Genomic DNA, 144,179 nt, shown 5'->3' on the forward strand with positions numbered 1-144,179 from the left:
CAGTTGCTATGTGCATCTGGGTAAATTAGTTTTCAAGCAATTAAGTAAACAAACATTTTGTTCCACCTGAGGGGTCCACAGACCTGTTTCATTTGGTCCACTAATTTTCAGTGGTATCACACAGGCTGGACTAAGGAAAATTGGCTGTCCTGGCAGTTCTTGAAAATGAGCAGCTGACAAACACTTGCTAGGTCATCCATGTCTCAGGAGTGTAGCCAGCCACTCATCTGAAATGTGAGGATTTCCCCTGTTTGTGACTGGCCAAAGGTGCTCATAGTTTTTAGGGATACACCCAAACAATTTCTGTCCCAAAACATTAAGGAAAAACATGGAAAGAGGAAACTTATGAAGAGCTCTTTCATTCCTTACTGAAGGAGAACTCGATGGACAATTTTTGTGAAATTGCAATTTTATTAGAAGTGCTCGCATATTGGCCTCCAAGGATTTATGCCCAAATTGTAGTGTTTTGGTTTGGTGGGTTTGGTGGTTTTTTGTGGTGGTGGTTTTTTGTAGGTTTTTTGGTTTGTTTTTTTTTTTTTTTTTCTTTTTGATTTCCAGTATGTTAAAGTCAAGTTCCCCCCAGGCCTTCTTGGCTTGAGGAATGTTGTATGGCACAGTGACAAAAGAATAGCTGAAAATAAGCAAATTGAAGTGTTGAAAGGCATGAAAAAGTCTGGCATTATTCTTCCCTCATTCCTTTCAATGCTGTGGTATCTGAGGTTGGACAAGGCAGGCCCAATTTACTCAACTAAAAGGTGGGACTGGTAATATTACTGTGAGTGAGTTGTTGAGAGATTTATTTAATTAATGTTACCAAAAATCTTCAAAATCCTTAGCTAGATAATGTTCTAAAAGTATCACATTTCCTTCAATAAAGATTGCTTACATGTTCAAGATGGAGCATTTACAGCGTTGCACAAAGTAGAAGGTATAAAACAGGGAGACATAAGTAAATTATTTTTTAAGAACTTATTTAATTTAAGAATTCTTTAGGCTTGTGACTGTATACAACAACAAGCATTGAGGAATCATTACAAGGATTGTGATGTCTTAAGGCAAAGGGCAAGCTCTGCATTAAGGCTCTTAAGAATACTGAAAATAATACTTGTTCCTTCTATACTCTAGAACCAGCACTCTAAAATATCTCCATAATATGAAACAAGTTATTTTCCTTCAGTCCTTTTATCCTGTTGCAAATTACAGTGGAACTCAATAACGAATAGATAGAGCTGAATTTTTCACTTGAAGAAGGAGGCAGATGAGGTGATAACTGCATTTGGTCTCTCTTTTGAAGGATCCCTCACTCAGTATTATGGCCCGAAAGAGTCACAATGAATTGAGAATACAAGTTTGGGAGTACTCTAAAATTCATGTCAGAGTGTGTCCAAAGATAAAACATCACTTATGAAAATCAACTTTCTTATTGTTTCCATTTTAACTGGTGTTAGGAACAGAGCAGAGACATGAGGAATGGTGACTTAACCTGGGCGTTGGTCTCAGCTGTTACCTTCAGCCCTAGATTTTATTTAACTGGTTTGACCCTTCCTTGTCCTTCAAGTCTCTCTCATTTTTCAGTTTACTGTCCAGGGGGTAGTGTCCTTTTCCTGGCCTTTCTGTTCGGCCTTGTTTTTCCATTCTCAAGGTCATTGGTGCAATCCCTCTTTCCACAGTTTTTAGAGGGCAGGAACCTCCTGCCAGTCATCCACAAGAATCTGGCAGCTAGTATTGGTACTTCAGAGACAAACATGTAACTGCCATATGAAATAACTTCCTAAGGGCCAAGTTCTGCTTGCATTAGTAATGCAAACAATGCCATTAACTTCACTCTGAATTGATGCTGTTAATTAACATGGTGTTGTTTTTCTGTTATTTGTGGTTCTTTTCAAAAGTCATCAAAATCAGAACAAAAACCAATGTAATAACATCCTACAAATTACTTTAATTATGGAGTAATATTAGAAGGTATCTAAAAATACATTAAATATTTTCTTCATGTTATTCCAAGTTTGCAATGCTGTGGTTGCCAGAGCATAGTTACACTATTGCAGTGCAAGGAGGAGGGTCCATGAGATTCTTATATTCTTCAGTTTTTCTCCACACTATATAAACTCTAAAATCCAAAAACAACAACAAAACAACACCTCTCAAACCCCAAACCACAAAGACATATTTAACTGAATTTTTGCATGCTGACAAGGCACTTAATTCCAGATTTTATAATGTGTTAACATTTTTTTCTTTCTTTTTTTTTTTTTTTTGTTTTTTTCATCTGCTAGCTTGAAATGTGACAAGGACTAGAACCTTGCATTTTTGGGATGAATTATGTGTGCTTGCTTCTGCCACAAGGATCTGGTAATACTATACACCTACCCATTAAAATTCACTTTAGTTTCAAGGGTCTCAATGATATTTGAAAAAACTATTGGACATTACACTTTGTGATCAAATATTTGATTTTATTCATATGTAACACAGAAAGAATTGAAATGTTCATGCAGAAGTTTAGTCAGTTGCCTAAATTCCTGTGATAGAAAAAGAACAAAACATGGCTGACTTAATATGGTGCACCATTGGCTATCCTACCTCTTTTTATCAATGCCTGCTGAATTTGGAACACATCAGCCTTGTGATGATCTCCACCTTAAAAAAACCAAAAATAAATCAACAAAAAACTCACAAAAACAAAACAAAATACCCAAATATTTCAAGCAAGTAAATATTACCTATCCATCAGGAACACCCAAGTGGTGTCAGCATCATTGATGTCAAGTGCAGGCACATTTGTGTCTTACAGTATTGTAGCCCAGTCACACCTGTAAGACACAGGTGAGAGAACAGGATATTTTATCAGGCTTTTTTGCCTACAGACGGTCAAGAAAAGCCCTATTGAGAGGAAAACATCTAGTATTATTCTTAAAATTACACTTGGAAACAAATATCACAGCTCCAATAAGCCTGAGAATTAAAGTCAATGCAGCAGAAATAACAAAGGTCATCAAAAGATAAAAATTATGCAAAGAAAAGCCCTAAAACAAGATAATGTTTTTGTCTCTCCCAAACTATATAAATCTACCACATTAGAAGGTCTAATAAGACCAAGCATTCCCTTTTAGTTACATATGAAAATATTTTCATCACTTTAAAATATTCCCCTTTGATTCTGTACGAAAATGAATTTGCTTCATGCCCCCTAAAATTATCATTGATGTTGGTTTAATTAGAAGCTTCAGCAAATGCATCAGAATCATGCATTCTGAAGAGAGAGTTGAGGAAATCAAATGCAGAAACATAGGAGAGCTTTGCTGGACCCTCTAGACTCCGTAACAGTCCACTGCTCTAGACAGGATAGGTGCCAAAATAAGGCAATCAGATACATTGACCAACTTCAATAGTGCTGAGCTCAGAGCAGATTTTCAGAAAAACCTGAGGAGCAGAGCTGTGCTTTCTGTTCCTTTATTTAATGTAACCTGTAGTTCAGGTCCATCTCTGTGACAGACTTTTCAACAAGGTACATTTTATATGTATAACATATTGAATGATGGGTATCAGCTCCTGATAAGAGGTTCTATTTTGGTGTTTCACTTTTGAGCATTTTGGGATGGCCATTCTGCAGAGCAGAAAATAATGCCATTGTAGAGAGAATACCTGTCTCCCTGGCCTAAAACTTCCTCTCTAAGACTTGGATCCTGATCTGGGGCCACAGCCCAAAACAGCAGACAATAAAGACAGGCTGTGGGGCTAGATGCACTGGATTTTTAAAAGCCCTTCCACTCATGGATACATGCTTATTTTTTGCCATTTAATTTTAACTCTTAAATCTATTTGAAGGTAAGATTTCAAATAAAGGGTTGAAAAATTTTACCTGAAGTGGAAAAAAGTAAAAATCTTTGAGAAAAAGAAACCAGATTTCCACTGGAGTCTGTTTAACAACCTGAACTAGAGCTGTCAGCACCATGAACCTACTGCTATAAGATCATGCAGCTCTCTTGTCATATCCCAGAGTATTTGCATGCTCTGCTCTCTGCCACATCTGAAATACTTATTCTTGATCTGGTTTTATTTCAATTCTGTTCCATAAGAACCACATTTTCTTTTAGCAAAGCAGAAGATATTTGTTAGAACATTTTATAATTCTTTATTTAAAATGGCAAGATATTCAATTCCTTCTTGGATATTAAACATTATCCTCATGGTTACAGATGAGAGAGGCACATGTCTCAAATTCAAGATTAATCCTTTCCTCAGGTGATATATATAAAGGGAAATTTCCAAGGTTAAGTGTACATCCTATGCAGTTTTAGCTGATTACAGTTTTATGAATGCAATGTTAAGAGGTGCTTAATTCCCAGCGAAACCATCAAAAATTTCCATCTACTGTGCACACCTCACTGTTACAGAGGCTGTTTTTCAAATGGACCTTTATTTTCAGAAAAAGAAAGAAGCAGCAGTTCTCCCATAGCAAATCTATGGGAACACTCCAGCTTTATAAATTTCCTCCCTTCTTTACCTCATGAACCCAGGTAGATGTGGAGGGCTGTTCAATAAATAAGCAAGTAGAGATTAGAGCGCCTAGAAAGAAACAGTGAGAAACTTGGCTGATGGTGCTGGTTCACTAAAGCTGTGCTCACCACAACAGACAAAACATGTAACTATTTTCAGTGTCTACCCTCCCAGCTTCATTTCCCCTCACAGGTAGGCCAGGCAGCAGTCTATTTTAGGCATTACAAAATCATTTCCAAGGTGGGAGGGACTTGTGGGAAGTTACACCATATTCAGAGGGGACAGACACAGTCTGGCAGCATCCTCTCAATTCTAGAGGGGGTAGGTGTCTAACTCCTTAAAAAAGAATATATTTGTGCAGGTTAGGATTTTGTCTACCCCCATATGCTCAATAAAATCAGCCAGAGGAAGTGCTGAGGGGATTTCAAGCTACATCTTTATCATGGGTTAGAAAAGTGCCGAAGGCAAGTGTAATCAACCTCATGATTCAAAAGAGAAATGACTCAGATGAAACAGACTGTAAAGGGGATTTTTTTTCTTGGAGGACTCCCACACAGGACCCTATGGTTCTCCCATACTCCACCATGAAGGGAATAGTGCTCCCAACAGCCAGAATCTCAAAAAAAAAAAAAAAAAAAAAAAAGTGTTATTTCCTGTTTTCTTCAAGCCCCAGTTCTGTGAGTGCTTATATGAAGTTGTAACCTGTTTCTAGCTGGAATGGCAGCACAAATGATTATTTTGGGTAAGACTGCAGATAGCAGAAACTCTCATGGTGCTGTCTCCCCCACAAGTAATTTTCTTTTTTCCATTTAAGCATCCTTTTCTCCTTGCTCCAATATTTACTCCAGCCCTTCTATTTCCCAGGATGACATCTGCCCTGGGATCTCTGTATAAAGTTCCTGAACTGTACGTAAAGTCATGACATTATAATGTAAGAACTTTTGACATTCACAGAACTCATTTACATTTACAAGCATCATCCAGAGAATCCCACAAAGCCCAGTGAGCTGCCTTGGAGAAGTAAGTGTTTATCTATCTAGCCTGTTTTACAGGCAAGGAAACCGGGACAGAAGTTTTCCCAAACCTAACAGAAAGCTTTTTCCAAGGCCAACAAGTGAGCCAGAGATGGAAAGAAGAGGATAACCCAGGAGTTCTGACTCCAGCCATGTTGCCACTGCACCAGGCAACTCTTTCAAAATGAATAAGCTTTTTGGTTATAGAACTTGTGTCTCAAAATCTGATTATTTCAATAGCTCTGCTCTCTATTGCTTTCAAAAGGGAGAGATTTCTGATGTTTTCCATCCTTCAGTAAGTGAAAACATCTCAGGACTCCCATTTACCTGTACAGTCACTTTTTTTTTTCCATCCTTTCCAGCAGGTGGAAGTGGTAACAGAGCCAAGAAAGAGCCATTTCTTGTTGAAGTAATTGAGGGCAGCAGGTACAAGAGTCCAGGAGTGTTCAAATGCTAACAAGAATGTATCAGGAATACATACAACACTTAGTAATTCACAGAAATGCAAGGTTGTTGAGTTCTTGTGAGTATTGTAATACATTATGAGTAACTTAATGACCTAATTTAAACAACTCTGCATTTATTAGTTCTGATGTATCACCTTTTTCCAGAGTCCAAGAATACACTGTCTTGCAATTGAAATTTGTGAATGATGTGTGCCACAGGCAGTGGGTGACTAGAATCTCACTTCCGATGTAACTTCTTTTTTCAGTAATGATGTATTGAAGAGACAGTAGCAGAAGCAATGTAGGAGGTTGAGTTTCTCTCATAGTTTTGTGGCCACTCAGTTGCAAAGTCACCAGTACCAGAATCTAATATTTCTCAGGTTATTCAGGGCTTGTAAGTCGGGGAGTTCTGCTGGCCTCAGTTTTTCTTGCAGGATCTCTGCCACTTGAAGTGGTAGATTGCCAGCAATGTGTACCTTTGGTCTTGTATTTTATTCAACACTAGTCTAGAAGATCATTTTCATTATATGGTAGTTACTTTTTTTTTTTTTTTGCTAGTGCATATAGAAAAAGATTTTATATGCTTCTTTGAACTCCAATGGAAATTTATTTTTGTTGCCTAGAGAACGTTTTGCAGAGTTTCATTTCCTGTAAAATGGAAAAGCATAGTATTATGAAAATAATGCAAGGGGAAAACTCATGTAAATGTAAGTAATTGTTTAAAAGTCATGAATCTTAAGTGATATTTCCTTAATATCACTTAAGAATATAGTAATAATATTGTTATTTATCAAGAATTTAAAGAAAACTTCTAACTTTTTTACCTTCTGTGACTGTTAACAAACATACCCCTGTTGCTGTCATCACCACCTCACACTTCCTTATTGTCCTCTTCCAGTTTGCAGTGCTTTGTATATCCTAAAACCCATATGCTGGCTTTGAGACTGAAAAACACAAACCTGATCTTTCTGATGTGGGAGATTCTAAGTGAAAAAAAGCTTAAGAAGGAGGAGAAAAAAAATAATGAACAGAGAAAACAGCCAAGAACCACTGCTCTAAATGACTGTGGAGGACAGTCATCGTTTTTGGGGTGGGTGTTTTACTGTCAGCCCTGTGTGATGGGCTGACAGTAAAACAGCCACCCCAGTGATATGGGCTCTGATGGGCCATGGGACTTCACAGTTCTCCTGCTGAAGGCACTTCTCATCAGGTGGGCCAGAGCAGTCAGCCCTAATGCCTCTGGCCACCCTCAATTCCTGCTGGCCACCAGGCAGACACTGAGATAAGGAAGCTGGCAGATGCAGAAGATTTGTGATCCACATCAGAAACATTGGTCTGTATCCTTCCTTGTGTTTTGCCTCCTCTAAAAAAAGTCCTGCTTCCATCTCCAAGGGAGAATTTCATCCTGAGGATTGTTACTGCTTGTCATAACAGGAGAAGAGAGATGCACACCTCCCTTCCCAAAAGCCCACATCTGGTTCAACTTCAGTGACCTACACACATCTGACTCAGCTCTCCCATCAGCACTGGAGCACTGAGTGTCCAAGAAACCACTGGGCTGAGCAGTGGCTTCCAAACCCAAAGGTGCCCTGATATGGCCCTACAACAAAAGACAGGTTTCTGACCACCACTGCTGCTGCCAAAAAGTAAGGAGAGCAAAATCACAGGAAGAAGAAAAATTAACAGCCAGATATGATTTTCTGTTGATTTATGAAGTAATATTAATATTTGGAAATACATCATTGGCTCATAGGAGGCTGAAAAAATTCAATAGACCTATATTCTTTTGCAATCTAAAATTCTGTCAAAAATTTAAAATCTTTGTGAAACTGGGCAGGTTTTGCAACAATTTCACGTAGGGGAAAAACCAGGAAACTCTTCTGATGCGGCCAAAACATCCCATTCCTACATTTTTGGAATTGAACACTTGGACTTGTTACTTAAAAAGAAACCCATCTTTAAAAATTCAGATAATAAATGTATCAAATTAAAAAATAGGTAAACACTACAATGTGAATGCGCCGAAACTATTATTTTCTAATTATTTAACTTTATGGATATCTTGATAACAAGCTAATTTCTCCTCAAAGTCAGAACTAGTTTTGAATTCTTAAACCACTTTGTGAGGTAGAATATCTTTTTTCTGCATAGTGTTAATATTTCGTGAGGGGAAATGTCAAAACCTGGTGAATAGGAGAACAGGGCAATTGTGCCTCTGAAGATTGCTGGGTATAGAACCATTCAAATAGGGAATTTAGACCCATTGTAACTTGTTTTCCAGGATAATGCGATGCACAGAAGAGAACTCAGATTTATCTGAATGAAAATTTTAAGAATCTGGTTACATTTTATGGCAAACTCAGACTGAGTTTTGGATTTCTCATGAAGACCTATTGGAAGTTTATGTGAAAGCAAGTTTTGCACTACATACTATGTCCATCCAAATGCTTTGGCTTCTAACCTCAGAGGTGAAAACTTGTTTCCACTGGGTGGAATTTAATTAGGTTTGAATGAATTCTTGTCCCTGTTTTTCCACTTGTCCTTTTGTCTTCTTCTTGGTCCTTTTTTTCCTTAGTGCTATCTGATACTGGTGTATTTCCTGTTCCTGGGTGAAAAACATTCTTCTCCTCTTACACGCAGTCATTTGGAACAGACAGCCATTTCTCTGTCTACCTGAATACCCATGATTTTCCATATTTAACCTGAAAATAAAAATTAAAAAGCTTTGTCTTTTGACTTTCTGAATGTTACCTCCATCTTGTTATTAATGGTTTTTTATTCTTCAGTGAATGTTTTATTTAACACAGTAAAGCCTTTTGGGATAGCCTTTATATGATAGAAATTATAAAAATGGATTTACATTGTGTTGTGAATGATGATACTTAAACTACTCATATGCCTATATTCTTCCTCTCAACCTCTATTCCTTTATAAGCAGAGAATGGAGCATACTTAAGGAAAACAAGATTCATTTCCTTAAAAACCTCTAAACTAATGCATTGTTATGTTTGTTACTGTGGTTTCTGTGAGAGGAGGGGAAGATGGATAACAGTGTGGGCACTTCTAAAGCAAAGCATTTCCCAAGCAACAGCCACACCAGTGCCTGTTTTCTGTGCCAGGTTTCTGCTTCCTTCCTTCCTCTTCCTCTTCCTGCTTGATTCATGACAAAATGTGAGACTCTATGCAGCAGGCAGAAAATAATTTTCCCACATGGCAGAATTTCACTGATCAAAGCCAGGGAAGCCTTGACCCAGGGGCCGACTGCATGGTGTGAGCTGAGATGAGAGCAAGCCCTGAGACCCTTACCGCATGGACAGCAGCAAGAGGCAGGGCTGGGCACGGGGTACACAGCTCAGCAAGAACCAGTCTGGCAGGCAGAAATACAGGTGTGCAAAGCTGAGTGCACAGTCCAGGTACAAAGCATGACAGTCCTCTGCCTGGCCAGTCATTCATACAGGCAGGTAAACTGGTGTGAGAGTTGGATATGGGACTGTGCTTTTACCCCGTTTTGTGAGATTCACATTCTCTGAACCTGAGAGAAGCAGGGAGAGAAGCAGAGAAAAGATGATCAAAACAATTCTTATCTCATTTGCTGCTCCTGTGTTGAGCCAAAGTAGAGTGCAGTATGGAGATGGTTTACCCAAAGTGATGGTGGTTTGTTTCCTTGGCCTATCAGGGCCAAGCACGTGTGCATTATGTCAGACAGCAGGCAGTCACGAGATTCTGGACAGTTGAGTTGAGTTGGGTGCTTGTGCAGATTCAGTTTAGATGTAATGGAATACAGTGTAATATAATATAGAATAATATATTATAATAAAGTAATTAGTTAGCTTCCAGATATCCGTGGAGTCCTCCTCGTCATTTTTCCCAGACGTCGGGCAAAATATCACCGATACCATTTTCTCCAGAACAAAGAAAGGTAGAGCAAAACAATGGCAATGGCTTTGGCTGTCCCTTCATCAGCTCCCACAGAGTGGAAATGTCCCTAACCAGAGCTACCTTGGTGCATTTGTGTGAACAGAGACAGAAGCTGCGTATGCAGCTCTGAACACAATATACTGTGTCTGTGTCTAGATCCCCTGAAAAGCAGACAACTATTATGAAGCAGATGTAAAATTTAATGCTAAAAGTCTACCATTCAAAAATCTGTCTTTTAGTAACTTGAAAATTAAGAGACTTCTTTTTTAAAAGCACGATCAACAATGTGCGTTACCTAAATCAGTCTCCAAGATCTTGTCAGTAGCCAGACTAATAATCCAATACTCTTTCAACAGTCTTCACAATAATGGACATATTTTCAGCTTTCTCAGGTTGGGCAACTTATCAAAGAGAACTATATGGCTCCATGCAGAGCTGCAAGTGATTCTTAGCAGCTTACTCTACAGTACCTCATGCAGGGACTTGTGCTACATTCCCGTGGATTATGGACTTCATCAGAATCTTTGAAATGAAGTAGCTATCCAATATATACAGGGATCTCACAGGCAGCTAAAACTTTATTGACACTGGGGAAGTGCACACATTTATTTATTAAATAGGAAAATATCTTGTACACATGCGCAGAGACACATGAACCCACACATGCCATCAGAGTACATGGGGATAAGGAAATCTGCAACATTATCACCTGAGGTAGGAGAGATGAGGGAAAGAGACTTCTGTGCACTGCACTTATTTTACCCCTGTTTTTCATTACGTGGATAACCTTAGAACTGTTCTTGTTAGCATTTAGAAAAAGGGAAAAATCTAGCCTCCTGCAGGGGAGCTATTATTGCTAGACTGTACTAGCATTATCTTGCTTATGGGGGGGCATATTGTTTATGCAGCCTATTTATCAGTGTAGGAATATATCTACCAATATAGCAATATCTCTGCAGTAATGGCATACAAGAATAAAAGAGTTTTCATGAACACAGAGTTGCTGCCTGTAGCATGTACATCTGAGATACTAAAGGATTATTTACCTATCATTAAGATATGGATTTTTTTATCTAGTCTAGTTTTTCTTGCCGCAGAAATCATATTAAACTCTCTGGCTATTATATCTAGCATCCATTGGGCACCTTTTCATTCTGGGTAACCTAATATAAATGAAGAAAATAAATCCACAGCAATTTGTTGAGATGCCTTTTTCCCCCTGCCCCCTCCTCCTTTTCCTGAATTAAATTCACATAATAAAATCCAAGGGTTGCATTTCACTCACATCCACTTCAATTAGCATGCATGACTTTGTATGAAATTTTTAATGGAAGAAAAAAGCTAAAACACAATATTTTTAAACCATTGTGTAAGGTAAAAATGCTGCATACAACACAATGTGCTTATATGTCACACAACAGTCAGATGGGCTTTAATATTCAGTCTAAGCCTTCCCAGTGCTCCATTTCTCTCATATTTTTCCATTATAGGATGTCTTTTAAGAGATTTTAGTGATTTTAATTTAATGAAATGCTGTTCTATAATGTTGCTTTAGGAAGTGTTTGCTTGTCTGAAACAACCAGGGCTAATAATAACAAAACCATTAATAATAGGCATATAATGGCTGAAAACCACAGTCAGTCAAGAGATTCTAAAGCAATATTTGTTTGGGTTTTTTTTCCTCTTGGATAATGGATTTCTGATGAATGGTAAATTTATTTTTTTTAAGATTGCTTTTTGTTTAAAATTTCCCATTTCTGCTGAGAGACAAAGGGTAGTTTGAATACTGATAGAAGAAATTAATAGAAAAATTGTAAACAATGAAAAAATCTGGTTTAGTAATATTTTTCGCTAGGGAAAAAAAATATTTTCTGAGAATAACATATGAGGAGTAGGTGTAAAATTTGACTTCATTGATCCATTAACTGTATGTGAAAATGAACTCATTACATTGCTTTTTTGGAACCCCAGTTTAAAGTATTCCCCACCTATCTGAAGTGGGTCAAAAAAGGTAATAACACAGAGACACCTGGTTATATATCATATTCTGCCTCTCTTCTGAAACTCCTGGTGTTTGGCATCTTGGTGCAGCATTGGCAGAGCACAGGGAGAATGAAGTTACTCCCATTTTGCTGCACACAAGACATTTGCATCTAGAAAATAATCCAAATTGTCTTCTCTTGCCTCACCTTAGGTTGGCTGAAAAATTGTCCTGTGCCATATAAAGAAATCACTGGCTATGCTTTATGTCACCAGAGCAAGACAATTATAATAGCAAGATGTTGCAATTATAATCAGAGTTAGAGGCATCTCTTCCTTCATGTGAATAACATGTAAGTAGGATCTTGTTTGGTCCATGGATTAATCTGCAAAGTCATGAAGTTTTTCCAGCTAGGTATCTCACAGGCTGACTTCAACCCACCTGAAGTAATTCAAGGGGGTATAAACTTGCATATTATCCTGTGAGGTGGTTCCCTGTTTAATTCAGTCACATAAGAGTTTCAGCCCAGGTCCTTCCCAGACTGCCCTTTCGAATCCTCCTGCAGGAACAGTGGCAATAAGCAGGGTGTTACAGGTAAGACACATGGACCAAGCTCCTCCTGAGAGACAGCAAATCAGCTCTGCACAAGTCACAGGAGAAAAAAGGGGACCAGAAAGCACAGGGTTGTAACTCGCTGGTTCAAACCCAAGGGATCAAATGAGTTTTTTCCTTCAATTACTGGAGGGATCTATTTGTTCTTTATTGACCTTTCTTCATCCTAATCCCTTTTTCTTTTGTAATATATTTAAGAGAAATAAGTCTTCCTAATAAGGCTGAATTGAGAAAATTAGAGACTCTGGGGACTTATTTAAGGGCTTGTGTCAATCTAAAGGTTACCTAATCCTGAACCTCTCCTGCACTACAGTCACATTTATAATACCTAAACACCTCTGAAATACTATAGTTGAGTCTTGTGTTCTACTTTTATAGATGCATAATACACATACAATGATACTATGTTTATGCATTCTTTTTATTGCTTTCAACATGATTTTTAATGTGTAACATAAAAAGAGGTTTTCAAGTTTAATTGGACTGTCAACCCCATCATGCTCATCTTTATCTCTGGCCGCTTTTACTTCCAGACTAGCATTTTTTATAGGATATCCACACATAATAAAGCATCCAAACAACTTTTTCACGTCATCTTCAATGAATTCAGAGGATGCAACAGTTTGCACACTCCTCTGCACACATTTTATTAATCCCACTTTCATTCTACAAGGCTACAGCGAATCATGTCATAAATATCTGTCTTGCACTCATGAGTTGATGCATTTTCTTCTATGATTCCCTCTCTTGACTCATAGCTTAAAAATCTGGCAAAACCTATTCCATGTTCTAGCTTTTCAGTTTAGTAAAATTTCAAAATGTTACAGAAAATCATCATCCAAAACTGATATCTCTCAATTTTATGGTGTTATTTTTAGAAAATCAGAGAATATGAGTATATACAATAAATATATAAGAACAGGCTCAAAGCTGGCATAAAATAGATACTGAAATAAATGGATATGTGCCATCTGGCACCCATCAAGGTTTTGGTCCAGAGAACACGGTGCTGAAAGCCTCTTTTAGCATTATATAATTTTAGACCACCCAGCTGATTTTATTCAATGTCAACTCCATGTCAATTACCTTATTTTTGAAAACAGACTTGTAAATATTCACACATTTCAACCTGAATCCATATGTAACTGTGTGTATGATATTGGGTGTGGGTAAATTGAATGTTTTTTGTGAACCCTATCAGCCTTTGCTGACCACAGAAGTGAGGACAGTAGTTTCCTAAGCTGGACAAAATTGCTGTTCAAAATCAGCTTCACCAGACTATATATCTATGATGAAACTGTCTTCTGCCCTCTTCCATCCCCACACATCTTGTCACAACAAAGATCTGGGTACTTCCTGCCATCATTTGTAATTTGATACTAAATTATTGGCACATGGAAATTTATTACCCTCTTTGTAATAGGATTCTCCTCTTGCTATTTTCTTTCCTTGATTGTTTTTTTTTCAGCCAGTAGGTCATGAACAATAGATGTGAGACTCGGTCATCGATGACGTATGTGAAAGTTAGAGACTGAGTAGACCATGCTCATCTTGTGGTCAGATTTGTGTTTAGACTTTAAGCCTAAGAATAAAAAAGAACTCCAAAATTTTTATTTTTAGTTCAATAGCCCAACATTTCTTTAGACTGTTCTCAGCAGATTTTTGGCCCTGAGTAGTGGCATGTGGCAGAAACTGACTTGTGATATTTTTTTTCTGCTTTGGATGTCGGAGGTCTTGTGAGATCATCTGTTTTTTCCTAAAATTCCTGCCATCTTGAGCCAAAACCTCATGAGAATAGTTGTTCTTGGAACATTTTTTTAATATGAAAACCAGAATGAGAAAAATAGGCCTCTCTTGGTTTTGGATTTGCCCCACAACAAAACCCAATACTTTGTTTAAATACACATATTCTGATCTGAGGTCTCCTTGCTACCCCCCCTCCCTTAATAAGCATAAAAGAGTTTTAATTTCAAAATAAATTGTAAGGCTCTTCTTGTAACAGATTCTGAATGGCATCATATTCCATGGGCACTTTCTAGACTCCTTGAATTCTTTCTATTTACTGTCTTTTGTTTTGTTGTTTTTTGGTTGGTTATTTTTGGTTCTTAAATTAAGAGATATGTGTTACTAAATAATTAATACAATACCTGTGACTGCTTGCTTAATATAGTGTTTTACACTTCCACCATCCAAAAGCAAATAAAATGTTTTTATTGTTATCTATTATGTGTTAGCTATTATTTCTTGCAAGAAAATGAGAAAAAGACATTCAAAGCTTTTGAGGAGAGACAACAGAAAACGGACAATAGATCATTCTTGATCAGATAGCAGAAGCTAATGCCAAGAGATATATTTGGACAATAAACTAATTTTTCATAAAGGATTATGCTATTTACATAGATAACAAGACTATCCAAATGTAATCTTACTCTATAAAAGAGGTTTTGATGTAAAAGTAGAATCTGTGAGTTAGGCAACCTGAAAGGAAGAAATTTTTATTTCTGTGATTTTTTTTTTTCCACAACTAGTATTTATTGCAGAGCCTTTCTCTTTAAATGAGAACCTGTATAAAAATGCACTCAATTAGCTAGACACACCTGATCCACAAGCTTGCTTTTCAGATTCCTATATAAAAAACAGGGGAATTCTCATTAAATAACCAGCTGAGAATAACAACCATTTTCAAGCCAACCTGTCTAGGACTTACATACTGAAGATGGTCAACCTTCCTTTTGAGCTGCATTTGACTTCCTGGACATTCAGACACACCTTCTGTGGTGGTTGCAACTTCCCTGACCACTTTCAGGTGCCCGATGACAATGGAGGGTCATGTCTAAGTCAAATCCCCAGCTCCAGCTGATGGCATCCTCTAAGATCAGATACTCCTCTGTGGAGGAAGAGGACTGGTGTCATGGTCAGTTCTGCTCCCTAATCAGGTCCCAGAACTTCCCCACCCTTTGCCCCCTCAACAATTTCAGCTTAGGCTGTGAAAAAAAAACAAGGTTAAAAAAAATTTTAAAAAAAAGAAAAAAAAAAGAAAAGAAAAAAGATGCTTTTTATGTCAGGAAAGTTAAAATCTTTCTTCTAAGCCATAATTACCAACAATCTCAGCCATTGTTCTGTAATGAGGTTTGATGTTTTAAACTACAAAGACACACATTTAAGATATAGAGCAGTGTTGCTGGGTTTTGTGTGTATTTCTTTTAATTCTGGAAATTGTTTTTCTTTATTTGATATAAATCTGATGGCAGGAACTCATTGTAGATACACAAGTGCATGCAGTAGGGACATATCAAAAGGAATTAATCTATACAGGTATAGATAAAAGAAGCAGGAATAAATGTATATAGGCAGTGGGTATGAGAGAAGACAAAAGGCAGGGAAGAAGCCAAATACAAATAAAAGAGAATGTGAGAAAGCTGTCATATTAGGTTAATACTATGGGAAATTAAAATACTTTAAGATCCTCAGATGTAAGATACTATGTAAGTGTAAAGCCTTTGTTTTTGTTTGTCTAAAATTTGAGTTGAGTGAATGCAGTCTGAAAGCAGCTCCTAAATGTGATTATATGAGGCTACAGACACAATTTCTGCCAGGTATCATGAATTTCAGTGTATTGCTGTTTTATTAAAAGCAACTAGCAGCATGAACCTGCTGTATTATTAACATGTTACATTAGCCTTAATAGTTAATCCAGTATTCATATTCATATTGTGGGCTCTTCTTCTAAGAGAGAGTAACAGCTTTCTAAATGCTTTCAAGATTTCCAGGAATAAAATTAAAGCATGTTTAAGTACTTGTTGGAAATTGTGTGCAGAATTCTGAATAAGGGAGTTATTGCATTGTATCAGGACCCTTAAGAGATTCAGCTGAGAAATAAATTATGTAAACAATGCAATATGTGTGTGTGTCTACAGCTGTATATCAATATCACCTATATCTATGTATACAAATATCCTTATCCTTTTCTGTCAGTCTGGAATGTGTTATACTGGAGACACTGAACCTTTCAAAAGAGATGCAAGACATGTTTTTAATGTTGCTTCAGAATTCAGAAGCAAAACAAAAACTGGATAAATACTTCATTACATTTTATAAACAATCTGCTTTCTGATAATTATTATGGAGCAACTTTTCATTCTTTTTAATGAAGTTTGACTCTGCATGCATATGTGGGAAATTAATTTTGGTGAAAGAATTCAGTTCAGAGTAATGTATCCTAAATGAGATTTGTTGAAACCCACAGGGTGCCTGCAGTTACAGTGAGAGGGGTGAGTGCTGATGGAGGAGAGGAGGACAGGTGACAGTCAGAGGCTGCAAGAACCTCCTACCTCTGCCCCTTGGTTGTGGAGAGAGTTGTACCAGAGCTACATAAAGGCCCCACATTCAGCTTGGCTGCGGGTTCAGATTGGATTTCCTCTCTGCAGCTATTCCACACTCCACTTGCAGCAAGTCCAAACATCTGGGTTTAATGTGAACAGAGTGGATTTCAAGCTTAATTCTTCTCTTTGTCTCTGTGTGTATGCCTATGTGTGTGTGAAGTAGTCTTTCTAGAATATTTTATTGCTTTCCTAAATCTTTCATTAGTTTTTGTATCCTTACAATTTTTATTGGTATGAAATACCCAATCAGAAAAAAGCCTTGTCTCCTGTCCTGTTTCCTACTCTGCCTTCAGAACATGCTATTATTTGTATTGTCTGGAAAACAGTTTGAAGTCCTAATTGAAATGCTGTTAATCATCAACATTGTTTTTTACAACCTATTCTAACATAGGTGTTTCAGGTGCAGTAATGCCTGCTTATATATATATTTTTATTTATTTTTATTTTATTTATTCATTCATTATTTATTTATTTATTATTTTTTTAAGAGGACTAATAGGGAAAAACAAATCATTTCTATGACCCTAAATATTGATTTTTGAACTCTGTCTCTTGGCAGTGTTACTTTTCCCCCTCTGTTTATGATGCTTTATGTCTTATATAGATTGGGCACAATGTTAAGCCTTGTGTGAGAGAATGGAAGAAAAAAAATCAGGGAGTAAATAGCTGGTTTACTTATCATGCCTCTCAGTTTGATTTTGGTAGGTTCTGGAGAACACAGGTGTAGGATACTGAATTATAGCAAATAAAAGACTAAAACATAACAAAGCTACCTGAGGGTTTGGCTGAAGTCCCTGTGCAAACTGTGATTAACTGAATACCTGCCCTGGAATGCTGGTTTGGCAAGAGGTTATACACACATGAATGAATCTGTCTGCATACTTAGACATTGCAGTTAAACTTCTTTCTCATATTAAAAAAAAGGGTGTTATTTCCGATGTGGTTCAATATAGTTTGAGTCTGTCTGTTTTGATTTTGGCTCTTCACCCTCAGAAGAAAAGTGAGGTGACAAGTGTCCTACATGTATAAGAGAGTGGGAAGAAGAGAAGAAACATTCAAAGACATGTTTGGATGCATGAAGGCAGCTAGGCAGGATTTATTCCTAAAAATCAGTGTTCCTCTGGGAAATGGAGGTTGATCTCACTGTGAAGTGCTGAAGATCTAGTGATGTAAATTTACCTGGTCTTATATCTCAAAACCTACATGACACCAGTCCTGTAGGTCAACTGGTCACATATTAATGGAACTTAACAGATAATATACAGAATATACTTACATATACAGTGGATTAAACATCAACCCAAAATTTTCAGCAGAACCTAAGGGAGATGAAAGTCAGTGGTTTGTGAGCACATGAGGGTTTGCCCATGTGGAAAGACAGAGCAACAAACAGGTAAAAGTCTTTCTGCTGCAGTTACAACACTGGTGTAGACACAGCCTTACTTATACTCACAGCCCCTTTTAAGAGGACTAACTATAAAATACATTTCAGGCTAATGTGAATTAATCCAGGCTTAAAATATCTTGACAATGATTATGTATTAGTGTCCATTGAACTGTTCTAAAGCTGTGTATGATTGTGGGGAGATGGTACAGTCAGAGGTGAAAAGTCATTTCTTGCTATTAAAGAACTTAGCTTCTGACTATATTTCCTGTCTTTTTACTTTTTTTTTTTTTTTTGTTGTTGCTTCCAATGCATATTTAATGTGTGCTAATAATTTGGATCCTGGACATTGACCCCACAGGTTAAGCCCAAAGCCATTTTACTCTCTTCCCTTGCTTCCATTAGAGAGAGTCAGATGTGCATTTCCAGCTGGTAACATCAGCAAATGTGTCCTGCACAGAAGAGCACACGATGGTCCTGGATGCCTCTGGCTCACATGATGTGGGATGGTTAGAAATTTCCCCTGCTTTTCTTTATGCAGACATGTTGTGCATGAACTTGCAGAGGAGAGGGACCTCGCCCTTGATTTATAATCAAGTCATGAGATCATCTAGGCTCTAAAAGAGTCTATTGTCCAAATCTTACTAGTTTTTCTCCAGGAAAATTTTGCCCGTGTGTGGAGAACTGGTCTCGAAAAGTAGGTTTTCTTCTCACACATTTAAAAGATTTCTGACCTTTCCTTGATTTTAATCTTTTTATTTCCTCACTTTTTTTCCTAATTTCCCTGAAAATTCAAGGTTTCCCAACAGCTTTTGTTTTTTACCATGCCAGCAAGAGGTTCTAGTACTTGCTGCACCTGGGGGGTGAGAAAAAACATTGCCCCAAAGCTCCTATATCAGATAACCAGATTTTTTATTAATTTTTGTGTGTGGTGGAAGCATCAGAAAATATACTTTTGTTTGGGTGTGTGTGGGGACAGTGGTTGTGTGACAGCAGAATGAGTCCAGCAGTCTGCTCCCTTTGGCAGTTATGCCTAAAATCAGCCTCACCAGGAGGTCACCAGGTTCATGTGACAGCTACTGTGGAGTAATTTTCTTCTGTATATGCCACTCAAAAACATCCCTGTGAACCATTGTGATTTATTTTTTTTTTTATTGCAAGATTTTGCTTAAGATTTCCAGGCATCCTTCCTTTTTTTAATTACTACAACGGGCAACGAAATCTGCCCAAAGAGGTGCACACCATCCCTAATTTCTGCTTAGAGTTGCTCACCATACACAAAAAACACCCATATAGCAATTAAATTCAGACACTTGGTGGAAAACAGCCAGTTCATTTTGCTTCTACTTGTTTTGAGAAAAAGACTCCCCCCCCACCTTCATCCGAATAGGCAAGATTGACATAAAAAAGTACTTCAAGAGATGAACTTGTCTACTGAACACAAATACAGTGAGTTTCTGTATATCTTTAAATGTTTTATATGTCCTAGTCATATATAATTTATTGTGTTGTGAAGCTGAGCCCCTCTTTGAATGAAAATTTTACTGTCAGAGCCTGGGGTACTTTAGTCTGATGATTTAAAACTCTCAATGCGCTTGTAGCAAATAGCACTTTTTATTACAGCATGTTTGTCCAAGAGGTCAACTCTCAGCACAGCAGGATTTCTTCCCACTGTAGAATTATTTCTGATGGCATGAATCTCCCATCTTAATTCATCTGGTGCTGAATGCACTAGCCAACACTTTCTCAGAGGCTCATTAGACTGGACCTGACAAGAAAATGCACAAGAAAAGTGTTAAAGCTTCACCTTTTCTTATGCAAGCATTCTTGCTAGCAGATGATACAGCATGATAAATGCTGTATACCTGCTTACACCCCTTTGGTCTTAAGGTTCCCATTTATAGTTTTGCTCCAGTATTTCATTTTCTCAGAGACAATGCTGAATCTAAGCTGCCTTGTGATGATGTTAAATTCATTTTGGAGATGAGTAAAAGTGACTAAAATTACGTGCATGTTTCCTGTGAAATACTGTACACCAAGAAGGTCCTAGATAAAAAGACAAGCTTGACTTTAAGGGTAATGTGATTAATTTCCTCAGCCAAAACCAGCTAGATGGTTTTCATGCTCAGGCTGATACAGTGGAGGTGCCCTATTACACCCATTTACAGTCTTCATCCCTTTGCTCAGCCCCTGCTGAGCCTATTAAGTTGGTATCAAGTCAACTTGTCCCTTAGTGATAGTACACAAACTCTCAGAGTGCTGCAGAATTCTGCATCTGTCCTTTTACCTGTCACTTCAGCCTCCTTTTACTGATGTTGAAAGAAATCTTTACTGTCAGTCATATAACCAATTCACTTTGTTCACAGGCTGTGACAACCTTGTTGTGTTTCTCCCACCACAGAACCGACTTCTGTGAATTAGTATTCTCAAAATTTAGACTAGCTCATTAGTCTGAATAAATTTGAAAGGTTGCTGTTCACATTTTTTTTTAAATGTAGCTTAGCTTTGCTTGGGTATAATTTAGGCATCTTTAGGAAAAAAAAAATAAAAGAAAAGACCCACAAACACAAAAAAACTCAACAGCCAAACAGCCCAACTCCCAAGTACTCACTGTATGATTTCAGAGCTAAAGGGTCTCTCAGTGGATTCATTTGAGCTAATACAAATTTAATGAAATCTTCCAAATTTTTCCAGTTTCCTCCTCTTTTTTTAAAACTTTTATTTATTTTGCTATAATTGAAAAGTTGGCTACTCTTTCAGGAAAGATAACAGAAGTTCAAATACCAATCTCAACTATCTTTGTGACTTACCATGTCCACCAGACCAGCTGGTTTCCATATTACCACTGAAAATACAGAGTAAACTTTCTCCCTTGGTGAATGAAACCCAACCCCACCTGCCAGTTCTGTACTCATGACTGTCAGTCATTGGGACCAGGCCAATGCAATGAAAGAAACCTTTTCCACTAAAAAGAATGCCCATGATTAAGCAAAGAAACCACCATTTTTGCTCTAGCTTTCAAAGTTCTACCAGCAGAAGCACTTAATTCTCTACTGTCATGAAATCATCAAGGTATTTCAATTTTGTCATGTTGTTTTTTGTAGGGGTTGAAGGCTGACTACCAGTGGACATGACAGAGGATACATCTGGTCTGCCCCAGCACAAATCTCAAATGGTGCAGGACTCTGCAGCCACAGAGAACTGAAGAGTTCAACGTCTTGAGTGCACACCTGTCGTTCCTTCTTCAGGGAAAATCTCAGGCACTGGTGCTAAGATGGCATCAGGACACCATTTTGGATTGTGATAGCTTTCCAGGGCATTGGTATTAGGAAACCATCAGGGACAGGGAAATTGCTTCCCAGAAACAATAATCTATACAGAAATTTAGATCAGTACTGTACTTTTCATAGGAGGGACGACAATGCTTTAAAAAACAAATCTAGAAGGAAGTGATGATAACACCTACTTTGGGTTTGAAAAATAAAGTACAGGGGGCAAGTCTCCCCCATTCAAATCCCTTTCTTCTCGCTAAAATTGCACAAATTTCACTGGAGCCTCTTCTGAGTTACCTTGGCAATAAAAAAATCCAGTCTAGAAGCCAGGGAGGTTAAATAACTTACCCAAGGTCACATCACAAGCACCTGAGCCTCGGAGTAAAGAATAGAGGTCCTCAGAGTCTTACCTAAAAGGGATAATGACAACCTCACCATTTGCTGTAAAATAGAAATATAAAAATGTCTTTGCATTAACATCAGCACCTTAAAACTAAAAATGAGAGAGCTTGGCCAAAGGGGTCTGATATTACTGACTACAGAGTCAGGGTGGAAAAATATAAATCAATTGGATGAAATGATCCAATGCTACAGACTGGAGAAGAAGTTTGGCTATGTCTCAAGAAATGGAGAATTACGCTAGTCATTAATGGAGCCAGAGATACTCTCAACAGCTCAGGGTGGATATAACTGTGCAATGGAGCAGAACAGATTAAAAATCCCAACCTAAGGAAGGATTAATATATAAAACTGCAGGAGAAAGACATGATGTGATAGAAATAACATAATGGTGCTCTTACTATGCATTTTCTCTGTTCAGAATATTCATCTTTTGCTTTTTCAGTTGTTTTCTCAATTCTTCCTCTAGTGTGTGACAACACAGTTTCATCTTCTTTCAGTATCAATGGCTTCTTCTGACACCAATGACTTATTGTGCCAGGAGTCAAAACTATCCAGTAGTTCCTTACTGCATAGTGTCTGTATAGTGCAGAACCGGACAGTCATGAGGAATACAATTCTTTTCATATTTATATCGTGGTTTGCTTACACAGATCTCCAGTAAGTACTGCCCTGAAAGAGAGACAGCCACAAGTAAGACAAGGTGATAGTTTCTCTTGGGCATTGCAGTGCAGCAATTCTCCCATTTCAAGGGATTTCTGTTGAAAATTAAGACATTGTTTGCTTTTCAGAATGTTCCACAGAAAAGCATCTGAAAGTCATTGTTCAATCATGTGAATGTCTTTCTTTAAAAAAGACTACTAATCCTCTTTTCACGTGCCTGTGACACCACACCTATAATTTTCTTTTGCTTTTCTCCTTTGTTTTCTCCCACATACTCATAAGCATTTGCTTCTCCACATCTTAAGTGCACTGTCCTCTTCTTCACATATTAGGTATCTGATACTTTGTTCCAATTGAAATAGCAGGCATAAAACCTGATAGGGAAAATGCTGAAAATCACTAGGAAAGAGCTATTTAACCATAGTTTTCCCATCTTCTTTCATCCTAAAGCACCTCCAGAGAGAAGAACAGAAAAGTATACATGCATGAACATACACATGCTCAAAGGCTGTGCATAAGAGGCACATTTATATATCTGTTAGAGAAAAATAATTATATTGAATTGATTATAAAAGCTGTATTCTCCATTTTTAAAATTTTATTTTTGGCTGATATCTTCCCTACTTAGTTAATAGCTTTTAGATTCTCTTTATCCACTTTCTCTTTTTTCTCTCCCATCTTCCTCTGTGGCCAGCTTGCTCTTCATCCCTGGCTGCCATGCTCTGTAAATTCTGGACATCATTGCAACAGCTGCTTAGGAGTGGATGGGATTTGTCTCTGCATATCAAGCCAAAAGGCTCTACAGATTTCTTTGTTGTTGCTGCAGACCTAACTAGGCCAAAATTGTCTGGGAAACACCTCTTCTTTTGGATTTGCCTTGGATAGCCTTTTCTGCTTTATTTATTTCCTTTTTTCTTCTCCTTAGTTTTTAATCTTCTCCTTCTTCCTTTCCCTCCTCATTTTACTCTCTGTATTTCATGCCCAATTAACCTTGTTCTCTCCAGCACACTTTTATAGGAAGGAAGGTTCATGAAAAGAACTTTCAGAAGAAGACTGAGCCAATTTCCTTGGTAACTACCAAAAGCAAGTGAAAATGACAAATGGATTGACTACAGTGGATTGATTGATACTGATTTATAGCTGAAAATTGGATCAAGTGTGTCCACATACACTTTCTTCAGGGACTGAAGCAGAGGCAGAGTGCTTCTGTCAGCACTCCTGTACCATGAATCTAACTCCCCTCATGTCTCCCTTTCTAGCCCTGTCTTCTGCTTAAATAAATATAGCTGTTAAAATAAAAGCACTTGCTGTCTTGTCCCAGGGACATTTTGTGGATACATATGACTTATGCTTTATCATGAAATAATGTTCAATTTTCTGTATATTCTGGAATCATTGCTCAACTGTGCATACCTGCACCTCCCCGTTCATGTGCCTGTGTCTACCAGGTACCTTATGGCAGCTTTTCACTTAAGTAGGAGATTCCTCCTACTTCTACCATGGATCTCAGTGGTTTTGCTACTGAATGGCAAAGGAGAAGGAGCAGGACCGATCTTAAATCTGATATCTAAAAATACTTTTTTATGATGAAAACTCTTATTCACACATGCATACACGTTTCTATTGTCCTTTTAGGGCACCTAAATGGGTGAGGTTTGGAGGGCAGCATTTCTTTTTGAATCTTAAACCTTAATCAATTACTTTCTTAAGTAGAGTAAAAATTAGGAGCCTTATCATGCCTTGACTCTGCTAGGCTGTTAGAGGTAAAAAAGGACCAAAAATTATCCACAGAAAATAGGGGAAAAGTTACAATATCTGCTTCTACAAATTTCAAATCTTTTAGGCAGTAGGAAAAGGAAGCATTAGTTACTGCAGTATTCAGTTTGTAACACATTACATCTGTGTCTCCCTCACCTCTGCAATTGTCAGAGTCAGTCCTGTGCTAAATCCAAATTTCTTTCCTTAGGAAGAAGGGTAGGAAAGTATTTTATTTATGTATATAATTTCCTGTATATCATTTTATTTTGTGCCTGATTTGGCAACCTCTAGCTGTGACTTTCATTCTTGCCATGAGGTTATGGGGCTGAAGATAAATAGACAGCAGAGTTGTCCTTACAGTCCTTCCCATAGTCCTTCACAGTAAGGCTTTAGATGTTTCCTATTGACAGAGACAGCTGGATTCTACAGGCAGATTGAGCTGGGGTAATCTGAGGTTGGTTTCAGCAGAAACAGGAAAATGAGCAGCCAGGTTCAGGAAGCACATTAGGGTTGACTCCACGAGTCACTTCACTCAGGTGAGGCTGATATACAACCACAGAGTTATTGCTTGGTCCAAGTCACACAAAGAATATCTGGCAGTATAAAAACGTGACCTCAGTCCACTAAAATTCTGGGTTAAATGATGTACACATAAGACAGTTCCTTCTCCTCTAGGCTAATCACATTTTCGGAATATCAGGATTGATGAAAAGGCAAAGTTATTGTTACCAAGTGGACATTTCTTTGGGTTTTTGAGTCATCAGCCCATGGAAATATTGATGCAGTCTTCATCAAACTGCATTGAGCCCTACATATAGATTTAATTATCTTAAAAATCTCAAATTCAAGGACTTTATTATTCTACAAAATTGAACTTCATTGGCAAATAGCAATCCTTGAACAATCAGGCTTTGTAACATAATAGAAAGCAATTTGGGGTGGGTTGACTGACTGGATGCCAGTTAAGTTGCTCTGTCACTCCTTAACTAAGTAGGCAACAGAAAAAATGTAAGAAAAGACTCATGGGTTGAGATAAAGAGAGGGAGAGATCACTCAGTGATTGCCACCAAGGGCAAAACAGACTCATATTAGGGAAATTATATTAATTTATCACCAACCAAATCAGAGTAGGGATCCTTTCCATGGGGGGTAGTCCTTCAGGAACAGGCTGCTTTAACATGGGTTTCCATGGCCACAAGTTCTGACAGCAAACCTGTCGCAACATGGGACATGATTCTCTCCACAATTCCCAGGTCCTGACAGAAAACAGCTGCAGAATGGATTTCCCATGGGGTCACAGCCTCCCCTGGACATCCACCTGCTCGTGTGGGGTGCTCCACAGGCTGCAGGTGGATCTCAGCAGCCCATGGACCTCCATGGCTGCAGGGGCACAGCTGCCTCACCATGGGCTGCACTGTGGGCTGCAGGGGAATCTCAGCTCTGAGCACCTCCTCCCCCTCCTTCTCCACCATCCTGGATGTCTGCAAAGCCATTTCTCTCACAGATTCTCACTCCTCTCTTTGGCAGTAGTTGCACAGGTTTGGTTTTTTTTCTCCTCAAATACCTTATCCCAGCAATGCTACCACTGTTGCTGATGGCCTTGGCTTTGGACAGTCTGATCTGTCTTGGAGCCATCTGCAATTGTCTCCATCAGATATAGGCAAAGCTTCTAGCAGCTTCTCACAGAGGCCACCCTTCAGTCCCCTGATACCATCACCTTGCCACAAAATCCCAATGTACAATTCCCCCACAGGAGTAAAAACAAGTGAAAAACTTTAAAAGGGCAGATTTTAAAACCATGAGGAAAATGGTTAACAGCAGGCTGAAGGGCAAAGTAAAAAACTTTAAAACCACAGAAACAGCCTGGAGGCTATTCAAGAACATTGTGTTAGAGGCACAGATGGTTTGTGTATCATTGAGAACAAAAACAAAGTAAAATGGTGAGAATAAAACTATGGTTAAGCAGAGAAGCACAGGGCTTTTTTGAGGTTAAAAAGGCATCCTTTAAAAACAGAAATGCTTCCTGAAAAATCTAGCCAGGTCAGGCTATCGCTCATGTTGGTGAAAGGCAAGTCAGCAATGACAAGAGTAATAAGGAAGTGGTCTGCCAAAAGTAATGAGGATCTAGTGAGTAAGGACACAGAGGCAGATACTTGTACCATGTGGTTCTGGCATATTAAAATTTGCAACAGAAATGTCCCATTGTCCTCTTGAGTTTCCCTTGAATTTCCACTCTTTTTTTCTTTTAAGACCACATGCTATTATCCAATCAGATGTATGAAACGAGGCAAGAAACAAAACAAAATGATTTTGCAAAGATACTAGCATAACCTAGAATTTCTTGCCTGCCTATTTCCCATCTCCATCTTCCTCTCCAGACCTGTTTCACTGGCTGCTTATATCTCATCCTTTCTGTCCTGGCTAGATGGCAGTTCTTTTTGCTCTAGTATATTCTGGGCTTGATTATTCACTGAGAGATCTAAATTCTCCCACTCTGAACAAACGCTACTTGGATATGTTGAATTAATTATTTGCTAAAAACAGTCCAAATCAAAACAAGTGTGTTACCTGAATGTGTCTATGTACAAGAATAGCTGAGTACCTTAAAGACCTCCAAGAATGCAGAGAAACAATAAATTAAAAAAAAAAATTATCTCAAATTTTTCCTCCCCTAGAAGATAATAAAGGATGCTTTCTGTGTTGGGATATGGGAGTCAGAGAAATGGAAGCTAAAAAAGTGAACATTATGCATTAAACTGAGAAATTAAAGTTTAGCAGTTATTAATGGCTTCTTAATGTATTAGCATAGGCAGTAATGAGATATAATGGCAATTCATTAAGGCCATTGGTCAGCAGCTGTCTGAACATGAGCCAGCATGTGCCCATGTTGCCAAGGTCACCCTGGGCTCTATAAGAAATAAAGTGGCCAGCAGGACCAGGGCACTGTTTGTCTCCCTGAACTTGGCAGCAGTGAGTGCTCTGTTCAGTTCTTGGCCCCTCACTGAAGGGCTGGAGCATGTCCAGAGGAGGACAGTGGAGCTGGAACTCACACCCTATGAGAAGGAGCTGAGGGAGAACTGGATGTTTAGCCTGGAGAAAAGGAGGCTCAGGGGTGACCTTCTTCAGCTCCCTGAGAGAAGGCCTTAGCCATGTGGGGGCCAGGCTCTTCTCCTAAGTAGCAAGTAGTAGGACAAGAGAAAATGGCCTCAAGTTGTGCAAGGGGAAGTTTAGATTGGATATCAGGAAAAATTTCTTCACTGAAAGGGTGGTCCAGGACTGAAAAAAGCTGCTCAGGAAAATGGTGGAGTCACCATATGTGGAGGTGCTTAAAAGAGGCGTAGATGTTCTTGTGAACATGGGTTAGTGTGGTGACCTTGGCAGTGATGGGTTAATGGTTGAACTTGATCTTAAAGGTCTTTTCAAACCTAAACAATTATATGATTCTATGAAATCTGTGGGTAGCAGTGCCTTCTCAGAACCAGATATGAGTTGAAATTGTGGGTTTAGTGACTTTTAACGATTTCAAAAGAAACGTCTTGTTTGATATGGGCTGGAGATGGGAGAACAATGAGAACTAAGTGCAAGAAACATCACCTGAATGGAGAGGAGCTGAGCCAACTTTTCTTCTATAGCTCTGCCAAGAGATGACAGGAAAGGGAGGAAAAAGAGGAAAAAATATTCTGTAACCATCTCACAGAACATCTCCTGAGATTTTGTTTGTCCTTTCCCAGCACAGTGTTTTTGAGGATGTGTTGAGTACCCCCATTCCTTCAGTTGAAACTATGACTTCCAGAGAGATGGGAAGTGTATCTGGAAGGACAGAGCACAGATTGTTGGTAGGGAAAGAGGGAACTGGGGAACAAGGCAGTTGGAGGTACAGATCAGCTTAGGAGGGGCTGTAAGAAAGGTTTGGTTTAAATGGGCAGAGTTTGAATAAACTTTTAGCACTGTTGACCTCCAAAACCCCTGTGTACTTCATTAATCATCCTGTACACAGATGAGAACTTTCAGAACATCTGGTGCCTTCCTGAAGATCTCAGGTGTATAAGAACTTCAACCTTTAATTTCAAATCACTGTGAACTTTAGATCAAAAGCTGTGACAGATTCTGCGTCACTCACAAAAAGAGAAATTTTACATCTCCACTACTTAATAAAGGATGTTTTGGGTTTGGTAGATTTTTTTTGAGTTTTTTTTATTTGTTTGTTTGTTTGTTTGTTCTCTTTTTTTTTTTTTTTTTTTTTTTTTTTTTTTAGTCTGTATGGGTTTTCATCCTTGTTGTTGTTTTGTTATGTTTCATTTTGTGTTCCTAGTTTAAAGGAGTGACTGCATGCCACTAATCAGCCATGGCACATGCACACGCATACACTGTTTTATGTGAATAGTTCTCCAATGTTACTTTGTAAGAACCTTACACACTTCACTTTGATTAACACATTGATAAGACATATATTTTCCTTGAAGAAAGTGAGGCCATCGGGATTTGTTAAAAATTCAGAAAAGGAAGATACTGTGAAAAGATTTAATTCAGTTACTGTAAGTAATACATTCTACTAATGTAATATGGACACAAAAAAATGTTAGACCCCTTGAGAAATTAGGATAATCTTGTTTGATGCTTTATGAATGTATATAATTGTATTTATGTATGTGTCTGTATGTATATCTACATTTATGAAAATATTGTTATGCATGTTCCTGTGTAAGAATACATTTATAAAACAAATCCATGACCATAAATCAGCTCAACAGAAACAGTTTAAAGTGGACTACTGTACATCTTTATTTAAAATACGCAGGATGCCAAGACAGAAAAACACTAAAAAAGAAATACATATTGTTTTTGAAGCTGAAGCATCAATATGGTTGTAATTTTAATGTTTCTTGCTGGAAAAAGGTCATCTTTGGCGAGGTCGGGTTTTTCTTAAGGTCATTTCACATTGAGATATCTGCCTGCTTTTGACATTTCATCTAGAAGAGGCACAACTATTCTGACACATGAAATGGGTTCTTTACAAACCCAATGGCTATTTCTATCAACATCTGTTATTCTTACACAAAAGGGGAATATGCATTGATTGCAAACAAGGCTTCGCATTTTTTAGAGAATATTAAAATATATATATATATTTTGTGCTTAAAGGTACAGCAATGTCCATCTGAAATAGAAACAGAATGAAACAGCAATCTATAAAAGACTGAAAAGATAACCCCATAAATGGTGTATTTTACTCTTAAATAGAATTAAATAAATTTAAATATGTTAATTGTTGTTGGTAAATAGTCATACTGCTTTCTCTAAAGCAGCAGGGCAGCGAAATTCACTAAGCATTTGTGTAATTACTTTGTGATATTAACACAGAAAAAGCACAATAAAAATATTTTTCTTTACATTTTGTGTGGGATTTTTAATTGCATATTCATTTGCAAATTTCAGTTCCCTCTAGCACTGAGTATGATAGGAAAAATCTGTTGCCATATAAATCCCCCAGCTTGTATCCCCATATTTTTAACCCCAGAATTATTATGTATTTGTGGTATGATATCTATGGAACTAAAATAAACTCTGTCAAACTAATTTGGACTCACAGGGACAACTTAATTTTTCTGTAAAACAATCCAAGACTCCAAAAGTGGTTCACAGAATTCCTCTCCCAAGGAACAACACAGGAAGACCAAAGACAAACCATGGGTTTGTCCTTGCTCCTTGTTTGCAGACATCTCTATTAAGCTTTGGAAAATCCAAAGCAGAAGCATTTAGTTGAGCATTCTGTAGTTAGGATCCACCAGCTGAGTGCTGTGACCAGTCACGTGGTGTTATATCTGTTCCCATATTGATGGTCTGTTTTTACAAGCCATTGCTTTCTCCCAAAATGAATGCCATTTTATCAGAAAACAGGTTTTGTTTTCTGATGATATTCCTTTGGCAAGTGCTCAAATCTGCTGTTTGTGGATGTTTGTAGGAACATTGCTTTGCTCACATAAGTATTTGAGAACAGCGAATAATAAAGGACATGAAGAGGCTGAATCCAAATCCTGTTCTCCCATCTAACAAGCTGTAAGTGAACAGTTTTTGTGCTATCTCTACTGGCTCACTGATCTTACAGCACCAGTAAACTCTGCATGTTTGGAGACAGTGTGCTTTCCTACTTAAAATATGTCATATTTAACTTTCTGCAACATTTGAATGTATGGCAGACACTCACAGAGAACTACAGGTGTTGCTTTTCTGGACTGAAGCCATATGTCCATAGGGCATTGAAGAGGTTAACATCCAGGTGCAGGAGCTTTATTGTCGGAACATGTTCTGCATTGCTTCCAGACTGTGGCCTCAAATAAACACCTTTATCATATTTTATTAAAATGTCATAATTAGATTTATTTAATGCACTGGGATCCAGAGCATGTCAGCTCTGTAGATGATTGAAAAATGCTTCATCAGCTTTCGACGGCTTCATAGGACAACAGGGAAATCCACTCCTATTTCCCACTGATGCATCTCTATTTGAAAACAGGACTTGAACATTCTTCTCAGTTTGTGCATTTACTGATAGAAAGAGAGTGCAAACACTCTCACGTTCTGCAGTGTTGCATTTGATTAGAAAATAATGCTTGAGGTATGAATACGCTGAAGTAATGTTAAGGAAACATTAAAGCACCCTTAAATCTGCCATTTTACGCCTAGGGCTTTGCAGTTATCATTTGAAATGTGTGGCCTCTTTTTAAATGGTTCCACAAGAGTAGCAACTGCTGCCTAATGGTACAAATAAAAATAATACTGAGGTGTAAGTAGTGGCTCTGATAGTCGTACTTATTCCCATGTAAAGCCTGGAGTTATAAAATAGTTTTCCAACTTCCAATAACATCATCAGTACACTGTGTTTGGCCAGATCATTGGCCAAAGAAGCAAAGAGGCACAAATATTAACAGCTTGTATTGTGCCAATGTACATACAAGTATAAATTGCAGGTATCTCCATTTAAGTAAATGGTACATATAGAATTTAAAATAACTAGGAGCAAGATGAGAGAATGGTCTATAATGGAAAAGCAAAGACAAGTTTGTGCCCCACACTGATTTATCACATAGAAGAGCCTGAAGCTGCTTCAAGACATCAAACTGGCTACACATAGACAAAAGGGGATTTTGGGGAGCTGTCAGTTGATAACTAATGAGAATTTAAAATCTGGGCTTTTAAACATTGTGAGTCTTTTTTATGTTGGTAGGTAATCTAGAAAGAATTCAAGAAAAAATGTGCAACAAAGGTCTACACACATTTCAGTAAATAGGAACCAGAAACTACTTCACATCACAATGGATCAATCCGTCTACCAGGCCAGTTTAAAATCTCCTCCATACTGGTTTGCCCAGTAGTTTCCTCTGGCAGTAATCCCCAAAACTTCTGTAGTGCAAGCAGCATAAGGGTTCTCTGCCTTCATTGCCCTGTAGTAGTATCAGTTGAATGATGAATGTCTGCCCCATCTGAGAAACCCAGATTTATCGTTGCAAGGCTGAGCTGAGCCCAACAATGGTTCATAATTTTTCAAGCAGAAATAAAGATAATTGAAAATATAGGGATGTCATTTGCTTCCGAAAAGTGTTGATCAGATGTTTCACTGGGCAGAGGATGCACAAACATGTTAAGTTCTGAGGCAGCTGAGCTCCCTTCCAAGGGTAATGGGCCCTGTGCTATTTGCTTGTCTTTATTCTCCTGCCCCAACCGGTTAAGACCAAAATGTGAGAAAACAAGGGGAAAAAGGGTATGTATCTACTTGCATGGATTTGAATAGCAGAATGATAGTTATCTTCAGTCACTGTGGTGGGTGGGAGCCTGACACTGAAAGAATTTGAGGAGGAAGTGCTGAGTGAGAAAATCACTGCCTAAGAGAAGGGTTGCATACTTGACACATGGAAAATATGCACTCTGTAGGTGGGTATTTAGTAGACTAAGGTAAAGGAAGGAATATGCAGGAAGAGAATAACTGAAGAAAGATTACACAGAAGAGAAGAAAGTAAAGTGTCTGAAGTGACCAAATTTCTCCTCGGACTCTTGCATGGTCATTGCTGCCATTGCTCTGTATCTGCATCTCTGATGCCACTGCATATTGCTCTGTATCTTGCTAGGGCACCACATTGGGTTTTAGGCTTCCCTTAATCCTTCCCCTGCAATCTCCTTTTGAAAGGAAGGAACAAAGAAATCATTATGAATATCTTTCTCATCATAAGGCAGTGATTCAGAGACTTTCTTCCATTTTCATCCTTTGTTGATTGAGTTGTCAAGCACCCAACCTTGGCAATAGAAGCTGAAATAAGCAATGTCTTCATAGCTTTGCCATGCTGTGTCAGTACTGAATAACTGAGCCTTATCGACTGCATGCTGAGTCCAACATTCAGCTGAGCTCCTTTGGAATTTTTATCACTACTTTTTATATGACACTCAGAAAGGCCTTACCCACAATGAATCGTAAACATGAATTCTGCTTTTTCTAGAAACCCCTAGAAAGCACCCACATCTGGAGGAATTCTGCCCATAACAAGAAGTACATGTGGTAAGTTGAGGCCGTTCTTGGGGACTATGTTCTGCAAGTTGCACTATAATATGTCAAAATGTCTTGGAGTTTCACTGGGGACTTAGTGGACATGAAACATAGCCCTCTTGCTCTGCTATACATATTTATTGATAGTCCTATTGATGGCACCAGAAATAATAGTAAAAAATAATTTGGTATACTAGGGCCTGTTTCAGCATTGTATGAGAACATTTATGCTTCAGAGTGTACATTGATAGTTCCAGCAGTGGACAGAAAGAAGCCCTTACTGACATCTCCAGCTTACTCATGTGCAGGACATGGAGACACAAAAGCAATTCACTCTGAACTGAATCCTAGAGCCAATTAATTCCATTATATAGTGCTGTTTTATTGGTCAGCTTTGTCCTTTATCAGTTCCCAATAAACTGCTAAAATTGATAAGCTCAATATTTTAGTAAATTTTGGTCCAAATGGAATTCACTTCTTTGATTTCTTAATTATTGATGCTTGAATTCATTGATGATAACAATAGAAATATCTCAACCATCCCTGGATTAATTTTGCATCACAGGAGGTGGGAGGGAGGAGAGAGGGGAAGGAATCCCATTTCATTTGGCTGTCATCCATCTTAGATATTTCTGGATCTGATGCCTCCAGTGTGTTTCCCATCACAGCTGTTTGATATTGCATATTATAAAAGTTTATTTCCAAAAAAAAACCAAACAAAAATATAAGGCTGTTTCTGGAACAATATAAAATGTCTTTACATGAAGCATTCAGATGACCTCACAGTTTTGAACTCATTCCAGTATGGAAACATGGTGTAGGATCACAGATGCCTAATTTTTGCCATCCTTCTACTCCTATATGTTTTTTACTGTATCTATGAATGTATTAATCACACAGGTTTTGTACCTAATTTTACCTAGATAATATTTTACTAATTATCAAAATTTAGCCTCTTTTAAGGAAATCAGAGATTCTTATACATCTTAGTCAAACACCACTCCATTGATGTACTCTGGTTGTTTCTTCTAGCAATGTATATATATTTTATCTTGTGCTTTCATTACAACTATGAGAGCACCAGAACAAAGCACCTCTGGCACCTCATCTTCAATCAAAAGAAGAATGACTATTCTCAAGACTCCATAGCTCCACATTATTAACATTTTGGTTCTGCATATCTGCCCCTTACCTTCTCTAACTTCTAGTTTATTTGAAGGATGCCTAAATCTTTTCATAAGCTTTTAAAATGGAAATAAAACCTAAAAAAAATAAAACCAAAAGCAAAACAAAAACAAACCAAAACAAAAAAACCTAACCCAAAGCAGTCCATGCCACTGATTTCCCCTCAGAAGCAGAAAGAGTTACTATCTTTTTACACTCTACAACAGGCCACTCTTAAAACTATGAAGATGTTCTGCATGGAGTGGGCCAAACTAACTTGTGGAGTAAACTTTCTGAGCTCAGGAGAGCTGCATAACTTTCCAATGGAAAAGATGTGAAGATCTATAATCAATTTGTGTTTTATCTACCTTTTTTTTTTTCTGAATCTATCATTCAATATCCTAATTGTATATTGTAACTATGAAGAAGAACAATGACTAATGAATATGACTCTATTGTGTTTTGTCCCTGACAACACTACTTATTTTTATACAGTTACACATCCTGCACAAGTGAAAGAAAAACTCCAAACTAAATTGAACTTACATGTTATTCAAAATGTTATTCAGAGGTCACAATCGGCAGTGTAAAAATTCAACATGAAAACAGGACTAATCTCCAAAACAAACATTGTGACAAAATTGTGCTTAATCTCATCACAAATACAAAACTATGTTGTATCTTTTAGAGATTTTGCACTTGTCTCTAATATATCCTTTTCATCAATGGTATGGACTACAGACTTATGAAAGCTATTCTGAGACCTAAGTTTCCATATGTCACGTTGTTGAAAAAATACCTATTTGAATCTATTTTAGAGAAAAGCACTAATTTTCAGCTGTTACAAAAGCTTTTTTTTTGATGCCTTGTCATCATGTCTTAGGACCATCAATTTCATCAAGCTTTCTCAATTTTAAAATTCACAGAGGTAAACCCCATTAAAGTACATGGTGGAGGTGAGCTTGAAATTTATCCAGATAATTTTTTCTTTGAAATTAATGCAGAATAATATTGGTTGTAAGTGTTTTCAATAACTTTACATGTATTCAGGGAAGCAATATAAAAGTCTATGCTTTCATCTTATGGTTTTCTATAAAGGGGTTTTACAATTTAGGCTGTTGGATCATCAGAAGACAGATCCCATGGCAAGAGGACCAGTCCCTTTCACTTTATATTGTATATGTTTTCATGGTGGGTGAAAGAGAGGCAGCTTTAGGTTTGTTAGGGTGGATTTTACCTGCTGATACATCCCTTGAAGTTTGTGGCCAGAGGCTGGTTGATTAATTTTGCCAGTAGAGATGGTTTATTATTGGTTACTGAATCAAATAAAATAAGGGAAAAAAAATGCTATTCTTGCTATTTTTAACATATTTTTTGCGTGCCTGGCATTACCAATGAGTTGCATTAACTGTGCTAGGGAATCTACATATACAAGAAGCCTACTTTTTTTCAGCTGTAAAATAGGATATTGTTATTCTCTAACTGGGTTTGTACTTGTTTGTGGACTTTTTACCAAGAAGAACTGGGTCTCTGTACATTCCATAAACAGTCCATTATTATTTCCAGCATATTATTTCAATTTTTATAAACAGGAATGGATTTTAATATAAAAATAGAAGGAGAGACAATAATATTTCTTTAATTTTTGTTGTATCACAAAACCTTCAAAAAAGATAGCTTTCCTTCTTGCATACTTCCTTCTTCACAAAATGAGTAGTCCTTATTCCTTATTTTACAAGGTGTGTGCTTGATCTCATTTCCAGAAAAAGAGATGAAATATCCATATAATCCTTCCCTTTCTTGTTTTGCTCGGTTTATGAACTAATTAATCAAATATGTATGACTAAATCACAAGAAGCAAAATATTTTCTCAAACTTTTTCTTCTGAGATAAAGTTAGGTAAAGAGCATTTCCTTAGAACAAAGGTATGATGTACAGAAATATCTTTTTAGCAGGGACAAACACAGTACCTTGTCTTTAGATACAGAATATATTTAGACAGTTTCAGGCCAAAATGTCTAATGTGAATTTGGATAAATGGATTTGTAGAGATATTGGATATGAACCATGCAGCATAGGTTTTTTATTTTGATTTTTAGTTGAATTTGTTTCCTTCCTGCACAAAGTCAAATTTTCTGCCTTTTTTTTTCCTTTGGATGAGAATTTAATGGCCAGACACTAAGGTCTGAAGCTGCTTCCAGAGGAGAAGGATGCTCAGGCAAACATTCCAGAAAAATAATTTTTGGAAGCAACTTAAGATCTTCAGATTGAGTTGATTCTTTTAATATGACACCACATCACCTAAGCCCATGAGAATCAGTAGCAGGAAAAGGATTTTCTTAGAAATGAGACAAAATACTTCAGCTCTGATTGTAAATTCAATAAAATTGTCTGTTATATTGCATGGGGTTTTTTTGGCTAAAACTCTGGGACCCAGCACTTAGTCTTTTTGAACATCATGCCATTGGTCTTGGCCCATTTTTTAACCTGCCAGTTTGTGAAAGACCAAATAAAACATTCAGCTCCACACAAAAATGTCTTTTTTTTTTTTTTTTTTTTTTGCTATTTATTTCCTTGCTGAGTAGTAGATGACATGGAAAGTTTTACAAAGGTATTAGGACATGATTGAAAATATCAGCTGGAAATTTTGTGGCAGCTCTAGTTGTTAGTATCTTTTAGATACCAAAAACCATGCTATTCTTTTCATTAGTTTCAATAGATGTCCAGAGTAGAATATTGCTAGTTTGCAACTACTTTCTTTTACCAAATAAGTTGAAGTGTTCTGCTCTGCTATTATAAAGTTCAGTACAGTTAACAGCAGTGGCATAAATATTCAGCCTCAGGTCCTCTTGTTCTTTTAGATATTTTGACCTAAATTAATAGAGCTCAGCAATGCTAGGCAGTTCAATAAATAAATAAAATAAATTACAAGAATCTGGCCCCACAGTTGTCATTTCCCTTTTGCAAGAGTTATGTCTTTGGATGTTTCTTAATGTCTAGACAGCAGCACTGCCCACCATTTTTTAAAAATTTTTTTGTTGCCAGTGCTTTGCAATTTTTCTTCCCAGATATTGACCATACTGTCACCAGCCATACACACATCACTTGCAGACAGGATCATTCCAGCACATGCTTCAGGAAATTATAATTGTATACATTGCTCAGGAAATTAACTAGTGCAGAATGTTCTTGTCAACTTCATTTTGAAGTAATTTTCCATTTTAGGCAATGTTTGACATTAGTTCTGGACAACCAAAATATTTACTGTGAATTCCCTACCAAGTGAGTATGACTTTTAAATTTATTTCTACCTTTTTTTCTGAGTGGGTTTTTGGTGTTTTTGGTGGTGGTAGGCAGAATTGCTATATTTGTGTCACAATTCTTATTTCAAGGTACTCTTGGACTAGTTTAAGGAAACATGTTTGAGACTGTCAATTGCTTGTGAACTATTCACACCAAAAATTGCCTTATTATTCTTTTTAAACTTGTTCCATTTAAATAATATAATTCTGCTTTTGCTCCCTCAAGTCAGTGGAAAGACCATTTCTGAACATGGAGCACTCATTAAAAGTGCTTAATGTGGATGAAAAAGGTAACTAAAGGCATCATTTCAGTGTGCTTTTTCTTAAAAGCCGTGAAAATCTGTGCATTAAAGACACATCTGGGATGGGACAATGGATTTATATGTGGCATGGCTAACTTTTATAGAGCAAATACTTAGACATTCATAAAAGTCCTTAACTTTGGCTCTTTTATCACTGCCTTGTTTCTAAAGTATTTTTTTCCATTTCCTTAGTCAACCTGTAATCACTAATATGGCTGCATGTGTGACAGGCAGTGGTTATAAGTAAGCCACTGTAGTTGTCATCAGCTCCAACTTGTTTTTCCTTCCATTAGGATTTCCTGATTATGCACTAAAAAGATATTTGATTGATAGTAGAATAGAAGACATTTGATGAAAAAAAATTAAACTGAATTCATGTCAGTGGGGAGGGGAGCTACCTCATTAACAAAATAATTGAGCTGTTGGTTAATTTTACTTGTTATTTGAAGAAAAGGACAAAAATCTTACAAGGAATTAATATTGTTCCCTCAAATGATTAAAAGAACAACAAAAGGGTTTGTATCTTAGATGTATTTAGTAATTATGTCTCTGACACCTTTTTTCATATCCTCCAAGGCAGATGCAAAAAAAAAAAAAAAAAACCAAATAAAGCACCAAAAAACATTCAACCCAAAACCTGGTAATTTACAGAGCATTGTAAGTGTCAGTTTTTCCTGATCAGTTTTTCTCTCTCTCCCCCAGTCTTATTAGAAGCAATTTCAGTTAATTTCAGTTAATTGATAATTAATACCTTTACCTTTGTTAAAAGCAGATACTTGTGTATCAACACTTCCAGTTTGATACAATCAGTATATTTTACTACTGATGCAAATAGTGCATAAAATTATTTTATAAAAAATATTATTGCAGAACAAATTTTACATTTCACTTATTTTTGTCTCTTTTTCTTTTTTTTTTCAAATTTTGAAATTCCCATTCCACTAAAAAAATTGTCTGTATGCTAAGTTAAATGAACTTGGTGATGTGTTCAAAGTAATAAACATTTGCCCATGTGAACACAGTGCAAAGGAGTGCTATCCAAAAGGTGCTACCTTTGGATACCACACACCACTGAAAAATTACCCCAGGGCTAAGCTAATTCATTCCCTTATACCCATCTCCCTTCAAGGCTCAGTGAAAGCAGTTACATGTCAATATGAGTGAAGCAAAGAATGCCATTTTATTTGCATAACATGACCTTATTCAGGATTTTGGTGATGAACAACTGTCAGGCCATTGAATGCAGACAGAACTGATTCATGATTTCAGGATTCATTCTGATTTGATACCTTATTTTGATACCCTTTTAGCAAAGAGAAGCCCTTCATGCTGGGATAGGCTTGAGAGGAATTAACATCTTGCTGCAGCAAAGCAGGGGGTTTAGATGTCCATCACTCTGGATATGGAATAGAGATGACAGGAAGGGCTGGGCTGGAGGAACTACAGCCCAAATGCAGCCTGTCCTGGCTGACAGGACTGAGGGGTGGCTCAAGAGTGTTGTGATTGCATCCTTACCTGATAGCCAACACTCTAGTAATGGCTTGGTTCCTGACAAAAGCACCTCTGTCCTTGCTGTGATAAACACTATGAGCTTCCTTCCAGGCATAAAGTGCCATAGAGCAGGAATGTATCTGAAATGCTGAGACCTGAACCTGAGCAATAGCAAGGCCCAAAGAAGCATTATAAGTTCTTGGCTGAGACATCACTTGAACAGCCAACCTTGTGCTGTATTCTCTGGGCTTTGCATGTAGTCTCAAGCTGCAGCAGAGAGAACTTTTCAGTTTCCAAGAACCAAATCTTGGACAATCATATCAAGGTCTTCTGTGGATTCAAGTGCTGACAGGTAAAGAGAAAATAATTTGTTTATCTAAGCTACTGCCTCAGAGTTCAGGACAGTTTGAAAACTAAAATAATTTCTCAGTTCCATGTACAAATTGACTTCAAGATTTCTGAACTAGGCATGTCAGAGCAAATCTAACAATTATTCTGGTTCCTTGGCCCTCTATTCTCTTTCCATCCAGTCTTGCAAAAAAATTATCATCAGTCTTTTCACTATGCTCTGAGCACTGATGTGACATGGACACTGTGTCATGCACTCTGCAGCCATGGCAGAACAGACTTGATAGACATCAATACACAGAAGATATGCAAGACATACAGAAGATGCATATTCTCCTCTCCCAAAGTAATCCATTCATTTGAATTTCACTTAAGAATGCTATTGGATCACTCAGCCTTCTCATCATACAGGATTTTTTTATATTTCACTTGCATTTATATTCACTTGCCATGCAGAAATGGGAAGAAAAGGCATGATTGGTTTTGTTTCTCCTAGCATCAGAATAAATGCTCTAGCTTGGTTTCAAAAGAACAATATACCTCACAACAGCATGCAAACAGAATAAATGTTAAGAAGTAATGCCAATTTCTTCTATCCTTTTTTTCTCTTTTTGACATTTGTCTCACTGGTATATCTACTGTCTTCTCTGAACTGCAATAGAAATCAACCTGACATATATTTTGGGAACCACTGGACAATCATCACTGGGGTCTCAGAACCACTGTTTCCTGATGTGCAGTCGCAAATACGTACAAACAATTGCTAAAAGATTGTAACTGGTTAATTTGGGTGGGTTTTTTTCAAACAAGACCTCATACTGCTCTTCAACCTGCTGAAATATGAAATGCCAACTGGCAAAACACTGTAAAACTCTGCTGCTAATATGAGACATATTAAGCCAAAAACACAAGCTAGTCCTAGAAAGGAAAATAAAGCAAACAGAAGGCAAATATCCATTTCAGAATAAAAGAATATGATCAAATTAGTAAAGCATTGGTAAGATTCTAGGCAAAAATGTGAAAAATATAACTAAAAAGTCCAGTGCAAAAAAAGAAGAAAAGAAAAATCCTGATTCCATGTTTTTGAAAATTTAGTTGTAATCTCTTAATGTAAGCCCATAAATGCCCACATACAAATATGTGGTTTTCTCAAGGTATTTGTTACATCTTAATTCTGTGTGGTTGTCCTATTCAGCAGCATTTAGGAAACTTCACTACTAGAACTCTTTAGGATGCATTTTGCCCTTATGTATACATTTGCTGATACTCTGATGAATATATTTTTAAAATAAAATTCCAAGTTCTTGGAAGGCAGCTGAGTAAATTGATATTCATTTCAGAACCTTAAAAATTGTTTTCTTCATAATTTTTCCCTTCTGTCACATAAGTATACTTCCCTTATTAAATAAAAAGTACCTTCAAATGAAAAATGTTTTAATTTCAAAATGTTGAAACAGGTTGTTTCAATTATTTTGGTTCCATTTGTTCCTAATTTTTTGGGAGACAGGAAATTAGCCAAAAATCAATCTTTTACTGCTTAGATTTTTGGTTGCAGTGAATTGTCATTTTATGATGAAGTTATATTTCATAAAAACCCTCCCAGACAGGTTATAGGAGAAGAAGAAATGGAAAAAAAAAAGCCATTTTTCCAAGCATTGCACATTGAGCAACGACTCTTCTGCCACCTTGAATGCTTTCTTTTTGCAAAGTCAAATACCCTATAAATCAATACTGCATGGTCCATGGAGGTGTTCTTTGGTTCAACACCCTGATTTTGTATTGGTATTTAAAGAGAAAACCATTTCTGGCAGAGCTGCAGAGCTGGCCGTTCTTTCTTAGTTAGCCCTTCTGTCAACCATATGCACATCCAGAGAAGGCTTTTTTTCTGTAATGCCTTTTTGTTTTGTTTTGTTCTGCAGTCAAAATTCCAGAGAAGTGGACATTGATACTTTCCCCAGATCTGTTCCTGCAGGAAACTTCAAAAGTGATTTGAGAGGTATCCCCAGGCTGCTGAGAGCAGCAAGCTCTCCCAGAAGTGCTATGTTCTGAAGAAGTTTTGCTTTCTTCTCCACAGCTCCCAGTGCATGAGGTGTGTCACTGAACACCACTTTTGACTGAATAAATATTCATTTATTTACTTTCTCTGGTCTACTGTTTGCTGCTGCTGCTTACAGATCCACAACTACTAGTAGATGTCCACCTACTCAGGGCACAGAAGATGGCTCCTCTACACCTGGACTGGATAGAACTGATATTCAGCATCAGATGGGATTAGTCTGTCAGTGACAGAGGCTGAGCACAAACATGAGTAGTAGAGCTAAACACTGCTTTTGTTGTCTCTTTCCAATACCTTCAGTGCCTGATTCAGGCTCTCATTCCTGTTGGTGACTGCTTCTCCTCCCTGAGCACTTCTAGGTCTGTAGTAATCAGTGAAGATATGACCAAAAGGTATGGACAGCTAAAGAATTCTCTGGGCCTGATCAGTTAAACTCCTCCTGGATCCATGAGATCCCAGATCATAGAAATATATATATATATATATATATATATATATGTATGTATGTATGTGTGTATATATATATATATATATATATATATATATATATACACATACATACATACATATATATATATATATATATATATATATATATATATATATATATATGTATGTATGTATGTATACAGGAGTTATTTAAAATAGACCAAACCAATGGGGCCTGAACAAAATAGCAGTATAAATAAATAAATATGCACACATTTCAATCTTGATTTTTCCAGAACAACACTCATGGGGTGCTTTACATTTCAAATGGAACCTGACTATATGGAAAGTACAGTGAACAGTAGAATTAACTTTTTTTGTTCAGCCACTTTTTGCTGTTCTAGACACAGGTCATGACCTCTCACCTCCTGTTTATTTCTTCCCATGTTGACCTTTCACTGAAGCACAGGGCTAATTTTTTGCTCCAGTGACCAAGAATAGGAATTTGTCACTTTATTCAAAATGGAATGAATACAGGTATGTCTGGCATTCTCAGCTGAGCTTAACCCTCTGCATGCTGAAAACAGTCAAATAGCCAAGTGATCTCTATTAGGAAATATCTTTTCTGAAGTTGTGCTATTTTTTGTAACAAAAGAGTTTTGCTTCTTTTGTCTGAAAAAGGGTTTTTCTTTTTCTGTGCACAGTCAGGTACAGTTTTCTTTGTTGCAAAATACAATGAACTAAACAGAAGAAAATGACAGGTTAGAGGTCCATAGAAATTTGCAATGGTTCTAAGGGAGAACTTTCATTAGTGTTAGGAAATAACCTCCATCTTAATTGTCTGCTGTACAAACAAAGTTTTATGTGTTATCTTTGACTGAGAAAGAAATAACTAATTTCTCCGGTAAGATGCCAGTAATGAATTCTTATGGACTAATCTTAATAAGTATGTGCAAAGTAATCTATGCTTCTCATGTTGAGTTATAAAATAGAATTCTTTTCCTTATGCAAAGAATTTCACTGGTACTTATCCACCTATTCAAATCTCCTGTGCAGTAGGGTTCTTTTCTCCATCTGTAAGTTCTCTAAAGGGAAAAAACGACAGTGTATCGATGCAGGATTTGAAGTTAACACTTAAATCCTGTGCTAGAATTACAAAGGATAAGGTGCCAGCAAAAAAAGACCCCCAAAACCAAAACCCACCAAAACCCATAAAAAAACCAAACAATCAAACCACAATGAAAAAACAAACAAGGGAAAAAACCAGAACCTTACAACACAACCCAGGAGGTCTCAGGTGAGACAGTCAGTAGATTCAAGCATTACCTGTTAAAATGGAAAAGTTGTGAGCAATGGACTTTCAGAGTGTGATTGCCTACAAACACATCCTAAGTATTTCTGTGGTCTCACTGAAGTTACTGCTGTGTCTCTTTTCCTCTTTGTGGCTATATTAACATATTTTTAATTCTTTATGGCATGCCCCATTTTTTTGTCCTAACTACACATAAGCATTATTGCCTTCCCAGATCTTGTCATTACCTATGCAAATCCCTGAGGTCTGCATGTGCCTTTTGGCCAGCCAGTGTGTGTGAGCTGGCTACCCAAGAGAACAACAGTGCTGAGCTCATGGCACTGCCCTACCTCCAGTGGAATCACTTGTCAGGGCATTTATCTCACAATGTTTTTCAAGTATTAACATGTCTGATGACTTTACCACATTGATTTAATTTACTGAAATATAATTCAAAGAGGCAAGAGATGGGGAGAACAAGTGACATAAATGGCAGTCTCCTGTAGCCTTCCTAAGCCTCAGGAAACCAAATTAAATAAACCTTGGTGGCAATGGACCCTGTTACAGATCACAGCCAGTCCTGTGCTTTGATCCAGGATTTCCCAAACATGCATTCAGTGAGGCCCGTGGTTCTCCTCTCAGAATATGAAGCAAGCATCATTTGACATTATTTGTGTAGAAATTTCACCCATCTCAGTTAAAATCAGCAAAATACTATGAAAGTATATATTTGCATATTTTTAATAAAACTGAAATTACCGCTAAAATCTCCAAGTTTTCAGTATCTTCCAACAGCATCACAACTATTTGCAGAAAAGGACAGGAATGGTGAATTGTAAGGTCTGCAATGTGGACTGGGATATTTTCCTCAGAGGAGAGCACTTTTAGTGCTAGAAATGAGAGCCAAATTTTCTATGTTGTTATAAGAACCAAAATTTCAGGCCCTGGGGGAGGTTCTGCACACACTTTCACTGAATGGGGTGTATCCTTAACCCTCTTTCCTGTGCCAGCCTTGGCACAGTTTGATTTTCCAACAGCCCCCCTGGAGGGAGGATGCTCTGAGCTGCTCCCTGTTGGGTCCATTCCTGGCTGGTGTATTCTGAGGGGGCTGCAGGCAGATCCTGGGATTTAGAAGCATTGCAGTTTGTTCATTTTCCAGTTCAAACTTCTCAGTGACAGCAGAATCTCAATTCTGAGACCAAGGAAATACAGGTGAGGGTGAAGTGGAGTGTGGTACATTCGTAATAGCAATCATGGCAACTGTAATAACATCTGTAATAATACAGAGAAGAACAACCTATTTTTGCCTTTCAGTTACCTGAAAAGTCTTTACTTTACACTTTCCAAGGTAGAAAACTAGATGCTGCACTTGGCTAAAATGTGATTTCCAGATTCACCTGAAGAGTGCCAAAATAAAAAATTCATATGCTGCAAGAGAAGGACAAGAGGATCCTAATATCAAGATGAAAAAGTTTCAACTTTCCTCAAGTACACAGTGCCTCCTGACAAGCAAAAAATAAATATTTGGCACAATAATGGCATGAAAACATTTAGGTACAACTGATCTATTTAGCTCAGTAGTTACTGGTGGTTAATGTTCTCCACCTTTGAGAATTCTCCCTGCTTATCCTACGTAGGGTGTTTTAGTCACAGCTAGGAGTATATTCTTCTTCTTTTAGACATAAAATATCATGTCATTCACTGTTTTCAGTCCTCACCTCTCGAAGTGCAGAATATGATGCCAAAGGAGTGGGATTCAGTGAAGAATATATGTTTCTGGACCAGTAGATGTATAATAGGCTACAGCATTATTACTGGGGTTGCAATTCATCCAGTTTGTTGACAATTCAAAGACTCAGCTTTCACAAGCTAGTGGAAATTATATTCACCTGTGCCAGAGCACCTATTTTTCTTTCTCTTCTTCATCGTCTCTATATGTTTTTTCAATCAATGATTCCTTTCTATTAGAATATATATGTACATAGCTTATTGTTTCTCACTAGCCTACACTGTCCTTGGAGCTTCCTACTGGTAGAATGAGATCAGCAGCAGCAGCCTGGTCTGACTGAGGGCTTTGGCTCCTTTCCTGGGCTGTAAGCCTTTGTGCAGGTGTCAAATAAGGGAGGCACCAGCACCAAAACCATCCCTGCTAGTCCTGGCATTTGCATACTTACTGCTGCTGCAATAACCACTTAAATCTGATATACTGAATGCTGAGAGGGAATAAAAATCACAACCTAAAGAGAACAGAACACTATCCCTAAGCACCCCAATGCCACATTTTTCATGCTTTACAGTGTTTTACATGGCAGTTGTTTCTCTGTGAGCATGCACATGCTCTGATTTTGATCTTTTGAAATTTCTGCATCCCTTAGGTTGTATCCTTTCACTCCAGAATAACTCTTGTTGTGATAGCTGAACTGGAACAAGTGTGGGCTTCCTCACAGCCACTTCCTGTCAAAGTGCCCTGTGCTAAGCAGCAAGCTGTGCAGTCAAATGGAAGGAAGCACAAAAGTCCACTTTTCCCTTATCTCTTCCCCATGGCAACCTGACCAAGGACAGTGACCCCCAGCAGCACAGCTGGGGCCTGAAACTGTGCTGAATTACTCAGAAAGAGAATCTCCTGACCCCAGCCAGCAGAACCCAATGAAAATATGTGACCTCTAACTGCAGAACCCCTTGTCCGACATTACGTTTGCACTGTACCCAGCCAACACAGGTCAGATGCTTTCAGGAAGCTGACTTTATGATTCTCAAATCTAATTTAAAGTGAACCAGTGAACCTAGAACTATTCAGGTTCTGCAATTAGAGGGTTTTACATTAAGCAGGCTAAACCCCATAGAAATATCACACCTCCTTGAATTAGGTATTGAAATCAAATATTTTTTTTTCCTCGGGGCTGACCTTTGTTAGCTACATGTAAACTGAACTGATGATGAGTCATTGAGCTAGCAAATTAGTACTCATAGTTGTTGACAGGGTCAGCAAGAAATCTACCACATTTTTAAGCAAAAATAAAATCTTCATGTAGTTATTGTCATATGTACTTCTTGTCCTTAATGACATTCAGAAACCATTGGCAACAAGAAGAGAAAAAACAGGAGATTTTGGGGTTTTCACACTCTCTACCAAGTGTAATCAGAAATTTAACACCATAAGCTTTGGTTAAAGAGCTATAACAGTATCTATTTGTTGTGCTTTCCGCCACATAAATAATAGAATTGACCTCAACAGTGGGTAGAAAAGAGACCAAACTCTCTACCCTCTACCTTGGTTAGTATTGTTTCAATAGCACTACAGCCTATTTTATAATGCTTCTGCAAAAACAGCTCTTTGTCTTGTGACAGCAAGGTACACCAATAACTCATTACAAGAACATTTGTTCTGTGATTAACTCTTAGAACTGTATGAGTAATTTGGAGCACAGCTAAATGCGGTCCTGAACTCATTTTTTTTGAGTGAGAACACCTTACAATTAACAATTTTAACAAATTTATATGAACAGCATTTTAATGACAGAATGAATCTCAAAGGCAAACTTGACTTAACCTGTGCCCATTCAGTCTGTGGGCTGCTCCTGGGGTAACATGCATTGGATCACAGCTGATCTACACAATGAACACATTGCTGTGGCCACCGTGGGCATTCAGAAGAGCTGCATGACTGAAATTGGGTTTGGCCACCCCAGATTCATACTTTCTTGTCAGCATGTCCACAATCAGTTCCAGTGTGCAGAGTAGAAATGGAAATGGAAATATTTAAGATGAGACAACAGGAGCCTAACAGATAGAAATATTTTGTGCTACAAATACTCTGAATTTTTAAGGCAGCTTCTCTTTTGCCTGTCTAGTTTCACCTTCTCTCTTCTGTTAAAGGCCTTTTGGCATTGGTGCTGGTCCTCTGAATCTAACTATTTTGCCTCTCTTCCAGTATGTTACCCAACTCTGTTGTTCCTTCCAGTATTTGGCATTTGCTTTGGAATTATGCTTGTCCATCTGTTATTTGTCCTTTTGGTGATGCGTTCTGCTGATTCCCATTTGTTCCTCTCAGCTTCCTCAACAATTTGGGCTTCTGAAGTGTTGTGGCATCAGTCAGTTTTATCTTGGCCCAGGACAGTGTTTGTACAGAACAAGAGAAAGAGCAAAAACTGGCCTAGACTGATGTTTCTGTTTCTTTAGGAATTCACAGGCACAACTTTTTGCAGTGGTCATTCCCACTAGCTGATTTCACTGGTTCAAGGAACATGTAGTGTAAGGGTCTTTACCCTCTTTTGGTTTCTGTTTTACTCCTTCCATCTTTCTGGATGTTTGTAACCAGTGTAAAACTATAAAAAAAGCTAAAATGTCAGCAAATACTCTTCCAGCCTTGACTGAGCTTGTACTTTTGTCTTGCATATTTCTTCCCCTTTGGGAACACATCCACCTCCTTTATTAAATATCCACAAAAATTACTGGCCTCGTATGGTCTAAGGAGAACCAAAACTGCACCTAGACATACTTGTTTCCTCAGTTATATCTTTTTTATCCCTTAAAATAAATCACAATCACACTACCCTCTGAATGCAGTTGCTGGATAAGACCTTTACTTGTCATGACCTAATTTTTCAGACTTAGACCATTTTGTAGACAGAGTTCCAAATCTGTCAGCTCACAAGTTGCCGATGCACAACAGCGTGGAATGACTAAAGGGATGCTCAGCTATTGATCAGTTATGTGGATATTGTTTCCTCCCCTACCACAGCTCTGAAAGCTCATTTTAAGTCACGCTATCATCAGACTTATGCATTATACTGGACTTGCAGAATTTTGCCTGGAAGTCTGGTCTCCTTTTATACGTTTGTTTTGGATTTAGACTCATCCAGTAAAGCAGTCTTACTAGAAAACCAGGATTCTCACAAAAATAAAACAGCCTCCTGGAAAAACCTGAATTTTTCAAAGTGAGAATTTATTTTTTATCAGTTACACTTAGAGATATCTGAGTGGTATAAATGAACAAAGGATGCTTGCACCAGCTTATTTTCAGTATTTAAAGGAGGCATTAGTTAATCTGTTTGCTTAGGTGCACTGAATTCATTGATTTCTTTCACTGAAAGCCATGTGAATTTCACCAATAACAATAAGATACATGTATTCCTCAGAGTAGGTCTGTCTTTAAAAGGAAGGAACTTCCTTTTCTTCTTTCTCCTTTCCTTCCAACCCCCAACCAAAATGTTCCCAAACCCACAGTTTTCATTACATAAATACTGGGTATTAAGAATATTTTATGAAAAGTTTATGATGTGGGTAGGATGTTGGTTTTGATCAAATCCAAAATCAGGAAGTCCCAATTAATAAGGAAACCTTGAGAAAGCACCCATGGTAGGTACGAGCTCACTGGGGTTTGTGGGTAAGAGCTTTGTGCAAGCAGACTGCTTGGAGTATGGAAGCCCCTCCTGCTCCTGAGCTTCCAAACCATCCCAGGGTAACACAGAACAAACAAACCAATATTGCCACAGGGGAACAATCCCAGCATCTTTGGACTCCTTTGGAAAAATTGACACTACCAGCTGGATCTCATCCAAGTGAGCCAGTCTGTGCTTGGACTCTAGCAGAGGCAAGCAGAGAACACGTGAAGTGCTTTGGGCCATCTAGCTGGCCAAGTGGGCCAGAAAATGGAGTAGCATCACATTATATCAGCATTATTATACAACTGGCATGAACATGTCAGAAGGGATGAAAAGGAGTCAAAATCTTATACCAGCGCTGCAGATCATCACCTTCTGATTGAAATCACTAATTAATTGTTGCCCTTTAATATTTTGATTCTAGTCTACAACCACAAAATGTGTGCTCACAAAACACCCTTGGACACTCAAGACATAGACAAACATAAATGCTAGGTAACACAGTTACAGTTGCAAGAAAAAGGTGTGAATAGTGCAATAATGACAAATGCAAGCAGTTAATTACAGTTTCAGTGTTGATCATAGAAGGTCTTTTGGAAACAAAATTAATGTAGCAACTTTCAAAGGAAAGGCCAGGTATAACTGAACAACAAGTGACCATTCAGTCTACCACGGTCAGCAGTCATTAAAGTGCATCTTATTCCTATTCTTGTACTACCTCAGTCCAGAAGTTGCCATCACAGTGTGAGATGTCAGCTTACGAAAGTACTAATCAGCTGATACATGCAAATATCATTATTACACACACTGCAACACACAAGGAGAGCCACGTTCTCTCTTCAGATGCTAGTCCCGTGAGATATATAAATGTAATAATTTTTTCTCTGCATGAGGCTGCTTACCTTATATCATCATATTACACGATTATACACTTTTAAAATAATTAAAATGCTCCAGTTGCAGCCATGTCACATTTAAACAGCAGCAGCTATGGGAGGATTACAGTCACAGCCTCCCATATTGCATGCAGGCTAAATTCAAAGGCTTGCTGCCTGTAAGCTAGTTAGAAGCATCGAAGAAGTGAAATTTAACTTTGCTGGTTGGTAAAGGAGAAAATACAGGAATCTCCACAGACTACTAGCCCAGTAGAGTACACATTGTTAGTCAAAAGAGAGAATGGCAATTCTGCATTATAAACAAGAGCACATTGCTCTCCTCTTATTCCTGAGAGCTACAATTAAAGGATGCAAGCCATAAAACAGTGTATTATATGATGCATTGTTTTTAATCTTGCTGCCTTGTTGTATATGAGGTTCATATAATTCTTCATACAGGAAAAGGCTTGTTCTGTAAAAATACAGAGCCCTGCATGTGAAATATAAGTTCACACACAAGCAATGTATATATCGCCAAACCAGCAAACTAACTCACTTACTTAATACACTAAACTTCAGCTTCTTTCTATATTATGTGAAATGGCTTGAAACAGGAGGCAGCTGCCAGGAAACATCACTGCTTCTTTACTCAAGAGAGACAAGGGAAGGAAGAATGAAGAAAAAAATTCCCTCGATGGATGCCACAATAGCATGTCTTTCATTATCGCCCTGTGTCAAGGCACTGTGTAATGTTCATTGTGCATGCATAGTAAATTACTATTTACCTGCCAGTGCCTTTGATAAGTCAGTCTTTTCTCCCTCTTTTCGTCCACACAGCATGGAACAGTGAAACCTCTTTGCCTATAATTCTTATTAAGGTGATACCTTTTCTGAATAAGAAAGTACACACTTCCAAAGGAGGCATTCTCTTGGGTTTTTAAGGGCCATTGTTTTTATTGTTTTCCTTTTATTTCTCCCACCCTGCTGTGTTTTAATGCTATAGTGACTTCTGTGTATACAACTCTCATATTGAAATGTCTGCCGCAGATATATGCAATATTAAAGAGTGCTTATGAATTTTTGACATCTAATTAGTCGCTACCCAGTTAACATGTCAAGACTCAGAGGGATTAGGGAGTCAGCCCTTTCTGAATAAGTTAAAGCTATGCCCTGTCCTTTTCATGTATTATTCTTTAATGTAGGTGGTGATTATTTTGCTGTGATTAATTGATGAAGCTCATTGGTCTGGCAAGTGTTACAGAATTCACCATTCCTCACTTTTATTTCTCTCTGTAGGGCTTTCCCGCTTATTTGAAAGGAATTGGTTCTATTCGGTCTGTGAAGCTTCATTGTCTTTTCTCAATACGTGCACATTGGTTTCTCTTAAGATTTTATCTATTTAATTTTATATCTTTTCTACTATAAAGGAAGCAGATAATTAATAATGCTTGTTTTACATGTTTCAAACAGGGTTTCTTTGATGTGTTGTTTATTTTTATTTTTGATTTATACTTTTAGAAAAAATTACTGACATGTATTTTGAAGAATAAAAATAGATTTTTTTTTTTTCCTGATTTCCCCCACATTCAACAAGGCTTGGTGAATTTCAAGGTTTTCTGGTCCCTGATTAGAAGCAATATTTCATTCAGGCAAGTTTTATTTTTTTTTAGCATTTTGAGTGGGCTTTTTTCTTAGAGATGATATAATATTCTCTGTTGTCAGTTATGGTGAATTATATCAATTTTAGCATCCAAATGGAAGCCTTAATTATACAATCTCTGTTTTCCATGTGCACGCCTTTCACAAAAGGAACAAAAAAAAAGGAAAAAAAGGGAATGTTGAGGCAAATCTTTAAACACCTGTAGAAATCTAAGTGATGCATATTTAAAACAATGTGATCACTCATAAATTCAGCTGTGTGTCAAGGTTCCTGCTGACCTGTGGTGCACTCCAAAGGAATGTTCCGTTGATTATATACAGCTGCGGATGCTCAGAAAGAAACAGCACATATGTGTGCTTCATGGTCTGATATATTTGCTGTATCCCCCTCTGTGTAAGTGATATTGGGTTCTATATAAAGAAACAATAAAAACGTATGCTGAGCACTAATGGCTGTGCCGTTTGCCTACACAGGCACCACGCCACCAGTATTTAACTCACTGCTTTGTAAAAGCACTGGAAGATCTGCTGTAGCTATAAAGGGCAAAGCAAAAACATACACATTCACAGGCACAAAGTTTTTTTCTTTTTCTTAATTTGGTTTTTTTTTTATTTTTCTAAAATACTGTGAAGGAACATCCTGCTGTATTAGACTGGCTTTTTGTTCACCATTTCACTGTAGTTGGCTCAAGAGTTTTGGGCCTTGTAAAAGTGCAATGCAGTCAGGCATTTTCCCTGAAACGATAAAATCAGAAAAATAATTTAACACAAGAAGCAAACATATAGATGTGATTATGGAAATATTTAATCATGCACAGTGGCTACTGAGAAGTTTCTTCCATTCCCTACCTCTTCACTGCAAAGGAGCTGAACAAAAGGCTGTTGCCATCCGAGTTCATTTCTGTAGCTTCCTGGTTTTATGGACAAATAATTACTTTTCACAGAGCAGAATCAATCCCATTATGAACCTCCAGTATTCAAATTTGTATTTGGGACAATAGTGGAGCTCCAGACAGTTTATCTTCTTTAGAAATGAACAAACTCATGCACACACTCCTAAAAATTTGATGATTACAAATAATTACAATCCTATTTAACAGTCAGGGTTTGTGCTTTTTAATTTACACTGGGGAGACTTTTTCTGGGTTTTTTTTTTTTTTGGTGAAAATATGGAAAACATGTAAACAATTCTGTCTTATCAGGCTTTAAAGAAAATTGCAGTGTTCAAGGAAAAGAAAGCGAAATGGGCCAGGAGGTTTTAGCAAGGTGCTTCTCCTAACCCATCACCTGGGTTTTGAGGTTATTGAGAACAAGCTGAAAAGAGGAGTCACAGCAGCCTCACACATCCCCAAACCACAAATGCCTTAGGAACAAAAACTGACATCAACCCTGCCATGGAAAAGAGAGCCACGAGGCAAAAAGGAAGGGAAATAAAACTGAGCGGGGTGGGTGGGTCGACTGAAGGGGCTGTGAGTATGAAGAAGGAAGAGGGGGCAGCATTAAAAGAAATAACAATCAATTGGAGCATATTCACTTTCCCCTGCACAGTAGATTCTATCAGAAGAAAACACTGAACTTTGTAGTGTTAGCAGCAGCTGAAATTTAGAATTATTGTTTCCTCCTAACAGAAGACTCATTTTCCACGGCCGCATTTGCAGCATAATAAGCTTTTTGTTATTTTTTCAATTAGAGTCAATTGACCTAACAAAATGGTTGGCAATTAAGTGATTTTTGTAATGGTCCGGGGGTAATTTAGTCGAGCTTGTCAGCTGTGTTTCATGAAGCCGAGATGTCTTTTTTTCCCACTGCCTCTCTCTCCCTCTCCCTCTCTCTCACTTACTCCCTCTCTCTCTCAAGCATAATGGCTCATAATTTCAAAATCTTTTCCTTCTGTTTCCCTCACAATAATTCGCAATTACAGGAAGTTGTTGGAGGTGATTTTTTCCTACCTTGCTTTTTGAGTCAGTAATTTTAAATAAAATGTACATACTTGTAAAAAGGGGGCTATTACAGAAATCACTTTTTGTGTAAACTCAATTATTTTATGAATAGTGACACCAGTTTCTGCTGGGTTCAACTCCTAAAGGCTGATGTATTATTATTTTCAGGGTAAAAGGTGTTGAACATTTAGAACACTTTTTCAAATCAAACCAGTATTCAGGAAGGTAAACAACAACTTAAACGATGAGGAGCCTTGTAGTAAAGCTGACAGGTATATGAGAAGAATGAAAGCCATTAGGACATTTATACAATAGTCTGCAGCTACTGGACTTTTTCTCCTGTTATGATTTAGGAAGAAATTCCTCATTTGTCTAATTGATTCATTTTCTTAAGACAACATCTGGAGCCGCAATTCATATTAAAGTGCTGTAGTTAGATCTGATGACTCCATCAGATGTTCTTTCATTTGTATTCTTTTTATTATCTGTTTTTGTAGCACACACACACTCACACACAGGCTGGAAACTGAAGCCACGCACCCGTCCACCAGTGAATCCGGAGACTTCCTAGCATCTGTTTGAAAACGACTGCCTTCTAGGATTTTTTTTTTAAATTTTAAGTCCTTTTTTCTAATTCCCAGCCACGCTCTACATTTCCCCTGTGTCTCGAGCCTCCCTCCCAGCCCGCGGGATGCGAGGGATGCGCAGCTGCCCGCAGCGCCGAGCGCGGCTGCGGCCTCGCCAGCCGGCAGAAGGGGGCGCTGCTGCAGCGAAGCAGGCGGCACCTTGCCCTTGCCCTTGTTCCTGCCCCTGCAACTGCCCCTGCCCCAGCTCCTGCCCCTTTCCCTGCCCTGGTCCCTGCCCCTTCAACTGCCCCTGCCCCTGTCCCTGCCCTTGTCCCTGCCCCTTCTCCTGTCCCTGCAACTGCCCCTGCCCTTGTCCCTGCCACTGCCCTTGTCCTTGACCCTGCCCTTGTCCCTGCTCCTGCTCCTCTCCGTGCCCCAGCTCCTGCTCCAGCCCGTCTGCCTCCTTCCCCAGCCCCTGTCCCTGTCTGACAGGACCCTGCTTGCTCCCTGCTCTCACTCTGCTCCCTTCCCCTGTTCTCTGCCCCATCCTCTGCCCCTGTCCGCGCTCCCTCACCGGGCTCGCTGACTCCTCCCGACCCACGCCCGCCTGGCCATGACCCTGTGTCCATGTGACCCTTCCCATCGCAAATTTACACCGGAAAAACCTGTCGGGCAGGGCTCAGAGGTCCCCGGTGCAGCTGTTTTAGCCCCATGCTGGTTTCCAAGGTAGGGTAGTTGACACCGGGCAGGGGGCTGTGTCACCTACTGGTAGAAAAGCCTCTGCACCGAGTGCTACCAGCACGGGTTTGCAAATGAGAAGGGAGGGTGCTGATTTTTGGGGAGTTTTAGTGCTTTGTTTTGTTTGGGGTTCTATGTTTGTTTGTTTTGTTGTTTTATTTTGTTTTTTTTTTCCCTCCAGTGTTGTAATTATTTGTTGGTAGCTGAATTTTATCTATTTAGTATCTTAATTTGCCTTGCCTCACATTCCTGGAGTTTTGAATCACATTTTAAGGCAAAATCTGTGGGCCAAATTCTGAGAGTCATTTTTACCTTTCTCTTTCTTTTCCCTCTCCTGCATCCAGCATGTTTTGGAACTGGGTTCTAAAAGACTGGCCTTCCATCTTGCCTACTGGGACAGTAAGATCCGTGTGCATTATCCTCAGTAAATATTACTTTTACATTTGGATCTCTGCTCATTTCCCTTATGACCCCTGACAGTCTTCTCCTAGGGTTTGATTATAAGTCACTGTAGTCTGGACTGTACTGGAGTCTCGTAAGGCTTCGATTAATCCACCGCACCTAAGCATTGCTGTGACTATAAAAGGAAAAGTTATGATTCTGAATAAGCATCGTGTGGAAGAAAGAAGCAAAAGCATAAAGTATTAAACTTTCATCCAGCACCATAGGAGAGATGTAGTTATTAAATTTCAGCTGCTTATCAAACTAATATGAAAGTCATTTTGCATGATTGCTTTGCATCCTCGAATCTTCTGCTTTTATTTGCAGTGCATCTCTGCGCTTTCTTATTAGAAAAATACTCAAAGGATAAAAAAGCTGATAATATTATTCAGTTTTGACAATTAGGTAGAAAAAACATTTTAAGAAGTGCTTTTTTTATTGCAGCTAGTAATAATAGTGGTGGTCCTCCTGGTAGCAGTCTCTTCTGATGCTACCCAGGGTGATGCTAGCTTTACCCTATAATGACCAAAGCCCTGATGGTTATACTGGTAAAGCTGCTAAGGAGTGTGAGTCAGGATGTCATTCTCAATATCACAAACAATGTACACAGCCACAGATTATTTTGTCTTCAGAGGAACACAGTTTATAGCTTTTCTCCCCCCTCCTTCCTATTTTGAGATTCACAAGTGGGCTGGGGCTAGTGCCTGTGGTGAGTGGGGCAAGAGGACTAGTACCTTCTCTGTCCTGGACTTGCCTGCAGCTGCTGTCCATTCCCTCAGGATCACTGTCACGTTAACCACTTCAGCAAACCTATCTCTGTCTATTTATAATCAATCTCCCATACCCTTCAGCTGCCCAGCAACTGCCTTTAATTATTACATCCCCACACTGTGGTTCCCTTCCAGTTCAGCTTAATCTGCTCCTTATGTTTTGCGTGTGAATTTATGCAAAGCTATAAGCATTCATGGGAATGTGGAGCTCTTAGAAGATGAGAGCAAATCATCCCATCTCCCACAACTCTCCCTTTCCCCACCATGGGTTTCCACAACTTGATGCTTGGTTGTTTTGTTTTCCAGTGTTCCAATAATTTCTTCAGTATTCTCTCTGCCTTCCCACTTTCTGTCAATGCTTCCCCATCTCCTGCTGGGTCTTACTCCTCTATGATTTAATTCAGTCTCAGCAACTGTCACAAAGCTGATGGCTCCCTAGCATTTATCTCTTTATATTTGGTTGCTGCCTTCTGTCCAGTCCTTTCATCTCAGACTTTCCACTCATATCAGTGTCCAGATGTCTGGTCATAAGCCCAGGACAGCAAAAATGAGACCTCTTTGAGCCATTGTTTCTCCACAGTTGTACAGAGTTGTTTCTCTGTGGCACAATACTGGAGACTATTAGCACCATACCTGCTCTTCACAGTTTCTCTTCCAGATTTAATTTCTACGAATCAAGTCTCTGTTTTTCCAACCTTTACAAAAATATTTCTCTCTTATATTAAAAGACCCCCTTAGATCTTGCTGTCTAGATTTGAGTTGTCATCCCCAGGCTATGAAAACTTTTTCCCCAGGCTATAAAAACTGATTTTTTTTTACCTCTCCAGACAGCAATTTGCCCCATGTGCAAGACAGCTCGGAAGAGCAGTCTCATATACCTCTAGATGCTGAAAAGATCTGGAAAGGTCAAGTTTTCCTCCCTGGAGAGAAATTCCTGTGACTATCCCTGTGTAATGCATGTCTTTGAATTAGCATTTAAGCTGTCCTGAATTCAGGGTGGGGTAGCTCAGACTGTAACTCAGGGGGTAATTTTCTCTGACCCCTTAGTGACAACAAATACTTGCCCTGGTACTCAACCACCCATCAAAACCTTGGTCCTCAGAGCCTGCTGGTTCTCACTTGGCATTAAGGAGCAATGCAATTGTCCCAAGGAGGTGCAGAAACTGGAGGGATCTGGGCTGGGAAAAGGGGTGAATTATAGGAAATACTTCAGCAGAAGAGAGAGTCACAATGTTAGGAAAATATCCTGACAGTGAGATGTGCTAAACTGGGTGGGGGGAGGACAATGTCTCCTTTGTAGCATTCATCATCAGAATATTATTGTGTTGTCCAAAGTACTTTACAAATTCTAAGATATGATTGTATCTTACACCTTGGCAAGGAACTGAACAGATGTCCTTATAAAGGACAATTTAATCAAGGAAAAATAACAATTAGGCAGGAATTTGCTAAAGGAATCAGTAACTGTTAACTAATGGCCAGCCCAAAAATGTAAAAATTATCTGGCCAAATTTTGCCATGCTGACCTCTGACTTCTCAAACTCTACATTTCAGTCTTACATAGTTTTTGCACCAAATATCACTTTACAAAAATAAAGAAAAAATACTATCCTATTTCACTGTCTGTGGGCTAATATTTTCTCTCTGAAGGTAGATAACTCCATTTTCAACACAAAAATCAAAGGCAGGTCACATGTAGAAAATATATATAATGTCCTCTGCAGAGTGCTTTAACATGCCCAGCAGTATATTCCCACTTTATTCCTAGAAGAGTAAAATTACAGTGTGTAGCAGGGCTGGCACCACACTTCCATGCCGTGCAGACATTAGAGCAGAGGGAATAATTCACAATGAATAGTTTAGTCAGTAAGTTTAGCCCTTTTTCTGCCTATGGGATCTCCATGGGCAGACTGAGGTTTCCTTGAGTTTATTATGCAAAAGAATTCAAAGAGATCCTTTTTCCTCTCTAAGTACTTCTAATTGCTCAGGAACACTTCTCTGTGAACATTCCCCAATCACTTCTTGAGCTTTGTTAGATATGACTGCTTTGATGAGTCACATGGTGTTGATTTATTTTTCCAATGTGTTGAGCGTGCACAGATTCATGTGTGTGAATCAAATACTCAGTTTCTATCAATACTTATGCATGCTGTTCTAAAATTCTCAGTGAATAGCCACAATAGGAACTGAATCCTACAAATGTCCCTAGAAAGCAAACACAGCTAGAAGACAGAATGGGTGAGAGGAATCCATTTGCAAATTCCAGTAAATGAACAATGGTTGATAGCAATCCATTTCCAAATTCCATCAAAGGCAGTGTTTTTTTAATAACATTTAGCCAGCTATAGTAGATTCTGTGAAAAATATTGTCAACTCTCAGCTTTCCATTCATTTCATTCTGTGCTTCTCTCTTCCGATGAAGTAGCTGTGGGAAGGAAATAATAGCAAACTTCTCTTTTTCCTTGCCCCCACGGAAAAAAAAAAAAAAAGAAAAAAGAAAAAAAAAAAGAAAAAAACCAAAGCAACCGAACCCTCCCCCCCCAGATTTAAAGTAAATATCTCTGAGCACCAAGTAGCTATCTCCTATTTTTCAAGCCCAGACTTAATATACTGCAGTTGTACCTGGGAGGTCTAGTTTGTTCAGCACCTATTGCCTCCAGGATGAGGATTCAATTAAGAAATATGAAAGATAATATGATGCTATAGGGACAAAAATACTTTTGAAACTATACCCAGGCTTTCTGTAAATAGAGGTATACTTTGAAAGCAAACATTTCCTGTTAAAAAGCATCAGCTTTCTATTCTGTGGTCCTCCACTCCAAATTATAATAGAAAATATATAATGGAGCATAAAAACTAACAGATGAGAGAAATGCACCTTCAATGTGAATTTTACCTCCTAGCTGCAAGGCTACCCTCAAGAACCTCACTGTTGTTACAGACTGTTACTACAGCATAAATTCACTAATTCATACCAAAATTTTAATGGTTTTCTAGCAAAAGTGAGATTGCACCCTTTCTTCATCTGGGCAACTAGAACAAAGATGTGAGTAATCATCAAATTTTTCTAATCTACTAAACATCATTTTTTTCTACTCTACTCTCTGCTTTCTAAAACTCTTCTATGGAGTTTGTGAGACAAAAACAATGATTATCCAAAACATTTGTGTTGTAGAAAATTTCTTGTGCACAAGGCACTGGATGGGTGGCTTTGCTTACTTGCTGTGCGATCTGGGTCCTTCTGCAAAGTTTCTTTTGGACTGGGACATGAACAGCATGAGGGAACAGAAGTGTACAACTGTGAACACTTCAGCATGCATTATTGCTTTTTCATTTCAAAGGGATAAGAAGTGAAGCCCTGTCCTTGGATGTAGTCCTAGTACTTGTTTTGCTCCTAAATTTTTGGTAGTTATTGCAAGAGGGTTGTTAAAATTAGTGAATAAATTCCCTATCTAGTCAATAGAAAATCTGAAAACCTCCCCACTAATTCTGCCTGTTTGGGATTTTGTCCATAAAATTTATGTTTCATTTATACTGCTTAGGCAAACTGGAACTCCACTCTCAGGAACAGGGATGTATTGTAATCAATAGCAACAGCCATAGCAGCTTTAATTCAGTTTTTTTGCAGTTTTTAAGTGCTGAAATTCAGAATGTCACTGCTTACTTTAAATTTCATAGCTGCATTTCCATTTTGGAAATATAAGAATTGAACAAGCAAAAATATCATTGTTTGTTCTGGTCTTCACACAGAAGTGGTGGAAGGCAGTCACCCTCTTAATAGCCTGTTACTAGACATGGGATGGAAAACAATTGGAATGGAAGTTACAGTAGCTTTGTTAAACAGTGCAGTGAAATGAGAACTCAGGACCAGTGATTTTATGTTTAGGCTTAAGAGAGGTAGATGGAAGAGATTTCCTCTTCCTTCCAACAGGTAATATTTTTCATCTTTTGTTACCTCCCATCAGGTAGCACTCACGCACACCTTTCTTCACATTTCTTACTCTTACATAATCTATATCCAACTCCTGCTCATTTAGTTATTCTCCTCAAAGCTGGGGGTAGTGTCCATACCCACACATTCCTCCTTAACCAGAATCCAAATGTTGCCATCTTTCTAAATGTTGTGGCCCGTTTCATGCATCATTTTCTGGACCAACAAAATTTTTTCAGGTTTTTTTTTCCATAATTTTCAGAGATGGAGCATGTACACCTACCAATAAGTGTGTGCTTATTATCTCCCTGTCCAAAGTGGCTGGTCTTTTTTTGTTGTTAAGCACAAGCTCTGCCCACCACCCCTCACTCAGAGCTCTCCATGCCCAGGTTCCTTACACTATTTCTTTTCCATCTTTTAGTTACTTCTTTCATGAAGCTTTTTCCTCCTGCTGAGTGTCCTTTGGGCTCCATCAGAACCAGGGTAGAGAGATGGTCTCTGCTAATATCCAGAGATCCAGCCAACTCCAGCAAGGAGGAGCAAAGTGCTGCTCAAGTGACAGGGCAGCTTATCTTAGGAATGTGGTGTAACTTTGCAAGCTGATTGACCTTGGACACTCTGACAAACATAACAAGCCTCCAATGAGCATAAATAAATGTTGTTGAGTTTTTTCCAGAAGCTTAAAAGTTTGACCAGTTTTCAAGACCCATTTTCGTCTTGAAGAGCTGTTAAGGAAACAGCTGAGAGGTATACTTATTTTTAAACACTGGTTAACAACATATTTTCCTTAATATTTTTCTCAGACTTGAATATTCACCTGAAACAGAGCCATACAGCAAAGAACTTCTGACCTGAATGTTAAATTCTGGCAAAGCAATATCCACTGCTAGGAAATTTTGCCAAAGAAAATTTCCATCCACCCTCATTATAGACGTGGATAGTTCAGAAATAACTAAATTCCACTCTAAAGAAAGAAGCTGTAATAACAATACTTGAAAATTAAGTTATCTAATTAATTATCAAGTACAAACAAGATGGTTTCCTTTCTCTGGGCTTGACTTATCAATATGTAGCCTTCCTTAACCTATGGTGAAAATGATTATCTATCCATCTGAACTTTTAAAATTTTAATTTCTTATCAGGATTTATCAGAAGGTAAAAATGTACAAGTTTTCCATTGATGGAGTGAAATTTTCTCACTACAGGCAAGAAATATGAAGTCTACAAACTGTAGGTCATGCAACATCTCTTTGAAAATATCCTTCTGGGCATTGGTCACTGCCAATAAAAATTGATTTCAGACAAGAGAAGTATAATTATCCCCATTAAAAATCTGTACAATTAACAACACTTGCCACACAGTGGAGTCTAGGTTACCATGGTACTGCTCTATCTCTAGAGTAGGAAATAACTGTGGTATATCAAATTCCGTCTCATGGTAATTGTTACTTTTTTACTGACCACCCACATGGCATTAAAAGTCTCCTGCTCAACTAATTCACCTATTTTAAAGCATAATATGGCTATATTTATTCTCCGTTTCACCTCAAATCACTAGTGTTCCAAGTACATAATGCTGGGTTTTGAAATACCCCAGAACATATATTTATGTGATGAGTAGGAAAGAGGCATTGAAGGTGGAAGAGGAAAATGGAAAAGAAACATACTGGGGGCAAGGGGTTCAGGGGAGTGTCTGAGGTGCCTCTGTGCAGCAGTAGGGAGATGGGAACGGAATGAAGGCAAATGTGAAATATGTGTATCAGTGATGATTTTCTGCCTGCACAGGAATATGCTACTGAAGGAGACAGGAAGAATAAATTCAGCAACATAAGAGAGGAAGAAGATGGTGAAATTGTGCCTGACATTATGATTGAGCTCCAAAGAGGGGCTAACTCAGAACTGAATAGAAAATTTCCTTCCATAGACTTCTACAAGCAAATAGAACCTGTCCCCACTGCAGGGAGAGCTAGGGACTGGTGGAAGATGGGTGCATGGTGAAACAGAAGGAGGTATGTGAACAGAAGCGAGTGGGGAAAGAGAGAAAAAGGAAAAAAAAAACCAAACAAACAGTGAAACAGGGAGGTGAGAAAGATGGGGTAGTAAAAAGCACTTTAGGACCTTCATAGGCAGGAAAACAAAATGCATTACGTTGAATTTTGCACCTGAAATGGCCCTACCTTATTTGTGACTTCTGCTTAAACATGCTGCTATTGCAGCAGGAAAAAAAAAAATATCTATTACATGCTTTCAAAACAAAATACAAGTATATACTAGTTAAATGCTTCACCTATTGCCCACCATCTCCTCCTCCCCACCAAGATTTCTAAAAGTTTTCAAGCCTAGGGAATGGTTTACAGTTTGCCTTAGAAATAATATTTTTTTAAACTATGTGCATTGCTCTGAGATACCCTGGTTTGAAGGACAATTTTCTAGGATGTCTCGTTTTTAGCATCCTAGGTTCTGGTATGTGTGATATCACACAAAGTTATGTTTGGGAATGTCCTTATCAAAGGAGAAACTGCCAGATTATTGTACAGGAGAAAAGAGAATTTTGAAAGCTACAGTAAAACTTGCCTGATAGTTGAGAGATTCAGGACATATTTCTGAACTTAACATAATTTTCACTCCAGCTTTACAGTTCACCTTTAGCACATATCACCTTTTAAAAGTATTTCCAGAAGCATCATGCGCGCTGCCGTCAGTGTCAGCCGTGGCTGCGCGTTCCCTGCCTCCGTTATCTGTGTGAGTTTAGCTGCTTATCACCCCAGCACTGCCTCGTGCAGCTGGGGGGGCTGGAGGTGCCCCGAGAGGCTCTGATGGAGCAGCACATCCCAGCTCTGCACACACCATTACTGCCCTCAAGCACAGAGCTGAGGCAGGAGGTGCACTGCCCGCAGGGTGGGCTCCTGCAGGATTGGGCCCCCAGCCTGTTAAAGACACAGATAAATCTGAGCCGGACTCAGCGCTGGTTAAACGGGGCTCTTTGGATTTATCAACAGCAATATGCTGCTGCTACGAAAGCTATTTCATTTAGTGCCATCCTACATTCAGCAATTTAATTATTCTCTTAATTATTGAAACATTCATCATAGTTTTCCAATTGATTCATGAGGGGCTGGCTGCACTTCTTTAACTCATTAATATAGTGACAGAAAATTGACAGTCTTTTTGCTAACCTCCTGTCTCTGAATGGTAATACAGGGAATACAAAACCTTGAGGGTTTTTTGTTTTTAATTTTTAAAATTTGTATTATTATCACCAGCAATAACTATACTCATAAAAGCCTCATTTAAAAGCGAAGGAACAGAACGATATAAGAGGAAACCCTAATTATCAATGGTTTTGATAGTGAATTTTGCAAACTAATATCTTCCTGAGACCACATTTTTATTATGAAATGGGTGATAAAGCAGAGATAATTCTAAATCCAAACACATGCTATATGAAATAGATAAAAATTAATAGTGACCTTGCATGCTGGGATATAAGAAACATAATCAAGCATATATATCAGTCATGGGTGCAAAAGGACAGGGAGATGCCCACAGGTGAAAGATTAATTCACAGAGTTTTAAAATGCATTCAAAATAAAATCTGTGACATCTTTCTTCCCTCCCTTGTCCTGATTCTGAGCGTTATCATTATTGCCTTCTGCAAAACTACTACCTTAAAACATATTCCTAACTTGCATCAAAACAAAGATTTCATTTTTTCTTTTTTTCTTCTGTCTCCTTTATTTACAGGCTGTTTAAATAAAGGCACAACTATTCTATGTCTCTATAATTTTTTTGCAACTATCTGCTATTTATTTCAGTTTTATAGTTTTGAAAATGTCTGGTGCTACCCTCAAAGATCACTCTCAAATTCATCAGTTTTCTCTCAGGAGAGGTTGTCCAGAGTTTGAAGCATACAAGGTCTCATCTTAGTGCTTGTATGAGTACTTCTGCCCTTGGATATTATTCTCATCTTCACAATACTATGCAAATCGTATCCTGTGCTTCCAGCTAGGACTTCTGAATATAGTGTGGGTAGCTGGAAAACAGCTAAAAAAAGCTTCAGAAATATAAAAGTTCAGCCCTGAGCATGTCTATATGTGTGTGTATATATATGGATGTGTTTGTACATGTGTGTACTAGTCATATACCGTAGTTTGAAAAGTGGATCTGTGTAAATCAGTGCATTTATTTAGCTCTCTCACCAACTCTCTCCCTGAGTTAACACCCCAGCACACACAATGCTAGCGAAGGTGATTATCTCTGCTAGCATAATTCCTCCGTAACATCTGCTTTCGCCCATAACACTCCACTAATTTTTCCCTCATTTCATTACACATAATTTTCTTTCAACACAATCTACATGTATTAAGTGGTAATGACTTTCCAGTTAAGAGCAAATCGACGCCAAGGGACCCCCCCCTCGATTGCCTGCCGTGCCTGACTCCGGCTATTAAAGATAAATTTGGTGCCTCAGAAAGCTGCAGTAAGCTAATCAATCAATTAAGCAGTTAGGACATACATTATCAAAATTCCACAGTGCGGGGGTGCATGAGAGCACGCTGACATACTTGGTATGATTTTAGGAATAAAAAAAAATTTGAGGTTGAAAGTCAGTATTCAGTCTTGTGAAATGAAAACTCGGGCTATTGCACACTACCAGTAGCAACTTTGGTGTCTGTGCTGGGTACGATCTCCTCTGCAGCTTTTATACCTAGTGCAGTTTACTAGTGATACCAGAATGGAGCTGATGACACAGTAAAATCTATTTTTAAACCATATGAAGATTCTGGTGCAGAATAAGGAAATGCTATTCACAGTTAAGCTGGATGTTCTGTCCCTAAGTTGTCATTGTGTCTCTAGGAACTGCCACAGCCTTAAAACACTGATTAATATTCTGTATTATGTGTGTTGCAAAAAGGTGGTTTAAGGACAGAATGGCAGCCGTCACATCCTGTTGTGTCAACTTTTATCTTCAACATTGCTTTATTATTAATTCTGAGTTTAATTTTGGAGAGTATTTAAAGCTAGTAAAATAGATTCTAAAATAAACAGAAAATTCTGTTTGACTTTTTTATTTTCTAAAAAACAGCTCCCAGTGATGTGTTATCCTTTTCAGCACTGGCTTACAAAACAGCTTCAATCCACCCAAAAAAAGTTAAATTCACTGATAATTAAATTATGTTTGAGTGCAAGGAAATAGTATACACAATATCACTTAGAAACCCTTCATTACTTACGTGGACAAATGACTTAACCAGTTAAATGTTTTTAAATATAAAAGTATTTTCTCTTGCATCGTGAGGAACAGCTTGTATGCCAATATATAGCCAAATGCTAAGGAAATTGAAACAAAACCCCAAAGACCATAAGACTCATCCAAGCAAATTTTATAGCTCTGTCAGAACGAATACAAAAAGAGAGTTAAATAGAACTTTACAGCAGGATTCTGAACAAGACAAAACATGAAAGAAAAAAAAAATGTATTTTCTCTGCAATCAGTAAATTTATAAAATATGTAATATAAATGGATCATTATAAGACTTTGCCTGTTACTTTTCCTGTCAGTTTTAAGCATATTGCCTAAAGCTTTGTTATCGTAGTATTGTAGTTATCAGATGAAACGACATGGCAAAACTCCCTGCTTACTTTTCCAGAGTGTTTTCCTCACTTTCTGCAAATTACATTGGAGCATATTCAGTGCATACGCTTCTACTAGTGGAAAGAACCATAACATCTTTTTACTGTCTAAATAAATATTCCTTTGCAAAAAAGAAGCACGTTGTCAAAGATAAAAAGGTTTGTTTTGTTTTAAAGTATAATACAAATAAAGGAGGTAACTCAATATTTTCTCTCTGATGTGTTTGCATAAGGAAAAAAGCCCTGAAAAAACTCTAAAAAGAGCAGTACAAGTGTATATGATACAGGAAAAACACTTAATCCAAGCCCTGCATGTAAAACACAATTACAGAGCGTTAATAATGGCAAATATAATTAAATTAAAAAGGCTATCCACAGAGAATATACAAGTGCATCCTTCAAAAAAACCCCAAACCATCATGTTTCAATAATATGATGCTGTGCTTTTCTTTGTGGCATTCTTCATTGACTAGGCTGATAATGAAAAGATGTCAGGGAGATTCACAGTTTAGAGTTGTATTTTCTTCCTTTCTTTTGTGCTGTTTCTTCCCATTTATGGCTGTTTTCCTGCCTTTTCTCTGTGTGAAGGGTTTGAAATAATTCATAGTTATGTTTTCTTGGGAGATGTAGGGCTGAATTTGACTTTATTATCATTACTAAGAGCATGCAAGTTAAGTTTACTCTGTTGAAAAAGACACAATGATGTTCTTCTTGATACAGAAACAGCTATATGGGCTTTTATAGGTTTTTTAGTGTAGGCTTCTTCTTCTGTCCTAGATTTGATAGCTACTCTATCAGCTGGAATTATTTTTTTTTTCTTTCTCATTCTCTTTTTGAAAAAAAAAATCATTCTGATTTATCTAAAAGCACATCAAAACATCTTTATCTGTTCATAGTGAGTGAGAAATTCCTTCAGATTTAGGTGGGGGGTGAGGTGGGGGGGGGAGTGGGCAGGGAGGAAGGAGGGAAGAGAGGCAAACAATAAAAAAAGCTGAGACCAAACCAGTTTGCCTTCTCCTTTTGTGCAGCGCATGTAATGACTGAACTTTTGACTTTAAAGTTTTTCTCCAGTGCAATACTGTAGAAAAGGAAACAAACAAACAAGCAAAAAATATCCCCTTGGTGCAAAGACCGGTCTAAGGCAATACCTGGTGAGTGGAATTTGGTTTTTTTGGTTGTTGTTGTTTACTTGAAGCAGATAAAACACCCACCTTAAACCCGCCCTCTATTCAGTTCAGCAGCACCTCCATACTCCAATAAACCGTTTTCATTCCATCTGGCGTGCGTTTGCTCTGAAGACATTTTCCTGTCAATCTCTCCTGCCACATTAAAAATCTGTCATTACTATTGCATTGCCGCCTGGCTCCTGAGATTTGTCTGACTGCTTTATTGCTCCGCTCATTTTTTTTTTTCCTGCTACAGCCGAGAAGCAGAAATAAAGGTTTGTTGTTGAAACATGGCCGCAAGGAAAGTAGGAGGCACACATCTGTCAAGGTATTACCTTTCTTCAACCAGGGATTAAGGTGTTTTACTGCTCTCGCTACTGAGCAGTCACACTGAATAAATTTTCTCAGTAGAACATAAAAATGAACTCATACATTTTGAACTGGGTTTCATTCTTTCAAGCCAACCCATATAATTATGCAATGGCATCAGTGTTCGGGGGAAAAAGAAGAGTCAGAAGCGTTTGTGTGCACGCCCCCCCTTCTCTCTCCTGCACCACCCTTTACATTTACATTATTTAAATGCTTATTAGGAGGGCAACACTGAGGCAATCAGTACTGGGGAGAGAAATGGTTTTTAATTCTTCCTTGTTGTTGTTACTGGATCTCTTGCAAGGTCAGACAGGGTGCAGGGCTTTGCTCCCCATGTTTTCTGTCTGTGACCACAAAATATGCCTGACCGTGAATATTCACTGGTAATTCACATTGAAGCAAGCCAGGAGAATTGTGATTTCTGAAATATTGTTTCTTGAAAAAAAACTAGCAGTATTAGCTGCCACGTAGCCTTCCCATTTCTGCTGCAGGTATTAACTTTACAGTCCCAATGGTACAAATAAAAATAATTTAAAATGTAAGTATAACCAGTGGAAGTGCTTGTTACACTAACACAGAGCATGCCAGACCATCCTCCATCCTCTGCTGGACAGTCCTGCCTCATCATCTTAGTCCAGTTTAAAAAGGTCAGACTTCAAATGCAGAAGGGGTTATCTCACAAAATAAACATTAAGGTGTAGGCAAATGAAGGATCCGGTCAAACATGTCTGTGAAGGGGGAAAATATAAGGAGTTTTTTCGTTTGTTCTTTGTAGTGTTTTTGAGGATTTTTATGAAAAGGCATAGTTCAGCTTTTAAATTTGACGAGACCCCAGGAGAGAAGGACTAACCTCAGTGCAGGAACCATAATCTTGTACAAACGTTAGGAAAGAATAGTTAAGAAAATACTACATAGAGTCAGAAATCACAGGTCCATCTGTGGCATGCCAATACCTCCAGGTAGCTCTGCAGCATGTCCCCACCATCAGTTTGACTCATTCTCTGTTTTGCCCATTCTCTAATTTGCCCATTCCCAGCCTCCTAACTTCCGCAATGCGTCCTCTTAGGCTCCCCTTTGGAGTGAGACAAACACCTCCCACCAGAGAAATTAACTTGTGTCATTGCTGACTGACATATTTATTTAGCAGTAAGGTAGCTCAGTTCAACAGAGAAATATATTGGATCTACAGTTCTACTGAAAAACTACTGCTTGAACAAAAGCAAATGAGCTATCCCACAGGTCAGTAGATAATCTGTCACTCACTTATTCTTCACAGTGTCCCAGGAAGGTCATAAATCTCCAGGATATCAGTTCAGTACTGTATTCCCCCAGCCTCCACTTTCTGCTGGCTATTGGCTTTTTTCCATCCATTTCAACCCAGTGAAGACACAAGGAAAAGTGAACATTGTGAAATTTTACACTCCTTTTCCTGGTCCCACCTCCTTCCCAGAGCTAACTTGCATGACTGATTTTACAGCTTTCTCGTGCCAGAACAGCACCTGGGAACATGTCAGGCTGGATTGTGAGGTAAAGCTCCATCCCAAAATATTTCCAGGTTTTAATTCTTCAGGGGAAGGAACCATCTTCTTGTTCTGTGTTAGTATCTAACACCTTGCACAATGGGGGATTTAGGGTTGTTACATAGTGCTTCAGTGCAAATGATAAGTAATAATGTGCCTGTGGAAATATAGTTCCTTCAGCTACTTTTTTTATAGCATCCCTCAATGTTCCTCTTTGGCTTAGACCATATTTGCAAGTAGCTGGTGCATAGGAATAAACAGATACAGAGAATAATTGGTGCTAAGAACCTTGTGTCCGCAATGCCTATCTTTTTGGGGAGTTACCTCAAACGACTTCTAGTCTGGTGCCATGGACTTAATGCACATTAACAAATGGAATTCATTAGGTGTGACTGCAGAACAAAACTTCTATATTTTTTCATCTGAAAGAAAGCCAGTTTGTGCTCCCTGAGTCCATTCTTGCAGTGCAAGCCACAGCCCTTTCAACACACTGGTGTGAAATGCAGCTGATGCCCTCTCTGAAGCCCTTTGTGTTTGCTAGGTCCTGTGTGTGACTGAGGCTCCTCCATGGGTGCTGTTTGCAGAGAAGCAGAGCAGTAATCTGCTATGCCAAGTAAATTCTGCAATGTATAGTTAGGATGCAAATCATTTGCAGATAATCGACAAAAAAAAAGGGAGAGAGAAACATATGCCTCTCTTAAAGAATTCTTTTTCTTTTTTTTTTTACACAAACAGCTTTCTCAGTGAGTTTGTCTGATATAACCCTCAGGGAACTTGAAGTCTGTAGCAGTGTTACACTTGACTGTAAATTCAGATCATTTGCACAAAGTGGGGAGTTTTGGGTGGTCTTTCAAAATCAACTTTCAATATTTTTTTCCAGAGATGTGTTTGCAGATGATGGCCCTTTACCTACTAACTTCTTCTGTCCCAGCATACATAGTTGAGAGTCAAAAATGCTGTCAGTACCTGTAGTTTCATTTGCAAAGCCTGTCTGAAGTGGGTAACTGCTTCATACATTTGGGTGTGTTTAAATTACATATCAGGATACAGATTAAAGATGTCAAATGGCTGCTTGCCAAGATACTTTAAAAATCAGATCATATTTTTAAGAGACAACTATAAGGGGCCCAATTTCCAGAAAATGTGACACTACTGGCAGTCCTTTTGGGAACCTCAAAGTTCTCTTTTCCACTAAAACAAAAAGCCATGTCCCATTTTTTTTATTTCTGCAACTATTTGAATAAGAACAGTTGAAACTAAAAGGAATGCCATATCTCGTTACTCATTAAACTGACCACTTGATTTTAATTACCCAGGAAAAACATGGCGATATTTTCCCATGGATGAGGAACCTTCCCATCTAATCAAAGCAGCTGTAAGCTTGAATTTAAATATGCATAGCTGGTCCACACAGAGGAATATGGTTGATAAGTATCTGAGATGAGAATCTGGGCTAAACAGTTTGATCTGGTTCTTGGGTTATCTGTCTAACCATGGCTGCATCTCATCCTGTCAGGCAGTGGTTATCAAAGCTTTACGTGCAGTCCCAATGGAAAAAGTCAACTGCATGTATTATCTTCATTCCAAGAACCAACTCCAGATACACAGAGCTTTAATAAGTAAATGATTTTTTTCTGCCCACAACTCAATAATTAATACCTCCTCTCAAAAAATTAATTCAGGCTGCCTTCACATGACAATTTTAGGTTCTGTGTTCTCATCTCAATTAACATGAAGCCACTCCTTGCTCTGTGCATTTAGGTCATCCCATCTTCACCTGCTTTTATTCTCCTGGTATTAGCAGATTTAAGTTAGATCCACTTCAGATATATGTAACTAATGAAAGGCCCTTTTCCTGAGTAAAAGTAAATGTACCCATCTTCCTTCCCAATAGGAATGTGGAATTCACTTGTTCCAAGTTTCATAACTGTCCCTATCACACCTCTCCACAGAGCACCGTCTGCTAGTGCCAGCTACCCAAGGACAGATACTGCTTTAAGTGTGGGAAGAACAGAGAGAGTCTCTTCAACCATTACCTTTTGAGGGAAGGAAAGGGCACAGAGCTACCCAGAGTCAAGCCTTGATTTTTTTTTTTTCACTGATGAGAATAGCAGCTTAGCCTGTTTTTTCTATATCATCTGCCACTGGAAAAGAGCACATTAAGCTTCTGCATGGGATATCCAACACCAAAACTACAGTGAGGAAATATTTATGAGGAATATCTCCTTTGCTTCCATCCACTGAGCCTTTTTACACAGATACTGCTTTATCATGATTAGGCACATACAGATTTATCAAGGGGGTTCCTATTCCCATGAACTCCAGCCAACAAAGACCCACTTCTTTACTTTGTAAAAGGTCTGCTGAGGTGGCAGCTGTACCCATCATTTGCAGGATGGACAGAAAGACTTTAAAGAAGGGAAGGTCATCCACTGATCTTCAGTGAGCTCTGAGAGAGAGGTTTTTGTACCTCAGGCCTCCTGAACTAGAGAAGTTCATGTCCACTGTGCAGTATCTGTGCATGGAAGCAGGGGAGGCAGCACCTCCCTTGCCCATTCTCTCCCAGTCTCTGCGACACTGAGGTCACTGACCTTGCAAGTACCACACAAGCAGCAGTGGAACAGGCTCAGGGATGTGTGCTTGTGAAAGCCACATGGAATCACTCCCAAAAAGACTACTGCTCACATGCTTGCCATTACATGTTGAAGCATCTTCTGTGTCATGGTGTCTCACCTCTCTGCTGCTAGGAAGGTAGTACCATGCATGATTGGTGCAGAGAAGTGTGAGTGGCTCTCCCCCAGGTTTTCTTCTACAGAGCATGCACTTTGCCTTGTCTTATCTGTCTCCCTCTGCAGTGGTGAGAAAGTGATCTTCCACCACAGAGAGAATTTGCCCTGCTGATGCATGGATCCCAGTGCTGTACATCAGAACACAACTGCATGCAGCATTGCAAGTGTGGCGGCAGACATCTGGCATCATCTTCCAGGGGCTGCAGTTTATGATTTTTTTACCCCAATATCAATCAAAAGTGATATTGACATTCTTCATTAATCAAAAAATGCATTTTGGCTAATAATTCACTAAAGAGCTCCAATAAAAATTTGATAATTTTTGTCATATTTTCCCTGCACAGTCCTATCTAGTTTGTGCTTCCTACATGGTAAGTGCTTACTCTCTGATAAGCTGCATTGGCTCACAAATTAAACCAAATAAACTGCTTCATTGTCCTTACACTGGACATAACCAGGAGATTTGGAGAAGAACAGGAATGGACAGAGAGGTCTTCTCTCTTTAAGTCTGTCCATCAGATACCATTGCTAACATGTGTCAGAACAACCTCTGCAGCACATGGTGCTGGAGGTAGCCTTCAGAATGTGTTTCTTATTTGCAAGCCAGTGAGTGCTTTAGAATCCAGGTCTATTTGAGCACCTCTCAGGATGCCTTTCCTGTCTTCTATGGATGGACCATGTGCTGCACTGTACTCAAATATTTATAGATTACTACTATGCAGGAACTGCAAGGATAGATTGGGTTTCCTCTTCAGAAAAGAAGTGAGAAGAGCAGAAGCCCCACCATCCGTTCTGATCTCTGTGCCTGCACTTGGTGACAGGAATAAGTTTTATTATGAAATAGAAGAGCTCTTACCCCAGAACACAAGGTGAAGTGGCTGCTCCTGTGGCTGAGACTGAAACCAGCCTGGAAACCCTGAGGTCAGTTTCCCTAGGGAAAGGAGCCTGCCAGTGTGACATTTCCCTCTGGAGGGTGACTGCAGCACCTCAAGGGTAACCCGGGCTCTGTTTGTTTGTGCTCCATGGTGCTGTGTCCTGCAGGGTGTTTGTAAGTCCATGAAATAATGATGAATCGAAGGGACAATTAAAAACCACAGTGACATTGATCTGCTGAAATTTCAGAGGGAATTCGGGGCACACAGGGGGACTGTCCATCTTACCTCATGCAGGGCCAGCTTGATTGGCCTGCTGAGGATTGCAGATGGAGAGGCTGCTCACCTGTGGCCAGGAGGGCTCCCAGTGCAGCAGCTCTACTGGCTTCACAAAGCAGCAAAACAGGAGGATGGGGAGTTCATGGTCACAGCTGCCACCCTCTGTCCTTGCAGAGCAGCAGAGAAATCATTTAAAGATACGGATTTGTTTTCCAGCCCTTACTCTTTAACCCGCAGGAGGCAAACCCCATATTTTTACATAAGGACTTTTCCCCTACTAAGAAAAATTAGGTTTTCAGAATTCTTTGTTTTATGTGGTCACTATTTAACATTGATTCACAACTAAGTCTTCTGGTTTAATCCACCTTCCATTAGTTAATTTTCTTAATTCAAAAACTCCAGGGGACATTCCATATCAACTTCTACCTCTATATGGAATTTCATTTCATATTCTAGTTCAAAACAGAATAAATATAAGCTCACTTGGGATCAATTACTTTCCCTCAGATAACAAGCTCTCTTCCTTCACTTTGGACTTCAGTTTGGACTTCAGTTTGGACTGAGGGATCATTTCTCAACTGTAACTTAAAGGTTTTGGGTTTCCAACTACTTCAGAAGCTGTCTTTATGTCAGAGCAGAGATAAAGAGAGAGCTCACTCAGTTAACAGTGATGTCATAGTTTTCTTTGGTAGCTGGCATATTCTGTGCATCATTATATAACCACAGATTTTTTACATTCTTTTTATAAATCCCAGCCTATTTTTCATTCTTTGCTTCCTCCCACTTCATTTGCTATTGACGGCTGCTGCTAAAGTTCCCTTACCTCTTGGAAAGGAAGTAGGTTAAGAACAGAAAAGAGAGCTCTATCAGATTAAGGCAAACGTGTGGGTCCTACTGAGAAATGATACATCTTACAATAGTACCAGCAAAACAGCTTACTTTGAAGGCTGAATTGCTAAATATATCCAGAGACTTCTGTGAGCCAAAAGCAGCTGTCTTCTGCTTGTTTTCAGTTGTTAGACTCCTGATGTCCCAAAAAGCACAGCCTCATAGAGGGTCAAAATTGATGCAATCAGGATAATAAAATCACTCTGACAAGGCTGCAGTTTGTACTTAGTTTATAATTAGGAGTCTGCTCTCTCAGGTTAAGATACTGCAAGGTTCCAGTGAATTGTTAAGCTATTCACAGCACTCTGATGCTACTAATCTAAGAAAATATAAAGTCCTAAAAATATCCTCATGTAAACACATCAGAAATGGAAGGATGGGAAATCCAGACAAAATAGAAACCCATCTAGAGTTGTGTCTTCTACACTGGAAAATGGTGAGACTTTGCAATATTTAATTTGAGGCTACCTGACAAAGAAATATTATCTTTTAAAATGAAGTGAACCAAAGTCTCAATTAGGATGAATTTTAAGTATTTTAAGGTGATTTTTACAAATCACTGATGATGTTTTTTGTACTTTGGAACTGAAAGGACCTATTCTGATCAACCTTTTTTTATCATTCTAAAGAAAAAAAAAAAGAAAGATTCCTTGTGACTTCTAATCTGGAGGGAAAATTAATACAGATTTCTGATTTTAGACTGTATCTTTCCAGAATTCTCTGCCCAGATGCAGAGAAGTTGTCTATCTGTCTTCATAGACCTGTTTGAATACCTCGAGCCAAACTTAACTTCCCTTTTCTGTCTAGAGGATATCTCATTTTTGCCAAGGTTCTTTAATGCAGTGTTCACCCTAAGTGATTACCTTACCTATAATCAAAGTTGACTAGCAGAGTATGAATTTTAAACACCTCTCCCCTCTGCAGTGAGAAATTAGAGGTGTTTCCATAATTACCTACTATGAGGGCCAAAATGTTGAAGTAGCATCAAAACCAGAGAAAGTTACTAAAAACTCATCTAAGTTATTGTCTGTACTAAGGTTACATTGAGCAGACTTTGGAAATCTTCCAGTCCAAAAAGCTCAGTACCAGAATAAAATCCTGTGCAATCCTATTGTACTTTGAGTGGGTTCATGAAAAAGAAGATTTCTGAATTTTCAGAATTATGTTAGTTTAGATTTTTTACTTTGCTCTGGGTCATAAGAGTATCCTATAGGTAACAGACTTTTGCTTTTCATGTGCATAGAAATGTAAAATTATTTCATTTATTAATTTATATTTATCATCAGTTACATGAACTAGATGCAGATCTCAAGCACCCAAATACAATTTCAAATGTATCCAGTACCTCCCTCACTCACCTAGCTAAGGATGTGAACTGCATTCTGATTTTTTGTCCAAAATTGACAGCCATCAGTATTCAAAAATCCAGAGTCAGCTCCCCACATAATGTGAAACTGGCATAGAAATCCCAATTTTTTAAAAACCCATCTTAAATATTGACTTCAAAATAAAATCTGTTGAAGTTTTAAAGGTTCCTTTTTACAAACTGTTCTTGACAAACAGAAGCTATAAATGGTGAGCTATAAATGCTCATATTGCTAAAAATAAAATATGGAAGGTTTTTTTCTTTAGTTCCTACAGGTGTTAATAACAACACCAAAGATGGTGGGATTCCTGATGCAACCTGGAAAATTGACTACACTGCCTGCTTAGCTGTCCACAGTGAAAGGTTCTCAGCATTGACTTCTACTCTGCATCAATATTTACTGCTCCTTAGAGCAGAGTGGCTCAGAATTAGCCACCAGATTTTTAATTACCAGCTGAGCTCAGTATTGGGGTGGTTTAGATATTGTGCTGTATCAGTTTTCTGGGCAGAGCCGGCTGAGCTTGCTGAACATGCAGATTTGTCCCGGTGTCCTCAGCCCACTGCCTGCTTTGAGATGTCACACCTGGGCTACTCCACTGGTTAGGGTGTGCTCACAGCTGGGCAGTGATTACCTCTCCTCTGAAAATGGCTTAAATCACTTTGTGATGGGCAGCTTTGCAGGGCCTCTAAAATATGATTTTACACATCCGTATTCATTTCTCGGTAGCCTAAAAAAGATTTTCCCAATGTTAAACATAAACATTCAGCTTGCAGGTGGAGCCCATGGGACATGCTCACCTGCCTGGAAAATCACTTTAAAAATTAGCATGTCTGCTCTGTAATATATTATATGTGGTTTCTTTTCTTGCCTTAGAAGGAATGAAAGCATTTACTATAGGGCCCAGATTTTATTGTGCTCTACAAAATTGCTTTCCAAAAGGGCTGGACTGGTAAAAATATTGGTTTCACCTTTGCAACACCTCTTTCCCTCAAGAGAATTCTCCAAAAGTACCAGACTTTCCTGCTGAGTCAGCCCAAGTGCCTGTGTTAATAGCCTCTGGAGAGATACACCTCAACACATCCACAAAATGAAGTCTCCAGCTGCAAAAGTCAGAATTTCCATATACAGTTTTCTTATATTTTAACCAGTCTTCATGTCAGTTCCAGAGTCCCATGACACCTCATGCCCTTATATTTTATCTGTCACGCTGTAATTATAAACCAATGAGAAATAGCCAATGTCTTATACATTTTGGCTAAGGCAAAAAAATTAAATGCAAATACACTAAACCAAAATATCCTGATATTGTTTCAAAATTAAGAGGAAACACCACAAACTAATAGACCTGAACCTTGCCCTCTCCCAAATTAATATTAAGGTCATAGACAAGTCAGTGAAATGCTCTCATATTGAGAAAGTCCCCATCAGTGAAGAGGTTCCATAAAAATTAGAGCATGATAATTTTGAGATGGTGCAGAAATAACAGTGTTTATTACCAGTGTTACTGGCTTTAGGTTTAACTAAGCCTTCAAGCACAATGCACAGAGAAATACATTGTCCTTCACTGACAGAAACAGTTTGCAGTCTAACCAGAGAACAAAATGGCTTATTCATCTTATGGCCATTATTCCACATAGCGTGAACTGAGAAAAGTCATGGAATCATAGCACCAGAACTGTGCCAAAATTTTATGGATTGACCACCATCACATGAAGTCCCTGTTCAGTGTTTCAGCTTCTATTTCATTAAAACAAAGCTTCCCCACAATCTGGGTTCTTGGCCCTGCCCCTTATGCTGCCAGCACATACCATTTCATGCCGTGGGTTCACCAGGTCAGGGCTGCAGTGGCGTTGGCAAGGATATCACATTTGCCATATGGACAAGGCCAGTCCCCTGCTGGACTGCCCTGAGGACTGCTCCTGGTCTCATCTCATACCATCTCTGTGCTCCACCATCCAACTCTCTTCCCTCAGGGACTCTACAGGAATCTGTGCTCTTCCTGCTGAAGGGATTACCCCCATTCCTAACTGACCAGAGCTATCAGTCTGAAGTCCGTGTGTCTTCGTCCTGCAAACATGGTTACTGGAGCCCACTCACACTGGCCTAGGGGAAGGACTGGAAAGGGGTACACAGATATCTTTGGGCTGATCTGCACTTCACACAGAGCACTGTTGAGTTTGACATATGTCTTAGGTGAGTATGGAGTTATATCAGTGGAAACCTATGGTTCATTACCAATCTGCTTTGGTCCTGGAGGAGGGGAGGTGGAAACAGGAGGGGGGAAAAATACCCAGATGGGAAATGAACCTGTGCATCTCTCCTGGGAAAATGCATTTCAGCCATTCAAGCAACAGCCTAGCCTATGGAAAAAAGATTGTTCTTTCCAGCTGTTATGCCAAAAGAAAAAATAAATTTAAAATGGAAAAGTGAATAAATTGAGCATATTTTTATCATGCTCTTTCTTACAAATTACTTACAACGTTCTTGTTTCCTTTGAGGAATCATTTTTAGTATTAAAGTAGTCATACACTTTTCCAAAAAGTGCTTCCTGAAAAACCAAAACCATTATTATCTTAAACTCCCACACAGTTTGTTTAAAAATATCTTTAAATACTATTAAAGAACAATCATTATGTAGGTTTATAACTTATGAGTAGGAAGCAGAAACCATCAATGAATCATATTATTTCTCCTGCTGTAACAACACCACCATCAACTACCACAATAACAAAAAGGTTTATGCTCACTGTATACCTGTTTTGCAGGCAGTTTCCTGCCTTGAAATCTGCATAATAGGTAAGCTGTGGTAAGTGTGTTGTGCTGTTTACTGCCAATCCACTGTGGACAGCCAGGCATGCTTGGTCTGGTGCATTGCTCCTCCTTTGGGTGCAGCTCCTTGCTGAAGCGTATGGCAGCCCTGAAACAGCTAATAAAGCTTCTACAGATTCTAGAATCTGCTTCTGAAAGATGCTGCCAGATATACAGAGCTAAATATTCAAATTGTTTTATTCTCACACACTGTATTTTTTCTTTATTTAAAAGCAGCAATTTTAGTTGTAGAAAATATTTTCAGTTGTATGCTGCTCTGCAGAGGGAAGTGACAATGGGACATTGGTGAGGGAAGAGAAAGATTGCAAGAGACACGAAAAAAACACCATGGAGATCAATATTTAATCTAGAATTATGGGTGTACAGTATGTACTGTGCATTTTTTAAATTTAACTTGGCTTTTACTATTACTCAGTAGGAGGGGAACAGATACTGAGAGTCCTGGATAGCAACCATAAGAATCATGTTTAAATACACATATTTTCAGGAGATCTGTAAATACAAGAAGGAATGGATGTCGTCTCTCCGATACTTTTTCATGTTGGAAAATCTGAGAGCTTTACCTGGGAGAGTTAATTTCAAGTGAAAGAATTTGTAAAATAATTTCCCAAGTTTATGCTCCATAGTATTACAGCACATAAGAAAAGATGTTTGTGTTACCCAATTCTTGAATAAAAAAACAATGTGCACATCACTTTTCCCAGAGGAAATACTGATGGTATACAGAGTTATAAATAAATACTAAGTCAGGAATCTGTGTGGGAAAGCCCCCATCCTCTTTCTGATTTCAGTCAGGAAGGATGCAGGTAACACAGACAAAATCTGCTCAAATAGTGCTAGAAGAAATGATGGCAGCTTGTATTCATCATGATTTTAACAATGCTTTGAGTGTATGCATGTACACACATATGTAATGCCTCTCTTACATGGGCATTTATATGGCACTTCTAGGCTTTTCTGAAGGCCTTTGAAGTAAGCTGGCCAAAAAAGGATTAGGCACCAAGGGGAGGAAAATTGTTTTAAGAATTTAAAAATTATGTTATCAGGTATCATCTGCTTGCTAATGAAGCTTCAAAGTTATTTCCAGGGCAGAATTCTGCAGATTGCTCCAGAGAAAGAGTTCAACGGTCTATCTAAAAACCTCATTCCATCATTAATGAGTGCTTAACCCCAGAATATTTGAACTTGGACTACATGACCAGTAGTCAATTTTCACTTACAGTTTTTTTTTGATCCTGAAAATCTGTAGCCGTGTCATCAGCTCCTTCTTAATTATACCGTATTCTTTACATCTGTCCTGCTAAATAACTCTAATTGAAATAGCACCGGCGTGAATTTTCGTAATGTTCCCCCCAAGACATCCCGAAAGTGACTCACACGAGAAAACAGACTGAAGTCACAGCTGGAAGCACGTCAAGGATCATTTCCATTTTTACATGATTAATTTGAATTTAATATCTTAAATCAAAACCTGATTAATTTAAATAAAATTTTGATGGTGCCCTGCTTCTAATATACATTGCAGTAATTAGATTCAGCTTAATGTGATTTTTTTACATAATTAAAAAAAAGAGCAAGTCAAGTGTAACAATGCAGAGTTGGTACAAATCTGTCCATATATACACATATAATACACATGGGATTTTGTTGAGACGTTGCTCAGGTACAGGAAAGATCACAGCTGGGTGTCTGTGCTATAGCTCAGCTTATGTCATATGTAGGATATTCCCCTTTTATTTCACTGCAATATGTATGGCTGTCCTTAAAAAAAAAAAACCAAAAACAATAATACAGATGCAATCACGTAGAAAAATAAGCAAAAATATTAGCAATGCAACATTCTGCGTCAGCTTCTCAGTTCTAGCTCTTCTCACCTTCCAAACAACTGTGCTTGAAGAATTAGCTCTCTCTATCCTCCAAGTGAATATCTGCAGTGGACTATTTACAACAGCCTTACAGGGCTTCTGTTTTTCATGAGGCATACAAAGATTATTTATAAAATAAATTTTTACTGCATTTTTATATAGTTCCCCTTGCCTGTCTTTGCTTTTGCACAATGGTCCTGTGCACTATGAAAGCCACAGAAGTAGCAAACAGCAGTTTTTAGGTATTAGGATCAGTTGAAGCTCACCTGCACCACACACCTGACCCTGAGGCTGGTTATGATCAATGCCTGTGGCTGCAAATGTCCAGTGCTTAGCAAGCAAAGCTTTGCAAGGTGCACTTCAGGTAGCACTCACAGCAATATTTTAGTTGTTTCCAGCATCTTTGTAGCAGAAGAAACTATTACCATAATCTGAGCAATAGATTCACCTGCAGGTGTAGATGGAGCTTCAGTGAAGTCATACAAAAAAATTATTCAGGCCAAAAATCATGGGGAATCTACAGATGTAGTAGAAATTTGAAGTTTCTGAATTTGTCTGAAGGTTTATGTAAAATTTACTTTTCTTTAAGGAAAAAACATCCAATTCATTACGGTAAAATTGGAATCTCTTAAGTAAAAAAAAAAAAGTAATGCAAAAAAACCCCAAACACTCTTTCCCTGTTTCCCTGTCTCAAGTGACCAATTTGCTGATCAAATTATTCTTCAATAATTAGATCTTTCTTCAACAAGGTAGTGAAACATCAACCTGACTTGTCAGCAAGGAATAATTCCAGTATATATCAAACCTCTTGATTTCAATGGGACACTCCACCAGCTTCAAAATGCTGGGCATGTGCTTAGCTAGTAGTAAATCACTATTACAGAGAAGACAATGATGGAGAGTGAAAAACTCCTTTCCTGCCTGGGGCTAACGGCATTCAGGGAGGTGCAACCACTGTTCTTCCTTTTATAAAGGCAGGTAAAGTCATTCAGGTGTATTTGATAGCACCAGGCTTTCCAAAAGCCATTTTATACAATATGTTATAGATATTGTGTAATGGCACACAGGTAATTTTCAATTTTAATATTGCTTTAAATAAAAAATTCTTCCTTGTCGGTGAAACTGGTGGAGCTTTGCTGATAATTCAGACAATTCAGACGATCTGGATATTCTCCCTGTCTTAAAACTCTTCCCAGAACCAATGAAGAAAAGAAACAAAAAACACAACAGATGAAAGGTTCAAGTCAGTTTTCAGCCAGTAAGGCCAGGTTAAATGCTTTTCAGCAAAAATGAGAAAAAGCCTAAAGTAGAAATTGAAGAACTGGGCGAAAACAAAGACAACTTTAGTTATAAAACAGTCAGAGAGAAGGAAGGGAAACTAATTTACAGAGAAATGCATGAACCAGGTTTAGCTGCTGCAAACATGCTACATAGAGTGATTTACAACTCTGTCTATTCTTCAGGCTCTTAACTATGTCTTCACGTTATTGAAGTTGTCAAAATTCTCATTTTCATGCAGCATCGGTCCCTCACAAAGTCACTGTCACAGCAGGGGCTCTTATGCCATCCTACTTGGCTCCTCAAATTTACAAACATACTACCAGTGGATCACTGAAAATGTGTAGATACATATTAAATATGTTGAGTTTGACCAATCAACCCTTCAAGACTTTTACTTCTGTGGGTTTTGTAGACAGAAGCCAGTGAAGTTGAATACTGATTCCAAAGAACTTGCTTATTCATTATTCATTGCAGATAACTAATAATAAAAAATGCCACCTTTTATCTTACAGCTAAAACTTTTGATGACAATCAAATTTATTTTTTATTCTAAATTTATGCTTCTCTAAATGTCTACTACAATATGATCCAAAAATAACAGCATAGTTACTATCTGGGGAGAAACTACTTTGGAGCTTATATTCTTATTCAGAAGTTAAAGTCAAAACAAAATTAATCGTGAAGGTTTATCTATAATGTATCACCATTCATTTCAGAAAAAAAAAATCTTTGCCAGCAGCAGAAGGGAAGTACTTTCAAGCAGTTACATTAAACTATAGACTCCAAGGGGAAGATTACAGATCTTCCATATTCAGCAACATGAATCAAGACTCTTAGGAACTAGTCTAACTTTCTTTTCTTTTTTTTTTTTTTCCTTTTTCCCCCTTTTATTACTTGCAAGGCAGCAGGGATTGCTTTTTGTATAGGCTATGATTTAGATGGCTAATTGAAAGTAAGCAGTGGTGAGCTGCTTCCTTGGTAAAATATTACCAAGACAATCTTATCTGAGTTTACAGAGTTATTTTCAATTTGTAAATGGTGTATTCATTTCTACTAGATAAAACACCTTTAAAAATCCTAGACCCAGGCATCACTAGATTTCTGTTGCAACTGCTCTGCACTTTTTCACCCCACACAAATGCCATCCAACCCACAGATATATCTAAACTTCCTCTCCTTATGAATAGTTTTACTATTAAAAATAAGCTCAATCCATTTTATGGTAAATAAATTTAATGATATACTGAATTCTCATAACTTTGAGTTGATGTCATCCTGCCAGATACCTGCTCTGCAAGAGAATCTCCCTCATTAGAGCCTACACCTCTTAGAATCTCACTTTTGCAGATTTATCTCTTGCCTATAACACAAAGAAAATCCTGGGCTTTGTTTCACTGTTATAATAGATGTAAATGAGTGTTTTGCCATTGTTTGTTGCTGCAATCATAGAGGCAAGTATATATTCCTAACAGCAATCTTATTTTCAATTTGCAAAGCATACTGTGCTTAATCCCATGAGGCAGCCTGTGGTTCTAGATATGAATTTAAAAAGGTAATTGGACCTGGGGGGGATGGCAGGGAGATTGTCCCTGAGATAGAAAAAGGAGATTCCTGCCAGGTCCAGAGGGGTCTTTGATAGGTCCCAGGCTGGTCACAGTTCTTGTCCTAGTTTATTGCTTGTTTCCATTGTGTGAAACAGCTTATTTCTTCATGTAAATGTAAATCATGTTGATACTAGTAGAAGTATTTTGTTGCTACTTTTTTATTTTAATCCAGAAGGGTCACAGAGTTTGGTTTTAGGGACTGAAAACAAGCTACGTTTTTCCCAATGATCTCTGCATTTTTTACAATCAAATAGATAGTAAAAGTGACATATTGATAAAAGTTTCAAGGCATCTCTGGTGGGTGGCAGTAATTTTAAATATCATACAATCATCATTAAGTCATTTATGTAAATGAAAAGTACTTGGCAACTCTGTATGGCAAGAAATAGCACCACTTTCTCTGAATCTCTGCTTTCTTTCTCTTTTCTTTTCCCCCTTTGCTGGCTGTGGCACAGTGCACACTGTAGAGATGAACTCTCCTTTAGGGCTGAGTGAAGAATTTCTGTACAAAATATTGGACACCCATGTGAGTCAGCATGTGAGGAGTAACTAATGAGACAAAGTCAAATTAATCTATCATGAAAAATGTCTAAAGGAATTTCTATAAGCTGAAATCAATGTAGTGTATTGATGAGTTAAAAAACAAACAAACAAAAAAGGAGATATATAGATTTATATGGGTTTGGATTAGGTGGCTTCTTACCACATTCTCAGTCTCACCATTTGAAACCTAGATCCAGATCTGAGTTTTGGGGCATTAGCACAAGTCTGGTTTGTATCCTGCAAATCTCAGTTTGAGTTGCTGACTGGTTTCAAGGGAGACTACAAATCCCCCTCAGAGGAAATGAAGGGTAAGAATCTGATCAAAAATTGACATTGTCAACTGAAGTCTTTCTGAGCAGGAGAAATGGAGGCAGTTTAAGCTAAACTGTTTTTGTTTGCCCAGATGCCTGCTAATATTTAAGGGCCAGATTCTGCCCTCAAGCTGCTTTGGTAGGCAGTGTGTGCGCTCACTCTTGGGAAGATTCTGTGCCTAAATGTTCTCACTTTTCAACACATTGTTACCCTCCCACATATCTATTCAGGCAGAAAAACAAGATGGTGAACTTCCCTCAGGGGTTTTAATGCAAGTCTGTTGAGTCACCCTGAATTTTGGATTGAGTTAGGGGTGTAGTATTAGGTTGGAAGGCGACAAAGATGCCAGGAATGTATGAGGAAAATTCTGTTCTCAGGCCAGTAGATAGAGCATAAATTCTATCCCCATATCAGTGCACAGGGGCTGTTGCTAAACCTTCAGAGGCAACTAGCCAGTAGGAAATATTAGGCTCAGAGACTTAAACAGACCATTGCACAGCCAGTTGGCTCAGTGTTGTTTGTGCTGGGCTGTGGCTGTGGCTTCCCTGATGGGAGTCTGGGAGTGTGCAGAGCTAGCCAAGGCTGCTACAAACAACTTTAGTGCATCCTCAGTGACCTTGCACTCTGCTGAAGCCATCAGTAGCACAGGATTTACATATTTCCCTAGCTCCTTATCTTGTTCTTTGCCCACTGTGTCTCTGAGCAAAGCATTTCCAGGAAAGAGGGTCCTATGTAGTCCAAGCTCACATTTCCATACATAACATCAGCTCTGCAAGCTGATTCTGAACTGGAATTGTCTTGGAGCTTTACACCACTCTCCCTGGCAGTAAAGTGACATCACAACTTCTGCTTTCTGACAGAACCTTCCTTTAAGATTTCATTGAGGATCACTTATGATAAACACCTCCCAAGTATGCTTATTAAAGAAATTAGAAATTATGGTACATCAGGAAAGACACTTGTTCTAATTGAATAGAATTATTTATTTATTGAAAGCCTGTATTGTTCAGAATGCCTAGGGCACCAGTCTCTTTTTGCTAGATTTTTACCAACGAATGCAACATTCGTTTTAAGGGAGATATTTCTTACATTTTCCCAGTAATCAAGAATAGACTAGAGTGCTTCATAGCTAATAAATACCAGTGAGAAGAAAGCTGGATGAAATTACAGTACAATTTGAGTAGATTCAAGTTCTAATTTAGTTGAAATCCAGGTTGGTGGCTTTGGGAGGGCCATAGCTAGTCCTACTAAAAATTAAAAGAAATTTATATCAGAATAAAAGTTTGGTTTTTTTATGTTTGTCCCTAGAGATAAAGTAAAAATTGTTATAAAGAAAAGCAAAATTCCCGGCTGAATATGTGACAGGAGAACTGGTAAAACTGAGTTCTAGTAACCCTGAGGTCTGAAAATGCAAAAGGGAATGGGTGAAACATGATTAGTTCATTAAGTCACAACTGGAGAGAGGTGATATCTCCAGTAACTGATTCAGAAACCCTAAGGTATTTTACAAATTCACTAAGAGTTAGCTGTTAGGACTCAGCATGTATGTGCCCCACTCAGAGCAGTTGCCACATGATCATATTAAGCTGTTTGCCTCAAAAAAGTTATCAGCTGCCCTTGATTTCCCTACATGAAGGAGATTTCAGCATAGACTCACCAAAACTGTCTTGTATGCCTGAGACAGCACCAGCACCTCAATTCCACAATCACCCTTCTGCTTCCTTTTCCTTTGACCGAAGTATAAGAGAATGAATTAACCCCTAAATCCTGTCTCTTATTCCCTATAGCTGCAGAACATCATAACACTCATCACTAGCAGTTCAGCTGCATTCAGGCATTGGAGATGATCAGAACTCATGTGGATGAGTCTGGGTGTTGTCTGCCCCATTCCAAACCAGAAGGCCTGATCCCTAAAATGCAAAGGTAGAAAGCAGGCTACTCAGTAGCACTGTAGCATTTTTTCCCTCTGTACCCTGTATTAAGGCTGGCTAAAGAGGCAGCCTCAGAAGTTAGGAAATCCCCAAATAATGTAATCAATCCTTCCATGCCTGTGGTGAGCAATAAAAGTTTATATGAAACCTACAGCACTTCACACTGAATGGCTGAAAAATAGCACACATTTATCAGAATGCCTGAAAACACACCCCATTCTGGCAGAGCAAAGCAATCAGTGAAGCCATTCTTCACCTGAAAGATTTCCATTCTGTTTTGCTAACACGCTGTACCCAGTATTGATGTGTCTCTGAGCACAGAGCAGCGCAGCCGCCGCGGTGCTGGCACAGCTCATTCACACGGCAGCGACGCCGCGCCGCTCCGGCTGCACCGAGAGGCTGCAGCTCCTGCATTAGAGCTGCACCCAGCAGTGCTGGCAGACTAAAGGAGCTTGCCAGGGTTTCCCCCAGAGGATTTCATTTTTTTTTTTTAAGGGGCTTTAAATCTGGCTGTTTTATCACGGACCACAGGTCCAAAAAGGGATGCTAAATGGATTAGGTGAAGGTGTACCCTCTAATAGCCCTAATCCAATCATTGTGGATGGGACTGGATTGCAAGATGCTGCCACATTTTTTGGGACTTCCCTAAACAGCAGTATTGATTGTGGTGCCTGGGGACAGAGCACTGGGATGGCCCAGCTGTTGGTTTGTCCAGGTATATGCTTCCTCACATTTTTCCATAAGGAGTTGAAAATCCTATTTGAATCAGATCCATGCCCATATCAACATTGTAAATGGCTTTAAATCTCTAAAACTCTCCATTAGGAACATAAAATTCAACTAAGGAGATTCAGATCCTTTCTATGAACTTCTTTAGGATCTATCCTTGTTTACCAACTCAGTGATAGTCAACCTGCAAAAGGAAGCATCTGAGTTTGCGATGCTGGCATATAAATCTCATATTGTTAGTCTTTCTTACCAGATGTTTTCCACTTATTTTCCACAAGTGTCATTATAAAGAAAAAAAAAAGCCACATTACATGGTATATTTGCTCTTGGGATTCTATTTAGCACTAAAAGTAAAAAAAAAAAAAGAAGTAAAACAATTTTTCGGATAGTTAACTGAGCACATCAAAAACTTTAAAAGCTTCATTCAAGATAAGCTTAAAAAAAAAGAAAAACAAACCACCACCAAACAGCTCGAGAGTTCTCTTTATAATAAATCCATGGCCACTTTCGAACTTCACAGTTCTCACTGTCCTGTACACAACTCCCACTCAGTACATCACAGCAACAGTACAGATGGAGTTGTGATCTTCTTTACTCCAAAAGCACAGTCTTGTAGCTAAAGAAGGATATCTGTTAGCAGCTCAGGGTCTATATCATAGAGCTGAGCAATTCTCAGTACAGTGGTACATCCCGATTCGAGAGGCAATCCAAATATCTGCTTCCTCTGCTGCACAGCTTCTCCATCAAAAAGGTTCTCGACATGCAAAACACTCAGCCTTCACTGTTGTTTTTACATAAAATTGATTTAAGTGAGCAGAGTTGTTTATCATTGAGCTAAAGATCAGCATAGAACTAGATAGCTTTGCAAGTTTTTTGCTTTGCCCTCCTCCAATTAAAAATAAAAATGTTAAAATTTCCAAAAGGGCATTTTAAAGCCTACTAATTGATAATGCAGAGAGTTGAGACTTTCTACATTGATGGGAAAGAGAGGAGGGGGAAAGTCACCAAATTAAAAACCAGAGCTTCTATGTCTTCTGTAGCTGTGCTCTACTTGTGGTTTTGGCACTTACCAGAGCAGCAGTAAAAGCTGGAAGTTGCTGATCACTAAAAAGCATGGCCATGCTATCTCCAAGGAATGGCAAAGCAAAGCAGGGATATGTTGATCTATATATCTCCTAGGTAACCACCATCTTGAAGATCATGAAACTCCTCTATTTATAGTAGCTGAGCACCTCACAATTTTAATGTGATTAATGAATATCCTTAGGCCATCTGGGTAAGAAAGAGCATCTATTATCTATATTTTAGACATGGGGAATGAAGGTCTAGGAACCTACATCTCAAAAGTACTTAGACGCCTAATTTATTTCAAATAGTTTTTTTATAGGATTTCGGATTCAAAATACATTTTAGGATCTATACCCAAACCTCAGAGAAACAGAGACTTGGGTATATATCTGGCATGGGTTCTCCAAGCAGTAAGTCTATTATGTATGATTTCACATCTGCACTAATACATTTTGCTTTTTGCTTGTTAAAGTCTTTCTTTGGGACTTGTGTTGAACCATTTAGGCAAAAAAAAACCCAGAAAATCAAGTCCCTAAAAAAAATATCTGAGGTCACACAGGACAGCTGTGTCAAAGCAGGCACTGAAAACAAATGGACCATTTTCTCAAAACTGTCCTCTTTTTCTGATACCAGAATAAATTTTTGCATTTTGTGCAAAGCCTTTTGGGATTGCAATTAGAATTCTCACAAACCCCCAAAATAATTAGTAGGCAATTTTCAGTATTACAACCAATTCCTGAGCATACTGTGAATGGTAACTGGGGCTGTAATTCACAAGTTGATATTTCAGGCAAGGGGAAAGCAGACAGTCCAGAAGGGCAAAGGGAAGGAGCAGCCCATCATTCACAGCTGCCATTCATTCAGTGCAGCCCTGTGTTGGTGTTTGCAGCCATCTCTGGCCTCCCGTGCCACAACCACTAGGAGGTGTGCTTAATGCACAGGCACTCAGAGAGGGGAACCTCCATACCTGCTAAAGAAGGGATCATGTCAGCCCGGGTGGGGGGCACTCAGGTGAAGACAAAGCGTGACACTGGTGCATCACTGGAGCAGCTCGTAGTAAACTGCTGTGGTAACTGGGTAGATTTGAGCAGATCTGTGGCTGTCCTCATGTAAACTTATTGTCAAAAACAGTCTCTGTCTACCCCAGTGTGGAGAGGAGCATTGAGGCAATTCATCATCCTCCCTCCTTTCTTCATAGACACTCGCAGATGATCAGACAAACATGGGGATTGAACTGCATGTGTACAGATATTTTCTGTAAAAGGAATATGGGAAGAGCAGCATTCCCTGGAGAATATGATTGCAGCCTGACTATTTATGCCTGATAGGCATGTTGCTCCTTAATTGTAACTACACAAGGAATAACAACATTAACAAAAAAAAAAAAAAAAAAAAAAAAGGACAGGAGGCAGATGTTGAAGAATTTTCTGAGAACTGCCGTAAAAATTCCAGCTACCACAACAACTCAGTCTATGTAGCCATGCTGCCATACCTACACATCAATATATAACTGGAAGCCTTTCTTCCCCTTTTTAACATATATGCTTAAATACATAAGCACAAACACATAACCTTGCTTATTTGGGGAATGGGAGGAGAGATGGGGCTTTCTGTTACCCCTAACATTTCAGAAATCGTAAAGGTAGAGCATGTATCTTATTCTAAGGGGTGATGACTCCTTGATTAATCAACTATTCTCTTGTGCTGTTGTTTTCTATCTTCTTGACTAATATACATTATAAGAAAAAACAGCTGCCAAGGAACACAATGTCCCCATCTTCTAATTGTGATAACTCTGCATGGAAATCTACTTCAGGTTGGATTTATTTGATGTTTCTATGCCAGTCTTTTTTTTTATAATTTTCCTTCTCCCTTTTCTGTGTGCATTGGGAAAGAGTTTCTAAGGATTATGTTAGTTTGCATTTCTTTTTCAGTGTATGCTGACTGTACAAAGAGTTAAACATGAAATAAAGAATGAAAATAAGCACGAAAGACAACATCCGTTCTCATTTCAATTTCCTGGAAGGAAAGTGCGGTTGGGCAGATGGTGCTTTTTTGTTTTACTAACTGAAAGATCAGATGTAAATAATATACACAATATAGACTAAAAAGATCATTGAAGGTGAAGTTTCTGTGCATGGAGAATTGCTATGCTGTGGAGAGTTTCTCACCTGTTAGTGATATGTCAAGGATTTTTTTGGTTTTAGCTTCTTAATATTTTTTGATATTTCACTTTGCTTACTGCCCCCTCTATTTGCCTAGTCATATTTGTTTCAAGCACTATATTCCAGTAACTTCAGTTGTTTATATCTTAATTCAGGCCCCTTTTATGAAGAGCCACAATATTTGGTCTCCAGTTGAACGGACAGAAGAGAGTGGCTGATAATTTGACATCACGTGAGTCTCAATATTTCTGTGTTGCTGTCTTTCTCCACACCCTGGCTTTATTGTGTGCTATAAGAATTTGTTTTCTTTGTTGTTATCCAGTAGGATGTTTACACCTTTGGAGATCTTTAATTTGCTTTCCAACATGAAATATTAAATGTTCTCAAAGCAGAGCAGAGTTTGTGTTCTCTCACAATCAGAAAAAAACATTTATCAAAGGAAAAAACTCAACCTTTTCTAAAATGTGTATGACTAAACATGGCTCAACGATGTCATAATGCTGTCTTCCTGACTGAAAGAACAGATAAATATACTGTGCTAGAATTGGAAAGAATACTGTGGTTTCATTCTCAAGGAGATCAAAATGAGTACTCTTCATCAGCCCTCATGTCCTCTATTAAATTGGTGGGATTCAGACAGAAGATATTTTCATGTTTACACTACAAGAATGCCACTAATCAGTGCTGACAAGCTAAAAACACTTCTGTGAACATCTTGGTAAGTTATTACCTCTCTGAACCTCTCTGGTTCAGGGTAACAAGTGTGGATGAACAGAGCTTTGGCTGGATCTCAGGAAAACAGGAGAGTTTCTGACCTTGGGTAGAAAGAGCAGACCACTCAGAAAAGACTAAAGGGGTGTCATGAGGTTGTGTAGGGGGAAAATTAGAAGAGCCAAAGCCCAATTAGAATTTAATTTGCCTACTGCCATACAAGACAATAAAAATATTTCTATAAATGCACCAGCACCAGAAAGAGGGATAAGGAAAATCTCCATCCTTTATTGGATGCAGGGGGAAATACAGTGAGAAAGGATAAGGAAAAGGTTCAGGTAATTCATGCCTTCTTTCCCTCAAACTTTAAGACAAGTTATCCACAGGCACTCAGCTCCTTAAGATTGAAAGACAAGGATGGAGAGAAGAATGGAGCTCCCATAATCCAAGGAGAACAGGTCAGCAACCTGCTGCACCACCTAGACATGCACAAGTCAATGGAACTGGATGGGATCCACCCAAGGGTGCTGAGGGAGCTGGCAGAAGTGTTCACAGAGCCATTTTCCATCATTTATCATCAGTCCTGTCTTACCAGCAAGATCCCAGCTGCAAGCTGACAAATATAACACCCATCTGCAAAGTCAGAAAGAAGATCTGGTGAACTGACAGGCCTGTGAGCCTGACCTTGGTGCCAAGGAAGGTGATGGAGCACATCATCTTTGTGCCATCACACAGCCCAAACAGGACAACCAGGTGATCAGGCCCAGCAAGGGTTTGGGAAAGACAGCTCCTCTCTTTCTATGACAAGATGAACTGCTTAGTGGATGAGGGGAAGGCTGTGGATGTTGTCTACCTGGACAGTGTGTCCAGGTGGCAAGAAGGTCAATGGCACCTTGTCTTAGACCAGAAATAGTCAGTCCAGCACAGCCAGGACAGAGATCATACTCAACAATGGTGGGGCTCCACCTTGAATCCTGTGTTCAGTTTTGGGCCCCTCACTTCAAGCAAAACATTGAGGTGCTGAAGCCCCTCAGAAAAGGGAATCTAAAAGTTTGGTGAAGCACTTGTGAGGAGTGGTTGAGGGAGCTGGGGTTGTCCACCCTGGAGAAAAGAAGGTTCAGGGCGGACCTCTTTACTCTCTCCAACTGCTTGAAAGGAAGTTGTAGCCAGGTGAGTGTCAGTCTCTTCTCCCAGGTAATAGCTATAGATCAAGATGAAATAACCTCAGATTGTGCCGGGGAGTTTTAGATTGGACATTAGGAAAATTTTGTTCACTGAAATGGTGGTCTAGCCTTGGAGCTGGCTGCCCAGGAAAGTGATGGAGGCACCAACCGTGAAGATATTTTAAAATATAGTTGTGGTGCTTAGGGAACATGGGTTAGTGGTGGACTTGGCAGTGATTTGTTGATGGTTGTCTTTGATGTTCCTAAAGGTCTTTTCCAACCTTAATGATTCTATGACCCTGCAAACATAACTGCTGTGAGGTTTTTTATTTAACACTTATTTTTCTGACTAACCTTAAAATGGGTACAGTAGAAGGAGGAAAAAAGGATATTTTCTCAATGAAAGAGTATCACTGTATTCCTCAGGAGAAATGACTCATATCAAGTTATAGAACTTGCATATCAAATCAGAACAACCAGATCTGGGGAAATCAGAAGACATAGCCACTGCTAAGGCTTCTGTATAAACCAAGAGACTGAGGTAAACCAGAGAACTGAATTAAACTAAAACTTACTTTTTAATGTTAATTTAAAATTAAATGTACACTAGTTATCTTTTTGTAAAACTGGTAATGCTGAGCATAAACTATAAAACTGCTTGTCCTTTCATGGTTTTTTTAATTTTTCTTGATGAAAAATTTCTGCTTATTAACCTGAGAAACCTGCTGATAGTTGTGAGAGTTTCATTGTGAGTTTTTCTGTAGTTTTACATTTGTAACTACCGGCCTCAAGTGCTTTCAGAAGCATTTTAAATCTCAGTATAGAAAAAAATGGTTTTAGCATGAATTGAACAAATAGAGCTTCAAATTTTGATGAATAGAAACTCTAAAATCACTGTAAACAAAGAAACCTATCTTACTTTTTAAGCCACTCTTACATTTCAGAGGCTTTACACAGTGTTTGGAGAAAATATGCCACTAGAACTAAGATTTTATAGGTAAGAATTTTTAACATTAAGTTGTAAGTGAGTAACAAAATAGAAGAAAAATAAAGAGGAAAGACTTCAATTTGCAGAACCTCCTGCCTTATAGCTTTCTTGAAGCTTGAAAATCCCAGAGTGAGTTTTGTCGCCTCACAGATAGCTCAGTAATAAATAAAAAAAGGAAAAAAAAATCAAATAACTGAAAGCTCCAAAGAGAGCTTTTACCAACTGAAAAAGAAATGTCAGAGCTCAGGCACTTGAGCCCAAATGCTATTCTGCACCTACCAAGAGGTTTTGGTGCACTAAAGATGGGCCATGTGCTGCTAACAGGTACTGCCAGAAGGAAGTGGGGCTGAGGTGTAAGTGGTGCAGACACTCACAAACAGGCAGGGTTTCACTCAGTTGTTCACTGTTTCCCACAGTTAAAAGCTGATGGGCTTGAAACAGTTTGGGGGTGATAAGACGAGCTGTAGTTAAAAAGGAAGGAAAGGCTCAAAACACCTGGGGCCAAACCTCTATCTGCCCGTTGATCTCAACTGGAATAAAACCATATCTGCAAGCCCAAGGTTTGACTCTCAGCCTCTCATGTGCCTTCTGAAACCCACAGAAACTGACCATGAGATGTTTTTTGCTTTCCTTAGAGACATGCCCACAAAACCTTCACAAATATCACTGTCCTTATGGACGGATTTCTGTGCTTGCAAGAGCACTGTAGATAGAGCTCTGTGGATAACTAAAGCATTAGCAGACACTCACACAGACACTTATGGGTGGCACTCTAAACAGGGGAAGGCAGAGACCATTTGCAAATAAAAGAAAACAATCCCAGCTTAAATTATGAACAGTTACCAGACAAAATGGAGGCAATGTACAGGCCCTGACAAGCAGTTGAGACTAAAACCTGTTGAACTAGTAAGACACTGAATGTCCTGTGGCATCAGAAAGTAAAAAATCTCATATCTCATCTCTCCTTAGCTTGAAAGAATCACTTCATCATGCAAACCCAAATTTTGTTCAGTGAGAGAGCCTGGATTGCCACTCTTCATTACTGCAGGATTTGATGTAGAAGTCAACACAGTAATGCCTTTCATCTCTTGTAATATAAGAATTCAAATTCAATTTTTATTTGAAATAAAAATTTCAAGGCACAGCTGCGCAATGCCTTACAGTGTGGTTCTTGGTTGCCTTCATCCCTTAACAAGAGTCTTAAAAGGAGATACAGAACATAAAATTAAGCCCCTAAATTTTTCCCCCCAGTAGTCTGTTTCATCTTAAAAACAGTAACAATTCAGCATGTAAAAATCACAGCAATAGTAAGTAGAGTTTACTGAATATTTTGCTCTTCCTAAAGGTTTTTTTCTTTCCTTTAGAGCTCTGATATACTTAACTGTTCCACAAAATATGGGATCTACAAATTTTGACCAAATTACGCCTTTGCTAATTACATACCAATATGCTGAAAGCCCTTCTTAACTCACCTGTTGTGAACTATGTCACTTTTTCTTCTGCTCTCCTCAGGAGTGCAGTGTTGGACCATGGGGAACCTCACCCCTAGTGTCTTTAACCATGAGCTGTGGCCTGATAGTCACAACATTCCACCTGGTGCTTGCTGACTAGTTAGTCATGAAGCTCTGGCTTGTGTGTCTGCAGAGTGCTCTTCAAGGGTTTGAGGGTTTGAATATATGCCATGTGTAAGTTGTTAAGTGCAGTACCAGTCCAGAAACTCTAGCTTTCTAAACATGGCCTTCGAAATGCTGTGGCCATTGTTCCTCTGCTTCTGCATTTGAGCCTGACTCAGTAACCACTGGTTAGTCTTATGGTCAACAGACTGTTTCATAGAAGTCCCTTAAGAGGACAGGTGGCCCAGTGGATGGGCTGTTCAGTTTGGTATAAAAGCAACAAAAATCCAATCAGTCTCAGCAGTGATCAGAGCAGCAGAGGAAACAGAACAACACATGAAGTCTAGGGATGGAGACATCACCAGTAATCTGACTGGTTTATACTAAGAAAAGATTTGACAGACCTGCTGGGTTTCTACTTAATGCCAATCAAGTCTGAAAGGGACCACTTGAGCTCAGGTATTTATCTCAAACTGATTTGAATTATCCTCTCTTCTTGATTTTGAGAGTCCAGAAGAGAATACCATGAAGAGAGTGTGTTGACATTTCCTACATAAAACAAAATTAAATCCATTCAAGTCAAAGACATACAGTGTAGGGGATAAAAGAATAAGGCCCTTTGAAATGACTACAGAAATAGAGCTTCATCTGGGCTATATGTTCTCACAAAATCTTTCGAGAAGTGAAAACATGAGGAATTCTTCCACATCACCCCCTTCACAGCAATTAGGGTCAACAAAATGCATACAGGGCATATCATACATATTATTACATCTTTCTTCTGCCTAGTCAGTATAAGCTTTATGTTACTTTTGCAAACATGTTAGCTAAAGAGCAGCATTTGAGGTCAAGTCTGGATTGTCCTTTTTATTAGGCTAATGCTGCACATATGAAAACTTATTCAAACAAAATTGTCTCAAATCATTACCAGCACTTAAATGATCATTGCAGAAATCACAGCAAAGAAGGATAGTGCTTACCAAAACCCCAAGAAAGTACTTCAGATTGTTTTTCTTTCATTGCCAAGCAGCGAGGGTCAAGTGAACTGTATTATTTGCAAATATCCACCTTCTCAGAATGTCACAAGCAGCTGTAGCATATCCACTAGCAGCAATTTCCACTTGGCTCTATCCAGAGGGGAGAAAATTACCAGGAGCTGAGTTGTTTATAATTCCCTCAACCCTGAGGGTAATTCTGTTCGCCAATTACTTGAAATTAAAGTTAGGTAATTTGACACGTCTGTTTGATACCCGACCACAAACTCTAAGGCAAACCAAAGAGCTGGATGGTTTACTTCCACAATCTTCCACAGAATTTCATTATTGAAACTGTGACAGGAAAGGAAAAATGAGAAATTGTACAGACTTGTGAATTAGCAGGGCTTGGGGGTTTTTGGTCACTGTTGCCACATTAAGAGGTCCCAATAGATCTGAGAAAGAGGAAGTTGGAAGGCAGTTTTCCTCCTGGGATGAGGGTTCCCATCTAAACATAGCAAAGATTGTAAGCACTGAACAACAAGAAGCCTCCAAGTGCAGTGTTTGACAGGAAAAGAAACCTGCTTTCTGCAGCAAGATGATTTCACACCTTTTGTCTTTGCATGCAGTTACAATGCTGCCCTGAAAAGGATGTGCAGATGTAGAGAAAACCTGCATAATCTGCACTATGTTTTTTTTGATCTCTAGGGCCAGTCGTTTAAATTACACAGTTGAATCCTGAGTTGGGTTATATCTAGACTTGGAAATTTTTAAAGTCAGGCATACCTGTTAAACATTTTTTTGGTGATGAGTGCGTGCACACTCCATTTCTGTATCTCTTTGTGAGTAATGCATTGGCTGCCAGGTACTGTGACTGAACTGCATGACTCACTCCGTGGATTCGTTTTACAATCTGGTGAAACCAGAGGCTGGTAACACCTATCCTTTGTGAGAACTTTTTACATTCTGTAACTCTACAAATGAATACCTTCTGTTTTAACTTTTTTTTTTTTTTTAAACACAAAAGATTACACTGATGAATTTTAAAAAAGTACAAGCTGACTCAAAATTCATTCATGTTATACTGAGCTGCATACTAAACTGTTCAGCCAAACATGTGTGAAATGAGCCTAGTTCTCATTTCCATCAATGTATATCAAGACTTGTTTCAAAGCATTCATCATCCTTAAACATTATAAAACAAGTGAACAAGAAATGCAGAGGTACTATCTTTTTATAGTGAGAAGACTTGATTTTTAATTGTGGAATCTCATTCTTATTGGCATATCTTCCTATTTGGAATGTTTAGTGCCAAATAAGTAGCAAGTGCTTTATTTTTTTAAATCTGAATATGATTACCCTTTCAGCCATATTCTGCATTTCAATTTTACTGTAAAAGTTGTTCGTTGTCCAATTTCAAGCTGAAAAACTATAAAAGTCCATTTTGACTTCTCTACAGCAGAACTAAAAGATTTTTTTGAACTAAGATTAAATTGATATACCTTGAGCTTCTGTCATTGTAATATGACATTAGGAGCATAGTCAAATACTGGTTTTGACTATAAGTGTCCTACTAAAGTAGTAGTCGACTGCAGAGTGCTTTTTGATGTATCAAAGAAATAGTACTATCTTTCAAACAGCATTCATATTCTGCTATCATCAAGGCAAAGTAATAGCAGGACTAAAGCATGATCTTTTTTACAGTTTCTAGAAGTCAGTGCTATAAGGGATTGCCTACCCCTGCATTAGGTATTCATGTTTAAATGAACCACAGATGGGCTCTCCAATCTACAAACTCCATTAATCAGATTTTATCCTTTTCTCTGTCTTTTATTTTTTGGATTCTTTACCCTCTTCCCTGCTGCTATTGCTATAGCTTCCCTAATGACAGGCCAAGTAATTTATTTTTCCCTTTCTATCTTTCTTTTCCTAAAGTTGTAATACTCTTACTGGTATAATTCACATGTGTTTCTGTGTAATGCTGATGGCCATGATTCCATCATTCAGTGGGTAAATTGCATTTTACTTTATTATCTCTCAAACATGTAATCTCTCATATAGAATGTCCTAACTTAAAAGACTGGTGTTTGTTTTTTGAAATGTCTTGGTTAGTGGAAAAAATGTCTTTGAACAACTCTTAATATTTAAGGTTCTGTTATGGTTAGGTATATGGCTCATGAAAAACAAAAAACAAGGAGCAGACTTAGTACTGAAGGAGCAGAGCTGGACAGTACAGTGAATGTCAAAGGCCAGTGAAATGTCTAAGACAACATAAGAGAGGTTTTGGGGATTTTTTTTGGTTTTTTTCGGTGATATTTTTTTCCCATTTTTGTTCTGAAAAGAGACAGTTTTCACCCTAGGAATAGTGGAATGAATCCTGACTTTTCAAGTTTCCCTTTGTGCCTATCTAGGATAAAACACAGAACTCCACATTTGCAGGGCAACAGGACAGAATTTCTAAAGGTATTTATTTCCAATAAGTGGAACAATACATTTGTTTTGATATTGTTAAATTGCTTCAGTAGAGCAAAAAAAATTCTCCCAGATCAGTTTGAAATATTGAATATATATATCAGATCTAAAATTTTAATACAGAATAAAATACAAATGTTAAAAGGATAAAATTGGAAGACAAAAGCAGAAATGAATTATTTTATTTTGATATTAGTCACTGAAATGTTTCTCTTAAAAATCATTAAAATCAACATGTTCTTATGAAATATTTAAAAGAACATCCTTCTGAAAACAATTTTTTATCAAGCAGTAAACAATGCTTTTCCATTATTTTTATCATAAATTCATGAAAGACCTTGCTGATGATATATTTGTTGCTAATGGGAGGAGCCAGTTTTACTCTTTTGAGAACAGTAGGTCCTCCCCACAAAATAAACATGTAATAGGATTGTGTAGCCATCTTCAAAAGTTCTCTTCTATGTATGGGGATGTTTTAATACTGGATCAACAAATAGTTCAAAGTTCAGTTGCTATAATTAGGGAAAGATTAGGGAAAGATCTGTGTAATCCCAATGTCTTCTCCTTCTAAATGCAGTCTGCAGGGACTATAAGGGGGCTCCAGTAAAAGTGTGTATATATTGTAGGTGCCACAGGGGCAACATTAAATGAAATAAAAAAAAACAAAACAAAACACCTAAGTGGGAAAAAAATTACTCTCTAGCACAGGTGAAAGGCAAAATTTTTTATGTTAAACTGTTCTCCCATTGCGAGTCACCAAATGGACAGACTTCATATGCAGAAGCCACTAAAACTGACTGAAATTTTACAGCTGGTCAGTGAGGTGAACTGAGGGATTGAGAAAGCTGGTTCATCTCTAAAACCACAATGCCCTGTCATCTGAGGAGGTCAGCCAGCACAATACAGAGCAAGGTCTTGGAACCCTCCCTGCAGGTTTGCTTTCACTTGTCCTTTTCAGCATCAGAGAATAGCTGGTATCCATTCGTGCTGAGTCAGTTTCCAGTGCCTATGCATTATGAAACACTTCCTCAGCTTCCCAGCTTCTTCCACCCACTTTTAGATGCACAGACTGAGCTTTCCAAAATTTTTCCTTGTTGTCACACTGAATCATGAGCATCAGAAGCACAGGCCTGAGCAACTCATATGTACACATAATAACAGTGGTTCTAGATACTGTATTCAGTGTAATAATAGTGTTGATTGCTGATACTGGCTCAGTTGACACTCTATGTTGCCAAAATTTGTTGTCACACCAGAAACAGGAAGAGAAAAATTGGGAAGAGGTGTGAAGAAGGAACCTTCTGTCCAAATTCAAATCACATAATGCTATTATCAGCGGGGAATAACAGTGAGAGACTAAATGGATATGCTTTGGGTGGCTGCTAAGGCAGAAATGACCAGAGAGGGATGTTGGACAGCTTCTCTGAATGGTGCTGCTTCTGCAACTCACATTCCCCAAGTCATGGCCCATGAGAGTGAAGACATGATGGCCTGGTCCCACTCTCCTGATTCACATTGTTCTCACATGCAGCCCTATTTTGACTGCATAAATAGGGAGGAATTTCCAATTCCATGGAGATACTACAAGTTTAGTCATGAAGATAATTAAGTCCTTTGGGCTTGAAATACCCAAATATTTCATACTTGAAAGAAATTCAGATATGGCTCTAAATGTCTGGACTACTGCCATCTAAACAATTTGGATTCATTAGAGGTTTAAGATTCGCTCCAAATTCCTCTTCACATCAATTAATCATTCAGATATTTACTCTTCTTATCACTAGTATTACAGAATGGCTAGAAATTCTGAGTAAGATACTACATAGCCTAGTTCTGCTGACACACAAAAGCCAGCATCAGTCTAAAAAACGTCAAATCTAATAAGGAAAGATTGAGGGGGGGGAAAAAGTTTAAAAAAAGTTTTATTATTGACAACCTTTTCCAAAAGATAATAGAAACAGTAACTTGTCCAAAACACCTCACAGAAAATCAGTAGTAGAGGTGAGGAAAGGCTCTGTGATTGTTGTCTGTCTCCCAAGGCAGCAGGAGACTTGGTCAGGAATTGCCTTACCCCAAATATTTTGCAGCAAAAATTATTTCTTACTATTATTGCTCACTGAAGTTAAATGAAAAGATATCTAACCCTTCCAGAATTTTTAGAATTCAAATATCAAACTCAAGTAAATATAATACCTGTAAATAATGGGCAGTACTGGAATGCTAGCTCAGTTCCTAAGGAACTTAGAGAAATGTAGGTGTCTTCTGGTACTGCTCTGGTGGTCAGACAAAAGAGACCTTGATACAGAAATAGGGACACTTGCTTGAACTCAGGCTTCAATGTCTAGAGATCTCTGACACTAAATAGAAAGGCAGATAAAGAGCTGCATTTATCTCCAGGATCAGAGAGCCTCTGGGAGGTATCTGTCTGACCCATAGTTTTATCTAAGTTTGTAATTTCACATCTATTTCCAAGTAAAATAAGTGGGACTCATTCTTAGGGCTTTTTATTGAATTTATGAGTTTATTTTTAATTACTAAATATCAATCATTTACATTTACCAAAAATTTACCTGATAGCAACAACACCTTGATTAAATCTTACTTTCTATTTTGTTCTTTTGTCACTAAGAATTCTGAAAATCAGATGAAGACTCTGAAAGTAGAACTGCTACAATGGCAAATATATTTAAAAGCTTCACTTTCTTTCCTGAGGTCTGACTTTTGTGTCTGTAAGTGAGTGTGTCAGTTAAGGGGAGGGTGGAGGGTTCAACATAACCTGCGGTAAATATTATCAAACGAATTTTAATTAACAGCTCTGATGAGATAACAAGAGAGATTGAACCTCACCTCCCCAAACTGTATTAGTTTGCTTTTGTTGCTGCTGTTGTAAAAAAATCTTGTTTTGCTGACACTTCGGAAATGATTATGACAAGTAGAAAGATACTGTCTTTGCAAGGGCAATTTTGGACTAAATTTAATCTGTTCTAAAAAGCTGAGGTGAAGCAGTAAAGGAAAAAAAAAAAAAACAAAATCCAGATGAAGAATCTGCACTGAATTTTACTTATTTTGAAACTTTTATTAGTGCAGTACCTGAAACAGAGCACAAAGATCTTCAGCTTTCCTCAAGGAACTGCAGAAGTGAGGAGATAACTTAAGAAATAAAATGAAGCAAAACAGAACATAATTGTCATGGGTTGGGGGTAAAGGGTGTGGGGTGGGAGGTGGGTAAGGAAAAAAATTAAATTCCTTCCCCAAAAATTCAGTAAAAAGCTCTGATAGAGGTTAGCTGTCTTGTGGCAAGCACATTCTTAACCCTGGATGCAGGATATTCCCATCCTGCACTGGAAGGTCCTTATTAAATAAGGAGAAAGGATGAGAGATGCAAATTATGGTTTATATGCACATAAGTACTTAAAATAAAAGTTCTTCTAGCTTGATACATCAGAGTGCTGCTTTCATGTTGATTTGTATTGCCTGTGATTGGAAATAATTGTACTAGTTTATATACTAGCATGGTAATGTTTGATTAATTTTAATTTATCACTGACAGTGAATGTGTATATTGATGCCCATGCCCATGTTAAAATACTGTGTTACTTCATCAAAAGGACCAAATATTTTTGGATTAATATAATAATCCAAATAATAATTATATAATTATCCAAATAAAGATTATAATAATAATATTTCTGTAGCATGATTTCAAAACCTGAAGTGAAACTTGATTCAAATTTTATTGTGGACTTAAGGCTAAATCTGAGCTAACTGAAGCCTGGATATTTTTCAAACCTATCTTCATCACATGGCAAACATAGACAATTGAAATGTAGCTTTCTCATAAAAACACTTTTTTTCAGCCCTCTACAAAATGCCTAAAGTATTTAAAATGGAAAATGGTTAAATCATTTTCCACCTCTCTTTTTTTTTTTTTTACTTTCCCATAGTCTAAATTTTAGTCCAAACTAATACAAATCCATATTCCTCTCATGATCAATGTAAAACTAGAATGACTGAAAGGTATAATTTGGATCACTTGTATTTAGGACTGCCAAATGAATACCTTTCAATTTTTTTACATAGAAGAATCTTCTGAAGTGCTGTGTGATTCAATTTTCTCTCTCTGAAAAAAAAAAGGAAAAAAAAAGAAAAAAAGAAAAAAAGAAAATTCTAACTTGAAATTATCAACACTGTAGAAACAGGTAAGAGGATGTTTCTGTCATATATAGTTATTTACTTTACTTGCTTATCCTACTAGTCCAGACATTAACACCTTAGTTTTGACTGATATTTTATAGTAATTTTCTGCTTCTCTAGTTTCTCTTTCAGTAATATCTACCTTATTCACTATAAAGTGAAAATATAAGACAAAACCTCAAAGACCTTAGGAAATACTGTCCAGTAGTTTAGCTACTGAAGGGATTCTCTCTCCTTAAAAGATTAAATATGCCCAGCTAATTCCTGCGACTATAAGCTGAGTCCTGCTGGTTTTGAACTAATCATTTGCAAAATTGGAGGGGGAAAAAAAGTAACACAGGGAAAAAAAATGGCTTCTGGTAGGTGAGCCACAGCAGGGCAATTAAGATGATATGGCAGAGGTAGACATCTGCTCCTAGACAGATACAGTTCCACTGATGCTATCTATAGCTGCAATCCTTCTGAGAGATAAACAACATGCGAGAGCAACGCACAGAAGGAAATGCCACACTGAGAAAGTGGTGATCGTGTGGCCCCTGTGGTCTGAGAGAGAGAGAGAGAGAGGCAGCAAGAGAAAAGGGGAGGGCTGTCATGGGGGGCCTGTGCCAGGCACATGCAGGTGACAGCAGTCATAGGACAGGCATGCATCAAAATGCACAGATGAGAGGTGTGTGAGAACTGATGCTGGAGGGGAGTAGAATTGCAGCAGAGATGAAAGCACAACAAGACCAAAGGAAGAAAGAGATGGAAAACCCCTTTCTAAGATCTAGACATAAAGTTAATCTAGACTAAAATAAAAAAAAAAAACCAAAACAACAAAATCATTAGTAGGTGATTTATTCTCTCAGATTTGAAGGCTTAAAGGGTTTTTCAGAATTTCAAGCTCACATTCAGGTTGCTTACCAAGTTAATCTGAACTATGCTCCCAAAGCAGATGATTACTTGCTGTTTCATATTACTCTCACAGCAATGTTCAGACTCAGCAGAGGTAGTATTCCCTCTTTCCCTGGCTGACAGGTACAGAGAAAGCCTAAAGGAGGAGGTGATATCTGCTACAAACAAACTCTCAAGCCATGGATGGGCATTGTTTGATTTAGGACAGACTTGAAGCAACAGCACACTACACAACAAGTTCCATGACCTCATTGGACACAAGTTTTCTAAAGGCATCTGGCCTTCACTGGCCATGCCACTGATTCTTCATGTCACTTGTCACTGGGCTCCTTGTGAGGAGAATTTGGTGGTTCTTTGATGTTGGGGGTTCAGAGTCCCAGCAAAACTGAGGGAGCATCATTCTTCTCTCTAGCTTTCCTAATGGCAAAAAGGTTTAGCATTCAGGTGACTTAAGAAACTCTCCCAATTTTCAGAAGCTCTCTGGAAAACTCACAAGAATTTGAGGCCAAGCAGTTTTCAGAGAATCACTGTTAGAAGCAAATGCAGAACTACCCTGCTGAGGGCAGGTCCTCTGGCTCCTGTGCTGTGCTGCCTTCCACTTCTGGGCTAGACCTGGGGCTAGGTTTACATCAGCAGAAGCTGAAGGACTGAAACACCAAAGTGTCATTCTGCCTCGTGTTGGAATCTCAAACCCATGATTACAAGTTTTCATAATGTCTGTTATTATAATTCTTCAGCCTGGTTACCCTGTGGTCTCATCCTGTAAAAAAAACTGTTTCTTTTCTCCGTCTGTGAAGAGAAAAATATCAAACAGAAGAGCTTAAAGCTAAAATCAAAAGGTGGAGTGAATCACAAGCTCTCATGCAATATTGTGCTTTGGAGAGTTTTTAAATTGCTACTTCTGAAATCTTCTTACCAGGGAAACCTGACTCTGAAATGTACTGTTTATCTTAAGATGGTAGAACTGGACTTAATGTCTTTAACAAGCAATTCTCCTAAGGCCAGATTTTGCTATCCTGACTCAGTTCACACCCCAGAGAGGATGATGAATTTAGATACTTCTGCTGTCCACTAGATGCTCATAAACAAACTCATCTCCAATGTATTCTTTAGGGAAAAATGTGCAAGGCTTCCTGTTTGCTTAACTGCACTTTAGTGTCCTTATTCTTCACACAGTGAGCATGAACATTCAAGTGATGCAGCTGTTGGTTTTTGGTTACTTATTTGGGGCTTTTTTAGATTCTTACTTTTCATTCTAGATCTTTTAAATTTCCCATTCACACGTGCAAGCATCAACATTTCTTTCTGAGATATGTATTCTGGAAAACCTCAATCCTATGGATATTTTCAGGAAGCGAAAAAAAAACATTAAGTGTAGAATTCTAGCCTACATGACTCAAGAAATTTAATTTTGAAATATAAGCATGAGATTGGATCCCTAATTTATTAAAATTTCCCTTAGATCTGCATAAAATTATCAAAACAGGAATGGGGACAGTGTCAGCAAAAACTGAAGTTTTCTATTAAGGTGTGTGTAATGCAAAATTTCTGCTATTATTTATTCTGCATTTTCAGTTAACTGTTTCAATTATTTGGGGCAGCCAAAAAAAGGTCTGATCATTTGAGTTCCTCAGATAAAGATATCACTTTGGAGAATGGGAATATCTAAAACAAATGCCTATCCATAGAGAATGTCAGTTCCTAAGTTAGTGCTCTGCATGGTCATCAGAGTGTAATAATTTCTGGACAGTAGAGGTGCTAATGTAGCTTTGTTGTTTCCCATTTATTGACTCTTGATGAATGCATTTGGTGTACTTTACCCTGCAATATATTCTTTATTTATAACTATTTTGATTTTATTACTGTTTCTACTTTTCTACCTTTTTTTCTGTATTTCAAAAAATAATGGTTTAGTATAGCAAAGAAGCACTCTTTCTTTTTTTCTTTCTCTCCATTTCCTTTTCGTATTGCAGAATATATCTGATTTTAAAAAATCACAGGAATAACTTAAGATTATTTTAAATGGGGTTTTTTTTTGTATATTACATTATTTGATTCTAACCCACTGAGCAACTTTCACAGAGCAGATTGTTGTTATGGCTGTATTTTGCCTTTTTGCTGCAGTCTATCACTTGAAAGTGCGTCCCTCCCCCATCCCAGCTATGCATTGCACGCTTTTTTTATCTTTTCTACCTTGCTAGAGGCATTATTAGGGCAGCTCACCTTTGACCAAATGGGCAGATGAACATTCATCCTCTGGAGCCAGTACTAGTGCTGTTTGGTAGATCAGCTCTCAAATGGTACTGAACTGTGACCTCTTCTTCTGTTCAAAGACTAAATACATAAACTTGAGCTTCCATTGGTGCCAAGCCTGGGAACCTGAGCTGCTCCCTAATCCCAGGTCTCACAGCCAGCAGCACAATGGGCAGCTCACCATGCCAGCCGGCCAGCCTGAAAGAATGTCTTTATTCTCTCTTCCTCAACAAATTGCTTATTGTTTGGCCCACAGGCTGCTAGACCTTGTGAACTGTCCAAAACTTTATTGCTTTTCTGTTAAACTTTCTTCTCTTTTCCCTCTGATTTTCCTTACAAATAAAATTAGTTTCTATATTCATGCCTTAATAATCAAATTTTAAAACACGTCTGCTTCTTTTAATTTTTTTTGCAGAGTATATCTGTCTCTTGGAAGCCTGTAGGAACCACAGAAATAATACAAACCCTGCAGGTTTGGTCTCTTTAGAAAGACGTCTGTGGCAATGCGAAGTGTTACTAGAATGAAGTGCTCTGTATTACTGAGAGAAAAAGGGAGTCAAAATCTTAAGAGCATTCTTAAGTTTCCAAAGATATGTACCATTTTTTTGCTCTTGGTGTCATCTTCACTGTGGCTACAATGTGTTCATTTGTAAAAAGAGTGACCATAGGACAAAACACTTATTTGGGGTTTTGCAGTTGTTCAGGAGTAGCTGTCTTCAGAGGAAGTTAAAGCAGAGTGCCTAAATTGATGTGTTATTTATCTCTCAAAGTATTTCTGGAAGCACCTTTTGTTTTCAGCAGAAGTTGAAATCACATTCTGGGAATGTGATTGCAGGATTGTGCAAGCTGGCACTAAGCAGAGCATTGGCAAGATAAGGCTGATCTTTCAAAATTCAGCCCGACCTACCCTGGGAAAAGAAGAGCTTCACAGGTGTGACCCTAACATATAAAGAGAGAAATTGCTTTGTAAACATGGACAAAAAGACAGGACTCAGAGCACCCCTGTTCCTCTTCCTCATCTCAGCAAACCTTTGCTGAGACATGTCCATGTGTTCAGTGGGCAATATTGTCCCTGTTTGGAAACAGGGGAGTAGGAGAAGGATGTCCTTGTGACCAGTAAGATCAGTTCTGATCACTTGGAGAGTGATAATTAGGATAAGTTTAAGCACTCATGCCCTTCTTAACCATTTTTGCACACATTGTTTCGGAAAGATGAGTGAGGTGCTCAGCTTTCTGGAGCCACACATAGATCTAAGAATCTTACAAGTTTCTTAAAACACCAATGGTATGTGTTTGTGTGTATGTATATATATATATATATATATATATATATATATAATTTAATACCCTTTCAAGTATGAGAATGGCAGCACAAGAGTAGAAGAATTGCAAAACTTAAATGTCCATATTAACCTGATATATGGTGCATACCAGATGATATATATACTGCCTTATTGTTCAGTTGTGGCTCAGGAAGCTAAATGCATAATATAAGATATATGTATAGTCTAAGGGTCAAACTCTGTCAGTTACACGAGTGTAAATCAAGAGCAATTGCTCCGAAGTGACTGAAGTTCCAGTACCCTGGATTTACACAAGTGTTGCTGAAAGCAGAATATGAGTCAATACATGTCATCAATACAGCTGAGTTAGTGGCACTGAGGGAATTTTATGATATGCATGCACCTAAATCCTTCACTTTTTTTTTCTCCATGTTTTATACTATTAGATTTTATGTTTCAAATCTTGTCTATGTTTTTGAAAGAATAAGGGACTCAAATACTGATTCTGTAAGTGAAATGTCCTCTTCCCTCATCTAGCAAATTTTCTCAGTCTTGCTTCATAATGGTGGGATAAACATCTCACATTCATGGAAGGATTACTCCCCTAACTTACATTTAAGGCCAGTCTTAATTTATATAAATGCATCATTCCGAACCCCAGCAGAACGTTGCTAGGCTGGCTGGCTGACTGCATGCAGAAATGCATCCTTGTCATTTGCTCCATTCTGTTAGAAAGTGTACAGGCTGTTGTAGGGCCAGGAGGCAAAGTTTCCTAGGCATGTAGAAAGCAGGATCTGGATGTAGCAGGAAAAAATTGTGGAGCTGGTTACAGTCAGTGGGTATGGACAGCTGCCAGCTAAAGACAAAATCAGCTGTTTTAAAAGATCACAGGACAATTTTCTTCACTGATACATCCTGAAATTTTTACTGAGAGGATCAAGAAAAAAAAAGGATATACATGGGACACTGCTTGGAAGATATAGTGCAAATTAAAGAGGTATAAAAACTCGTAATCTGTTGGGGATCTAGCAGAGTACCTGTCAGATACACCTGGACTTCAATGACCTTATTTTATATGGGGAAAGAATATATGATTTTCTGGGTTGAAAGGAGGTTTTTAATTCTGAAAGGAGGTTATATGTTAAATATATGGCAGCAGTCTATTCAATAATAGAAGTCAAGTCGCTTACTTGGGAAGGCAGAATCTGGTATTCTATCACATAAAATAATTTCATTATTTCTCTAACATACTTTTAAATTGAATGTGTTATTTTAAATCACTTTTTTATTATATTCTTGAGTACCTAGAAAGATTAAAAACCTCAAAAGTAGATTCCTCAGTATCCACATATTCAAAAATTGTTGAATTAATTTGAGACACACTTAAAAAAAAATAAAAAAAGCCATTTCAGATTACAATGATCAACTGTGGGGGCTTATCACTTCAAAAGAAGCAGTATAAACCTCCATGTGTGCTCAACACACACACACTCCCTTATCCAGTTAGAACAATATGTAGGTATAGATTTGGTGAGATTGTTTGATCCCAAAAGGATTCGTATAAGAAAAACTTCTCTTTCAGAGAAGTGATCTCTCTAGAGACTTATAGTGATGATACAATAGGCTGGAGTTGCTATTATTAAAAAAAAAATTACTACTTTTTCTGACTATGTTTCTTTTTTTCCCAGTGGGATTCTGATTCCAGACACTCAACTAGCCTGATATCCACTGGGAAAGTGATGACACCATAAATTATTTAAAGGTTTGAAAACCACAAGAACTACTGTATATAACCAGATTGGATTGACTTTTAAACTCTTTTGATTAATAATACATAAAGCCTTAGATATGTGAATTGGTCGAGTGCTAACCTGTTAACAAAAGGAGTAGAAGGGATGAATTCTATCATTTCTCATAAGTTATTCTGCTTAACACATTGGCCAAACAAAACAAACAAATGGAGAGCTCTGCCTTAGTCTTAGACCTTTAATGCATCATCAATATTTGATGACTACCTAATGTCTCTGTATATCTGGACAAAGACAATAATTTGATCACCTGGCTTCCCAATTTCAAATTTCCCAAATGCTTTCTCCTACATTCATCAAAACACACAAGCAGAAAGTAGATGCAGTTTCAATATCCTGGTTTGGGTTTTGCTTTTGTTTTGTTGAGGTTTTTTTGACTTTCATTTTTAACATCGCTAACTACTTACAAGTGAAAATAAAAATAATTTCAATCTTCTTCAATAAATGGGGCTAGAATTTCCTAAGTTTATGATATTTTGTCCTCAGCAGCAAGATGAGAGTAGATATGTGTGCTGCTTCAGACCGATTTCATGTTCTACCCTTCCGCTGCTGGCTCTGTTTTAATTATTCCCCAGGTTCCTAAGTTTTGGTCTCTTTCATGCTGCTTTGGGTGTACCTCAAAGAAGAGAAGTGTTGTTCTTTCCTCTTCAAGTACAGATGAAGGTGCATGGGACAGTCTGAATTTCTAAGAAACAAGAAAACTCTTCAGGAGACAGAACGAATACTTTTCTTCCATGTTGCCCAACCCGTGCTTCAAGACACAGGTTATCCAGGGTGACTGCAGTATGATATGTTAGTTTACACTAATAAATGCTGTATTTTCTGGGCAGTAGACAGGTATTGTCCCTCTGGATTATTTTCCATTATCCCATCTGAAGCTTGACTCCCTTAGATGTAGGAAAAATAGGAAATAAATCTTTATTGTTTTCTATTTCATCATTCCTGTGTACTAATCCTTTAATCACGTAATTCAAGTTCCTTCCGCACCAGACACTGCCTTGCCCTCAGATGCATTGTCCAGACACAGGAACTCTGATCAATTTTTTTGCCTCTTGACATGCCCTCAGAGCCATCCTTTCTTGGTCCCCTTAACAGCATATGTGTGTGGTTTCCTATGTCCCATTTTCACATATTAAAACTTCTGTACTAGTGAGCAAAGTGCCATCCATCCTCTGGCCTGGACCACTGAAGAATACCTCACCTTGTTTTTAAAATGGTAAAATCTATGTGAGATTAAACAATGCATAAAGGAAAAAAAAACATTTTAAATCAAAGGCACACTCCAAAATTTTTTTCAGAGCCTCTTCCTTGATTTGATTAATTATTTGGGTGTGAATTTCAACTGATGTCAGAATTGAAATTCAAATTAATTTATTATAATATGAACAAAATTAGAATCACATCCCAGCTCTGAGAAAGAAATAAGGTTCAATCTCTTAGTAAAATACAAACTACAGAAAATTTTAACAGCTCACAAATTATACCTGAATTAGATTTCAGGTATGATACCGATAATGAAAGTAAATTATTTATCAACATTTATAAAATCTTCATGGTTTCCATCACCTGACTTTTATATACACAATTACTCTGTGGAATCTATTACCATATTCTGTTCCCCTTTCTAACTTTAAATATCACCCAATTAGTTCATAGCTCCCTAAAATACAATGGAAGTATAATCACATGCTATTAAAAATAATAAGAATCTCACCTATATTTAATTTATATCCACACCTTTTTTTCCTTATACCTGCTATATCAATAATAGTGTAGGCACATTACTTTGCTAGCTGTCATGATTGTGCACACCACTTGAACAATCCATTCCCATTCTTAAATAAAATTCTAGCTACAGTGTTATTTTTGCACATTTTCTTAAGGCATTTTAAGATCTAACCAGGGCATTGAGACCAGCATATGACTTAACTCGAATAGCAAGTGTGTTTCCCATAGTATCTTTCAGCTGTCATTATAAAAAAAAGGAATCCACATTTATTTTCTTTTCCATCTGGGATTATATGACAAAATGATCTCCTGCATCTAATCAATTATTTTTCTTCTATGTCTTTTGCATTTTCCTGCAGAACTATTTGCAAGTGTAACAGGAAGATCCTTTAGAGATAATCTGGTGATTATTGCAAATTCAACCTTGGATGCTGTAGGCATTAAAAGATGAAAATTGCCTGAAGTCCACTGTTGTACAACAAATCTGTACCTCTGGACTCCTGTCCTGAGGTGAAAATGCAAACCAGAGAGATATTTAGAATCATTTTGACAGTTCATAAAATTAAGCAGGGATTAGGGATTCTCTGTGAAATAAATAAATAAAAAATATAATGCCACAGGGCCCAAACAATGTTAATCACATCTCCTTGCAACAGGTAGTACTGCAATCCACTTTTGGGAAGAAAAATAAGTTATATAATTATTTCTGGCATGTATTTAGCACTTATGATGCCAATTTAAAAATGTGAGCTAGTTCAATTTAATACAGATATGTATGATACATACACATACATGATTAATGTTTAAACTAACCATTCACTTTAAGTTTATACAGTTATAGGTTCATAGAAAAATGTTGTATATTTGTGTATTCTATTTTCTACTCAATTTTATGGATTAGCCCTGATAATACAAACACTTGAACATAGGCTTAACTTTACATAATGAGAATGTCTTGCTGATTTTAGGATAACTCTTGATCTACATGAATTTAAGCAAAAGTCTAAGAGTCTACTGGGAATGCAATCTGTGGTGCCAGTCATTTGAAACACACATTTAATAAGAAAAGAATTGAAATGACTGCAGCAGACAGAGATGACTTTGGTTCCTGCTGTGTTGAAGGCAGGTAAGCAGCTAATATGGCTAAAATAATTCATAACAAAAAGCTGTGCAGCTGCACAAAAATACATTTGGGGTGAGCATGGAGTTTTACAGTTGCCCTCCCAAAATTCCCCACCCACTTCACAGGCTTTTTAGTGCAGTTAAAAAAATCTCATTTTCTTTTTCAAAACTGAAAGGCAACATTGAGATACTAAGCAACTTTGCTAGAACGCTTACGAGAGCGCATAAACTTTCCTTTCTGGATGAAAAGAACTTTATCAAAATTCATTTGCACAGATTTTATAATTAAACTTTAATAGATTAGTGTCGTGTTTCAATATATTTGGAAAATATTCAAGTTAATTTAACATTTTCTAACAAACTAAAAGTCCAAAATAGAATAGAGGCATCACATTTAAAATAAAGTAAAATAATTTAAATACTTTTCAAGTTTGACTACATGCTAAAATTTTAGTTACTGAATTTTAAACATATATTTTAATGATGTAAATACTTCTTTGTAATACATGTTAACAAATTTCCTGACTCAAAATAGAAAAAAGAATTATTCTTTACATAGTACAGTTTAGGCATTTGAATTATAATTAATATCCATCTTCAAAAAATTCTTCTGAAAATTACTTTTCATCCCACTTTACTCCAGAATGCTGACTGGAGCTAGAATAATACATCACACAAATGTTGATTTAAATATTTAAACAAATTCACTTACTTTGGATTTACATCCCCTTTGGGCTCTACTTTTCATGAACACTCTGATAAATAAACTTACTGTAAGGAGGATCTGCTGGGATGACAAATTATAAACAAAAATTGAGGAATACATGTGGGATATGAATTTTTGAATTCTAATCATCAATTGTTGCACTAGCAATTAAAGCTGACTGGAGGACAATAATTCCATGCTACATTAATTTTCAAGACTTCATGTCTTCATGTCTTGTTTTGTTTGGTTTGCTTTTGTTTCTTTTCCTGGAGAAAATGATGTAACAGCCAGGGATATGAAAGACCCAGACTGAAGTCTTTCCTCAACCTGAATCAAAAATTACTCATTTTCACCACTGATTTGTAGATGTGATTACTCAGAGTTAGCTAGAGGAGGAACATAATCCCGGGCTTTTTTGTGTCCAAGGCCACTGTTAAACCACAGGGTTGTCAGCAAAGCCAAAAGTCTGTTTTGCTCCTTCTCATTCCCCAAAATATTTCCATTCAGATTAATTAGAAATGTAGCTTTCAGAGCTGAAAGGGCTGAGATAAACTTCTCCTGTCCAACAAGGGGGTATTCAAAAATCACCACTCCCGAGGTGAGGTTGTGTTCCCACCCCCTGCCAGGTCTGCAGGGGAGTCTCCTCCACTGGGATTCATCCTGCACAGATTGCCAGGGGCCCCGACGTGCCTGGACATCCCTAAGGACTCCCAGTCACACGGGGACACGCCGCCCATCCTGTTGCATGGTTGATCATCCTGAAGGGCCAAGCATGGCTGTTGTTGTTGCAATATTGCTTTGCTCTGGAAGAAAGGGACTGAGAGGAGATAGAGGAACTAAATGCTACAGCAAAGAGGCTGGCCTGAGCTCCACATCTCTGTCAGCCACCTCCCTTCCCTGGAGGAGCCAGGGCTTGCACACAGCAGCCTCTGAGTTGACAGGCTTTGAGGACAGACAAAGCAAGAGAAGTTTCATCTCTTCTCCCCACAATTTCCTCTGTCTGGGCTGGGTTCCCAGAACAAAGAGCCTTTTCAGCATAGCTTCATTGTGAGATGATACATGGTGATGCAAATGGTACTGCTGTTTGTCACTCACTCACAGCCCCATCCAAATCATGATCATGTCACTCAGTTTCAATTCAACCAACATGAACTCCTAGTTTCATGGGACAATTCATGTATCTCTGACCCTAAATTCATGCAACACCTCATAAGTGCAATGTAAAGATCCATGTTTGCATGTTTGCAAACAGACTTTTTACTTTTTTTCCAAAGGAATTAACCGGGTGTAGATTTGTTCATATGTGTCTTTTTTTTTTTTTTTTTTTTTTTTTTTTTTTTTTTTTTTTTTTGTGTCCCTATATGTTAGGAGAGCCTTAAAAAGGCTTCAGTTTGGATTTTATCACTGGTTGGACTAGTAGCCATAGTGCCTTCAGCAAGCAGACCCTGGCTTTTGACAAAGCAGCTGGCACATATCTAAGTAATTTTAGCCAAAAATTACATCAATAGCAAGTTCTTCTCCTTATAGACAGCTGGAAAGTGAGCTTTGATTTATTTTTATTTTCATCCTCGGGATAATGGCTTCTTACTTACTTATGTCAATGGTCAATAGCATAACAAATCCTTCATCATGAGAATGTGTGTATCACTTTTCAACAAACCCTGGCCTTTTGAGGTGAAATGATATACTACCACTTAGTTTCAAATTGACATCTCTCCTGGTTGCCAAGGCAAGTTAATTTGCAAATCAGCATTTTGCATGAAGCTTTTAAGCCAATCCAGCCAGGCAATGGCTGCCATTGCTGTGCAATTAGTGTCTAAAGCACTTAAAATTACATTATTTTAAAAAAATATCCAGAAAGATCAGTGATTTTGTTCTGTATGTGGCCAGAGACTATGTTGCTGAATGAATAGCAGATCTGGATTTATAAAATTATAGCAAGGCTCCAATCTGATTGGAAAGGAATGAAGAATGTGCAAGTAATGACACCGGCAAACTTGAAATGAGAAATTTTAGTTTCACGGTTCTTCAGAAAAAGAAAATACACACCCCCTCATAATTAATTCACAAACTGCCTGACTTAGATACCACAGAACAGTAGCAAGTGACAGAGGAGGAGAACTTAGTCACTGCAATTGGATTTATATTCAGTTGAGGCAGGGTTTTTTGAACACATAAGTGAACTTGAAAATAGCCTAAATTTCAGATTTTTACTTGAACACTGTCAAAGACTTGCAGACTCTGACTCTTATTTTGGTTTTTGAAGGCAGAGTCAAGGGACAAGCATGTTTTGAAGGAAGTGCCCTTTTTGGAAGACATTTTTCAGTTGCAATTTCATCCATCTTTAAAAATGTCTCTATTTTTTTTTGGACCTCTGGCTTGACATCTGTTAGGTACCAATGAAAAAAATTTGGATGTGAAAAAGTAAAATAGGGGCTATTTTAGAAGAGAGTCTGTTTTTAAGGCAGGCAGGTGTCTGGAGAGATAAAAAAATTAAAACCAAAAAAGTACCACACAGTTTGTAATGGACTAAATGTATTACACCTATTTTGATTTCTTTACATTGGATTTTTAAATCCTTATTTAAAATTGTCCATCCTTTTGTGTCTTTTTGGTATTTTTTTTTTTTTATGTCAGCACAGATGTGGCCTTATATTTAACTTCACTTACCACTAAATATCTATCAGCTATGTACTACAAAGATTACAAGCTGTTCATTAAAGTGATAGGACTCACAAAAGTATAAAAGCCATCCAGTACCTCAGCCTTCCAAGAGTCTGAGCACCTTTCTAGCTGCCTTACTAGCAAATTTACTTGCATATTAGACATCTTGGATGGACTCTGGCTGTGTAGAATCTCTGCAGCAGAATTCAGGGAAAATTTCCCCTTCTATTGTCTTATTTGCTCCTGACAAATTTTCATGAGGTAAGGTAGGGGGAGAACTTGCATCACAAGTATCACCAGCATCTGTCTACTTATTCTCCAGCACACATCTGGCAGTGTTGCACCGGGGTGTCAGGATGAGCACAAGCAGGTACTGTAGAGCAGCTGACCCTCTGCTGTCCATAGACTAGCATGCCTCTTGATAAGTCTTACATTTGCCTGTAGGTTTGGTCTCTGCCCATTCTCTCTTTGCAGATTTTTTGTTTGTTTGTTTGTTTGTTTAGTTGTTTTTTGTTTTTGTTTTTTTTTAATGTGGAATTCTTTGTCAAACTAAATCCATAACCCAAGTGAGATGTAGAACATCACGAAGAGTGACTTGGATCATCTCCAGGAAAGCCAATTAACATAAATACTGTAGAGAAGGGTAGAAATGGAAGGAAATTGGGGCCAGGCTGTTTTCACATGGACCTTTTCCCTGTAACAGACACAATGCTAGCTGCACTAGCTGGCAAAAGACGAGGTTTGACACTGTGATATGTCCGTGGGTGCTCGGTCTTTATGCCGTACAGATGCACATGGTTGACATGTCAGGGATGTGTGGGAAATAAACTGCCCAATCTCTCTGGGCCTGACAGTTTACAGACCTCAGTGATATACTGTAAAGGTGGTGCTGTTGACTTCAAAAGCAGTAAAGCAAAGTGCCACCAGAACGTGCTGACAAAATTAAGCAACCATGATTGAACAAGAGAACAAAAGCTGTTCTGTATAAATAGCTATTTCCTATTCAGACCTCCTAATATTTAATTTATACCCTTATTTGTCTTTTATGAAATTGCTTAAAACTGAATGGGCAATAGGTTTATAAAGCAATTAACAGTACAACCATAAGGGTCTTTAGTAATGTATGTGGTTCCAAAACTAAACTTCATTAAGAAGCATTGGATTTGATATCATTAAGAAAATCTTATATTTTATCAGAAGAAAATCTTATATTTTATCATGAATAGCAGTTGATTCATGTTATATTTCATAAGTAATATCTGAAAAGGCCAAAAATAAAATGAGTTTGTTGGTTACAGCTCTTTTAAATTCTGTCAGGTAGAATTTCCTTCATTCACTCACCAGGAATGATGTCTCTTTGTGTCCTGCAGCTCAACAATTCTTGTGATTGGTATTAGTGTGGATACAACCTAAAGGTATGAATCTGAAATCCAAACTCTGTGAACACCTTAATATAAACCTTGACAGTGTGACTTGACACTGTTTATTTTGAGTATTCACAAACCTGAGAGAAGGGTAATTTTAGTTTGTAACTAGGTTTTATAGATTAGTGTGTAAATGGATTAGTATGTATGTGTAACTACTTTGCTCTAGAGAAGCACATGAGGCTTATTTGGTATTTGTGAGAGTGCTTAAATTTTCCTTTAATCCAGAGTGCACATTTATGTCTCATAGATAACACCCTTATCTTCATGGAGGAAATAATCTGAGGAGACCTTTCTTCACCAGTAGTCTGCCAAAAATTACTCAGTTGTATTTTCATGTAAAATACAACCTTTACATGAAAATGAGAAACAATGAGACACAATCCCCAGTCTGCTGGTGAAATTTAATGAAGATTAAAGGCTCACATTGCCTTCCTTGGTTGTTCCAGTGAAGATGTCAGCTGTCACTAGCATCTCCTGATGTACAGCATCATCTGAAGCTGATTGTAAGGGCCAAGAGCAGAATGCAGAAACCTGCTGCAGTACCAGTAACTGCATACTGATCCACTCAATCCAGGATTGGAAGTTAAAGAGATGGTAAATAAACCCCCTCACAATGCATTGTCAATTTAAATTGCTAAAAATCTTTTCACTCCTTCTGAATCCTTATTTGAAACACCATAAGTAGAATCAAACTGAGTCATCCCTTGAACAAAAATAGGAACCAGCCACTCAATCATCTCTTGACCTCCCACAAGTAGATCCCAGAGTTTCCTCCTGTTTGTAGAGCATTTGAGCCCTTCTCCCAGTCTGCCTTTTTAGGTGATGGCATGCAAAGAGGAGCTTAGCAGAATAGCAAGTTTCTCAGAGAAAATGAAGCAGGACACAAGACAGTGTCCTAGTCATAATACAGCTGTGTCTGTCCTCACCCTGTGCCATTGCTTCTGTTCCACCACAATCAATTTTAATCTGTAAAAAAGAATTTGAAATGAGCTTTTAATGTTATCCCTCTTTTGGCAATGAAAATGACTCAATTACCCTGGAGTTCCTGATAAGGAATAACAAAACAAAAATACAAAAATACAAAGAAGTAAAAATAAAATTTAAAAATTCCAACATTTAAAAATACCTTATAGTTCCCAAAACCACCTGATGTCAAAGAATTTGAAAATGACAACTCACTCTCATGATGCTCACAGAGTGCTTTTCTGCTCACAAGGAGCCCATGTAAAAATGTAGGTATTATGAGTGACAGTGGTCTAACAGAAACATACAGTCACTCTATACCATTTCTCTTCCTGTCCAACAAGAAATGTTAATTACAAGCTCTCTACCTATCTGATGTTTTAGAGAATAATTTGGTGTGAGACTAATTTTCCTCCATAGTTGATATTTTTTAATTTTTTCCTGTGCAGTAAAGAGACAACTATTGCTATTTTACCACTTATTCTACCATCTCAGGACGAGACAGGAAGTTGAGAGCTGCCTCTCTACAGCAAATAAATGAGTTTCTGCAAGCACCTCAAACAGGCAAAGCTAGTGGTCTGCAAAGGTGATTACTTGCATTTACACCCTGAATCCAAAACTGCCTGACCTTTCTCAAGTCTCCCTAAGGTTTACAAAGTTTAAAATGATCCATTCTGACAAATAGCAAGGGAAAACACCAGAAAACTTCTTAAGAAGAGAAAGACGTTCTTTGCAGGTCAAGGATGTGGTGCCCTGGTGTAATCCCAGCCAAAAAAAAGAAATCAATAGCACACACAGTTCTTGTAGGACAAAAGGATAGTTGTCTGTCACAGTTAGCTAAACAGGTACCTCTTCAATGCTGGACATTTCTCTCTTTCTTGTCTCACTGCATGTCTATGCTTTTCTGTGTGCTCTATTCCTCTTCACGGTGCCATCCTCTCCCAGGTTGTTCTGGATGTGCTTTTATCCCTGTTCCCAATTTCCCATGCTCTGCTGGCTCGGGTTTGAGTGGCAGGGAGGAATCTGCAAGCAGGTGTTGTGGAAGTGAAGCGTGCCATCCGGCCAGTACATTAGGTAAAGCAGCATTCCCCTGGGAGCCCTAATGCTTACAACTGCAGCAGCCCCAACTGTTTCTGCAACAAGAGGAAGAGCCCAGTCCTGACCTCTTCTGACCAGATGTTTTAGAAATGCACCCATTTTTTAGCATATATAATAGCTGTCAATTTATCAAAACTGTAATAAGTATTAACACAGCAGACTCTTTAGTTACAACCTAGTAGAAACATGCAAAAGAAATTAAGGATATGGAAGAGATTAGGTTTGAGTGCATGGGACCATATTCAAAACTAGTTTAAGAAAATTTTCAAGATACTCTTCTCTGTATAATAGATATGATATGACTGGTTTAGACATGAATGCATTAAAAAAACCCCACATTTTCATAATGATCTATGCCAAAAATGTTCAGGAATATGTACAGACTAGACAGAAGCAAAGAAGCAAGACAGCTAATGTAAAAACTCATGCTGCAATGAAAGCAATTGAGTTACAGATTTTGATGCTTATTTGGAAACCCTAAACCTTCTGCTTTGACCTGTAGAAGGAGGGAATCTATATTCCACACACAAGAGGAAACTATGTTCATGTCCTTTTATCACTATCCCTTCCAAATTGCTGAAATGGAAAGAAACATTTACAAAAAACATTTCTAAATGAGCAAATATTTTGCTTTTCTTCCTTCTCTTACCCCTAATTTATAGCCCACCAAGAGCTCACCAATTTTCCTAATTTTTTTTTAAACAAATACCTCTCCCCAGCATAAATATATGAAAGTAATCATTTGCATTATCATTTTAAAGAGCTGGGATTTCATTCTGTTTCCAGTGTCCCAAAGGGGTAAACACATTTATTCTTTCTTTTGAGAATCAGTGGAATTACAGGGAGCTTGCACTCTAAGAAGTGAGAACAGAATGGGGTGCTGAGGGGTTTTGATGGTAAAAGCTTCTGCATTCCTGAAGCACTTAGTCAGGCTTTTTCCTCCACAATTGTAAACAATAGCTTGCTGATAACCAAAATGCAAATAACCAGAATGCTGTGCTTAAAATTAGAATTTCTTTTTCTTACTGTGATGGTCTTGTTGAGCAATAAGGCTTTTTACATAAAATAGAAACACTGCAGTAATAAAAATATTTATTAATAGTAGCCATAAGGTAAAGGTTTTAATTTAAAAATAAACTTTGTTCAGCATTATGGTTCTGCATTTGCATTTTCTGACCAAACAAGAAAGACAGATTTCATTTCATCTGTGTTATTTGAAGGTAACATTTCTTCTCACTGCATCTTTTGCAGTGTACAGTGCCTATCTGTGCATACAAAGCATCCCATATGGTTGAAGTAGGCTGGAGGGGTTGCTACTAACCATATTTTAAAAAGCAGATGTTACTAATCTTCTAAATATTACCCCCAAATGATGTCACATGTGACTGACAACGGTTGGGCTCATCAATCCCTTCCAATGTCCTTTGCATGGAGCATGTAAGGAAAAGCAAATTTTGACCAGAAAGCATGGCTGTGAAAGGGCAGAGCACTTCATTATTGAAGTGCCAAGCAGAATGTCAGTTCCTACTGGAAGAGTATCCACATACTACAAACAAGAAGGAAAAGAAGTTTGCCTGCAAAGAGGCCATTCAGGTAAACTTTTAGAAAAGCCATTTCAGAGTCAGGCTGCACTGTGACAAGCTGAGAATTTTAGCTCAAAGTGCCTGTCTGTGCCATGGAGTAGACAAAGGCAACCTTCTTTTACATTTACAAAAGGCTTCTTTTCAGATTTGCCCAGAAATGTAAGCAGGTGATTCTGCATACAAAGCAATGTCAGTTCCAAAGTTGGTTTTCAGTCAATGGCACTTAGAGTAGTGAGTAAACAAAAATGAAGGGTAGCATTGAATATTTTGACCACAAATGGCACAGACATGAAATATCTGCTAGTATTATTCTTGAAATAAGTTTGATAGCATTTTATAAGCAAGATTTAACTATTTTATGGCAAAAACATTTTGATTTTTTTTCATTATCCTTATAATTCCCTCTAATTACACACCCCAGAGACTTGCCACCAGTTCAGATGTGAGCTAGTGCCTTTTCTGAATTTCTAGAAAGATTCACTCACAAAAATTTGAGTTATATCTTCATGAAGAATCAATTAATGTAGTAGTGGTTTATAAATATGATGTATCTCAATTTCAGTACTCTGTGTTCCCTTGCAAGACTCACTATAGGTGCTTCCCATCTGATTTTTTTTTGTTACCAACCTAATATTCTTCCTTACAGGTACTGTGCTTTGAAAACTCTGCCTCCTTCCATATACACTTTATGAAGATATTTTCGTTAATAATATTCTGCAAAAATGATTCTCAGATATTAAGAATCATGTCCACATTTTGGGAAGGGTTAAATAAGAGCACTTGCCTTAACACTATGGTATAAAACTTTATATACCAATCTGTGTTTACTTTTTCTTTATTATTATTTTTAGCATCTTTTTCAAAGGTTTCATTGCCTGTGTAGTTACAAAGACTGCATGAAGTCCTTGCTCTCTTAAAATACTTGGATAGAAAAACCTCTTCATTCCTAAATGGAACACTTTTTGGCTAGAATGTGATCTAAATGCTCTATTACAGCAACTTTTGCCTGCACATGCAATTATTACCTCTCTCTGTTTTTCTTTACACACATCTGTTTCTCCACAGCCAAAGACACAAACTCTTACAAAAGAACATGACAAGACATTTCATCCTCCTGTACCTTTTCATTGCACAAGCAAGGGGTTTTGTTTGGAGGCAGATGTCTTGTTCTACAATTGAGGTTTCACTATTTTTATATTTGTGGAGTCCGGCTGTTTGTCTCTGTCCCCACACACGCTTAGGCACCTTTTCTTCGGCCCACCCAGGGACTGCCAGTTGCTGGAGTCTCTCTCTCTAGCTGGTCAGAGTGACCCCGAAAAAGTTCAAAAGTCTCTTTTCCCAGCCCGGTGCTTGAAGAAGGAGTCAGGGCTCTTCATTTTTCGGTCTCAAGGTTATTTATTACATCTTATCTATAAAATTCTTTCTCCCTGTCCAGCCGAGATCCGTTCGGCAGGACAGTCAGAGGCACTCTGCCCTCCCCCAGGGCGGTGTTATCTTTATATACTACAAACTACGTGTACAATATTTACAGTTATTTTCCAATACCCATCATCTACGCTAGACAGTGAGTTTCTACTCTAGACCAATCTAAAACTGCCAACATCACCAGACAAGATGGAGGTAGAGAAGAAGAAGAAAGGCTAGACACGCCCAAATCCCTCCATCTTGTCACCAGAAACCCCTATACCAAAAATCCTAAAACCTACATTTACACTCTGTGAATACTTTATCCCTATACCATCTAAACTGCCGTGGCCTCTATCTCCTCATGCAAAGGTGCCAAGCTGTTCCATGGCCCGCACTCGAACCTGATGGTGTTCTTGGGCTGTGTGCCAGGGTCTCTGAGCCCGCTGACAAGGGTCCCAGGAAACTCCAGACTCCCAGAGGTATGTCCTGAGTTCCGACATATATTTATACTTTCTGTTTTTCAAATAAAAATCAATTGGTATGCTTATAATTTTCAATAATGTCTAATCTCATTTTCAAGACTGCAGTGCAATTCTCTGCTCCACACTTACCTTCCAAAATTGTATTTTTGTCTTTCATAACACATATGAAACATATTTGCAGTTTACTTAGTCTCAGCTTGTTGTCAGCATGGACTTCAACCATTCTAAGCAGAAAATGAATAGAAGTTGGGGAAAACTTGTGTGACTGGAAACAGGCACACATGGTTAAATGTCAGCATTTTGGTATGTCATTTACTGGTCAGACACTTCAGTGTACTGCCATCCAACAAACCTATGAGACATATTATCAGGGAATATATGCCAGCTCTTTTCCAGCAAACTGCTTGATGCCTGATGCCAAGTACTGGTGGGTGTATACCTTTTTGTGCTGTCACTGCATTCAGCCTCCAGGGTGTTGCATGAAAGGATCACTGGATGTTAATGAATAACAAAATGTGTCATTTCCCCTTAGAGTTTATCTATCTATCATATACAGTGAAAAAGACGTGTTTGTTTTCTTCTGCCTGTATTTACATGTGTGTCAAAATACATACTGTTAAACCTGGCCACATGCTTAGGCAGTATGTTGTCTTGTTAGTCTTTTTTTATTATTACTATTGCACACCATCATACATCCCATTTCATACAAAAATCAGTACCCCAGTCAAATGAATTTGGACGCAGAGATCTGTCTCTTCCTGGTTAGAGTAGCACCTTGTGTTTAAAACTACAATTTCCACAGGCAATGAAAAACACTTAACCTGTTTGAGTGTATTGTCAATCATACATCAGCAACATAACATAGAAAATAAAAATGTGAGAAGCATCATTAGAGACTAAAACCACAGAAGAATAACTAACATGAAGAAGCAATTTATGACTACCTTGTAAAATAGGCATTAATGTTTGGCATGATCAAATTCCTTTAATGACATGCTGACGTTACCCAATTTATATATCAAAATAAAGAGTTCAGATCTGCAGATGATTTTGAAATAGTTTGGAGAGAAAAGATATTAATTTTAGACACAATCCAAACAACCCATGAAGGTCAATCAAACAACCCACAAGACAGTATCAGACCATTGAGGTCTGACTGCACAAAACCATGGTGAGGCACTTCCTGATCAGCTAAAAACTAAGTGCAATACGTAACTTTTAGAAAGTAAGAATTGGAAGATGCTTATAATAAAGTATTGGAAGATACTTATAATAAATTATTTCCTTCAGTTCTTCTCAAAAACATCCTGACTTAAAGGTTCTATTTTTTTAAGTATTTGCCCATAGGTTTTTCTCAAGTATACCATGATCAGAACTTCAGGGCATGATAAAGCACTCTAAATAAATATTCCAGGCCCACTTTTAATATTTTTTTGCAGCTGCACAAAAAACCAGTGTAACTCCTATATATGGGAAGAATAGTTGCAGGTACCAAAGTGCACAACATACAAGTAATTTTATTAGACAATCTAGAAATTGAAAAATCTTATTTTTAATTTTCTTTGAAAATTTTAAAGGCCTTATGGGATACCAATATTTTCACAGGCAATATGTGCTGTTTCCTAGAGAAAAATATTTGGGTTTGAGTGCGTGCACAGTTTTAACGAAAACTCAATTCACTGTGGGTCCTAATTGTGTTTTTCAGCAAACTGATTTAAAGTTCCCTGGGGCACACATACTGTAGGATTGTGACATATCACACCAGGTTAAGTCAAACTCAAAATGTTATGTGATATGACAGCGTGTAAAACACATGATTAACGCACCCATTGGGAAACTTGGCTTTATGAAAAATGGTGCAAAGGGAAACTTGGGGCACTCTCTGGTAAATTGTCCTTTTAAAAAATCATAATTAAAAAAAAGAAGGACTCAAAAGTATAGCACTGGGTCAGGTTTTTTTGATATCTTCATCTTTCTCCTTTGGATAAAATGTCACTGTGAAAGATCAACATATATTTATGGTCAATGCAGAGAGTAAGAAGTTGTATTCTCTCAGAAAATAATTGATTTTTTGGCAATTTAGAGTATGACTGTGATGAAGTACCTACAAAAGGTCCATAGACTATAATTTGACTTCCTGAAATTTTAGCTGCATACCACACCTTTTGTATAAAGGATATAAAGGTATCCTTTGCCAGCACAGGGAAACCAGGTCTCTTTTCTTCCCTATGTAGGAGTAACTGTATCTTGTGTGCACATTTTCTGGACAGAGAGCACCAACTATTACAGACATGTCATGAAACAGGGCTATGAGAAAGACCACATAGATTTCAGATTCCATTTACTTCCCCCTCTAGCACTGTACAGAAGCTCCTAAAATTGTGTTCCTTTGGGGTATGTCAACCCCAGTGTGGTGCTGGGCAGCACAACCATTGGCCACTCTTTGCTGATGCACTAAATAAGTTACCACAGGTTTTTACACTTTTTAACAGTCTTTTGTAGCAGCAGACTGTAATGCTATTTGAAAATTTTAAAAACTGACTTTCTATTGGAGGCTTCCCATCCTTTCCTGCTCTTCTCATCAGGTTTATATTGAATGGTTAAATTCAACTAAATTTGATAAGGATAGAGTTTCAAAAATATTGGCTTTCTCTAAGGCTTGTCAAATCAGACAGCTGGCAGTGGACAGGGATTGTTTTGCATCCTGTCTCAGAGAAAAGCTTAAATACCTCTCAAACCTTATTGGACAAAAGAGAATCCACAGTGTCACTTACCTTCAGTGCTCACCTGGATTGGAAAGCAAACCCAAAATTCTTGAAACTCCTTCCTTTTATTGCTAAGTGTCTGACAAAATATTTGTTTCCTAGTTTACTAAATTACATTTAGTTTAGTACATTAAATTACATTTCTTGCAATGCAATAGAAAATAGAAACACAAGAAGTCTGAGGTGCTCAAAAGAATCACAACCGTGGGATCCTGTGTACCAGGACTAAATGCCAGAGCACAGCCAAGCCATGAGGGAGAGCAGACACATCATTTCCAACAAGGAGAAGCCAACAATCAGTGTCACCCTGCTTACTTTCATCATCATTGTTTCAGCTTGTGCTGACAGACCTGAACAGGCCCCCAGCTCTGCCAGTTGCTGAGGAAGGGTGACACATATCCAACAACAGAGGAGATGTCCAGGTTTTGCTCCTTACAACAGAGGAGGTGTCCAGTTTGTGCTCCAGCCCTAATTCTGCAGTTGTCCTCTGAACTCTTGGCCCTGAAGGTGATATAGGGAAAAAAATCTCAAGCTACTAACCTTCCTGAGCACAGCTACCAGAGACACTGTGGGCACTGCAAAGCTCCAGGAAAAAGAAGATCTGTGTTTACTGGAAGCAGGGGTGGATGGTGACGGGCTCTGTGTGAGTCACTTGCCTATGACATGCTCCAGGGTGAGGTAAATTAAGCAGAGTTTCTGCAAAGGTTACAGATCCCTTATCCATTCTGGTACCCTCAGATTAGCATTAAAGCCCAATACTCAAATGTTGATATTTAGACAGAAGATAAAACCTTATCAGTCCACAGAAAGAGAAAGAAAAGGTGTTAGACATATCTTGTGCCCAATCTGGTACATTTTAAAAATAATCTAGCTTTCAGTTCTGTACTTTTTGAAATCAAGGATCGATTAAAACTTGAGATACTGGCACTTACAGGTCCCAGGATCTTGTCCTGCTTTGGTTGAATTTCAGAATCTGAAATGCTAGGATATTTTAAGGATGACACTTGACTAAGGCATTATTCACTAATATGGTGAGTTTTCTACAGTCTAGTCAGACAGTATAGATTCAATTAAGGGCAGTCAGGGAGGGTGAGTGAGTATCCTTTCAGTGGGATCACTGGGGATGAAGGGCCACAAAGAGAACCATTTGTGTAGAACTCCAAATATTCTGTGAAAGATTTTGCATTCTGACCTGAAGCATCCAACTATTTTGGACTGAAATTGTAGATCATGCTGAATTATGTTTAACATATTTGGAGGTCAAAAAGGAAATATTTCCCCCTCTCTCTCCTTTGAGAAAAAAAATAAAGCATATGTCCTGTTCCCATCCTCCCACAAGAACAATGAGAGTGGCTTAAAAACCAAGTGTTGCAAATGTTCAAGCTGTTGATTGTGATGTGTAAAATGTAAAGGCTTTTATGTCTAAAGTACAGCCTGCCAAAACCAGTTTATCCCTTGTAAAAATACTAATAATAAATAATAAAAAATTTAATTCATCAAATATTTCAGGTTTTGGTGTTTTTTTAAGAACTAGCTTTTCTTCTGAATTCTGAAACAATACCCCCTCTCTTTTTTTTCCCTTTTGAAATATTTTTCCTTATGGGAACTTTTTGTAAGACAGTTTGGAAATTGTTCTATTTCAAAGAAGCCCACAGTTGTGATTGCAAAGAAATATCCCAGGTAAATTGCTTTGGATTGATGGTATGCTTGAGGTGATATTATAAGCAGTTACTGACATACATACACACAGAATAATACACAAAATATATTAACCCACTTGAGGTCAATAAAGATGTTTCTGAGGTCTAGATAGTTTTCTGCAGAATGCTACAGAAAATTAGGGTGCCTGATACTCTTAATGAACTCCTTGCTTAAAAAGCATATTTAGTGCTCAGCCTGTCGACAAATCTAAAAACTTGTTCATGCAAATATGAATTCTGCAGGCACAAGGTCAATGCTTCAAATGCTTTTGTCAGAGGCAGAGGTAGGGAGGAGATTGGATCTCTGTAAGAAAACACCGAGGCAGAAGGAGGATTTGGGAGCCCTGCTCGCCTGCTGCCCAGCCAGGCAGCCGCAACAGCAGCTCCAGAGCGCACCCGGGCTGGCAGAGGACTCAGGTTCCTCGCCCTGAGCAGAGAGCAGGGTGTGCTGCAGAGGTCACACATGCTGGCTTTGGGAAGGGAGGGCGGGGGACAGGGGCTCTGCTCTGCCTGGCAGTTGTGTGTGTGTGTGTGTCTCTTTGTGCCTGCCTTTTTAATGGCCTGTTAGGCAGGAGGCTCAGATGATTTTAGGAGATAGACACTCACTGCTCGGCTGCTGCACCCCCACGGCAAAGCCCTAAGGTGTTTAGCAGGGCTGAGACCAGTTGGCTTATAGTGAGACATGATACACTCCCACAGAAAGGATCTATTTTAAAAAATAATTTAAAACCAAACCCCAACACATACAGATCTTAAAAACTGGTTTTGTCTTGTTAAAGCATTTTAAAACCAACATATACATTTTCAGGGTAACATTTTATCTCCTCTGTATATTCCTTTGGGTTGGCTTAAAAATGCCTTAGACAAGTTATAATTCTCTGCCCAGTTATATTGGATTTTTCTGTGAGAGGCAGATTGAGTAGTAATAGAAATGGACATCTCCATTAAAGAATAAGTAACCATGCAATTGTGCTGCCAGACCAAACAGAATTCTTGTGGGCCTGATCCTTTCTTAAAACAAAATGGGGAAAAAATAATCCTGGCCCAGTCTTACTGCATGTACTATGAGTATACCTGCTCCTTCCTAAGCCTGTTCTTTTGCTAATTACATATAAAGTGTGGTTGGTGCTCAACAAACACAGTGAGAAAAGGGACCATATCCCAAAAGAACTTGCTATTTAAAAGCCTAGTACACCAAATATAAACAATACATTATGCAAAAGTATCAATAAGAAATGCCTTTGGTTTATTAGCATGATTGTGGAAATGGCAGGACTCATTCTTGTTTCTGCTACAGAGAGGCTTCCTCTAGTTTGAATGCTTCACTCCTTTCTCTGCTGGTCTGCCAAGAGATTCAGCATAAACATGAAGGGGGAAAGGCTCACTACAGGATTTCAACAATTTATTTCATTTTAAGGGCTTATTTTTGTCCATTAATCCCAGGTCTCTTTCAAGGGAAGACGTCAAATTACACCAAGGTACTGCGTGAGTTGTGGTATTGCCAGCTCTTAGATGAGGAAGGAAAACACGACAAATTATTTCTTTTGGGACTGAGTCACAAACTTTTTCTGTAAACTTGTTCTCTTCCCTAGCTATCCAGTCAGTTTTCATAGCTTTATGTGATTAGTCATTCCCTTAACTACTGGGATCAACAATATCATTAAACATAGGTTTAAATACTGCTAATGTGAAAAATTTGCATTGAAGATAAAATTGGTGTCCAAGAAATATAAGCTTTGTATATAAAGGGGTGGGGGGAAGTTTTTTAGCTGGAAACCATGTTTTATAATGTTATTGGATATCTGAGTAGTTTTTGTGGAAGACTGTGTTTATCATAAAAACCTCCAAGATGTTCTAGGCAATACAAGAGAGAAGACAAAGAACTCCAGGCCACAAAGTAAATGAAATCTTATTATTCCTTAAAAAAAGCAAAAAGCAAGTCAGATACAATTCAAGAAAGAGTCCTGATTGAATATACTTAAGTGATATTTACTGATGGAATATATGTAAGGTTTTTTCACACAAGTGAGGGTTGCAAGCATAAAAACAAGCAACTGGGTATATGAATCACAAGAAAACAGATTAATTAATTGATCTGCTAATGTGCAAATGATTTCAAAGAGAATAACTGGACCTTTGTACCTCTGAAAAGAGGCTAGAAACCCTGCAGAGCTATACAGCTATGCATTCATATAAAATATGGGCATGGAAATTCAGATCTGTATTCAAACTTGACAAAACTGATAAATAATAGATTCTGTTAACTGAACCTAGGCTAGAGAATCAACCACCACTCCTGAATTGAAGTTCTCCTTACAAATCACAAAGCCTTGGCCCTGTCTGACTTTTCCTTGCTATGGGAGTTGATGCCTCCACATCTCACCTTTAATTCTTTCTGTCGGTATTCAGTGTCATGTACTGCACTTCTTTATATTCTTGTCAAAGAGGGACTGGAGGAAAAAATGGGGAAACTTTTGGTACCAGCTTTCACTGTCCTGCCTGAAATACTAGTTCAGATAAACAATAACAAAATATTCATACCAGGTGTGCAAAAACTGAAACCTCCAAACTTTTTTTTTTGCTTTATTTCTTTTAATTCTTATGCACAGCAAGCTCCGTGTACTATCCATTTTTTAATTTACTTCCATTTCACAAATTGTTGTCCTCTGCTCTACTCTACATGGGATTTTTCTCAGTGATGTGTTTAATTTCTGTGCCCAAAACCTTCTCCAAGAACATTTCTAGTGAGTGCTGTTTCTTTCCAGACTTTTGAAGAGCCTGCCAGAACCAAGTCTTTGCTCTTGAGGGATAAGACTTGGGAAAGACTGGCCCATCTGAGGTGTTTGGTAAACCACAAGAAGGTAAGGTTTGGTAAACCTTTTGCCCTGTTCCCCTTCCCAGAGCTTGTCACTGCACCATCTCACCAGCCCTGCCTGCTCCATGCACCGTGCTGTGTCCCTCCTGTCTGCTGGCCCTACAGAGGAGTCTGGATCACCAGTGTACAGCTGGCAGATGGATACCAGGGTTTGGTATCTAAACCTGAGATCAGAATAATCCTGCCTCAGGTAGAGATGCCCAGACAGCCTGAAGCTGACCTGGTTAAGAGATCCTGACCATCCACCAGAAGCATTGCCACTCAATGTGGCAAGCAGTGATGTTTTTGTGCAGCATTTCATGATAGTCAATGGTGAACAGATGTTGGCTCTAGGACATGGAGTGCCACAATGACCTAGTCAACAGGAGTTCAGGTTTCAGATGTGAGGTAATGTGGTGCCTGTTGTCCTCTTCATGGAGGAGAAGAGACATTAGGTGTGGTTTGATTAGACTTGACTTTCATTAAATTGTCCAGGAAAAGTATATCCACCCTACAGAGTAAAAACCCTGTCTCTCCTTAATAATTTGCAGAGCCAGCCTGGACCGAAATTCATTGCTGGGACCTTTGGCCTCCCTGGGTAATAGGATGAAGACAGCTGATAAAAAGGAACATAATTTCCCCCAAGAAACTAAACATTTTACCAAGTGCCTCTTTTCTTAAATCTCTCCAGGACCCTTTTCCTGTGTTCATTTCCATCTCTGGTTTATTGAAGAACCACACCTTCTATGGATGGGTAGCTGCATTGAACTCCTTCTAAATTATGAAAATTTGAATTTAACCTCTTGACATTTCCAATATGTCCTTCACCTGATGGGAGGAAGGAAAAAAATTTAAAGAAGACATGGATTCAACTTGCTCCTGCTGGTGAGACAAAGTGCTTTGGCAGATAAACTGTAAGAGCACGTTGCATTTATCTGGCCTTTTAAGAATAGTGGAAATTTTGAAGCTGAATAGGTTTAAGGAATACTTAATGATGGAATACCATTTGCTAAAGGGAGAAGCCAACCAAAATGTAGTTGATTTTCAAATTACACTTGTTATTACTTAGATAAACAAAACATAAATTTGGGTAGACCTTCCATCAAGAAAAAGTAAAATCATGGCCATTTGTAGTAGTAGTAGTAGTAGTAGTAGTAGTAGTAGTTCACCCATTTTTGGTCTCTTTTTCATGAATTGTTAACACAACATGCTTATGGAAATAGTGAAGTAAAGGGCAGGATTTTTGGAGTACAAAAAAGATCAGCATTTATTGCAGCAGATTTACAGCTAATTTTTGTAGTAGTACTGACACATCCTATCAAATTTATAGGTTTTCAAATATTATATTACTAGATTTTTGAATCTTATTAGTGGGTTTGCATGCATCGTATTATTAAATTTGTTGTTTTCTAATATGATATGAGAAATTGTTATGATATCAATCTTTCCAATAATACCTGCAATTTTATATCCTTATATCATGCTCCTGTTGTACCACAGCCAGTAATAAGATATATGTATTATTTTTAGTATTGATTTTTTACTGCAAAATTATTAGGTTCCTATAGTATTTATTCATTTTAATTGCCCCTAAGACTGCACTAAGTTTGTAGGATGTTTATTTTGAAATGCAGAGGAAAGGGGAGGAATATTTTATCAATTTACAGCGAGCTTATAAGATTGGAAATTCTGGACTCATCACAACAGCTTAGGGCAAAATCCTACTGTTATGCAATATGGTTGTTGAGGAGGGGGGACTGGAGGGGAGCTGGCAGCACAACCAGTCTACTTGTGCAGAACTGGGTAGAACAAGGCAGCTGGGGAGAGAAAAGGTTCAGGGAAGGTACCCTGGGGTACCCTGGCGCCCTGCATGCTGCCCAGTGCCCAGCAGGCCTTGGCTGCTGCTGGTCTCAGAGGTGCTGGGTGGAAGAGCAGCAGGTCCCACAGGAGGCAGCAGGCTGTGGGTGGAAGGAGGGCCCTGCTCCATCCCTGCCCTGCATCCCAGCACCCAGATGTATATAAGGCTTCAGTGAGAACAGCTAAAGAGAACATCTTCTGACACTTCTGTGTATTTGGTTAGTGCAAATATCTATGGATGAAGATAAATCAATACTTTAGAAGAGTTTATATGTTGTCTTTAAATCACATTCAACTGTCTATGCATTTCCTCAGGAGATACTGTTTATTCTTATTCTTACAGAAATTTTATAAATTTCCCTTATTTATATTTTTAATGCTCTCATGCCACTGTTGTAGTGGGTTGACCCTGTCTGGATGCCAGACACCCACCAAAGCCTCTCTGTCATTCCCCTCTGCAGCTAGACAGGGGAGAAAAAATATAAGAAGTATTCATGAGTTGAGATAAGGAGACAGATCACTCACCAAATATTGTCACAGGCAAAATAGATTCAAATTAGAGGTATTAATTTATTACAAACAAAATCAAAGCAGGATAATGAAAAATGAAGTACGACCTTAAAACCACCTTCTACCAACCCCTCCCTCCTTCCCTGCTCTACCTCCTCCCCTCTGGCAGCCCATGGAATGGAGGTTGTGGTCAGTTCATCCCACATTGTTTCTGCTGCTGCCCAGGAAGAGGGGTCCTTCCCTGCTCCAACATGAGATCTCTCCCATGGCACACAGTTCTACACAAACTGCTGCAACATGGATCACCCTTCAATAGGGTGCAGTCCTTCAAGCACAGGCTGCTCCAGTTTGGGCCCTCACAGGGTCGGAAATCCTACCAGGAATCCTGCTCCAGTGTGGGCTCCTATCTCCCTAAGCCTGCAGGTCTGGGTCAGGAGCCTACTCCAGCACAGGCCACCCAGAGGGCCACAGCCTGCTCTCAGGCATCCACCTGCTCCAGGGATGGATCCAGGTGGATCTCTGCATCCCCATGGTCCTCCACGGGCTGCAGGGGAAGCCCATTCCAGCGCCTACAGCCCTTTCCCCCACTCCTTCTCCACTGACCTTGGCGTCTGCAGAGTTGCTCCTCTCACAGATTCTCACTCTCACTCTGGTGTTGTCTGGCCACAATTACTTTTGCTCAACAGCTTTTTTTCTTTCTTCTTGCGTATGTTATCACAGAGGAGTTGCCACCATTTGTGATGGTCCAGCCCTGGCCAGCAGCACATCTATCCTGGCACCAGCTGGCATTGGTATTCCTGCGCATGGGGGAAGCTTCCAGCAGCTTCTCACAAAAGCCACTCTTGTAGCCCCTCTGCTTTCAAAAACCTGGCCACACAAACTCAATTGTACTAAATATTTGTGTTCTGTGGACCTTAGGTGAACTCTGACAAAAGACTTTGGACTGAGTTTCTTTCCTTTCTGCATAAGTGTGAGAATATGCACTACTGCCCAGATCCAAAGGCACACTGAAGTGTAGAACACACTGAAGGATCCTGTAGTCAGCAAAGTGAAAGAGCTCAAAGCAGACTATGTCTCTATGAGAAGATAACACTTTACCAAGAAATTCATCTTTTAAAATTACTGAATAATTTCAAACAGTTTCAAAATTTAATGGAAACAATATGATGTGGCTCTTGATGTTGGTTTCTACAATTAGTGTGTTATTAATTAAACTCTCAACTAATATAATGACTTGACTGTTGGAACCTCTCTTTGTATTTAAAATACATGCAGACTCTGGCTCCAATTATAAATAGACCATAATTCGAAAGGCTTAAAACTGAAAATTAAATTATTCAGAAACAAATTGTTAAACTTAGGCTATATTTCTAAGAAATTATCTCTGCACATATTAATTTCATTGCATATGCTATATCCAATCATCCTTTTTCACCAGCAGATTTTTTTGCAGTGTCTACATGCATCTCTCTATTAACACATGTGCATGCACACACAGACACACACACATGTGCTTGCACACTCTTACAGTTAAATACAATTTCCTGAGCAATGATCTCTGCACGTGTCCAAGCAAGGACAAATTAGTCTGAGATAGAACTATCTCCTTTTTGACAAGCTGTTCCACAGAACTCTGATCAGCCACATGACACTGCAGAGGAGTTCCAATGCTTCTGCTTTCATTGAATCACCAGTAAAATTTCTAAAATCCCAATGGACTTTGCAGAAGGTTCATGGTTTGGCAAGAAGAGATGTTTTTGTCACTCTCAAAAATCAGGTTGTTTTCTTGTATGAATTAGCAGTTACTATGGGAGTCACTGCTCCTTTATCCACGTCCAGTACAATCAATTTATGAAAGTGTTTTGCCATGCTTACCCTCTACTAATGACCAGATTTAACATCTGTTATGATCAGTGGAGAGGCTCCCAGGGACTGAAAAAATTTGGGTTTAAGAGCTCTGTTTAAGGACTTTGCATTGTAAAGTCATTTGTCAATGATCTAGAATCTCTGAATTAAAAGTGACCAAAGAGATTAGTGCTGTCCAGAAACAAGTGATACTGGATTATAAACTTGGCAGTCTTTTTGAGAACATTTGTTCAATCAGCTATAAAGTTATGCCAACCAGATCTATATAGAAAAATTTAATACAGAACATTTTGTTAGAAAAAGAGGTTTCAATGCAAGTGACTTTTTTTTCCCCTCAAAGTGACATGAACATGATTAGGTTTCCTGTAAAATGAGAAAATGTTTAAATAAATTATTTTTAAACCTTAAGGCAGATGCTACTTAGTACTGATTGAAACATTCTGCCCCATCCCAAATTTACAAGTTTGCATTTTGTTACAAAAACAATGAACAAATGGAAAGCAATAGAACATTTTAACCAATGCCATACTATAATCTGTCAGCAGATTATGCATGACTATTTTTGGCATGTGTTGATATAATATAAGAAACTACAAAATTAAAAAATTATCTTTGAAAAAAACAAAAAAACTAAAAGTTTCCAAACAAAAACGGTTTTTAAAAAAGGCATTTTTCAAATTTTACTTTTTAAGAATAGGAAAAAAAATGTTATTTCCCATAGGTCAGAAATTTATCATTTTGGCCAGATTGGACATTTTAATTTTGGAATTTATCTAACTGAATGTTTTCATGCTTGATATTTGAAGATGCCAGAGAGGAGTTATGAATAAGGCTACCTCAATCTACTATTGGTGTCTTATGATTGTGTTTTCAGGAAAAAATAAAAAGAAAGGAAAAAAAAAGAAAAAAAATATTAATTTAAAACATATTTTAGAAGTGAGGAAATTTAACAACTGTCCCTCTCTTGAAGGGAAAGCATAAACTAACAACAAATCTTTATCAAGGTAAGGAACAAGTTCAACTGCTATGAGCTGAAGTGCTGAAACCACTGAGGGGGAGTATGTTAGCATCTGTGGATATTATTCTTGTGTCTCCACCATCAACAAGATATCTGTTTGACTGGGTTGCCAATACAAAGCCAAGCAGCCAGCTGCACACAGCTGTATGCATTCCTCCTGCAGAGCCATCTGCAGATTTTGCCACAAATCCTCTGTTGGCTCCAAAGGTTTTGGTGCCCTTGGGGGACTGGGGAATTTCTGTGCCTCCAAGCACAAGTTTACTTATTCAGGCACAAAACACTGTTCTGTCACCAAAATATTTCTGCCTTCCATGGCATCCTGTCTTACAAACATTAACTGATTTTCTTCAGCACCTCAGAGGTGTTGTTTTGTTGTTTTTTTTTTTTTTCATTGAAAATCCCAAACAATTTAGGAGTTTGCACAACTTCCATTCTCTCATTTGTCACCTTCTCAATGCTGCTTATATTTTGGAGGATGTGTGTTGTCAGATACCAGAGTTTTGGGTCAAAAGTTTTCCACTTCTCACTCACTTGGAAAAAAGAGCCTGAGGGTCTTACCCATTTATGCTGCTTTTATCATTTTGGATAGACTTTTCAAAAGTGCCCTTCCCCCAACCCCTTTTGCAGGAGATGCTAATGTGGCTCCTCAGACATAACAGTTCTGTCACTTAGGATGACAAATCTTCACTTACCATGAGGCATGTTGATAACAATAACAACACCTCATTGACTACATCATAAATGTCCTGTAAATTTGCCATGGACTTGCCATCTAAGATAGAAGAATCCACTCACCTGCCTTTTGCCATAAGAGCAATGGATATGAATTTAATCCTCTAATCTTGGAAAGGGAGTGTAGGAAGGACTTTCAAAGATCAGATAGCCTTTCCTCATGTTTCCAGGCAGGATCAATACCTTTATATCATCTCACAGATAAATAAGAGATAGAATCATTAACTTCCATTATTCTTAAACATCTTAAAGGACTTTTTGTGAACTGCATTGTAGGCAGGCAAACCTGCTAAGAATTAACAAAACTCTTTTTTTTTTTTAAAAGATGTTAACAATTCGATGTAATATTGTTCCATGTTTATACACAAGAAGTTTTGCACAAAGAATAACAGAAAATTTAAGGAGTATTTTCTCCATGCACAGATAAATTTCACAACTTTTCATTCTAAGCATTTTAAGGCATTGAGCGGTTTTGAGTGCATAGCCTACAAATACTTTTCTGAAGTACATTTAAAAATATTCATAATGTTTAGGGCATAAATAGATGTATTACTAACATTCATTGGTCCCTGGATCAACAACTCACCAGGGAAAAGAGCAGAGAAACATGAAAGCTTATTCAAGAAAGTTGCAGGGGGAGAGAAAAAAACCTTAATGAATATCCAGTGCAGTTGAAGATGTTACAAGGATAAAAATCACCTAATTAAAAGATAATCTCTCTTACTTTGTAGCATTGGAGCAATAAATGACTGCAGAGATTGAGTAATCAACAAAGCTAAAATGGTTTCTTTAAACAATCTTCAAACTTGTTTAGCATGCTTGTGACAACACAAGGAAGATTACTCCAAACTCTCTGGTGATGTAAATAAAAACAACTCTGCTGATGTTGTTTGGAATGGCACCCTGTATGTCAGCACATATCTTAACCTAGTTTTCTTTACTCCCTTGTGAGGGAACTTATTTTTGCAAAGCCATCTTGGTGATTGTGTGCTGGATATTCAAGAGCCTGGTGGAGGAGGAGCTGAAGTGGTGCAGTTATCAGGTACTGAATGAAATTCCAGCCCCACAACTCCACAGAGAATCTTCAGAGACCAGATTCCTCACATCAGATGCACAGGATTCATGGCCTCTTTGTGAAGGATTGGATGGAGTTCATACCTGAGTGCTTACAGAGACACTTCTAATAACAGAGGCTTGATATTCACACATCCAATTAAAATCCCAAATATCTATGAAAATTTGAAAAGCATTTATGTCTTTATTTTAAGAAATGTCTTCAAGGAATCCAGAAATCAAAATGTTGACCTCTGCCTTCCTGAGCCAAATGGTTGTTACATACTGGTGGGAAATAATGGTATTATGCAGAAAATAGCTTCTCTTCAGTGTTAAAAAAGCCCAGAAACCAGTGGGTTTCCATATTTCATTTCTTAATTGAGGTGGGCGTATGCTAAAACATTAAATATCTCTTCAACCAACTCTCTAAATTCAAAGTTTGGAGGTTCAGTCTGCCTCTAGTTACCACAGGATTGAGCATTGCATATTTTTCCTTTATTTTCCTAGCTAATCTAGACTTCTTTGCTCATCAAGGACATGAAATCACTTAATTATCCTGTGTCTTACTCTTGGTGTAGTCTTATTGACATTTTACCCAGCATATATAGTGCTGCCATATTTGTCCTATGGATGATTAGAGATTATTTTATCAAATTGTCACATCCTATTTTAGTAAAGGGTCATTTTTTAAATCATCTTCACTATACAAAGAGATAGTCTTTGATTTAAATGCTAAGAAAATGACATTGTTTAAACAAACAGAAAACTGTTGATATAAAAAGTTCATAAAGATGAAAGTTCAGAGACTAAAACTCTGTTTGTGAGCCAGAGAGTGGGAAGGCAAAACTTGCATTCTGTCTCCTGCTCAGTGTGTATTTACTTTAAACCTAACTTCAAGGTAGAAATGAAAGTCTCCTGGAAAGAGTAAAGAAAATATCTCTGTGTACTGCTTTCAAATTAGGTTTCCTTTAAGCAGGCACTGCTACAGGTGCCAACAGTGTGTGTAACTCATGTTGAATAAGGTCTGTGTGAGCCTTAGCTGCGATCAGCAAATTCATTTAAGCACTCAGGTTAATATTGAGCTCAGTCATTAGCAGAGGAAAACGCACTCCCAGAGACTCATTTCTTTGAACAAATGAGTTATGCAGGTAAATAGCATTTCAGCTATTTATATTATTCTATAAATGGCATCTTGGCTACACCTTTTGCATGGAAATGGGAGTGCATAAGGAAAGATTTACCATGGTGTTTTATATTAATTGAACACTTTCTGGTAATTACAGACATCAGGATGTTCCCATAGAAACAATGGAAGAACCAATATGTTGGAATATGCTATAATAGGGATGTAGAACCATAAATATGCTAAAAATCACTACCAAGTTCCTTACTTGGTGTTCCTTTATTCCAAGTACTGTCTTGAACTTTGTTTGGAGTATTATTTTCACCTGAAATATCTCAGGCTTAACAAGACAGTATGTTGGAGATAAGCACTATCAAAACAATAAGTTATGCCTTTAAGTTACTTTTGAATTACAGTTTGGATTTACCAATCAATACAAATCATTCCTTTGAGGTTCCTAGCACTCAGGCTGACTTCTTTAAACACATTCCAAACTCTACGCACTCTCACAGTTAAAAAAAGGATTACTGTGTGCATTATTCAACAAATTTTATAGCATGATATTCTTAAACTTCACCTCAAAGAAACAAGCAGGAAAAAATGAGAGAAGGCACAAGTTTCCTGTTGTTTATGCTTGCAGGCGACAAAGGGACAAGAATTCATGGAATTCTTGTGGAATGAGGTGAGAAAGCAGAGACCACAACACTGAGATTTCCCAACAGAAATCATTCCAAGAAACTTAAAGCCCTCTCACCAGACTTTGAGTGATTTTTGTTATCTTTTGGTGGAGGTTCTTATTTATGAGGAAGTTGAAACACCTGATACAACTTATGAATTTTTTTTTGCATAAGTTTCCTCAGGTATTTAGAAAGTGTTAGGCAAGCACAGAGCTTTTTGTTTTTTTTTCTTTAACTTAGTGTAGCAGTAACCTGGCTCACTGGAATTCGATAATCTGAACATATAAAAGTCCTGAGATAGGAAAATGAGGTACAACCAAACCCTAGGAAAAAAACTTGAGTTAAACCATATGCTTTCCTTACAGTTAAAGTCTCAGTGCAAAAGGGAAGTTCCCACTTATAAACACATGGCTTTTAAGCAAGTAAAGAATGGGATAGCATGTGCACCAAACAGCAATTTAATTAAAAGGATACTATTTAGCATTTTAAAATACAGAAGCAAACTTTTGCAGGGGTACAACTGCCAAAACAAACAAATAAAAGGAACCATAAACCTGGCAGTGAATCAATGAATTATTTCCTGCAAAAATGTGATAATTCTTTTGTTGTGTGCAGTGTTATCTTTAAGTATCAACAACAGTGAATGCTATTACAGATGCAAAAGCTGGGCATGGTGGGCTGTCTGTGGGAATATGATCAGATCACAAGGTTGAAGCTAGTCCATACTAATGACAGTTATTTAAACTATCTTGTGTGAGCTTATTCTTTTAAATTAGCTTTTGATCACAGTCAGACGAAGACTAAAGCTTCTGATAGAACTTAATTTTGTTAAGATGGATATGGACAGATGAAAAATAAAGTCAAGAAAACTGACAGTTTCCCTTGGAAATTGTGAAATCTGCAGAGCATATGACTGAGAGGCCCAGAAGAACAACTCAGGTATACCTGGCCTTGTGGCCAATGTACCTGGTGGCCACTTGACCAAATGTCTCTGGACATATTCATGACCCTGTTGGAGTCTGTTTCAATACTCCTGCTGAGGTTAAAAGAGTTATGATTTCACCCTACTTGTGCATGTTAGCTGTCTGGAAATAAATAGCTTTCTGTATAAGTGTTGTGTTTGTTTTTTTTGAAGGAAACATTATTATTTTTGAATAGCATTAACAAACACAAGAGCAGTGAGTTTCAGTAGTTTGAAAACTTTGACTGTAGTTACATATTTTACTTAGAAATACAAACTCCTGCAGACCTTTCCAGCAAGTCCTCTAATCCCTCTGCTCCCTCCACTGGCTTCCCACAGAACTCTGCATTCGTCTGAAGGTCTTTATTCACAAAGCCTTGGATCATATTATTAAAAGATCAGTGAAATAGCAGTCCCTGGACTGCCCTTGGCAACTTCATGCCCCTGGCTGACTGGGTTTCTCCATAAGGAAAATGTGCAGTTGTCATTTGTATAGAGAAGGGAACTTCATACAAAACTGGTGCAAACAGAGCCAAATGAGCCTCAGTTTGCAGTCTTCTCTTCCTGATTAACCTTGCTTCTTGTAATGCATGTGCACACACACACATCCACAGAAATCTTTTTGTGGACTGAAGTTTAGCAAGAATAAAACAATGCACTGAACTTTAGAAACTCATGTGTCCAGAAGAAATGGTATATGCCCCATTATTTTCCTTTTACACACTATTGCAAAACACACAGTGAGTGTGATACGAGTTGGTAATAAATATGGCATGAGAGCCTGCACAGAAGAAAGTAAAGAAGACCAGGTAGAAAGAGATCAGTCAGCTGGTCTGTCCTTCTGCTCCAGTGGAAAGTCCAAATAAAGATGAACAAATATTTTTACAGTAGGCCCAATCCTGACCACAGTGAAGTAAAAATTTCCAACTCAGCATCCTTCCTGAAAGAAACATCTTGGACACCCTTTGTCTTCCAAGGTTGTGTACAACAGTCAAGAATCAAGCATATTCTATCAGCTATTGAGAAGAGGTTTTAGCAGACAACTCCATACAGAAAAGTTTCAGCTTTGTGGATAAAGATCAGGTTTGCTTGTAGGGTCAGACCCTTGTCAAAAAGACCCACACAAAATGAGCATCCAAGGTGTTGACCAGGATAAATATTCTACTTTTTCTCAATAGAAACTAGCAGTGCTGTGAGCTTCAGGGGCCACTGGTTCTAACTGAGTTCGTCTCAATGCTTTCCTCGTCCTTGTCAGCAGCTGGACAAAAGCAGAATTAATGCCTAAACCCATCTGTATTAGTTCAGCATTGGGAAGGGCAGTTTCCATTAGGCCATGGGATAGACCCTTGGGAGTAGGCAGGATGCTATAACAGACACTGTGCTGAAGGCAAGACACAGAGACCTGGGGTCAGAAAAGGAGTTGGTTTTGTGGCTACAGGCCTGAATGAAGTCATGTCTTAGCTGAAGAGTTTATGTGCAGCCTTGCTGTTTTTGCCATCTCTATTTAAAGTGAAAAGAATTGGTATTCTTACTGTGTTCTAATAATAAAGTCTTCACCCTTGGTCCATGCTTATATGGCTCAAATCCCATGTAGATTTTGACACATGCTTGGTTTGGCACGTGTAAAACATCTCATTCAATTCAAGGGTTTTACTGACAGTGCCTGGAGCTAAAAGTGTGTCTGTAAGGACTGGGTGCAACACGTTCTCAGGACAAGAGCTGTCCCTCCCACCATGCTTGGACAGCACCTAGCCCAGGGAGTCATGCCATTACAGTGGAATAAAAGCAATGATGTGCAAGACCAGGAATTGCTCTGAGTTTGCCTTCCAGTAAGAAACTGACCCCATCTCAAGTTCCCAGCATTATCATAGAGCAATGGAATGGGATTATTGTTTCCTCTAATTTGAAAATTGATGGTAAGACCCAAATGCCCCTACTCAAACTCATTTTGATAGGTACTGCATAGCAAAGAATAATTTTCATTTCTTCTCCAAAGAATAAATCATCACTGTTGGTGGCATAGGCACTAACCACTACCATCAGCTGAAAAGTTTATTATGGATTGCTTCTTGAAATAAAACATAACTTTTATTGGAAGTTTAAAGATAAATAAAAACAGCTGGAGGGAAAATACTATTAAATACTCTGATGAGCCCCATGATGTTCCACTTAAATAAAAAATTCCTCTTGCCTCATTTTAAGGGCCCTTGTCTGCTGAGTTAAAGTTAGCATTTCTTTCATGTGGGACAAGTGAAGCTGAAAAGGGAATTTACTTTAAACTGTGTCTGAAATTGCAGCTTACAGGAGCTTATGGTCAGTGAAGTTCCAGGAATCCTTCAGTCTCTCTGTAATGGATGGTCCTTCAACTTATGCTTCTTCTATTACTTTTATGTAGCTTTCTAATTAGACATTTTAGCTGTTTGCTCTCTGTGGACAGAAAGCCAAATATTCATAGTCCTCTCATCTTTGAAAGTGACACTGCTCCATTGTGAGGACTGGGTTTAAATTATTAACAGAAGATAAGCTCACATACTCAAATAAAGGTTGGCTGAGACCAGCCATGGGATAAGAGCACAAGAAACAGCTCATGCCAGAATACCCCACATTTTCTGCACCCTGCAATGGGGTCACATTTCTGTCTGCAAGAACAGCTACTTGGAATTGAGGAATCACCCGGAGAGGCCAGAAACAAAGAAACTCAAATGAAGCTATTTGGCAGGAACACAAACTGGGAGAGGATTTGCAGGGTACAGATCACATCTCATCATGTAATGCATCCAGTGTTTTAAAAGGTTCAGTTTTCCTGTTTCTTGAAGATACCCTGAAGACCACTCTTGCCCTTTTATGCAGAGAGCAAGCCCAAGAGATCAGCTTCTGGCGTGGCCAAAGTGCACAGACTGGAGCATCTGCCACCCTGCAGGCTGAATCAACAGCTGTGTCCAAACTGGTGGGGTTCGGCAGAGGGTGGGATGCAGAGCCTGCCACACTTACAGTTCACTTGATGTGTCCCTCCAGGAAAAATTTAAACCACCTCTCAGGAAGGGCAATTATACCTCACAGTGAAATGTATTAGAAGCCCAAAGGATAATGAAGTTGTGCATCTCCTCACTTCCCACTCAAGGGAAAAACCTCACCCTGAGCCTTGGAGGATGTTCAAATTTCAGAAGCTGCCCTGAATCTCAGAGTAATTAATAGCTTCTACTGGAAGAAAGATTTTTTTTTGATCTCAGAACATTGCCTCTATGCATTTCCTCTATAAAGACAAAATTGAAGTTAGTTTGTTAAAACCAGCATGGATTTTTTTCATCTTTCTTTGGATGATGGTGTGTTTAAAAGAACTCAGGTAAATTTCATGTCTGCTTGGAATATTTACTGCTTCACAAAGGACTGATTACACTTGTCAATAAGAAGCTAAGGCTCCTTCAGGCTGTCCGCAATTCCCTGGTGGGTGGGTGACTGAAGTTTGCACCAATGTCCTGATGAGTGAAAAACACAGCCTGGATCCATGTTGTTTAAAAGAGTTCCCAGACTCAGGTTGTCTTCTTCACAAAGTAGCTATGCTCATATTTCACAGCTCCTTGCTCTCTTTTGTTGCAGGCTGCAGAAACTGGGGACCACTGAAGCATCTGACCGTGCTAGTAGGATTCAGAAATTTGGATGACAGCTGAGAAATGGGATGGCTGGCTGAAATGCACCTTCCTACCCCAGGCTTTGGGTAGTTAGCTATGTTTTCTCCTATTTCTATTAGTCTTCCTCTGGGAAGTCCAGCTACATGACCTTCCCAAGCAGCATTAACTGGATTTCTTGGGCAGAAATAAATAGAAAGTACAGAGAGCAGACACTTAAAATAAAAATCCCAACATAAAAATAAACACCTCTTCCCCCAGAAACCAAAAGTTAAAACAAAAATTTTAAAAATCCCCAAAACTAAAAACACTCTGTTTTGTATTTTTTTTTTTAAATCATCATTACTTTGTCACTAATTCATCTGAATTATTCTCTTTATGTTACCAATTTTGGATATTGAGGATTCACTGGAAAATTTCTATGACCTTGTTTATCATTACTGTGATACTTTGGTTACTGTAAATCATAAGACATTAAATAATTTGATGCTGAATCCTTTCACCAATTTCTGCTACTCAAATTTCACTTTAAGGGGAATTCTAGGTTACCAGTTTAGCATTTTTTAAAAGACTAAATAAATAAGTGAATAAAACTGAAGAGAAACAAATCTGTAAGAGAAAAACCATCAAAATAAACACAAATATTTCAGCGTTGGATTTTTCTTGTTTTAATTTATAACTCCCATTATACTCCCAAACATTAGTGAGTCTTTTTGTCTGAAGATGATCTATGTTCAACTTTCAGAAAACATATATTTTTCTTATAAACCAAACATTGCTGTTAAATTTCCTATAAAGTCAGTGCAAAAATGAAACTGAAGTTTTACAAATCTTCACCATTATTTCCCCAAAGCATTAATTTTTACAAATATTTGATTGGATCTTATATTACACCCTTCAATTTTATATTTTTTTAATGAATTTCCTTGAAGCACAGAGTTTTTTTTTTTTAAAGGGGCTTCTATCTATGAATAATAGCAGCAATTTAAAACCTCTTCTGTAAGGATTACATTTCAAAGCCATTGAAATCATATATGAAATGCCAATACATTTTGTAGGGAAGTGGGGAGGGGGTTACTATAAGGCTGGTAAGGAACTTGAGTAAAATCTCAGCTTTATTGTAAAGGGTCCAGGCTTTCCTCTGAAATTCTAGGTTCCAGAAGTCTAATCACTAGCATTGTCTTTATGTACAAGGAGATGGGTTTAAATTTCTGATAAAACTATCATAATATAAAGAGTTATTTAAAAAGCATATTTGCAACCAGATGTACATAGGGAAAGGAGTTTGCAAGTTGTTTCTCCTCCTTCTAACTGTGACTCCAAAGAACAATAACACTCTCCTCAAAACCCCAAATGGTTGTCAGGGAAAAAGTAGCACCAGGGCTCTACCATGAAAAAAAAAAATAATATAGAAAGAAGAAATGTAAAATGCCTCTGACTAGAATTGGAAGATATATTTTGTTATGCATTGAGAAGCACAGGAGTGAGGTTCTTGAAGGACATTGGCTTCAACAGACTCCAGTGAGAGTATGAAAAACCTGAATAAAGAGTTCAAGACTGGGCCCTGCTCTCTGAAGGAAGAGAGCAGTATAAATGTGTGTGCCCATTAGATGCACTGTACACAAAGAGAGGAGTAAGAGTTATAAGAGTAGCCTGCTCTCCTCCTCTCTCAGCTGTGTGATCAGAGAGGTCAGAGCCTCCCTGTTCGCTGTGAACAATGCCTTGGAGCAGCAGTCAGGAATCTGTCACTCCAGAGCCACATGCTGCTCTTTGGAAGCAAAATCTTTCCAGCCTCTGGCATCAGAGCACTTGGGAAAGAATTGGGATGGGGGTGGGAGTGGGTAAGCAGGAAAAAAATAAAAAAACCCCAAAAAACAACAAATTAAAAAGACATAAAAAGACAGAAAGAAAGGGAAAAGAGCAGTCCCCGTCTTTGGTAGTGATTCATTACATCTCTTCTTCGGTACCATCTTCTATAGAAACTGAAGTTCCTCAGAATAGAGCCAATAACCAAGTGGAACTGATCACAAACAACATTTTGTTCCTCTGCCTGAAGTGCACATGTTTTCAATTCACTTGATAGCTGTGATTGATGCCACCAAAGAAACAAGCTCAGAATACTGTCCTTAAAATAATAATCACTTGGTAGCAAAATGCATTTTCATAGCTGGTTCTTCAGAACAAGTCAAGTAAATGGCAAGTTTCAACACTGTTTTTAGCTGTGAATCCTTTAAGATCACTGAGACACTCTCAGAAGCTGAGAGAAGAGAATGGACAAGAAAAAGGCCAGAGAAAAGGCCAGAGTGAAGTAGCTTTAAGACACCTGAATACCCCTTCAAGCCATTCATCACACTGTAACAGAGAGATCCCAGCCAGGTGCTCTTACAAAAGCCTAGTTCTTGCCTTTATTTCTGAGGGTTTATGGCCTTATTCAATGGATTTATGTAGCTTAAAGAAGAGCAGAAATGGCCCCCAAAGAGACTGAACTGTGCACAGACCTTCTTGCCAGTGGCAGGGAGCCAGTCACAGTGCACAGAGAGAGGTGTTATTTACCATATTTGAATCCTGGTTTGGTTTCCGGCACTCACTTCATCCAAAGTTTGGGGGGTGGTCGGGTGCTAATTGTTGGTGCCAGCTGATTTCAAAGAAATTTTAAAAAATGGCTAGACAGACATTTGGCAACAAAGGTCGTTGACTTTCGGCTGCCTTAAAGAATGATGCATCTGCTTTGTTTGACTGCCAATAGATAAGGTGCATATGAAATTCCCCTTGTAAATTAGCAAGATAAAAGTGATTCTTGGCTCCTTGGATTGATCCTTTTTCCAGTGTTTTAATCACGTTGAAGGCACACCCCTATTTTGAAGTTGGTGGAGAGCTGTGCTGCCCAAGGAAAAGCCTCAGGAATAATTCCTACCTCTTCCTTCCTGGGCGAGAGTCCAGGCTGCTCTCTTCTATCTGCTTCCTGCAGTTTGTCCATGGAGTATCTGGTAGTCCAAAGGCACACAGATTAGGCAGTTCTTGCATGGTTGGAAATGCAGGGATTTTTATTCTCATCAGGATTCACTTTTTATCATCCTTTACCCCACTTAGACCACTCTCTGCCCCACATCCTAGCCACACGTCAGATGACATTCTGGTCATA

At 38.2% G+C, this 144,179-nt stretch overlaps 3 long non-coding RNA genes across 5 annotated transcripts; all 3 read right to left on the reverse strand.

The window, feature by feature from the left end:
* Positions 1-2,498: 2,498 nt before the first annotated feature.
* On the reverse strand, positions 2,499-6,581 carry LOC127059674 (uncharacterized). The gene is made up of 3 exons (XR_007777691.1): positions 6,115-6,581; positions 2,724-2,813; positions 2,499-2,640 (listed from the first exon to the last, which is right to left on the reverse strand). It is a non-coding gene; the product is annotated as an uncharacterized LOC127059674 (long non-coding RNA).
* Positions 6,582-19,818: 13,237 nt separating this feature from the next.
* On the reverse strand, positions 19,819-94,374 carry LOC127059691 (uncharacterized). Of its 2 annotated transcripts, XR_007777722.1 has the most exons (4): positions 94,218-94,374; positions 22,309-22,579; positions 21,857-21,918; positions 19,819-20,004 (listed from the first exon to the last, which is right to left on the reverse strand). It is a non-coding gene; the product is annotated as an uncharacterized LOC127059691 (long non-coding RNA). The 2 variants fall into 2 exon arrangements; XR_007777721.1 differs by lacking the exon at positions 19,819-20,004 and having other exon boundaries at positions 21,328-21,918.
* On the reverse strand, positions 51,547-68,210 carry LOC108961225 (uncharacterized). Of its 2 annotated transcripts, XR_001989412.2 has the most exons (4): positions 67,984-68,210; positions 66,397-66,504; positions 52,015-52,221; positions 51,547-51,900 (listed from the first exon to the last, which is right to left on the reverse strand). It is a non-coding gene; the product is annotated as an uncharacterized LOC108961225 (long non-coding RNA). The 2 variants fall into 2 exon arrangements; XR_001989413.2 differs by lacking the exon at positions 52,015-52,221 and having other exon boundaries at positions 67,984-68,203.
* Positions 94,375-144,179: the final 49,805 nt, after the last annotated feature.

Source organism: Serinus canaria, chromosome 5 (genome assembly GCF_022539315.1).
Source record: "Serinus canaria isolate serCan28SL12 chromosome 5, serCan2020, whole genome shotgun sequence".
NCBI lineage: Eukaryota > Metazoa > Chordata > Aves > Passeriformes > Fringillidae > Serinus > Serinus canaria.